General features: G+C 39.4%; 2 protein-coding genes across 11 annotated transcripts; one reads left to right on the top strand and one right to left on the bottom strand.

The window, feature by feature from the left end:
- Positions 1 to 699: 699 nt before the first annotated feature.
- emilin2.L (elastin microfibril interfacer 2 L homeolog) lies at positions 700 to 56,272 on the top strand. Of its 5 annotated transcripts, none has more exons than XM_018266603.2 (11): positions 700 to 1,109; positions 5,729 to 5,851; positions 26,413 to 26,585; positions 30,512 to 32,410; positions 38,571 to 39,068; positions 40,448 to 40,477; positions 41,288 to 41,323; positions 41,855 to 41,890; positions 44,086 to 44,118; positions 45,986 to 46,120; positions 54,049 to 56,272. In XM_018266603.2, the coding sequence occupies exons 1-11, from the start codon at positions 970 to 972 to the stop codon at positions 54,381 to 54,383; spliced, it is 3,438 nt and encodes a 1,145-aa protein (XP_018122092.1). In that variant the 5' UTR covers positions 700 to 969; the 3' UTR covers positions 54,384 to 56,272.
- A 15,077-nt stretch (positions 56,273 to 71,349) lies between these two features.
- On the bottom strand, positions 71,350 to 143,415 carry lpin2.L (lipin 2 L homeolog). Of its 6 annotated transcripts, none has more exons than XM_018267923.2 (20): positions 143,223 to 143,415; positions 110,644 to 110,844; positions 108,359 to 108,454; positions 106,512 to 106,798; positions 99,921 to 100,013; positions 98,958 to 99,081; positions 98,001 to 98,328; positions 97,417 to 97,516; positions 96,000 to 96,187; positions 93,378 to 93,471; positions 92,074 to 92,143; positions 90,459 to 90,548; positions 89,474 to 89,553; positions 86,206 to 86,350; positions 82,165 to 82,313; positions 80,423 to 80,509; positions 77,149 to 77,301; positions 75,436 to 75,550; positions 73,732 to 73,835; positions 71,350 to 72,528 (listed from the first exon to the last, which is right to left on the bottom strand). In XM_018267923.2, exons 2-20 carry the CDS (start codon positions 110,833 to 110,835, stop codon positions 72,381 to 72,383), a joined length of 2,643 nt encoding a protein of 880 aa, XP_018123412.1. In that variant the 5' UTR covers positions 110,836 to 110,844; positions 143,223 to 143,415; the 3' UTR covers positions 71,350 to 72,380. The 6 variants fall into 6 exon arrangements, with proteins under 6 accessions (XP_018123412.1, XP_018123411.1, XP_018123408.1 ...); XM_018267922.2 differs by lacking the exon at positions 143,223 to 143,415 and adding an exon at positions 139,026 to 139,212; XM_018267919.2 differs by lacking the exon at positions 143,223 to 143,415 and adding an exon at positions 126,608 to 126,886.
- Positions 143,416 to 144,179: the final 764 nt, after the last annotated feature.

The following is a 144,179-nucleotide window of genomic DNA, read 5'->3' as shown; positions in this document are numbered from 1 at the left end:
TGACCATTTCTGCAGTGATCTTTTTGGCATGTCTGGGGTTAATGGAGTGTTCATTGGTCACTTCTGCAGTGATCTTTCTGGCAAGTCTGGGGTTAATGGAGTGTTCATTGGTCACTTCTGAAGTGATCTTACTGGCAAGTTTGGGGTTAAAGGAGTTCTCATTGGTCATTTCTGCATTGATCTTTCTGGCAAGTCTGGGGTTAATGGAGTTCTCATTGGTCATTTCTGAAGTGATATTACTGGCAAGTCTGGGGTTAATGGAGTGTTCATTGGCCTTTTCTGTAGCCACCTCAAATGCAGATGCCAGTGTGTGATGGAATGCTTAGGTCCACAATATGTCATAAAATGGTGGGGGCCACTTTGTCTACTGTTGCACTTTGTTCATTCCAAAAATGGCAAAGGGTGATTTTTGATAAAATGAACATTATATTTGGAGATGTGTGGGCACAAACTGAACATGACTCCAAAACTTTCACCGTGATAATGATTTCACCCATTCTATTTCTTTTTTATTTGTTGGGAGGTATAATTCTGCCAGGCAGCGTGTACTTTATTAGTCCTCTAAATGTGAGGGGCCCCCCAATCTCTGGCTATGAACTGCAGTGGGTGCAGGAGTCTCCCTTCAGCAATGGTTGTGCCCAAGTCTGGCAGCTGATCTGGCTCTAGTGACCTCATGCAGGACTCGGGGGAGGAGGAAGAGGAGGAGGAGGAGTGGAAAGGGGCTGAAGCAGAGCACAGAGCTCTTACAGAGATAGAGTGGGATTTCTGGACATAGGGAGGAACTCTCTAACTGATCACAGGCACCTCACATGCCCTGAACACTGACTCTTAGCCTGGGGCTGTACCACTCTGCAACTGACAGTATTTATTCTCTAACCCACTCACTGCTTCTTTTTCCTTGGACACTATACATTTTTCATAGTGGGACTTTCTGTTTGGTCTGGAGAGAGTTACGTGCAATAGTGAGAGATGATCCCGTTCCGCGCTCTGCAGTCTGGCGGGGCTGCTCCTCGTTCCTGGCTTCTTCTCTTGGCGCTGCTGTGTGTATGTATCCTGATGAGCGGGGCCACACCACATCTCTCCTATCAGCGTCCCGGCCAGAAGGGCAAGTAGGTAGCACTAACAATCATATATATGTATGTATTATGGGCTGAGCTGTACTTTATAAATCACTCAATTTCCCCTTTAAGGTCAGAAACACATGCTGCAATTCAGGGGGATGAATCGCTGGCGACAAATATCCTCTTCTTTGGGGCAGCTCACCTCCCCAAACTGCCTTACTGCCGGCTAGAATGAAAATCACCAGCAGGATGGCACTCGAAGCACTTAGTTTTCCAAAGTCACCCGAAGTTGCCTCACGAGGAAACTTTTGGCGACTTTGGAAAACGAAAAGGTCCGGGTGCCATCCCCCGGCGATTTTCATTCTAGCCGGCGGGGAGGCAGTTCGGGGAGATTAGTTGCCCTGAAGAAGAGGAGATTTGTCGCCGGGCGACTAATCTCCCCGATTTGCAGCGTCTATCTGCCTTAAGGCTGTTGTTCAATGGCTGTGCACCATACATGAATTTTTACCGCTATTACTGAGCGAGTGCTGCTGTATACTTATCTTTTTATAAATATATATATATATATATATATATATATAAATAATTTTGGAGAATTGAGTTGATGCTGGAGGACCCCAGTTAACTGTATTCGTCCGACAGAGCAGATAACATTACATTAGTGCAAGCGAGCACTTACAGCTGATGCTTTCCACCTTCAATTCAGTCTTTTCGCCTCTTATGAAAGAAAATACAATTCTAAGCATCTTTCATAAATAGATTTATACATTCATTACAAATGTTCAATGGTTTTGCAGTTATTTTGTAAATATAAGTGACAGCCTGTCCTTTTTCTATTCCCTACCCTGGCAGTTCTGACTTTTGAAACAATGTAGGAAAAGTTATCCCTGCATGGGCTTCACAGATCAGCTGGCTTCTGCTACACTGAACATAAAGGAACAAAAAGCTGTCAATAGCACTAGTATTTACAAATAACCTTACTTTTTTTTTGAGAGAGAGAGAGTTTACATCTCCTTTAATAATCCCATTACTTTCCCAGGAGCTAATTTATGAGAGCGATGTATCATTGTGATTTTCTCAGCTCAGACTTTTCCTCACATTGAGGCATTCTCTTATGGGTGGGTCCCGAAAGCAAATGTGTTCCTATTCATTTCCTTGCACAATTTTACTTAGACTTAAAGGGCAAGTCAACCCCAAAATAAAAATGTGCCCAATAAAAGAAAAAATAATTTGAAGCAACTTTGCAATATACATCCATTACAAATTTTCAATGGTTTTGAAGTTATTTGCATATGTATTGCTATTGAAAGCAGTGTTTGTCCCTTTCTATTCTCTGCCCTGGTGGCTCAGACTGTTGATACAATGTAAGACAAAGCAGCTGATTAACAGACCTGTCTTTACTGGGGAACTAAGACTTTTGCAACATAGTTTAAAAAGTAACAACCAGGAGTTCAGCAAATGCTGCTTTCAATAGCAAATGTTTTTACGAATAACTTTTAAAACACTAATTAAAATACATATATTAATGTAAATTGGAATGTTGCTTAGAATTCAGTTTTCTTTTATTAGGCAACTTTTTATTTTGGGGTTGACTTGCCCAATACAGTTGTTTGTAGGGATAACGAGGCAAAGGGACAAACTGTGGATACAATACAGTTATTGTGTGGGTTTACTTAGCAAAAGACCACACAGCACGGGTAAGGTTAATGCACAAGATAAAGTGCTTAATAATAACTCTTTCAGCTCTTTATTTTGTATAGGAGTGGTCAGCGCTGCAGCCCTAGGTATGTTGGAGTTGGTGGTGGAATTTATGATGGCAGGAGGCTTCCAGGTGTTTCCGTGTTCCTATTAGCATATAGTATTTGTCTTTAAAGAGACAATAATGGTGGGTTTGCTCTTTTATAGCAACAAGGAATGACAGGAGCTGAAGTAGTTAAGACACTTTGCTAATCACAAGGCTGTTATCTGCCCTGATTGTATTATTAGGCACCAATTACATAACTATTTGTCAGGTCACATGATTTGTACAGACTGGAATGGCCAAGTACTGCACCCGAACCTTGCTCCAGCCTAAGGACTCTTACAGACGAGCGATTTTACCTGTGTTCAGGTTTCATGCGTTCAGCAGCAGGGAAGTGCAGGAGTAGACGAACGTTGGGATGCAGCATATTGCATTTTACCTGCGTTCAGCATTTGCATGCGTCTGTGTGAGTACAGCCACATTGAAAAGAATTCAGTGCATCTACTCCTGCGCTCCCCTGCGGCTGAATGCATCAAACCGGAATGCAGGGGAGCGCAGACAAAAACGCTCGTCTGTAAGAGCCCTAAATGTGCCAAGATTTTAACATTTTGACATATTCCATATATTTATATCCAACTGGATATTTCAGTGGCAGGTAAGCAATGGATTATTGTATCCAGTGAGGACCAACTTGTAATCCGTGTGACTTGCCTCATAGCAAACAATGAAAATAATTTTAGGCTAGGGGTGCACTAGGTGTTTTTTCATTCTTAGAAAAGCAGGTGGGGAAAAAAATCCTGATCTGCTCCCTTCCAAATTGAATATACTGACACTTCAGCCTGTCAGCTCACACACAGAGTGGATTTAGGGGAGGAACTCCAAAATTATGCATTTTCACTGAATTCAGCTTTTGTAAGGAACGCATAACTGGATCATTATCATGCTAATGACATAGGGCAAATTGATGCCTCTGCTTCGAATTCCCCTGTTAAAGGGGTGGTTCTCCTTTAGTATGTTATTCTAAACAACTTTTCAATTGGCCTTTATTATTTATTTTTTTATAGTTTTTTAATGATTTGCCTTCTTCTTCTAACTCTTTCCTACTTTCAAAAGGGGGTCAATGACCTCATCTAAAAAACAAATGTTCTGTAAGGCTACACATTTATTGTTATTGCTGCTTTTTATTACTTGTCTTTCTATTCCGGCCTCTCCTATTCATATTCCAGTCTCAAATCAACGAATGGTTGCTAGGTCAAATTGGGCCCTAGCAACCAGATTGCTAAAACGGCAAATCCGGAGAGCTGCTGAATAAAAAGCTAAATAACTCAAAAAACACAAATAATAAAAAATTAAAACCAATTGTCTCAGAATATCACTCTCTACATCATACTAAAAGTTTATTTAAAGGTGAACAACCCCTTTAAGAGCCTGCAGCTGAGTGACAATATCAGATGCTTTCTATGAGTGCAGTTTATTTTAAAGCCCTTATCTTTGGGATTATCCATAGTTAAACACCTAAATGGTGTCTGAGCAAACGCTGAGCCTATTGCTGAGCAGTTGCAGGAGATTATTGGCTTTCACAGAGGGAGTCCGTTTGTTCTGTTACTTGATCCCCGTTTCCTCCGCTACTGCTGTCAGAAGGCGCTGCATGTGTACAAGCCCTAAAAGGGGGTTTCAGAGTTAATGAACCAAATTAAAAGGCTTAAAAATAGTTCCAGTCTGTCCCTGCCGCTGAAACACAGTCACACTTTCTGCACTTCCCATTGTATCAACTAAAAGGGTCAGGGCACACGCTCAGATTGGGGGAGATTAGTCTCCTGGCAACAAATCTCCTCTTCTTCGGGGCAACTTATCTCCCCGAACTGCCTCCCGCCGACTAGAATTTAAATCGCCGGCAGGATGGCACTCGGAGCGCTTCATGTTCCGAAGTTGCCCAAAGTTGCTTCATGAGGAAACTTCAGACGACTTCGGAAAACGAAGCACTTAGAGTGCCATCCCGCCGCCGATTTACATTCTAGCCGGCGGGAGGCAGTTCCAGGAGATTAGTCGCCCCGAAGAAGAGGAGATTGTCAATGGGTGACTAATCTCCCCAAATCTGAGCGTGTGCCCTGACCCTAAGGGCAGGGGCACATGGGCAGATTCGGTGAGATTTAGTCGCCTGGGGACTAATCGCCTCTTCTGCGGGGCGTCGATCTCCCCGAACTGCCTTCCACTTGCTATAATGAGAAAACGTCAGCACAATGGCACTCACGGCACTTTGATTTCCGAAGTTGCCTCGTGAGGAAATTTTGGGCGACTTTGGAAATCGAATCGCCGCGAGTGCATTGGGGCAGGCGATTTTTCATTTTAGCAGGTGGAAGGCAGTTTGGGGAGATTGTCGCCCCGCAGAAGAGGCGATTAGCTCCCCAAATCTGCCCGTGTGCCCCTGCCCTTAAAGGGGAAATATGCTTCTTTATAAAACCTGATCATTTTGAGTCAGGCAAAAAAGTACAAGGGTAGAGGTGCCAGGATGTATAGTTTTTCAGAGCTAAACTTCATTTTTTATGCTATTGCTATCATCAGTGATATCATGTATAAATGGCATTCTGGCCACACAAGTGTGAAATGGAAATGGAAAGACTGACATTTGTTTGGATGAAAGATAAATATACAAATGCATTGAAACTGCCTGATTTGTTGGCGTGATCCCTATCTGTGCAAATGTATTTGGCAGGGGTGTAATTACGCACTAGAGAGAGGTACCAGCACACTTGAAATCATGGCTTTTATGTGGCCCTGCCTGTGTGAGTCTATACAAAGGCAAAAGATTTTTTACCCTTCTTTAAAGGGTCCCCTTTTTTGAGGCTGGGGTTCTTGCATTATTAACATGGCTTCATCTCCATTGTGTGCCATTAAACATGCAGCTAATTGAAATTGCTCTCTGCAGGAACTGGTGCGCCTACATTGTGAATAAGAATGTCAGCTGCACGGTCATCGATGGGACGGAGAGCTTTATTCAGCCTCAGTACAGATGCGCCTGGAATCAGATCCACTGTCAGCCAACAATGGTGTAAGTACAAAAGGAATCACTGGGTGGGGAAGTGAAGCTGCCAAGCCTGGAAATGACTTGATAGTCAGTACTAATTGGATAAATATTAATTTTCACTGTAAGTCCCATGTAGATTGTAAAATAATACAGTGATCTGTCCTGTCCTGTCCTGTCCTGTAAGGAGAATGGTGAGTCTGCATCATGCTTGTCAGGCTAATATAGGGACTGCATTCCTTATTGCTCTTTAATTTGCTGCTTCCATTCCACAACAGCAGGAGGGCTGACAATTGTCTATCCCAGCAGGGGAAAAACAGGACAGTGTCTTTCAACATATTCATGGCCCTTTTCAGGATTTGAATTTGAACTAAAAATTACCTTTTAAAAATGTTAACTTTGCCGGAGCCCTGTATGCAATGATCTGGTTAGTGTCTGTGTTATAACTGAGCAGTGGGAGTGTCATAAAAATAATTCCCAGAAAACACAGTAGGACATTTTAGACATTTAACCATTTATCCAATTTGCCCTAGCACAAGGAAATATATACATGATACAAAGTACCAGAAGAGTAACCATCAGTGGGGGGAAGTCAGACAGCGTTGGCTTGGGGGGTCCAGACCCACTGGGGCTGCTGCATCAGGGGTCCGCACACACATCCCCATGGGGGGAGAAATTACCTAGGTCCTCTGCAAGCCAAATATATGTCATATTGAAACAAGAGTTGTATAATGCAAACTGTTAAGACTTTTTGTACCTTCTCAGAGACAGGTAAATGCAAAGACCAATCCAAATAGACTTGGTTTAAACCATGAGGTTTTTAGCAGGCGACCCTCTACCTAAATCCATGGAGATTATTTGTCACATTTGCTGGAGAAATTGAGCATATAACTATATTTATAAGTAATATATTTAGCACAAGGAGATCACAAACTATGACCAAAGCTCCATCTCTCTTTTTGATGTCTAAGAACAAATCCCATAGGAAAGATTATGGCAATTTGCATGGAAATTTCAGCTTACCATTGAGCTCAGCTACAGCTGTACTGTCCAGCTCCCACCGACAGATGTCTTGCCCAGCATGGCAGTGTCCTTTGTGTGAAGCCCCAGTCATCTTGCATTGATAATGCCTAACATTAAACTACAGCCTTAACACATTTTAACTGAGGCCTTGGGTGTTCTTCTAAAACCCAGTGGGAGAGCACCAGCTTGTTGGATTTCAATGAAAATAGGAATCTTTTAACAAAATGGGACATTCATCCCAAGATTCTGTTTTGTATTATTATTTTTAAAGGGAAGCAATGGAATTCTTAATGCCATTCCTTACATTTTTCCATTAAAGAAGAACCAGTTTGGGGTATATTGCAAAACAGCAGTCACCAGTATGTTTCTAATCACCATAAAACTTTGAACATAATAGAATATAGTTGTGCAATACTGTTTAAATGTTTTTAGAAGATTTTGTGGATGTGTGCCTTATTTTAAAGGCACACCAAAACCCCTAACCCAAAAGATTGGCTGTTGTTTAGGGCTAGGGTTACTACCAGCCTTTATTTCGCTAGCCTAGCAATCAGGTCAGTATTACAAATTGATAGGCAATATACAGTACTTGTTAGTTTATAGTTCCTACTCCTTCCCTGGGGTGTTGTGCCTCCCCAACTTGCATTTAAGCTCTCTATCTCCACAACCAAATTTCCCTACTGCCATGGTGTCACTGTCCCACCTCCATGATAGTGTGCAGGGGGTGTAATTGCACTAAAATAGCAATAGGTTTGAACCCCTAGGACAATGGCACATAGTACGTCTTGTTGTCTGCTCTTAATTGCCTCCAGTGCAGGTGGCAAAATGTTCAGTTCCTCAAGTCTAAGGGGGTGCACTTTTCTATGTAAAAAAAGATTCCCAACCATGTATCTGTCCCCTCGCAAACAACCCTAACCATGACAGTTTACCCTCATAATTTAAGTCTTCCATCCCCCTAACCAGTTTAGTTGCGCTTAGTCTCTGCACTCTCTCCAGCTCATTTATATCCCTTTAAGGCAGTGCCAGCCTGTGCCAGCCGGGACTCCCCCAGGCAACACAGCTGGCTGTGTCTGTGCGGGGGAGTGCGTGCGCATGTGCAAATGTGTGAGCGCGGGCGTGCGCATGCAAGCCCAAACGAGCGAGCGTGGCCATACGCTAGCAAAAATGAGAAGATTAGTGTGCAATAACGCCGCTTGCTTGGCCCCAACAATCATGTAGCACTGCTGGACTAGGGGTAGGCGACACTGAAGGTACGTGACTTGTGCCCCCCAAGCTTTGTGTCCTAGGCATGTGCATCTCCTGCCTACCCCTAATTCCCGCCCTGCTTTAAGGACCAGAGTCCAAAACTGCACTGCATACTCCAGCTGAGGCCTTACCAGGGACCTATAAAGAGGCATAATTACGTTTTCATCCTTAATGCTCTTTTTATGCAAGACATGAAGACAGAACTTTATTTGCTTTAGTAGCCACTGAATGACACTACCTAGGATTACATAACTTATTATCCACAAAAATCTCCAGATCCTTTTCAAATAAGCAATTACATAGCCTGCCGAAGTACATAACCTTGCACTTACCAGCAGTGAATTTGCCAATTTGTTACTTAGTTCTCCAATTTAGTCAAATAGTTATACAAAGTGGCAACAAGTTGTCATTACTTGTTCTGGAATGTTGTGTTCTTTTGGCATGTGCCAACCCCAGATCTTTCGGTCAGACTGCCAGAGTCAGAAATAAGATTCATAATTCCAGAAAACATATTTTCACTGTTCCAGATTCCAATAGCAGAGATCTTTACACTACTACAGCCGACACTTGGCATTGGATGTTGTGATGTTAGGCTTGTGTGTAGCTGCTCATAAAACCCCCTACTTCCAGCATAAAGTCTTGTTCTGAAGTTGCTTCCAGAGACAGTTGGGAACTGAGCAGTGAGGGTTCCAGCTAAAGACCTATAATTTTAGAAGAAGTGTCTGCTTACTTTTGACCACACAGTGTAGATATACAGTAGCTCATAGATTTATACTTGGAGTTTGCTTAGTTTGATTTTAGTGGGAAATAATAAGAAATCTATAAAGACATTTCTAAACTAAGCTACTGGCAGAGTTGAAATGGAAAGGGCCTCCCCTCTTTTGTCAATAGAATGTTTAAACTACTGAAAAAAATAGCACCTTTTTGGCTAATGATCGGAAAGTCAGAATTTGTTATGTGGACAACCATTCTGTTTCTGATTGAACAACATGACATTAGCCTCAGCAAAAATGCCCCACATAGAATGATGACTGAGGCATTTGGCCAGGATTCTGCCTTTTTCAGCAGGATTAGGATTCGGCCGAATCCTTGTGTGTGGCCGAACCGAATCTTAATTTGCATATGTTAATAGGGTGTGGGAAGGGAAATCACATGACTTTTTGTCTTAAAATATGGAAGTAAAATATATTATTTTTCCACTTTTTCCTTTCCCACCTCTAATTTGCATATGCAAATTAGGATTTGGATTTGGTTCGGTATTCGGCCAAATCTTTCATGAACGATTCGGCGATTCGGCCAAATCCCAAATAGTGAATTCGGTGCATCCCTAATATAAACCTCTCCCTCATTGTTGCATTGTGCAGTGATTCGTTCAAGGACTTTGAAGTTGTTTTCTGTGCAGCATTATGGAAATCAAGGGGATTTCAACCAAAAAATCCAACAGTTAATAATGGAACAAGGTGAGGGAGGTGTTGGCTTACACTCTGAGACTAAAGAGTATAACCCTTAATTATGTTTTATGATGATTATGGTTTCCTTTAAATCTGCAAAATCACTTATGACTGTGTAAGAAAAAAATATATTCCTGGAAGTTCAAGTTGCTTTTCTTACATAACGCCAGCTTATTAAACTCATGTCAGAAAGGGGGGGTATATTTTCCCTTTAAAGTGGCAGATAATAACACCGGTACTCCTTCTGGAACCGTTTCACTTTTTGACAATGGTCAAAAACAATGGCACCATCAAAACAACATCTGACTAATAAACGAGAGCTGTCACAGTGCACAACCCGTTGGCTTTAATAATCATGTCAGTTGGTGACCCAAACAGAGAGCTTATGCTAAACAGATCCAGCCGAATATTTACCTGCAATGCAATGTTCTTATTTATAATCCTCTTTCCTAATTTTGTTCATTCTTTATTGACGTTAGCATCTGGTACACGTTAAAATAACGCAACATGTTTCCTACAGGGCTGTGAATTATATCCATGGATTCTCATGTGATTAGCAGCAGGAAATGACATGTGTACAAACTGATTGCTTCCCCCAAACAACTACAAAAGAATTTGTTTGTATATCACAATGCACATATTTTACTATAGACCTGTGGTTTTGTCATAAGATATTTCACCTATCCACACTTGTCACCTACATGCAGGCCTATGCTGTCCCCAGTAGCACATTAGTTAACACTAAAATAATTACTATGTATTTAACTGCTTGCCTGGCTGGCTTAAAATATACAGTATTAGGGCAGAGACACATGCGAAGATTCAGGGAGATTAAGTCGCCCAGCGACAAATTGCCTCTTCTTTGGGCGACTAATCTCCCCGAACTGCCTTCTCACCGGCTAGAATCTAAATTGCCAGCGGTATGGCACTCTGAGTGCTTAGTTTTCCAAAGTTGCCTGAAGTTTCCTCCTGAATCGATTTGTCGCTGGGCAACTAACCTCCAAAAATAGCAGCGTGTGTCTCTGCCCTTGATAATAAACTCCAGTGAAACATCCTCCAAGTCTTGAAAATGGTACAATGCTTGCTTGGATTTCTTGCATTTGATGAAGATTTATTTTTCCTGGAGTACCTCTCTGTTATGGAACACAGCCAAGAAAAGTCTCTGTTTTTCTTATATGTGATTGGTGTATAACTGTGCTTATTAAGGGAATAATGCCTGGTTTGGTCAGTTCACAAGTACTGGGTAGACACTGTTTTCTCTTAGCAGCTGCAACTACACACTCTGTATGCAAACTTGAGCAAGAACTGTGGTCTTCAGCCTCTTACAGTCATTAGTGGAACCATTATTGAGAGGGGACTTACTATAAAGTCAACTGCGGTTAGAGGGGCCACAAGGACTGTGGATTCGTTTTTGTGTCTGCATCTTCCCAGTAAAAAGAACCAAAAAAAAACATTTGTAATGGTCTGTAGGGTAAAGTTCACTGTGACATTGTAGTCACTTCTCTTTTCATAGGAAACTTCATTTCTTCATATTCGTGTAAATGTATTTTTAACTGGAATTCTAGATTCAGGCCTTGCACAATTCTTGAATATTGCTGAATGAACTGTGTTTTTTATTTCAGTCCTGAAATAAATCCATTCTTAGTATGTCCAAAATCATAAATGGGCACCTATCACCTTAAATGGATAAATGTGTGTTCAAAACACATCAATTAATAGTGCTGCTCCAGCAGAATTCTGCACTGAAATCCGTTTCTCAAAAGAGCAAAAACATTTTTTTATATTTAATTTTGAAATCTGACATGGGGCTAGACATATTGTCAGTTGCCCAGCTGCCCCCAGTCATGTGACTTGTGCTCTGATAAACTTCAGTCACTCTTTACTGCTGTACTGCAAGTTGGGGTGATATCACCCCCTCCCCCCCAGCAGCCTAACAACAGAACAATGGGAAGGTAACCAGATAGCAGCTCCCTAACACAAGATAACTGGTAAATCTAAGAACAACACTCAATAGTAAAAATCCAGGTCCCACTGAGACACATTTAGTTACATTGCGTAGGAGAAACAACAGCCTGCCAGAAAGCAGTTCCATCCTAAAGTGCTGGCTCTTTCTGAAAGCACATGACCAGGCAAAATGACCTGAGATGGCTGCCTACACACCAATATTACAACTAAAAAATACACTTGCTGGTTCAGGAATTAAATGTAATATTATAGAGTGAATTATTTGCAGTGTTAACAGTGTAATTTAGCAATAAAAACTAAACCATAAAAATCATGACAGAATCCTTTTAAATAGTTTCCCTCACCGGTGGTGTAGGGTAATAGAGTCCACACTCCAGTTGGGGGAAACAATAATTTTTCTTTAAAAAATTTGTCTACACCAAAAGGGAGCTACTGGTGCAGGCAGACATGCTGGGGCACAGAAATGCATGCAATGAGCATAATGTCCAGCAACATGGTGGCTTGCACGGGAGCTCCCTCCTGGTGCAGGCAGCTTAGCACTGGCGGGGCCTTTTCAACCAAAAAAACTATTCTTTCCTGTAATCGGATTCCGGCCCTGTTAGCCCACACCTGACGGAGGGGAAATTATTTTATGGTGATTGTATCCTTTAATGGATGTCAAAAAAATGTAAATATACTGCTTGCATAAGTATTCAATATTCTGAAAAGTCAGCTTTTGAAGCAATAACAGCTTTTTGGAGTAAGTATGTATCACCTTTCACACTGGTTGGAAGGGATTCATCCATATTTGCATGCAGATTTTTCAAATACATTTCTGGTGTAGGATATATTATTCTGTAAAATTGGAGAATTTGGAAAGGGTCTGAATACCTGTAGTTTTGACTCTTCATCAGTGGTACTGAAGGGAAGACAGCTGCTTAGTTAACTATGTTAACTATGGTTTATGGAAAAGCCTAAAAATATCTGTGAAAGACGTACACTAGCCTTTCATGTAGGAGCAGATTGTATTTTATTTTTAGTATCCCTTTAAAAGTCCAGTTTCGCGTCTCCTGTTTCAAAGATGGGTGTTGTAAACAAGGAAAGTGATACAAGTATTAAACAATTGCAGCAGCACTCCGATATGTGAAAAAACTTTTTATTCGTGCAACAACGGCAACGTTTCGGACTATTCCAGTCCTTTATCAAGGCTTGATAAAGGACTGGAATAGTCTGAAACGTTGCCGTTGTTGCACGAATAAAAAGTTTTTTCACATATCGGAGTGCTGCTGCAATTGTTTATTCACGTGTAGAGAACCTGTGCAGAGAGGAGTTCAGCGTGCACCCGAGACTGCAAACAGTGAGTTGTGTGAGTGTGGCACTTTACCTCTGACTTTGTATAGATTGTGATACAAGTATTAGCTACTGACATGTCTGGGTGATATGCCTCTAAAATCAGCCTTTTTTTCAGTTTTTCATTTTTCAAAATGAAGGGGTACAGAAGAAAAAGAGGGGGAGGGAGGTGTTTGCAAGGTTATTACAAAACAAAAAGTATACATATTAGGCAAGAGTCTGACAACAAGTTATTTTTATAATATGAAAACGATTCAGCATTATGCATAGCAGTAAACCTCAAAATATTGTGTATAGCTAGAAGATATGTTATTTATTTGATATGAAGAGAGCTCCTGTCAGGTGTACATGAGGGTTTCATTCTCTATCTATAGAGTTTTTATATAATGTACCCAAGGGGACCACATTGATAACTGTTGTTATGTTAGTTTTTCTAGGCTTCTAATTTCTTCTACTTTCTTTTAACCATTCTACCAAGGTAGGGGCCAACAGTGGATTTCCACTTCAATGGTATTAAAGCTTTTGCAGCTTTAAAAAATTGCTGGAGATTCAACATCGAAGAAGGAAATCAGCCTTTTTAAAAGAAGTGTGCAATATTTCTTTGTGACCTTTACTAAAGAAATAAGTATTGTTATTAGGTGCCATTAATCCTCCATTAGTCAGTCCTCATATTGATTCTGTTGCCCTTGGCAGATCATTGTGTGTTACTTTGGGGCTAGGAATGTTCTCTGCATCTCTAGAACTTGTTTATACTAAGCAGAGTTATTTTACTCCACCGCCCAAATCACAGCTGCACTATCGTTGTTTGTGTTTTTAATTCATGAATATTCTGCTACTGCTATACTTCTTCATCATTAGTGACTGATGCGTTTCACCATGTTGATCCCATTTCCGATCTTTATTCAGCGCTCTTCGAGTTCTTGGATTTCATGCTAGAATTTGGCACTCTGGATTATATTTCCTGGCATTCCAGAGGACGGAAATTTTGCTTTTGGGTAAGATTTGGATATAGCTTCCATAGTGGGATTTCATGGATTCCACAGCGGTTTTAGCTTTCACTCTTTGGCATTGGGAGAGGTGATGTAAACTTAAACCAAATTTTTACCTTGTTAAGGTCATATGTTACTATGGATTCAAGTATCTTTAAATGCTATGTATAAATACTGTGTTTTAAATGTCATGTACAATTCCCTAGAAGTAATTTGCCTTTTTTACTACATCAGTTTGCTAGTTGCTTTCCCAGGCTATGTAGAAGAGCCGGCAACACTTTTTTGCACTGTAGGATGTCAGATTGGGCACTGGTTGGGCAGCCAGCACAGAGGATAATCGTTTATTTTTTTCTTGTGTGAAGGTTGAGTTGTGATTGGCTACCTACATGCTTCTATGCCTCCGTATACAATAGAACCGACTATAAAGTGAATATCTATTGTTCCAGTCGTTTGGGCTGTTGGCTCTTCTTCATCTTCATACCAACAAAATTGTTGGACCCCCAAACTTCCATACATGCACTGATGGTTGTTCAGTATGAAATTGGCAAAACTGGTTATGTATGGTCAATATCCCCAACTATGAACATAGATTTAGAGTGCACGATCAGCAATACATGCAGTGATATTATCGGCAGCCGACAGAAATTTTCTAACCTGTCCGATCGACCAAACGACCGATCTCCGCCGGACGAAAAATGTCGGGACTCTCCACACACACTCCGAAAATCATATGAATCTATGATTCGTACGATCAGATCGTTGCGTCTATGGCCAGCTTTAGCGGCCCCTAGATGTTCATTCTCTTCCTACATTTCCCCTCACTCAGAGTAGAGTTTATCTGATTCTACAACTTGTAGACCTTTGTTTTATTTTCAAACTCCCAGAAACCGCTTTGTTTAGAGAGTTGCTGAGAGTTATAGTGTAACTAATGAGATATTTTCCTTTTTTTGATATTCATCCTCGCACAAAAAACATTGCCAGAGAGCAGCTTCTCCATCTTTAGGCCTAGCTTTGGTAGGCATCAACAGGAGACCTAGGGATATATTTATCAAAGAGTGAAGTTAGAGATCGCCACAGTCCTCTAGTGTGAAATTCCGCCACTCTCCATTCATTTCTGTGGAATTTTGAAAGGCGTATTTATCAAAAAATGAACTTTCACCCATTGATAAATACTCTTTTAAAAATCCCATAGAAATAAATGGAGAGTGGGGGAATTTAAACTCTAGAGGACTGTGTGGCGATCTCTAACTTCACTTTTTGATAAATATACCCCCCTAGGCTGAGACTTACAGAAATGAATATGAGAGTTTAGAAGCAATCCGGGACGCATTTACAAAGCAGGCGCCTCTAGGCCCACTGCTATTCATCACCCCGTCCCCTCCTCTTCTTTTGTGTACATGTGCAAATTTTCAACATTGGAGTACTGGGGATTGGTGCACAGAAAATTTTAAAAACGATTGTATCTCCTGGGAATCCCCAGTGCCTCCGAACCAATGCGAGTGTGATTGGGTGGCATGCCGCCCCCCTAAAATTCTGCCACCCCAAGTCAGGGCCTTTGTGGCCTTTCCACAAATCCGGGCCTGGAAGCAATAATTGATTTGAATAAGGAACCTAGATGAACAGCAGGTTAAAAGACTTTTCTTGTAACATGGCAAAGTCCTATTTGAGTCATTATTACTGGGCAATTTATCTTGAAATTCAGATGCCGAATGCAACAGAATACATTCACATGATCAGCTTTGCTTTAGAATTGTGTGGGTGTGTGTGTAGTGTATGTATATATATATATATTGTGTGTGTCAGGATAAACAAGATGTGAAGAACTGTTCAAACGCAGTGGGTTGGTGCAAACTTCAGTGCTTTATTTCACACAATGTGTGAAAATGTGTGAAATAAAGCACTGAAGTTTGCAGCAACCCACTGCGTTTGAACAGTTCTTCACATCTTGTTTATCCTGATTAACTTGGTTTCGTTGGACGGAAACTTTGTGACTGAACTGCTTGTTTGAATCCATTATCTCCTGCTTGATATATTGTGTGTGTGTTTGTGTAATAGCTGAGAAATGTATATTTATGGAGCAATGTAGAATCCTATTCCAAATACTGTCTGGAAATGTTCAGTGAGGGCAGGGCAAGATTCTGCTTCTGTATTTAGCAAGATCGAATATGCATCTTCCATATGAAGCCATGGAAAGCAAACACTACTTTGCACTCATAACATTGTCATAACTCTTGGAAAACACATACACTTTATGCACAATTACACACACATTATTCTCACCAGCTATAGAAAACACATGATATTCACATAAGCCATGGAACACATTATTGTATGCCCATATAAAGGCATATTTCTAAAAAGTATGGTTTTCATTTTGCATCTAAACAGTATAAATTAAATTCGTATCTATGAAGCTGTGACATTTGTCTAAAAACAGGTTTTCCCTTTTGACATAAACTCCAATAAAGGCCCTGACTGCACTGTTTGCCAAAGTGTGTATGGCAGCGTTTAACCCGAATGGAAGCCATAATCATACACTTTGATACTCCATCTCCACATACTATTCCACCAGCTGCAGGACACTCACACATGAGCTGACATATTGAATGAAACAAATGCAGTTGATAAAAGGTAGTGTTACAGCTCTCTCCTCTCTAATATCATATCCCTTGGTTAGTTCTTTTAAATTTAATCAATGTACACTGACTTCGGTAGAACTGACATGAGAGCATAGGGCCTGGTTTGGGTGGGGAGGTAAGCGGGTTCGTTTTTAGGCTGAATAGTGGAACAGAATACTTAAAGTACCAGCTAGCTTTTTAGCTAGAGTCCTTTAATGGCTTTTCTATGATTTTTAGAGAGGATTTTTAAAATACAGTTGCCTTTTTATGCTGCAACTAAATAAATTCAAAATGATTCTTATTCTGAATAAGAACATAGTCTCCCTTGATCTCATGTATAAGGGAATCCTGCTGTTAATAAATGTCTTGGAATGGGATCCGTTATCCAGAAACCTGGTATCCAGAAAGTGCCGAATTACTGAAAGGCCGTCTCTCATAGACTCTGTTTAATCCAAATAACCCATATTTTTAAAAATTATTTCTTTTATCTCTGTAATAATAAAACAGTACCGTGTACTTGATCCCAACTAAGATATAATTAATCCTTATTGGAAGCCAAATCAGCCTATTGGGTTTATTTAATGTTTACATGATTTTCTAGTAGAGTTAAGGTATGAAGATCCAAATTATGGAAAGATCCATTACCTGGAAAACCCTAGGTCCCAAGCATTCTGGATAAGAGGTCCTATAGCTGTATTTACATGATGTAGTGTAATACTTTATATGGAAATTCTTGGAGAAAATATAATGTATAATCACTTTAGACTACTATCCCACCCCAAACTGCCTGTGTCACCTATTTAATGTTAGCTGCCTGTCATCATTAATACAGTCCTTAAATTGGACTTTTGGGCCAAAAAACCATCTGTACCAAACATAGGGGCATGTTTACTAAATTGTGAATTTTTTCTTTATTTAACTTCACCAGAGTTCACCTCAATTTGCCAGGTGGATTTTCACAACACATCTCATATTTAATAAGAATCGTAAGTTCACTTTTTCCACCAGAAATGTGGTTTGCCAGTATATTTTTCCCATACAATAGCAGTAGGGAAAATTCTCTAGAGAATTTTCGTCATGGAGAAAATATGTTCTTGTGCTCTTAGTGAATTGGAGAATTTTCACCGGAGAAACTTCACCTGGAGAAGAGAGATAAATTTACACCAGTACAAAGAAAATGTTCACCACTATGAAGTTATTTCTCCAAAACTTTCCCTCTTTAGTAAATATGCCCCATAGTCCTAAAGCTTTTCCAGAAGATTTAGGAGTGTTAACTATATGGTGCTCTCTGGAAGAATAAATCTGCCAATATACCCTTTATCACCCTTTCTTTAAAAGCAATAGATTTCCAAGTGGTTTGAGCTGCCACTGCCATGATCTGCCACCGGGAAATGAGTCCAGGGCGTTCTGACAAATGTACAATTTAAATTTTTTTTCTGCTTTTTTATTCTGCATTTCTCTTATTAAAAGAATGCAATGACGTGATCTCTTGTGCAAATCCAGTTAATAGAGACAATTGGCTGTCTTTTTACACATTCCAGCAGCGAAGTGTAATTTAGTGTCAGGCTTAGCTTTTGGAAGGGATGACTTACATGGGGTTTGGGAAATTTTTCTGCGAAAGCAGCACATATTCGTTTGTTGAAAGAAAGATGCTAAGAGGGTCTAATTGCTTCCATATGAACACAATAAGGGAGAAGTCATAAATGGAAGGAACTGGCAGTTGTTTTACACGTGTAGCTTTCTCTTTGTTTCATCCATCATTAGGACTGGCAGGCCATTTATATGGAGTTAGCAGCCTATGAGTCTGCAGCTTGTGTATTTCCTTGTATATATATTGGACGTATTGCTGTACTGAATACATAATATAGTCATTTTTACATATTTCAAAAATTTATCTACCAGGGCTACATATATGCTTTTGAACCGTGGTTGCTAGGGACCTGAGGTTTTCCGGATAAGGGATCTTTCCGTAATTTGAATCTCCATACATCGTCTACTTAAAATTAATTAAAACATTAAATAACACTAATATGATGGTTTTGCCTCTAATAAGAATGAACTAAACCTTAGTTTGGATTAAGTGCCAGGTACTGTTTTTTTATTACAGAGAAAAAAAATCTGAATTACTTGTTTAAACTTGAGTCTATGGGAGATGGCCTAACTGAGTTTTCTGGATAAAGGGTTTCCAGATAACGGATCCCATGCATCAGACAATACATTTCCATTGGCAAATTGGCTGCAAAGGTTAATACCACACCTAACATATAGAATTATAACCGTAACACTAAAATGTAAGCACTTTAGTTCAATAGCTATAGGTTTCATTTCTGGCAACACAATTATTGAGCTACCTCTATGCAATTGGTCAGGGATATTTCCAAGTACAAAGAGGCAAAAGCAGGGACTGTCCTTGGAGATTAACGGCAGCTGGAGGGCCATTGTTTAGATATTTCTCTAGTGTTTTCCAAACATGCTGGTGGCTGCAATTGTAATATTATTCTGTACATTAAAAGCCTGAAAACGTGTAGTGATTGTATATCGGAAAGTTATTTAGAAGAACATTATCTTTCCCCATGCAAATATCTATGCAAAAAAAGGACAGTTTAATTAAACCGTCAACGCTTCACTAGTCAAGATTTGTCAAGAATATTTGTGCTTTTCGTGGCTTTCAAACCATATAATGCAGATAACATTTGTGCAATTATGTAATGAGTTCATATGTCATGTCAGCTCCTCTGAGAGAGGTGATTAGTTACATCCCACTGAAAACTGCAAATTTATTTCTTAAAGGGGCCCTTCACCGAATATTTTGCGTCGGGAAAGAAAATGTCGCTCTAAGAAACTTTCCAATATACATTCCCTGCAAATTTTCAGTGCTTTTAAAGTTAATGTAATAAGTATTGAAAGTCGCTTTTGTCTATTTAATAGGGATGCACTGAATCCAGGATTCGGTTCGGGATTTGGCCAGGATTCTGCCTTTTTCAGCAGGATTCGGACGAACTCAATCCGAATCCTAATTTGAATATGGAAATTAGGAGCGGGGAAGTACTTTCTGTCACAAAACAAGGAAAAAATGTTTTCCCCTTCCCACCCCTAATTTGCATCTGTAAATTAGGATTCAGTTCGGTATTTGGCCGAATCTCTCGCAAAGGATTCGGGGGTTCATCCGAATCCAAAATAGTGGATTCGGTGCATCCCTACTATTTACATTATCAGCGCTCCTGGGTCTGGATCTGGAAACATTGTTGCAAGCCAGCTAGTTAAAAGATATGGAGGAGTAATGTTACATTGTTTTAAGAGTCAGACCCAGAGAACAGAAAGGTGTAAGTCATTTCAACTGCAATCACTTTTACATGAAAACCATTATAAATGTACATTTGAAAGTAGCTTTTATTTACATTTCCTTTCGTTATGAAAGAAAAGGTTTAGCCCCTAATAACTACTATAGCAGCCGTCCTCCTACTGAGTTCATAGGGTAAAAGGGGGTCATTGGAAGTTGCAGGACCTCCCAAGAGTTACTTTATGTGAGCTCATAGTTAACATCCTTTTGCCAAGTTCATATCACAGTAATCTAAACTGGCCATCATCCTTATACTGTAAAGCCATACTGCACAGGCAGTCCTATCCACCTCTTGATTGATAAGTCATTTTCCCACAATACCTGTTAGGGGATCTTGAAATATAGGACGTTAAATATGTTCCAGATGTCAGATATGATCAAATCAAGGTATGAAACTGATTTATTTCTCTTAAGGATAGTTAAGAGCTCACTGTGTGTGTGTCAGTATATCTATTATTGTAGCATTATTACAGTATATCAAATGTACATTAATGTTTGGCAGCAGTTTCATTGGTATCTGCAAATTCCATTCCACCGTTTTCAACAACAACAAATAATCTGTAATGTAATGATTCTGTACTGCTTGGATTTAGATTTTTGTCTGTTAGGCTAAAAAAAACTTGGCAAACATAATTATCATGTGCCCCTTGCCTTCCGCATCAACCAATGGGTTGGGAGCCTTCCCCTGCCCTCCCCTTGTCTATCTTATGAGCTGTTCAGGTGCCATGTTTGGAAGGAATTGGCAACATAGGAATATTTTCCCATTATGAAGAACACATGTACAGTATGGTCTGTTGGGCTAGGGAAAGCTTGGTGGTAATCTTGTACAAACAGAAGACTGTGATCAATTTCAGTATCAGTATCACTTTACAATTGGATGTGGCCAGGTAGCAATATTTTCCATATCTGTGTAATGCTCTTTACACAAGGATCTTTGACACTGTAAGTAAGTAAAAGGGTGTCAACTTGTGGCCCTGGATTAATGCTGAAGCCCAGATGGCTGTTGAGGAATGTTTTCAGTTTGATAACATCTGGACAAGACGGGCTGGAGCTGCAATTAGTTACATAAACTGATCAGTGCAAGCTCCTATACAAGTATTCCATTTCATCCAATCATTTCAATTAGTGTTGCCTCAGTGCTGCCCTTCTGTGCTGTTAGCTAAGCTATTGGGCCAAGGGTGTGCCAGACCTGGTCAAATACATTTTGTAATGGATATTAACAAATTTCTTTCCAGTAACTTGCATTACTGAATACCTCCTTATAATAATAATAATACCATTTCCTGTATTTAAAACATACAGTACATATTGAAACATTGGAATATGCATATGTTGTGCACAAAAACTAGGCATGGACTTTACCTAAATGTAAGAGATATATATATATATATATATATATATATATATATATATATATATATATATATATATATATATATATATAAATATATATATAATATGATGTACCTACTACAATCATTTCATGGGAGTATTAGAGTTTGCTATATCTTGACGTATAAAGACATGAGGTAAAAAGCAACTAGAAATCATTAAGTGCTAAATAGTTGTGAGTGAAACACTAGGGAATGGGTGCAGGTTAGAAGGTCGGATAGTGGGTCACAATATAGGCATTGGTTACTCTTTTTTCATTTATTTTTTTCCCCCAGACCTGCCCTGAGGCTTAGGGATCTAGGTTTGCCAAGGAAGCAGCAGGCTGGCTGCAGATACAAGCTTATTATTATGTCTGTGCTCACAACATATACATGGACTTGCATGTGGCTCATCTGTAAGACTCCGGGCTAAATGAATGCTTCATTGGCACAGTAATTGTAGCTACCATCATGGTAAAGTTCAATCAATGTATGGCGGCCAGGTGGCAGCAGGCAGCCATTCATTCTATATACATTGGATTAAAAACAAAATGTCTACTGGAGTCACCACTGTAATAAACAGGAATACTGTGTAATTTCATGTTGAACAAATAATTGGCAACAACTGTGAAAAATATCTCAGGTTTGCACACCCAGTTCCTTTTGTCCTTTTATGAATATTTCTAAGGTCAGATAATTTCCTGGCCGACTTTGAAACAAATGATTCTGCTTGTTTTTTTGTTTTTTTTGTTTTGTTTTTTTGCCCTTTAAACTTGGAAGTTTTTCCAGGAGAAGTTTTCAGTGTACTCATCATTTGCTATCTCTTGTGCCTTCCGGAACAATAGAACAACACAATGGAACCTAACGTGACATCCAGCAACAAAGCCAATCATGCTAATGCTTTAATGCTTTACTGCGTCAAACCAACAAACTTATAATATGAAAACCTGAGTTTTCTTTAACATGCTAAACTATGTGTCAGCATTTATTAAGTCATTCTTAGGGGCCCATTTATTACACCTCAGTTTTTCTCTGGTCAAGGTTTTTTGGAGGAAAACTCTCAAATTTGTAGAGATTTATTCTACCCCAAAGCTGCTAAAAATCAGAATCCAAAAATACTCCATCTCGAACCTGTCGAGGTTATGTAGATGTCAGTGGCAGATGTCCCTAAAGTTGTTTCTTGACATCATGATCTGCACCGGATAATCCAAAAAATGTGGGGTTTTCAAACGATAAACAGAAAATGTTGAGTTTTTGTAGTGAAAACCCAATAAAATCAAGCTTTCAGAGAGTCAATTGTACGGTTTGAATTGATGCTCAAATTTTGTCAGGACATTTTGTCATTATTGATGAATGAGTTAAAATTGTGGAAGAGGGTTTAGTCGGATTTGTTTTCGTAAAAAAAATTGATTAATTTGAGGTTTAGTAAAGGTGCCCCTAAGTGTGGTTGATTATAGAGGAAGAGATTTAATTTATAGAAGGCATGGCCTGTCTGCAATGTAAATGCTGCGACATGTAGAAAGAAAAAAAAAAAAGAAAGCCAATGAGCCATAAACATAAGCACTGATGGGAGATTCAACTGGCCCACAGCTATACATGATTGTCTGTGAATGAAAAGTGGAAAGGATAGGGTCAAATTGGGGGTGATGTCGGAGAATAAGTACAAAGTGATCAGGGCAGGTGACAATTGCATATGTCCTGCAAGTTTTCTGTACAATTTTTATTAATAGGAATCTGTTCCTGTACACTTTGTTATTCAGGTATGGGAGGTGTTCTATAGAATGCTTAGGACCTGGGGTTTTCCAGGTAAAGGATCTTTCTGTAATTTGGATCTCTATACCTTAAGTCTGCTTGAAAAATCTTTTAAACAATAATTAAACATAACTGGATTATTTTGCCACCAATAAGAATTATTTATATCTTAGTTAGGAGTACAAGGTACCATTTTGTTATCACAGGAAAAAGGAAATCATTTAAAAAAATTCAAAATATTTGCTTAACATGAAGTCTATGGGAGATGGCCTTTTTGTAATTCAGAGCTTTCTGGATAATGGGTTTCCGGATAACTGATCCCTGTAAATCCTGTAAAATATCTCCAGTTAATTTAATGGTTATAAATAGATATATAGTGAATAAAGTACCCCCTCTTGTAAAATATAAGGATATTATAAGTTACCGAGGAGTTTCATGACCATATAAAAACACGAGGCCGAAGGCAGAGTGTTTTTATACAGGTCATGGAACTCCAAGGTAACTTCTAATATCCTCATATTTTGCAACTGGGGGTACTTTATTTATTATAATACACAAGTTTCAGTGAGTCATGTGACAGAAATGACATCAGAACTCACCGTTTATAACTGATGACATCAGAACTCACCGTTTATAAGGATATAATTTACAGGATATTCATGGCTTTTGTGTATTATATAAAGATATATAATATAGTTACTGACAGAAGGTTACAAGTGTTGGTTTACCTTCCTCTGCATAGACAACTTTTGTTGAAAATATGGGTTTAGCATAATGCTGATGCCGCTCCTTAATTAATTAACTTATGTATGGGGGTACAATAGGCATTTGCAAAAAAATAAGCATGCGTTTAAATAAAATAATAAACCACTCTGGGTTTTCAGAAATCTGTTTAATTTTTCCCCATGGCTTTTTTAAGGATAGGCACCATTTTATTTGGGAACTTTTATACTTTTGAAAAATATATATATACAGGTATATATATGTATATATCCACAACCTTACTGACCATTTCAATTTTGGCCAGTGTAATTCTCTTTCTTCCCTTTCTGAACTAGAACTAAGCTCTACAATGACCATTTTTACCTCCACATAACAAAGCCATATTTGGTAAATAACACAAACCATCAAAGAATCTAGGAGTTTTGCAAACTGTTCCAGGCTCCAAAAATATATTTGGGAACAATAAGTAAATGCCAGACTAAATTTCCCTATTTGATATGAAATACAGGTATGCCACGTTACTGTTTTACACTGTAAAGCCACAACTGCTTGGCCACAAGGCTGATAAATTGTTCCATATTTTCTGCATTTCTATTCAGCTCTTTTCTAACACATACAATATGGTTTTTCCATATACAAATGAAAGAGTATCTTATTGCGACTGCATTTTTTTAGATGTATTTGGGAAATTTTCAAAACCATCGTCTTTGTGTAAGGGCAGAGAGACACATGCTCAGATTCGGGGAGATTCGGGGAGTTTTTGTTATATAGTAGAAAAACAATGATTCGTGTTTACAGTCAGGGAGGGGTAAATGAAGTGTAGTCATCCTTTGTCTCAGATAAGATAGCAGGAGAAAACCCCCAGACATTTAAATGATATAAGAGCATCTTTATCATTTGGTGGAGGAAACAGATTTTCTTATCAAGGCTTTGCAATATATTGTACAACTGCTCCGTGGTTAGCAACAATGAGCCAATAAGAATCATATTTTCCAATGGAGCATTTTAAGGAACTCAAAGGGGATTCAGGTCAATGTGGTTATTACAGAGTGGGACATGATGAACGGCATTTCCTGGAAATGAAGTCAGTTATGTTAAATACTTTCAATCTACACCCCCAATGGGATTTTGCTTTCACCCCTTCCCTTTGCCTCTGCGTCATTAATTCCACACGCATGAAACAATGTATATTTGCTGATAACTATAATTATGTTTTTAGGTGTATTTTGCTAAAGGCACAACCCACCTAATGACTTTACACTTCCCGTATGGATGTCCATACATTCTATATAAAAAAAACTTTCCACTAGGTAAAACATTCTTTTTCAGTCTATTTCATGGAATAATAAAAGGCAGAACACACCTGGATATGAAACGCACCTGAGATAAACTATTTATTGTTGTATAATCACCACTGTAAGAGCTGAGCAACTGATTCATTAATCAATGTTTAAGTGCAACCTACCTCCCTGCTGTTTCCTTGAAGGGGAAAAAATGCAACAATTAATTTGGAAACTACAATGACAAGCATTCAACACATGCTCCTTTCATTCCTTATTTAATATTCAGGACTGGAAAAGCATTTCTGTGGTTGGTTTTACATAACCAGATTTTATTCTAGCACCATGTCATGGGGGCTGAAAATTGCTGCTGTGCATCAGTACATGTGCTCATATGTGACAACTTTATTTGGCAAGTGCAAAAGGCTTGCACTTCTCTTACAACCACATTAGTACATATAGCCTTCATGGGTGCTGGTCTGACCGCGCATTCTTGCACAGGCAGGTACATCAGCTGAGCTCATTATTTCTTATCTACAGATGCACTAAGCAAGTTGTTAGTTGCTCTTAAATCCCATCTCCTGAAAATAAGTTGTTTTTGGTGTTTACTGGTTTTTAAAGAGTAATTCGGGTAGAGATATTGTCTGTGTTAATCACACTCCCACTACTCTGATTTCTGTGGAATTGATTTTTCTTGTATTATTTAAACAATCCTATTGCACCTTAGTAACTCCTCCAGTATGAGTATAAATACCCCCCTTGGAATCAATATTGCAGACCTTTACCATGAATCATAAATTAAGATTTTAATTTATTGTTACTACTTAAAGGAGAACTAAATGATAAAAATGAATATGGCTAAAAATGCCATATTTTATATACTGAACCAATTGCACCAGCCTAAAGTTTCAGCTTCTCATTAGCAGCAATGATCCAGGATTTCAAACTTGTCACAGGGGGTCACCATCTTGGAAAGTGTCTATGACACTCACATGCTCAGTGGGCTCTGAGCAGCTGTTGAGAAGTTAAGCTTAGGGGTCATCGCAAATTATCAAGCAGAAAATGAGCTTGGCCTGTAACATAAGCTGATGCTACAGGGCTGATTATTAGATAATCATGCTAATTGCACTGATTTCTGTGCTGCCATGTAGTAATTATCTGTATTAATTACTAATCAGCCTTATATTGTGACATTTATATTCTATGCGGACTGTATATTGTGAGTGGGTCCCTAAGCTCAGTAAGTGACAGCAGCACAGAGCATGTGCAGTGAATCAGCAGAAAAGAAGATGGGGAGCTACTGTGGCATCTTTGGAGACACAGATCTTTACTGCTAAAGGGCTGTGGTTGCCTTGGGCTGGTACAGAAGCTCAGAACATAATGTACAACATTTGTAGCTACTTCTTTAGTTAAGCTTTACTTCTCCTTTAAGAGAAGATAATGGATTTTTATAGGTTGTGCCTTTTTTGTTGTTTAATACCTTTTATTTGTAATTCTTTCTTCCAGATATAAAGTGAGCTTCCGACCAAGATACACTACGTCGTATAAAGTTGTCACAGAGTTAGAGTGGAGGTGCTGCCCTGGCTATAAGGGGGTGGACTGCAAAGAAGGTCCTTCAGAAGAAGCCAAGTCTGTTCCTCTACAGACCTCTAGGCCTGCCCTTGGCCGCAAAGATATCGGTGAGAATTAATTTTGCACTTTTCTATTAGCAATACATTATGTGATTTTTACTTGTGTATTACTGTATCACAAATTCTTCTGTTACAGTCCTATGCTAAGGAGAGTGTTGTTGGACTCTATAGGCATTTTAATAAGTCCAGTGTTGCCTATTTCCAACTTGCCTATAAAGGTCCCTGCCTCTCATAGCAGCACAGGCCGTAGGAACTATATAGTGTACCCCCTCTGACAAATCATCCTGTTGTAATCTAGAGAGAAAGGTTTATTTTAGAAAAACTGCAAGGTTGAACGTATTGTATTCTCATGCATATGTCAATAAAGAGTTAATCAATAGTTTTACATGTTTTGGGAAGAGCATAACATGGATGAGCATAGTATAAAAACAAAGTGTAAAAGCAGGAGTCCCCTTCATTTGCAGTCATGTGAGACTTAACTTTTATAATAATTATGGAACACATTTTGTCTGATATAGGCCATTCAATGCTTTCTGCGTCTTTATCCTAGATGTTTGTCCCTGCACGCTATTCTTTTCCTGAAATTAGTGGCTCTCGAATCTTTTGATCTGGCTTGTAAATATATATTGTTCCATGCATGAAATTCCCATTGATGAATGAACCGTCATACGCAAACGATTTTCAGTTTAGCATTAAAATGCCAGACATTGCCCCAATTGCACTCTAGATTCTCCTGAAACGTGTCAGTTATGGTGTGTTTCCAATAGAAATACAATAGGCAGCAGGGGATGATTCTGTGAGCCACAGGCCTAACCAGTAGAGTAACTGTACTTATTATATTTAGCCCCTTCTAAACAATTACAACCAACAGTATTATGAGAAATTCCAAGTATTTACTGATTCTGTTATTTTTTTAATACAAATCTGGGTTTGTGTGATTGATATGTGTTCCCAGTGTATAAGTTATGTCATAACATTTTTCTTTGTTCATACTTTTCATGTCAGCAGAATGTTCTTCAGTCAGCACTTATATAATGAGTATATGCTATACTTATGTGTTGGTGTTAACATCTTCATCACTTCTTCAACATATGTACAACTCTGTGGGCTAACTGCTATTTAAGAATACATTAAGATATGTGATTCTTGCCCATGATTATTACATTAGATTTAAAGGAGAAGGAAAGCTACAGAGGCATTTTATTGCCAATAGATTAGCTGCAACAGTGCAAGCTAGAATCTTATATTTATTCTGTTGAATGTTTTACCATACCTGAGTAAAAAGCTCTAGAAGCTCTCTGTTTGTTTAGGATAGCAGCTGCAGTATTAGCTTGGTGTGACATCACTTCCTGCCTGAGTCTCTCCCTGCTCACTTATAGCTCTGGGCTCAGATTACAGGAGAGAAGAGAGGGGTGTAAGAGGAGCAAACTGAGCATGCTCACGCCTGGGGCAAGGAGGTTTAAGCTGAAGGCAGAATGTCTGATACAGAAGCCCATGTGTACACAATAGAAGGAAAGTAATGCTGTGTTTCTTTTTACAGGGGACTCGGAGCATCAATACTTTGAGGGTTTACTGTTATATTTAGGTGGACCTTTCTGATAAGGCTTGCTTAGTTTTAACCTTTTCTTCTCCTTTAAGTGTATTTCATTTTATATTGCTCTAGGTGTAGCATCTATAAGGAAAGAGTAATCATTTATGATTGCTGGAAACCTTATACTGGAGGATATTAACACGTTGGTTCATTTGGTCTGTCAGGTCACTAAAAAAAACATTTATGCTCTATTTAGTTTCATTCCTAGAAGACCTATAAGACTATCCAGGACATTCTTGAATTCCCCTGTTGTGTTTGCTTTTCCTATTTTGCTGCCCATAAGTTCAGCATCCTCCAGCTTGGGAGCATGGCCTCCTGTCCTCATTATCCTCTTTTCTCCGAACAGTAAAATACTTCCTTCCTGCTATCTTAGATTCCCCCATTAGGTTCCACACAATGAATGTTCGGGTTTTTTGATCCTGATTAGCCTTCATCTAAATCGGTATTATTTTATTTGTAATTTCCTGAGTTCCAGAACGCATCAGTTTAAATGGGGCCCTCAAACTTGTTTTTTAGGGGGTACTTGGAAAAGGAAAATGTGAATCACCCATAATTATATTTATGTGAAATGGCCATGACTCCCCTTCTGTGGTATTTCCTGACAAATATGTGATGACAGAACTCTAAATTAGTCCCTCCAGAGATTTACATGATGACTGGTTAGGGGTGATTAAGTTTGCAATAATTAGCAGAAGATGTTCATTTTGGAGGAACTGGCAGTGGTGTGATATGAAATGGCTCGGGTGGATTTGAGGTAATTCATATGAAACCACCCTCCTAGCATCAATAGCTGCCTCGTAGGAGATCTATTGTTGGGTGATAGTGTGTGTGTGTTTTTTTTTACCATATCAGCGTTAAGATCTAATAATATTTATATGAAAGAAAAGAAATTCTCAACTGAAAGGGAAAGAAACCACAAATGATAAGCATGTGTATAGACGGCACCTCAAAAGTTGAAATGACATTGGTCCCTACCTTTCATATAATTAGGAGAAGGCTGTGTTACCTTGTTAACGTTGTGTCTATATAATACCTTCTCTGCCTCCCTCTCTTGGAGTGTGTTTGCTGATTGGCACATCTACAGGAGTAGAGGTTGGCAAAGCTGCCTATCTGAGGTACAGGTGAAAGTGTTGGCTTCTCTTTGTAGTTGTACTCTGGATCGGTAGAAATGTCTACAGGAGCTGGGTTTCAACAGCAAATTTACACTTGTGATGTTTGCATTAAGGTCAGTTAGATTTGGGTTAGATTTTGGGTTTGTATTGGCTAGATATAAACTCTTCATACAGAACTGATACAGCTGACTGGCTTTCCATTTTCTTTACCATCTGCATGTATAGGTTTTATGCATTTATATGTATATGGTTATCTCCATGACCCCTTGAGGTACCTAAACAGTTTCCAAGTTATATAAACCCAACTGATGGCAATGAGGTGGATGTAACATGCCCACATTTGAAACTGTGCCTCTATATACCACCTATATTGAAAAAGAACTCATTTAATTAGACCTGAGCATTGATAGAGATACAAATGTATTTGCATACAATAAGCACATGATGCCTAATTACTGAAGGATGGCTACACTTGTTGCATTACTTAAATGAATACATAATTATGTATGATTTTATATGTAATTCCCTGTGTATGAACCATAGTTCAGATATGTATCAGATATTTATAAAGATAATAATTATTTCTTTAATTTTGCTTATTCACACTGAAGCCTGTCTTTTTTAATTCAGTAGAAAATATATCTTTACCAGATGTCAATGTCATCTAACCCTTTAAGAAGTCTTTCCACTTTACCTCCACAAACACTTCCAGACTATTGCATTTCCTACAGCAAAGGCTGTCCAACAAAATGTCAATGAACTGTTTAAACCTCAGCTCTTCAAGGCATTTTACCTCCCAGCCAAACGACAGCATCTGTAGACTCCATATTTATGTCCATCAATTAAGTGTTCCCATATACAGGAAGTCAAAGGTCATCAACTGTGGCTCTCTCTTGAGCCATTAACCTTGTGTTCTATATATTTGTATAAAATGACCACCTGCCCTACTGATATCTGATCAGGGTTTGTTCAGATAATGACTGGGTTGAATTCAAAATCTCATTGAGTGCACCATTAGAAAAGGGATGTGGCCCCTGTCCACTGGTTATGCATGGGATCTTGTTGACCTTTACTGAACAAATTAGGCAAAGTTTAGGACTTGTGCACACATTTGGTTTTCTATGCATATGGCCAAATTTACATAGATACAAGAACCAAAAGAAAATGCAACGGTTCTGCCCTTACCTGCTAACTCAATATTTGCAAATATATACACAATCAAGTTTTAAAGAGAGTTTAAAAAAGGCTTAACTATTTTTGCTTCTCTGCAGGTACAGGTGTAAAACCGCAAAAGCCACAAGAGGCCAAAAAGGAATTGCAGGATCTGCAGAATTTAAATGAAGCACAAGAGAAAAAAATTAATTTCCTTGAAGATGAAATGCTTCGCCTAACCCAGACTGTGATTGACATGCAAACATCTCTGGCAGGTGTAAATGAGAACCTAAAGCTTACTATTCAAGAGGATGTGAGCAAGAATCTAGTTTCATGGCTAAGCAACTTGCCACAACCAGAAAGTTTCTCTGGCGGAAAAACCGAGACTATTAAGTTCCAAGGATTTTCTGGAAGTACAGAAAGAGAAGATGGGGTAAGAGACATTATTTCTGAATTAAATGGTGTGAAAGAAGCCTTACAGAGTAAAAGTCTTTTGATTGATCAACTCAATGAAAAATTAAATGTATATGAAGAACGTTTAAGGCAGTTCCAGGAGGCATCACATGGACCTGCCCCTACATTGCACACTGGTAATGCACCAGAGAAGTCTATAGATGATAAATTAGAAGCACTTAGAAATGAAATGCTAGAAGGAATGGACATCAAAATGGCAGATCTGAAAAATTCCTGTGATTATAAATTAACTAGTGTTCAGCAACAATGTGAGGACCACGAGACCAGCTGTTTGGGTGTGATAGAGCTTCTTAGGGAGAAAGAGACTGAACTCCGAAAGGAAATAAATGCAGTAAAGTCCCAGGGAGGCATACAAGGAAACGGTCAGAACTGTTGCACAAATAATGGTGATCTTGACAATAAATTAAAACATTTAGATCAAAAGGTTGAGAGAATTTCTGAAGCCCACAAGGTTCTCAATAGCAGAATAGACAATGAGATACAGCATATAAACAATCTATCCCCAGACAGCAGTTATGAGGAAAGATTGACTGAATTGGATTTTAAAATTAACATTACAGAAAAGAATGCTGAGGAGCATTGCTTCTACATTGAGGAAACTCTGAGGGGGCTAATTATCACAAATTCTAATGAAATGAAGGATCTTCTTGATACAAGACTGCAGAAAATGGAAGACATTGTATGGGACATCACAAATGCATCTTCTCCTGATGTTGTGCATTCTAATACTGGGTCAACAGCTCACCATGAACCAGAATCTGTCAGTGGACACCTTGTAATTGAAATGAAGGACCTTAGGGATGCAGTAAATCAACTTGAAGGCCAAATGTACTCAATGTTGCACTCTAGTGAAGACTATTCAAACAATAATGATGGACATAAAGAAAATAATTTTATTCTTTTAAAATCCTTGAATGATACAATAAATGAGAAGTTTGACCTGATCCAGCTGAACAAAGTAGGTATCGAAACAGTGAGCAGCGACCTGCGGAAACTACAGCATAAACTGATCAGTAATGAAGAGGATTTGAATTTGTTAAAAGATGGGGTGAGTGTGTTTAACAATCAGATACTGGATATAAAGTCCACTGTTAAATATACTGAAACAGGACTGCATAAAAAAGTAGAGGAAGTTGAAAGACTTTGCAAAGATACCTCACACTCAGCAACAAATAATGAATGCTGTAGTGGCCTTCAGAGCAGATTTGAACTACTGAGCAGTGAAATGACTGCTGACAAAGGAAAATGTACTGAACATACTCAGGGAATTCAAAAGGAGATGTCTAACGTGGACACTAGACTCGCAAAGTTGGAGAATGTTTGTGGGAAGCTTGACACCATCTCTGACAGTATGCAGAGGATAAAAGATGGCCTTAATAAGCATGTTACCAGTTTGTGGAACTGTATACATACCATCAATGGAACAGTAAAGTCACATTCCAATGACATTTATGGCCTAAAGAATTCAGTCCAGGTGTTTCACAGCCAGGTCTCCAAAATCACTTCTGATCTTGACAATCTTATCAAGAGCCAACCTGCAGTAGGTAAGTGTTTTTCTCACTCTATGTAAATTTGTTGGCAGCTGTTGGGGAATTTCATCTACCAAGTTGGATATCAAAAATTTTAAAAATGGAGGATAGAGCAAAATTCAAACATTATTATTGCAGTGCTATCACACTTGTCAGTCACAATGAACACTGATTAAACTATTAATAAGAAGAATAAGATAAATGTTAGGCACCCCCCCCATGATTATTATCACTTACCTGATATCCCGTGTCAGTGCTCCTGTTAGCAGAGAACTACACCAGCCTGGTATTCTACTGAGCGGGCACCATGGTGCACTTGTCTTCTTCTGCTTTTTTTGTTCTACATTGGCCCCAGGCTGACACAGGTGCATTTGTGTGAGAAAAAAAGAATTGGAAAGGTAGAATATAGGGTGTTGGCATTATGGTACTTTTATGCTAAAAATGTAGCTTTTACTAGACTTAATGGGTCACAGTAAATATGTATTTTACGATGCATCGTTTTTATTTGTGCAAAGGCATTTAAACCATTAAAAGAAAAAAATATATATTTTATGAGAAAGCCTTTACACTGTCACTGAATTCATTACAGCAAGTAACAAAGTAGAGTCCTACTGCGGGTTGGGTACCTGCGGGTACCCACGGGCTACCCGCAAGAAAAGCAGGTAACATGCGGAATGAGGGTAGGATTATCAGGTGCTGGTATAGATGCGGGTCGGGGTCGGGGTGCGGGTCTCATCTAAATTTCTTATCTTATGTTATATTGTCTATATTTTACTCCTTTTAAAATTTTACAAAACTTGTTTCTGTCCCCACCCACTTTTGATGATGTAAGTTGCGATTTGCAGCAACACCACTTCCTGTTTGATGTGGTCGGCGGGTTGCGAGTCGGGTTGCGGATAAGGTAGTTGCGGGTCCGGGTTGGGTGGCGGATCAAAGTGGGTGAATATTGCGGGTTGCGTTTCGGGTCAGGCCCAGGTCTTAGAAATTGGTTCCTCGAAGGTCAAATTGCTCAGATTTTCCAAGGATTCGTTTCGGGATTCGGCCAGGATTCGGCCGAATCCTTCTGCCCAGCCTAACCGAATCCGAATCCTAATTTTTATATGTCGGATGGGGAGGGAAATCGCGTGACTTTTTGTCACAAAACAAGGAAGTAAAAAAAATTCCCCTTCCACCCCTAATTTGCATATGCAAATTGGGTTCGGTATTCGGCAGAATCTCTCGCGATGGATTCAGGGGTTTGGCCGAATTCAAAATAGTGGATTCGGTGCATCCCTATCTAATATAAGATAGAAGTTCTCCATTGTAATTCTTCTTTCCCGCCATCATTTAGGGGTCTTTAAAGATTCTTCAAATTATATGCAGAAAATTGTAAAACATACAAAAAAAATACTTTTTTGAAAACCTGTGTTCCAATCTTCTATCTAACCAAAAGAAAGTATCATGATCTCAGATTGCATGAGATGTGCTCATCCATCCAGAAAACAAAAACAGAGCCAGCAATAAGAATGGGGTGAGGCCTGCCACCCAGTAATGGGACCAAAACCACTGTTCAAAATATAAAAGGATGTTTGTTGTTGGTCCTTAAGGGCTTAACTATATGGGAGATTTTGTAGGCTGGTGTCGGATAGACAGATCACATCCTGCAATTGCATGAGTCAAAATATAATGGGACTGATGTAAAATCTGCTGTGTAGATTTTCCATCCAGGAAAGATGGATGATTTTTCATCCAGTGCAACAAGACTGCCGGATGGGAATGCTTCATGCTGTGTCTTCATCTGATGCAATAAGATCTAATGGAGTCTAACCAATATTTTTTCTCATTGAAACACTGTATACACTGTTGCATGGAGATGCATGAACTAACAACACCATCTGACTTTATCTGATCCAACGTAACATTACAGCTGTGGGGATCAGATTTTGTAGGATCCTACAACATCTTGTGCTGTTGTTTAGCCCTTAAAGGGGTTGTTCACCTTTAAATTAACTTTTAGTATTATGTAGAGGGTTATTCTGATACAATATGGAATTGGTTTTCATTTTTTACCATTAAAGGTTTTTGAGTTATTTCGCTTTTTATTCGGCAGCTCTCCAGTTTGCATTTCAGTAATCTGATTGTTAGGGTCCAAATTCCCCTAGCAACCATGCACTGATTTTAATAAAGGTGGCCATACACGGAGAGATCTGCTCGTTTGGCGATGTGGGCTGATCCGATCGTGGGCCCTAGGGTAGATCCTGACGATGGGTAACGGCAGTCGGATCGTGGGACCGCATCAACGAACAGATGCGGCTGCGATCCAACGGGATTTTAAGTCCCGTCCGATCAAGATCTGGCCAACTTTCAGCCAGATATCGATCGGGGAAGCCCTTCGGAGGGCCCCATATACGGGCAAATAAGCTGCGGACTCGGTCTGTCGGCAGCTTTTATCGGCCCGTGTATGGCCACCTTAAGAGACTAGAATATGAATAGGAGAGGCGTGAATAGAAGCATGAGTATTAAAAAGTAGCAATAACAATACATTTGTAGCCTTACAGAGTATTTGCTTGTTAGATGGGGTCAGTGACGCCCATTTGAAAGCTGCAAAGAGTCATAAGTAAAAGGCAAATAACTATAAAACTATAAAAAATTAAATCATGAAGACCAATTGAAAAGTTGCTTAGAATTGGCAATTCTATATCATACTAAAGAGTTACCTTAAAGGTGAACCACCCATTTAATGTAGGCTGGAGTGCTTCTACCAATGTCAATAATACACCTATTGGCACCTCCAGAGTATAGATCCCCAGCAAAGAGCCAGGACAATATCCAACAACATACACCTGTGGCCCTGCAATTATTAATTGGGGTCTGTGCTTTATTTGCTTGATAGCATATATATAGCAAAGCTAGTAAGGTTTTGGGCCTACCAAGGTCCTTTTTCAGGAGTGATTATGCTCAATTTGCTTGATAGAACCAAGTGGCAACATTTCAGTCCTACCTGGGTCTTTGACCCCAGTGTTGATAACCATTGACATTTTTTAGTTTTATTCTAACATGCGGTACAATTTAACCATGACCTACACTTCATTATCCTGTATATATCAGGCCCCTTTTTACCAATAATGATCTTGGTTTTTTTAGAGTATGATTTTTTAACATGACTATTATTGCAGATTCTTCATTTCTGTTCATCTCCAAGACTTGGCAATTCTATTACGCTCTATTTTCAGAATGCTTTGTTCTTCAAAGCCTTTTAGTTCCTTTCTTCCTATAAAACAGTTCTGCCTTTGCATTGACAAAGCCAAGTGATTCAACAGTCCTTATTTGAACTCCGTGTTCCTTCTAAGAACGAGATTTTCATCTACTCTAAACATCTGTTTACAAAGTTTTTATGTTAATTTCTGTGTTTCATTGACCTAGACTAAACAAATCTGTTTTACTGAACCCAAGATCCTCTTCTGGGTGACTTTTGACAAACCAAGTACACTGTTCTTTTTACTATAATCTCAGACTTGGGGGATTATTTTAAAACCGTATGTGGGCAGTGTTTGCCTAAATTAAATTTGGAATAAAATAGGATTCATTGATCATTGCTCAAGCTCACAATATACTTATTAGTAGGCTTCATTAGGAAGTGCAAAACTGGTCACCATTATCGCCCTCAATTAAAAAAATTTCCCCCAGAATTTAAGCAGTGCTGTTTGGGCACAATTCAGCAACTTTGGTAAATCATGTGAAAATGTGGTGCAAGGTTTTCCTGGGTTTACTTGTGGCACACCAACGAGCAGCATACATAATTACATTCAAATGTAATTCACTAGACACAATAGATGTGTATGTAGGCCCAATGTGCAAAGGGAACCGTTTAATTCCAGGGCTCTCTTGGCCCATGTGCTACTCTACACCGTGTGCATGGGCTGGATAGGTGAAAGTACCTATGTTAATAGCATTTATCTGTGCTCAAAATAGTGCCCAGTTTGCTCTTTTGCATTTGTATTCATAATTGAACAAACAGATCATTGGTTGATTTGCCTTCCATTGTAGTCCAAAAATTATTATATAATTAGATGCAGTGCAGTTATCGTATATAGGATTAATTATATATATTGTATAATAAATTTGTAGTAACTCACCCTTTCTTCTCTCCCTGAACTGTTCCTCAGCTTTTTAATACTTTCATCCCTGCTCCCACCACATACAGACACTTGGTTTACCCATTCTCTGCCACTGATCTGTCCATTCCCCACCATTTTCATGCTGCCACCTGTCCCAAGTCATCACCTCCCCTTTCCCATCAGCCAGTTACTACAGCAGAAAGGTGCCATCCCTAACTGTACCAGGATTTGTAAAGAGCTTACTAAAATGCAGAAAGTGTTATATTGCTACAGTAGGTACAACAACAAAAGTAGAGAGCTGGAAACCCATGTGAAGAGCAGTGAGGGAAGGTCATTTATTGAACTGGAGCCATCGCTAATCCACACGGCCACTTTGCAATTCAATTATTTGGACCGAGGACCAAATAAACAGACACTTATTATATTCTAGCCAACTATTTGTGTGGCCTAGTTGCTTGTTAAGCTTGTTAAGTCAATGAGCTAAAAGTATGGATCACAAGGGAACTGGAAACTTGCCCAATTGTATGAAACAGCTGCCCCATTTTTTATTCAGTGAAAAAACACATGCTAGTAACACCATTATCATTGGGATATCATATAAAAATGCTGTTTCAAAATGTACAAATGTACATCTATACATGCCCAGTGTAGGCTGCATTAACCATGATCCTTTTAGGCTGTAGTCCTATATACAGATAGTGTATACCTACATAAACAGCATATACACCATATACAGCACCAGCATATTCTGTATCCATTTACAGAGATTACACATCATTCAGTGGCACAATTATTTGTGACTAGGCCCTGCAGAGGTTGTCCTGTTTTACTAATGTTTAAAGTGCTCGTTAATTAGGGCCTCATGGGGCCCCTACAGCTCTTGTGCCCCCCTGCAGCTACATGGTCTGCTTCCTCTTTAGTTACACTCCTGACATCATTCTCACACGCTATGCCACTTAACCTACCAGCATGTGTGTACTACATAAACAGAGGAAGAACATACAAATTGCTTGCAGTTAGTGTCCTGGTTCTATTTGATTTGATTTTGTTACCTTAAGCTCTTTCTCAAAGCCATGACGTATCCTGCGTGAATAGTGAGTTTAAATGGATACTGTAATGGAAGAACATGTTTTTTCAAAATCCATCAGTTAATAGTGGTGCTCCAGCAGAATTTTGAAAATCTGACATGGGGCTAGACATATTGACAGGTTCCCAGCTGTCCCAGTCATGTGACTTGTGCTCTGATAAATTTCAGTCACTCTTAACTGCTGTACTGCAAGTTGGAGTGATATCACCCCTCCCCCCCAGGAGCCTAACAACAGAACAATGGGAAGGTAAGCAGATAACAGCTCCCTGACACAACATAACAGCTGCCTGGTAGATCTAAGAACAGCACTCAATAGTAAAATCCAGGTCCCACTGTGACACATTCAGTTACATTGAGTAAGAGAAACAACAGCCTGCCTGAAAGCAGTTCCATCCTAAAGTGCTGGCTCTTTCTGAAAGCACATGACCAGGCAAAATGAACTGAGATGGCTGCCTACACACCAGCATTACAACTTAAAAAAAAAATACACTTGCTGGTTCAGGAATGAAACTTTATATTGTAGAGTGAATTATTTGCAATGTAAACAGTGTAATTTAGAAAATAAAACATACATTATAAAAATCATGACAGAATCCCTTTAAGCCTTCTAATAGTCTAATGACACATGGGGGCCATATATGCACAGATATTGCCATATACCTTAAAGTCATTCGTAGAATTGATAGCATGGCTATTTAGATAACTGAGGCATTACCACTTCTAAATATATATTTAGAAGCATGCTCTTTTTTGGAAATTGTTCATTTGAGTGTTATGAATTATAAAATGTTCAGTTAAACAATGTTCCAAGCAGTTGTTTATTCTCTCCTATAATAGACTCATGGCGTAGCATACCAATAGGCCCAAATAAATGTATGGAAAAACAAGAGAGTTTATTTTGAAGCACTGTTATATGCTCAACTATGTCTAGAAGATGTTTTCTTCTTCACCAATGTGTTATATTACCATAGAATGTCTTTTTATGACCTAGGAGAAGAACCAGAGCAGACACTGCAAACTAGAATTATACCTCCGCTGCCACCAAGAGAACCTCAAAAGCCATTCTTTCCCCAAGTTCCACAACAACCAATTATCCCACAACAACCTGTGATACCACAAATACCTCAATACCCAACACAGCCTAAAGTAACAGAACATGCAGCACAACCAAAGCTACCTCAGGACCCAAGTGTCTCAAAACCACAGCAGCAACCATCACAACCAAGGCAACCTTCCTTGCCAGACTCTGTTTTCACCATCCCTGTACGTCCCGGAACCAATGGGATCATTGTTGAAACTGGTGAGGCTGGCCCCCCAGGAAGAATGATCAAAACTGAGTCAAGACGGCCTCAAGGTGCAAATGGGCAGGAAACAATCTTATTGGCAACAGACTCAGCAGCAAAAATACTCAAGTCTGGATCTGAACGGCCTCATGGTGCAGATGGACAACAGGCAATGCCAGTTTCAAAAGGATTTGCAGGAGCACCAGGTGAGATGATTAATTATTGAAGCTCTTGTTTATTCCATCTTTTTTCATTTGCAGAGATACATTTGAATCATTTATGGGAAGGGATCAAGTTTGTTTAAAGTCAGCAATATATATTCGGGATGCACCGGATCCACTATTTTGGATTTGGCCGAACCCCTGAACCCTTCTCAAAAGATTCGGCTGAATACCGAACCGAATCTGAACCCTAATTTGCATATGTAAATTATTGGTGGGAATGGGAAAACATTTTTTACTTCCTTGTTTTGTGACAAAAAGTCACACGATTTTCCTCCCCACCCCTAATTTACATATGCAAATTAGGATTCGGATTTGGTTTGGCCGGGCAGAAGGATTTAGGCGAATCCGAATCCTGCTGAAAAAGCCAGAATCCTGAACCGAATCCTGGATTCGGTGCATCCCTAATATATATATAATCTCTCTTTAATGGCTAGTGGGACATTGTATAAATGATTGTGTATTAATTATCATCATAATATAGAGTATCATACAAAAATTTGGACTTACAGGGGTGGTTCACGTTCAAGATAACTTTTAGTAAGTTATAGAGTGGATTCAAAGAAAAGTAAAGGGAAGCGCTGAAGCACAATTTATAGTCAATAACTCACCAGTATTATATTATGGTCCAGGGGGACTAGCCCCAGAACCTCGGCTAGGGCAGCGGATGAAATGTTAAGGATGCCAAAAGAAGTCGGCACACTGAAGATAACAAAAACAGGCCATCCAAAAGAAGTAGTATAAAAGTTTTAAAATAACCTCTATTTATGCCATCATTATAACATTTGTTGTAAATACAACTTTTTTAAAATGGTAAAACAAAGGAATAAAGTTTTTTATTTGTAATACTTCTATTGGATGCCCTGTTTTGTGGATCTTCAGTGTGCCTACTCCTTTTTGCATCTTTATATTATAGAATGCCATTTATTAACAACTTTTCAATTGGTCTTCATTTTATAGTTTTGGATTATTTGCCTTTTTCTTCTGACTCTTTCGAGCTTTCAAATGGAGTCACTAGCCTGGTAGTCCAAAACTAGCCTGGTAGTTCTCCTATTCATATTCTAGTCTCACATTTAAATCACTACCTTGTTGCTAGGGTAAGTTGATTAAATAATTAAAAAATGTCATGTTAAAAGTTAATTGAAAGGCGAACAACCCCTTATAGTTTTCAGGCAATACATTTTCGTGGTAGCCATAAGTCAAAGGCTTCATCTTGAGTACAGAGCAAAGCATTCAGTGGTGAGTTCCCTCTGAACAGCCTTCATCAAACAGCCATGTGTGTCTTTAGCCAAAGGCCAAACCCTCTATAATAGCAACATGCTGGCACAATATTTTCTTAACATACATGTTTTGTTTTTTTGTAGGATATCCACAAAAAAATGTAAATGCAAGAGGTAATGTATTTTTTGTCAACCATGATACATCATTCATATTAGTTCTTGCCGCAAAGGAACTTGCAATCTAAGGTCCCTATTATAGCTGCAAACTAAGGACAATGTTATCAAGAGCCGGTGAACCTTCCTACATGTTTTTGGGAGGAAATTGGGGTTCCCAGAGAAAACCCACACAAGCACTGGGAGAACATACAAACTCCCTGGCTAGATTTGAACCTAGGATAGCAGTGCTGCAAGGTTGCAGTGATAACCATGATTAACTTAATTAAAATCTATTATCCACACACTGTAGATATTCGCTTGCATAACTCTGCCAATAGATGATCCCTAATCACTTGCAAATTACTTGTAGTTAATAGGAACCAGGTTTATGTTTTTGAATTATGGGCAAAACAGAAAAAGCCTTCATGGGATGTGATTAGGGATGGGCGAATTTGACCGGTTTCGTTTCGCCAAAAATTCGCCACCAGCGAAATGTCGCAGACGCCCATTAAAGTCTATGGGCGTCAAAAAAAAATGTTGTCGCGCGGCGAAATTGTTTTGATGCACGCCGCCATACAAGTCTATGGTGATATTTTTTTTACGAAACGAGGCGAAAAAATTCGCCCATCCCTAGATGGGATTAGAAAATACACAGCACATCCCATTAACACTGTAGATGTAAAAAATACATATTTCTGACAAGTTCACCTGCTTGCTTTAATAACTCTTTAGATGAATGTTTATTTATATAGAGCACTTGGACTCTGCCCAAAATTCTAAAAAAGTGATTGACAGATTACATTTCTTTTTTTCTGTTTGAAGTTTTAGATCAAACAAAAAGACCTGGTGGTTCAGCATCACAAGGTAGTCCCTAAGTTTTGTATGTGGTTCTCATACCTCATATATAGGGCATTGCCTAATGTATATACTAATTTATACCTTAAAAATAGATGGAGGGTTCATGTATATCTAACATAAAACTAGTACACATAACTAGAAAGCCAGAAAGCATGTCTAGAAAAAAGATTTTTATTAAAAAATTGGCTCAAGACTAACGTTTGTCCCCATCCAAGGCCTTTCTTTTATATATATTTTTTTATATATATATATATATATATATATATATATATATATATATATATATATATATATATATATATATATATATATAGAATCATTTGAAGAGGTCACACTCACAGGTCTTAAAGTGAAAATAAAAAATGTTTATTATAAAGGATGTCTTAAATTTGAATTAAATCATTCATTCAAATGTGAAAATACATATTCTGTTTTATGAATGAATTACAAACATTTTTGGGCTGACATGTTAGAATTAGACCTGTTTCTGTCTTGATTATTTGTTGATTCCTGATTATTTTTTTTTCTTTTAAATAGATGTTTTTAACATACCAACATTTTCAGATGCACAAGGTAAACATAATACATCATCCTCATCATGAGCATTGATTTTAGAGGAAGTGGGGTATTTATAGAGTTTTGGTAATACATGGGATGCTGGTAATCCCCCCTGCTTCCTCCCATTGAAACCAACAGGTGTCAATGGGACACACACAAGGATTTCTGGCTGAAAAGCAGCAGGACTAGTGTGGCCAGTTGTTTCCATTTCAAGTGCATGAAAGGTGGTGGGTGCAATCATTGGCACTTTTCAGTCTGCTGCAGTAATAAAGCATGCAGTATTATGCTGGGGCATTAGAAGCCGGCAAGATGGTTGGGTAATCTGGTTAATGTTGACTGTACTCCCCTTTTCACAATGGGTTTCTAATACTGCTGGATGGGCCTTGGATACTCAGCACACAAAGACCTGTGGGTTAGTTACTCTCATAGTCCTGCGTTTGCACCATCACTTCATAAGAAATGGAAACAGTGGCTCTTCCCTCAACAACTTACGGGGAATGTAATAAAAGTCGGTAATGGAAAAACTATTTGCAATGCGAAAAGTTATGCCTTTGCGTGAACAAATTTTGCTTTGTGCGAATTTAGAATAGCTTTTGCGAACCCAGAAATGACCACTTCCGAGTGGAAGGCCGGTTGCGAATTTTATAGTTTGCGCCAATGCGAAGTCAATGTAAAAAATTTAATAAACTGAAAAAGTCGTTATGTTTGCTCCAAAAGATTACGACATTTTCAAGCACTTCTTAAGAGTGAGAAATTATAATTTGCAATGCTATAACAGTTTACGGAACAATATTACATTGCGAGATGTGGATTTTTAGTCCTATTTTTAGTGCGAATTGTTTTGCTCTTTGCGACTTTAATTACATTTCCCCGTTAAGGTTGTAACTAGATGTGACCATATATATTGTGTCTACACGTGAACTTAGTTTGTATATGAATTCCAAATAAGCCAATAAAATATATATTTAAACTGCAATCTGCCTCTTAAATTGCCTATAGCTTCAGCCCAGGTCACTGGAGTGCTTTATGGCTGAATTGTAACAGCAAGTCTACTTTCATAATGTGAATCCTATAGAATCACCCCCAGCCCCTACCCAAGTCTGGCAATGGAGCTGCCAAGTGCCATGAACCCCTCACCATCCATAGATCTGTTTATCTGCAAGTGATGTAATGGGGAGGCCCATTTATTAAAGGTTGAATTTTAGTGGTAACAGAACTTTTTGAAATCACAATTAAACTCATTTTCTCTCAAACCACAAATGTCGTGAAAGTTATTAAAAGATCTGACTATAAAAAGTAAAAATGAAAAAAAGCTGAATGATGCACTAAAAAATACAAACATCTCTAAAACCTCTAACAATTCTAGTTTTTCGGGCCATTACAGCGAAAAAAAGGGCCAACAGGATCAGTGCAGCTTTCATTGACTTCTATGGGACCTCAAATCGATATAATTTTTTAATTAAAAAAAGCTGGACCGAACACCCATCCACGATTCTGCCTTATTTACCAGCAAAATAACTCGTAAAAATCAGATCGGAGAAAAAACTTGATACAATCGAGCGAAAACCCAAATCGTATGATTTTTTTTTTTTACTTTTCTTCCAAATCGCTAGTTTTTTTGGGTTATTGAATGTAAATTTTTTAAGATTATCAGGCTAAACCCAGTGCAAACCACAATATCTTAAAATTGGGAAAGGGGCATCTGCCATTGACAGGTTTGAGATGGTGGATTTTCAGATTTGGCCTTTTTGCAGCATTGGGTATAATAAATCTTGAAAAATTCGAGTTTTTGTTCCAAAAAGCCAGACTAGAGAAAATAACCCCCTTAAAAAATCTCAAATTTAAAGAGTTTTAGAAAACATGAATAGTGAAAAAAAGGAAATCCAAATTTTAGTAAACAGGTCCTTAGACTTATAGTCTTATACAAAGGTCTGGAGGAAACCCTCGAAGTTATAGATCTGCTTTAACGCTGGTAAATCTGCTGTATCTCTGGGTTGTATCGCAACCCTCTGACTTAGACTAAAGCTGGAGGCAATTTTTCAATCAAGGGGATTTGATTTAAGTCTGTGTATTGGATTCATATTCTAGATTCACTGACTATATCTTGCTTCATTTGTAATTGATCAGTCTTTTTTATCGTTAATTGATCTATGATCATCATGTAAAGAAATAAAATGTATGTAAGTAATGGACTTTGTTTTATTTTGCAGAGAATCTGAGAGTATCCTTTTCGGAATCACAGGGTAAAAAAATTTCTAAAAAATTCTTGGTATTCTCATACATACACGTATAGGGGAAGATTTATCAAAGGTCGAGGTGAATTTTCGAATGAAAAACATTTGAATTTCAAGCTACTTTTTGTGTACTTTGCCTAGAGAATAGTCCAAATTCGATTTGAATTTGTAAAAAATTAGAAAATTTGAATATTGAAATTTATCATGTACTGTCTTCGACTTCGACATTGCCATCTAAAACCTGCCGAATTGCTGTTTTAGCCTATGGGGGACCTCCTAGAACCAATTTGGAGTCAATTGGTGGACTATGAAAAAATCTAGGCTTTTTTGGGGAAAAACTTCAAATCAATTCTAATTAAGCCGAATACAGACCTATTTGATTGAAAACGGACCTATGCGACAAAAAAAAACTTCAACTTAATTTTGGTTGGTCTTTTTGAATTCAAATTTGTAATTTTTTTTAATTCAAAACTCAACCCTTAATAAATATGACCCATAGTGTTATTGGCCTGAACAAAACCATATTAGTGATAAATGCTAGCACAGGCTACACAATGTGAGTCACTTATTAGTAAAGTTATAGTGGGATTTCCTTTGGAAAAGTTTGTGGACATTTTTTCCCTTTTTTTCTCTTTCTAAAATTGTTACAGTTTGCTCCATAGTCAGTGACTCTTCGATGAGTAATCATCTCTGTTCATAGATTTCTTGGTGTTGGAAAATCAGTGTTTTGCTTTATCTCATCATTGCTGGGCAACAGTTCAGTACGAGTTCTATTGCAAGTCTGACCTTGGTCATGTTGACTGCAAAAAAAGATGATTGCATCGGGTCAGGAAAGGAAAGATATGCTAATCGGCATCATCTCCATTTAGTGATGCTTTTGTATGCTATTTTTAAACATGATTATTCAGGCAAAAGTTCTTAATGATAGGCCATTGGCCTTCAACCTCGTGCTTTCATATGGTCATGGAACTCCTCGGTGATACTATCCTTATAATTTACAATATTGGGTATGTTAGTCATTTGGACTCACACTTCAGGATAAGGGCCTTCTCTAAATGGAAGCATTCCCTCTAAGGTGTAGTGCAACTACAACAGGCTACTGTGCATACAAAACATACAAAATGATTGGGCACCAGGAGGATCTTATGATGCAAACAAGAAACTGTTTATTAGTCCGACTGACAATATCCCTAGGTTTACTCATGTACAAAGATGAGGTGTTAGTACATGACACACAGTCACATCAGGTAATAGGCAATTGCAGTAATTCAGTACGACATTCCCATCCAGTGCAATGTTCAGGAAGCTGACAGCTAACCTAACACCCTCTTCACTGAGGTCCCTGACTGGAGGCAACACACAGAGCCTCTGGGAAGCTACTCCCTGCTGCAAATCCTTGTTGGAGCTTCAGCTGCTCTTTCTCTCTTACCTATCTACCTTTCTCTCCTAGAGAGACTATTACAAATCTACCCTGTTCTCGCTAACCCTCGTTCACGGGGTTTCCTGGTCCCCGACTTCTCTCAAGGACACTTGCTTCTATGGGCCTTGCTGTACCCAGGCTCCCCTGGGCACACCCAGCTGAATCAGCATCCAGAGGCCAAAGAGGAAGAGGCCACTCCTTACACACACTATAGTTCAGTGTGGCAGGAAGTGGTCATCACACCTCTTGACCAATAACACTGAGCTACACAGGATTTTGCCTGGTAACTGAGAAAAGGGGAGGGCCTTAAAGCCATAGGGGCAGATTAACCCCTACATATATATGAACCGTAGCTCAATTTGCACTTTGTAAGGGAGTAAATCGTGACCTAACAATACACTATTATTTGTTGTTTCCTTTTTGGTGATGTTATAATGAACTATTCCATTTTCCCAGGAGCCACTACAACAACAGCTTTGATTTCCTTCTCTGTGGGGCTGAATGGAAATGGAATGGATACTTTTGATGTTGGAGTCATCCATTTTAACAACATTTTGGTCAATGATGGCGAACACTATAATCCAGCAACAGGTAACTTGATCATGAACAGGTTGTATGATGTTTGCAGAGAACTGCAATACTTTATTTCTTTAAAGGGGTTGTTCCCCTTTATTTATTAATAGTTAATAAATAATTAACTTTTGGTATGATGTAGAGAGGGATCTTCTGAGACACTTTGCTATTGGTTTTCATTTTTTTTGTGTTTTTTGAGTTATTTAGTTTTTTTATTCAGCAGCACTCCAGTATGCAGTTTCAGAAATCTGGTTGCTAGGGTCCAAATTTCCTTAGCAACAATGCATTGATTCATATAAAAGACTTGTATGTGAATAGAAGAGGCCTGAATAGAATGATGAGTAATAAAAAGTAGAAATAACATTACGTTTGTAACCTTATAGAACATAGTGTGGACATTCACTAAGAATCGTAGGTCCGCTTCGCCGCACTTCGCCAGGCGTATTTTCGCCAGCGCTCCGCAAATTCACTAAAATCCGCAGTTGCGCTCAGGGGTAGCATAAGGTTGCGAAGTTGCGCTAGCGTTGATTCGCCAAGCAAAGCGAAGTTACGCTAGCGATGGTTAATTTGCATACGGCGCCAAATTCAAATTTCAATGGAAGTATTTGTAGCAGCACTACACAAGCCTGGGAAACCTTCAAAACATCAAATAAAATTTTTATTTTGCCCTACACATGTGCCCACTGCATAGTTAAGGTGCCATCAGTTAGGAAATGTAGGGGGGAAGGAGGGGAGCCCCAAAAAATGTTTTGATCTTTTTCAGCCTATCACCCATAAAAAAAAAAAAAACGCCAGCGTTTTTTGGGACTTAGAAAATGTTTTAACTTGTTTTGAAGCAATCCCTATCTACTCTATTGCGCTTCGCCTGGTCTGAGGTGGTGAAGGAAGTCTGGTGTAAAAGGTAGCGTTCAGAACAATGTGCGCGTTAATGAATTTGTGTAGTTACGTCCGTTGCGCAAATTCACCAGGCATAAGGGTGCGAAGTTACGCCAGCGTCCGTTAGTGAATTTGCGAAGTAATGAAAATGCCCAACGCTAGCGAATTGACGCTAGCGTTAGGCGCTTCGGTGCTTAGTGAATTTGCCCCATAGTGTTTTTTAGATGGGGTCATCCATTTCATAACAGGAAAGTCAGAAGACTAAGGCAAGTAATTAAAAAAAAAAAAAAAACCCTAAAAACTAGAAAAAACTAAGACCAACCGAAAAGTTTCTTAGAATTGACTATTCTATAACATACTAAGAGGCAGATTTGTCAAAGGTCGAGTTGAATTTTCGAATGAAAATAATTAAAGTTTCAAGCTATTTTTTATGTACTTCAACTAGGGAATAGTCCAAATTCGATTTGAATTTGGAAAAAATGCAAAAATTCGAATATCAAAATGTATCATGTCTCTTTGAAAATTCGACTTCGACCAATCGCCATCTAAAACCTGCCGAATTGCTGTTTTAGGGTCTTTCTGAATTAGAATTTTGAAGTTTTTTCAATTCAAAATTCGACCCTTGATAAATGTGCCCCCTAAAAGTTAACTTAAAGGTGAACCACCCCTTTAAATTCTCAAAACCATGTATTTAAATGACGAAACCTTTCCAGTGGAAAGCTGTACAATTATTATATAAGTTGAAGATGAAAGAAAAGGAACATGTGCTACTAATACTGAAGCTTATGTTTCCATTGAGGAAGTATTGTAGCCATTAGGAAAAGGCTTAAAACAACTATATGTCCTTCCCCCTTATCCTAAATGAGGTTTGGCAGGGTCACTATACATTTACTTATTTTCTCTTTGTGTTTGTCAAATGGAGATATTGAATGTGAATATCAGTTTTCACCATTTATATTAGTATTTCAACCTATGTATATTTAAGGCTAGATGGCTATAGACTCCAAGCTCATATTTTGATATAATCTCTATATAAGTATCACACTCACTATTTGTGCCAATGATTAAAACATTCCAACCTTCCTGGGATTTCTTCTCATTCACTTAAATGGGAAGTGCCAAGGGTCTTTTTTTAACCAGCAATTAGCACTTGAAAATATACAGTACCGGTATGGAATCTGTTATCCGGAAACCTGTTATCCAGAAAGCCCCGGATTACAGAAAGGCTGTCTCCCGTAGACTCCATTCTAATAAAATAATGCTAACTTTTAAAAATTATTTCCTTTTTCACTATAATAATAAAACAGTACCTTGTACTTGATCCCAACTAAGATATAATTAATCCTTATTGGAGGCAAAACCAGTCTATTGGGTTCCCTGTAGCAGGAACAATTCTCTGTATAGATATGTACAGGTATGAGATTCCTTATCTAGAATTATGGAAAGGCCATCTCTCGTGGAGTCCATTATAAACAGATTATTCAAATTTTTTGAAATGTTTTTTTTTTCTGCAATAATAAACTAGTACTTTGTGCTTGATGGTAGTTGAGCTGCATGGATCCATATTGGTGGCAAAAACAATATTATATAATGTTTAAACGATTTTAGCAGACTTAAGGTATGGTGATCCAAATTATAGAAAGATCCCTTATATGTAAAACTTTAGGTTCCAAGGACTCCTGATAATAGATCCTAAACTAGGGTTGTCACCTTTTTCCGTGGTGGAGACCGGGCAGGGCCGTCATGTCGAGGGGCAGTGCCTTGACGTAGAGGGGCGGGTTGTGACATCAAGGGACGGGTCTATGACTCGGTGATTGGCCAATTGTCCTGCCCAGTTTTGCTTATTTGGAAAACCAGGCAGGAAGTTTTGACCCGGGCAGCCCTTCAAAATACCAGGCTGTCCTGGTCAAAACCCTAACCTAAACATGTACCATAAAAGTATAGCAGCATAGTCATTCCACTCTGCTCTGCTGGAAATGTGGATACAGTGGCCCTTTAAATGGTATAAAGACCCTTTATTACTTGGCTGGTGCAAGTGTGTAAATGTTAATATGAGTAGCTAGAGGTGTGATTACCTTTGCTTACTTACATGTACATGTGCTAGATTTGACTTACTCATCACTTGTACTCCATTCCTCCATGCCTGGCTATTGTTCCACTCACTTTCATTTTACTCAAATATCATGAATCCCAATTCCAATGAGCGAGGCAGAAGGATTTGCCAGGCTTTTCCTGACTTACTACTGACATGTTGCTTAGAGCCCTTCTGACTTAAATCAGAATTTTATTTTAGAACAGCAGCATATTTAATGTCCTCTGAATGTGCTTTATTTCTGTCTTCTGTCCTTTAACCAGATCCTTATTAATTCAGCTGCCAAGAGAATGTACTGTACCGAGGATGATTTACCAATTAACTAAGAATTCAGTCAAATATAAAGCAGGATTGGCTGCAAACGTGCATTTGTTTAGTAGCCAGCATGTCACGACTCACTAATATTTGTAACTAAGCGGTGGTTCACCATTATGTTTAGTATTTAGTATATCAACTTTGTAATTGGTCTTCGTTTTTGAATTATTTTTCTTCTTCTTCTGACTCCAAAAAACAAATGTTCTGCAAGGCTACAGAATTTGTGTTATTGCTACTTTTTACTACTCATCTTTCCTTTCAGACCCTCTCTTATTCATATTTCAGTCACTTATTCAAAGCAATGCATAGTTGCTAGGCTAATTTGTACCCTAGCAACCAGATTTCAAACTGGAAAGCTGCCAAATAAAAAGCCAGATAACTCAAAAACCACAAATAATAATTTGTCTTCTAATATCACTGTCTACATCATACTAAAGGTTGATTTAAAGGTGAACAACCCTTTTAAATAGCTACTTATAAACATGAGCTCCAAGAACGAGACTGATAATAACATTCACCAAATAATGCCTTAACTTCTTAATCTTAATCTTCTTGCCTGGATATGTTATAAGTTTTCCTGACAGTCAGAAAGGGTTAACTAACTGTCACATTTATACAGATCTAAGTATTCGTTTGGCAGGATGTATTTGACGGCCATATGGGGTGTTAAGCAACAGCTCTGAACTCTAACATCTCTCTGGTTCAATAATCCCCAAGTGGGATCCAGGGGATGCAGAAAGAATTTTTTTGTTACTGAGCTGTCACCGTCAATACTGTTTGCTAATAAATATCAAGTATTAATAACTCAGCCCCTGTATTTATGAATAGCAGCCGAAATGACACGTGCAGAAGTTGCATGGAAAGCATTAACAGTACAGCTCTTTGCACTTCTCTTTTGTAATTCAGCTGAGATTGCCCAACACTTAATAGTATTTATCCCCCAATGCTTAAGAAACAGTAAAAAATCCAGCGTACATTTAACAGCGAGGGTGGTGTATTTAAAAGGAGAATGTTTGGTGATGTTTTGCAGTCTTGTGGGGGAATGTAATGAAAGCGATTGTTTAATATAGCTTTTGCAAACTCAGAAAGTATTCTGTTCAGCGGTGGAGAAAAGATTGGGGGTTCTATGGTTTGCCCCAGTGCACAGAATATGTCCTAAACCTTCTTACTGCAAAACTCATTCTCTGGATCACAAAAATATACCACCTTTAAGCAGCTCTTAAAAAATACGTTGTACTCAATGCCGGACTGGGGGTGTACGGGGTCCACCGGGGCTGCCATCTCATTGGCCCCCACCCACCCCAGTCACGAGCACTGCCACCGCCCCTCTAGCCCCTCATGTACCTTTTTGACTTTTCTTTCATCCTTGCAGATACTATTGGGGGAGTGAAGGAATGGTCACAGTTTACAGATTTAGAGTGGACCTGAGCTCAGGGAGCCCCCACTGGGCATTTTCCTGGTGTCCCATCAGCCCAGTCCAACCCTGGCTTTGTCACATGTAATACACTACATTGTGAAATACACATATTTATTCCAAAGTTTTTCCTGTTATAACACTTTTATTACACCTCCCCCCTAGGCTTTTAGCTCAACAAGTAATATTTTATGTAACTTAAATCACTCAAGCACAAAACACTGCTTTCTGCCTTCCACTGCTCCTGATACTATTGAATATAAAGCACCCATGTAGAAGTGACAGGCAGACCATAGAACTAAAATGCGATATCTTGAGTGTTTTGCCACTAAGGACCATCTTGAGCACCCAGTAGGGTAGTATTAGGAGTGGTAGCAACATTCAACAGGCCCATTATGCTATGAGGCTTAGAGCAAAGCAAGGGCTGGGCCAAGTAATATTTGTGCCCTAGGCAAAAATAAGTACAGGTATGGGACCTATTTTCCAGAATGCTCGGGACCTGGGGCTTTCCGGATAACGGGTCTTTCCATAATTTAGAACCTCATACCTTAAGTCTACTAGAAAATCATGAAACAAACCGAATATTCTGGTTTTGCTTCTAATAAGGATTAATTATATCTTAGCTGGGATCAAGGACAAAGTACTGTTTTATTATTAAAGAGAAAAGGGAAATGGTTTTAGAAATTTGTATTATTTGATTATAATGGAGTCTATGGGAGACGGCCTTTCCGTAATTTGGAACTTTCTGGATAAAGGGTTTCCGGATAACGGATCCTATACCTGTACCGAAATACACATGTTCTTCCTCTTTCTTATCTGCAGCAGCAAAACTCTCTACTCCTCCACCTTTTCCCCCTCCACTGTTGTCTGCCACCCACCATAGATAAATATGCACGTTCCCCTAGGCATCCCCTGCTTGCCTCATTCCAACCTATGCCCGCATAAGCCATGCCTCCGCACCATTCTTCTAGCCTTCAGCTACTCACAGGGTTGGAACTAAGCAGAAGAGGTATATTCCTTTGCGTCCTGCACCCGCCCCACCATTGTGCCCTAGGCATGTGCCTCTTCTGCCTACCCCTAGTTCCAGCCTTGAGCACACCTCTCTGTTAAAAGGTGCGTTAACTTTTCAGAAGAATATGGCAGTTAGAATTCCCTACGACAACAAATAAGGCATTTTCATTTTTGTTCCCTAATGTCACCAATGAGGCTCATAAATGGGAGTTTTCCTGTGGAGTTTCTATTTAAATAAAAAAAATAATAGAAGCTCATTACCTCATCTGGTGAGATAGAGGAATTCACCATGAGGAAACACTTAGTGGGACATCAGTACATGAATCATCAATTATTCGACTGCATTCCATCTCGTCTGTGTGCAGCGCTGACTGCTCTCTATACATTACACAGTCTGCTAGAGATGGTGTCCAAGGAGGGAGTAAGAATCTGAGAAAAAGAGCAGAAAAGCAAGGAGATATACATTGGTTTTGGGGATCTGATTTCTACAGAAGCTACACTGTTTAAAAGAACAGTTACCTACACCAGGGTGATTTTTGTTGTATGAAGAGTAAGAAAAATTTACAATAAAATTGTGGCGCCAAGAACAATGTTTTTTTGTCTGTCGGGGTGCTAGAAAGAGGCAGAAAGGTTAAGCAAATATTATAGATCTATAAGAAATAAATAATGGAGACCAATTGCAAAGCTACTAGGAATAGGACATTCTCTAAAAGGGAACTACTCTTTTAACAATTAGCCCTGCAGCATTATACCCCATTCTCTCCTTGTGTTCTTTCTGAACAGCAGCCTAACACACACTGAGCATGTGCAGAGTCACTGACACTCATAAGAAGAACTAACAAGATCAGAGAGAGACAGCGACATATAGACATAGCCAGTCATACTTTGCTGTTTAGGAACCACTGTTCAGATGACAGTTTCCGCAAATGTGGCTGTAAATGACATGAATGACTCGGGCATCCTGTGTAATTCAACTGCTCAACTCATGGGCTAGCCACTTAGATCAGAACAAATTCATCACCATTGTGTAGCCCAATAATTGACACAATCTGAATGGCCACTGATAGCAGTGGGCCCAGGCTGTTAAAACTAGAAAAGCACTCCAAATATTTGTCGCAGAAATAATAGCATGTTCTCTAAAACCTTGGCTTGGCCCCATAGTCGAATCTGCCATGTGATTAGCTGCTGTCAATCACTGGCCATGATGACTTCTTGTTCTTTTGAAATCACAAGATATAAAAGGAATGAATGCCCTGTTTGTGTACGGATTGACTGCATCACAAATAGATTTAGGTCAAATGTTTCAAAACAAAAATGTTTTTAATTTTCAGCTTGTTGATTAGTTATGTAGTTAGGTGTAAGGTGTGGCTCTCCCATTAGTATGTTATTACTTATTAGCTATTAGTATGCTTAAAATTAGAATTGGCTACTTTTAAACAGTTTTTCAATTGGCCTTAATTTTCTCTTTTTGTTATAGTTAATTATTTGCCTTCTTCTTCTGACTCCAGCTTTCAAGTGGGGGGTCACTGACCCCATATAAAAAAACAAATGCTCTGTAAGGCTACAAATTGTAACTGCTACTTTTTATTATTCATCTTTTGATTCAGTCCCTCTCCTATTCATATTCCAATCTCTCATTCAAAGCAATGCATGGTTGCTAGGGTAATTTGAACCCTAGCAACTTGATTGCTGAAATTGCAGACTGGAGGGCTGTTGAATAAAAAGCTAAATAACTCAAAAACCACAAAATAATAAAAAATGAAAACCAATTGCAAATTGTCTCAGAATATCACTCTCTACATCATACTGGACAGTAATTTAAAGGTGAACAATCCCTTTAAGATTTTTTTGTAGCCAGCTATATATTTAGTTATATTAACTGCCCCTTAGGTTTGTACCCCTATCCCTATCGGCCTCAATAATAGGAACCTGTACTAGTATCCCAGTGGTGTAACTAGATAATACTGGGCCCCACAGCAAATTATTTTTCAGACCCCCAAAATGTCTAGAGGTTGACCTGTTTTACCAATATTTTTTCAAATTGTATGTGAATTAGGGCCTCATGGGGCCCCTATACCTCCTGGGCCCCCCTACAGCCGCAGTGTCTGCTTCCTCTCTAGTTACACCCCTGTGCCCTCCCATATTGCCCTGCTGAAACTAACAGTATGGAAGTTCCTCTTCATATGCATCACTGCAAATACAGACAATTTATGTTAATTTTGTTTTCTTTTTGGCTAGGTATCTTCACTGCTCCTATTGAGGGCCGTTACATGATCACAGCAGTCCTGACTCCTGAACAAGAACATCACATTGAAGCCATTTTGTCTGTGTCCAATGTCAGCGTGGCACAGATGGACACGTCCGGCTACAAAAAAGAAGTTCTGGAATATAACAAACCAGGGAGACTAATATGTGGGGGAGTGGGCACTTTCCATCTCATCCTGCATCTGCAATCTGGAGATGAAGTCAGCATTGTGCAGATCGGAGGCAAGATCGCCAGCTCCAAAACAGATGAAATGTATTCCACATTCAGTGGGGTCTTTTTATACCCTTATTCTTCTTCTTACAGATAATTTCATTCCACACGAAACCAAAGAGACATTTAGGAAAGATATTCACTGTCATTCAGTTGGGGGTGTTAGTATATTATATTTACAAATAATTTGTGAGCAGTTTATCCATTCTGTGCCCTGATGCAATTTACATCACCATGGCTATAAATGTCTGCTTTGTGCTCAGTATTAGCAACAGTTTTCTGAACACTTTGTTACAAACACAACATAGTGCACTGTTAAGGAATGTATTTTTTTATTCAATTCAAGATGTTTTTATATATTCTTTATTTTTAATTATCCTGAACTTTTTTATCCAAGCCCCAATATAATAATTTAATATTTAGTGTCTGATATTGCATCTATTTCTTCCCACTCTGTAACTGATCTGCCCTTGTAACCAATACTGTTTCCAGGTTGGTCCTTGCAGAGTATAAAAGGTGTGCCTTCCCATGTTGTTATATACTGCTGTAGCATATATCTCTGCAGTGCCGTATCAGCCAATCAGCAGTTATCTAGCAGAGAAAAAACGATAAAGGAAAACATCTGATTGGACCCTGAAGAGCACTGATTGGACCTGGCTGTGGAATGAGTGATCTGTGTTTGGCTGGGTGAAATGAATTGGGCCAGACGTTCAGACAAGGGACTTTATGGGGTACGTAGGGTCCTAGGCATGGTGAGCATTGAGAGCACACATAAGGGGAGGCAGACCACACTTTCTAACTTGATCTGGAATAAATGTATATAATTTAGGCAAACATTTTAATTTAATCCAGAACAAGGTGCAATGGCTAACCTCCAGCAAACCTAATTGTTCAGATTTAGAAAGGAATCAGCATAGATGAGGCCCCTAGTGCAGACATGTCAAGCCATTTCCCTCTCTATGAACTATAATCCCCAGCATCTTCAGCCAAGATTCAAGATTTTGTATTTACTGTATTGAGGCATCTACTGTAACTGGGAGAAGTGATTGTACTGTACTCGTGCTGTTTACTTATTTTCTTACAACTATTCAGTGATCACAATGGTTTATTTAAATGCTTCCTTTACTTCCTGCATTACATGGGACACAATTGAAAACGACGCTGCCCTCGGTAACCTACAGACACATTTCAGAAGAAATAATCGCGCTCTATTAACCTTCACATATTTAATACTCAAAATTTATAATAGAATTTTCTTCTTGCTGGCACTGGGTGTAATACAACCAATAAATATATGAACGGTTACCCCTTCACTGCACTTTATAAAGAATACATATGTGGAGAGTGAGTGAGCATTTTTATTCCTTGTGTTAATGAAAAGGAAGCTTCATGGCTGAGATACTAATGCACCCATAGATCCAAGGAAAACCTAAGACCACAGTGTCAGACATATACCTGCAGATAAACAATGTATAATATGTATCAAGGCTATTTCCATTCTTTACATTACTCTATAGAAATATGAAACAAGAAATGTTCTTGATTATGGAGTGCCGGAGCCTAAACCTGCTGACAAGCTCTTTGGCGTGAGTAGAACAGAAACCAATGCAGCTTCCTAGTGGGTGTAAAATGAAACCTCTGCAATCACATTGTGGCTTTCCTGAAACCTTCTCACTTGTCTGTGATTATTAAAAACCAAAATGCACTCAAGCCCTTCCTAAGTGACTGAATGTATGTTTTCAGGTTGTTTTTAGATAATATATGTGTTTGTGGAAAGATACCCACCACTGTGATTTAACCGCCTGCTTTGCCTCTTTCACTCTGTATAGTTCTGCCTTAGGTAACCCCTTTTCCTGACCTCTACCAAAGCAGTTACACTTCTACATGTCTATGCATTTCCTATGGGTTTTTTTTTTTACTTTGATGTCAAATTGAAATGATTATAAACTATTTTAAATATTAAAGATTGGACTATTTTACATCTCATCTTTTTCATGTTTCATCTTCTTTAGTTTAAGGAATACTAAAAAAGGATTTATTCAGTTTGTTTTTACTTCATTGGCAGCATCCCGTCAGCTCTTTAAAAAGTGAAAAACTAGTTTATTATAAGCCCAACGTTTCAGTCAGTGTCTTTTTCAGTCTTAACTGAGGCTTTCGTCAAGGTCTCTGTTGAGACTGAAATGTTGGTTGATTTAATTTTAAAAAACAACAACACTTTTTTTCACTTTAGAAGTCCCGTGAGTGCAGTTTTTGTATGCTGCTTTATTGTAGATGATTAGATAGATAGATCATAGATAGATAATAAATAGATAGATAGATAATTGATAGATAGATGATAGATAGATAATAGATAGATAATAGATAGATAGATAGATAGATGATAGGTAGATAGATAATAGATAGATAGATAATAGATAGATAGATAGATAGATAGATAGACAGACAGATAGATAGATAGATAGATAATAGATAGATAAATAGATAGACAGACAGATAGATAGACAGACAGACAGATAGAGAGATAGATAGATAGATAGATAGATAGATAGAGAGATAGATAATAGATAGATAGATAGATTGGTAGAGTGCAATTTATATATATATATATATATATATATATATATATATATATATTTATATGGATAGAAATATGGCCCTGACTGCTTTTAGATAATGCTCTCCCCCTTCTGCCAATAGGAGCACCTGCAGTACAAAATGGTCAGGAAATGCTTAAAGGAAAATGATACCCCAAAATGAATATTTAAGCAACAGTTTATATCAAATTAAGTGGCATATTAAAGAATCTTACAAAACTGGTATATTTAAGCATACCTCCCAACATTTTGAAAAAAAAAGAGGGACAAAAAAGTTGGCACGCGTGGCCGCTAATTACCATGTTCATTTTGCAAAATTTGGCAGGTTATGAAAGTTTGAACATATTTGTGTGGCTTTTTTCAGTTATTACAGTTTTGCTAATGAAGGTGAATTGCCTTTTAAGCTCCCAAGGGACCTCTTATCTTATATTGTTACAATTACTTGTTTGATTATCTTGAAATTGTTACAAAAGTATCTTATCTGCTGCTGTGGCTGTTCTGGGCTCTCTGCCAATTAAGTTAGAAACTTGTTTCTTTTTCTGGCTGTTCAGTGCAGAGAAAAACAGGACTTTCCAGTACAAACGAGGGACTGCGGGTTGATCTGTCAAAAGAGGGACTGTCCCTCTAAAAACCACCTCTTGCCTTGAGCCACCATTTTGTGATGGTCTGTGTGCTGCCTCAGAGATCACCTGACCAGAAATACTACAATTCTAACTGTAACAGGAAGAAGTGAGGAAGCAAAAGACACAACTCTGTCTGTTAATTGGCTCATGTGACCTGTATAGTTTGTTTAGTTTGTGTGTGTGCACAGTGAATCATAGGATCCCAGGGGGCGGCCCTTGTTTTTTAAAATGATAATTTTCTATTTGGATTACCGTATATACTCGAGTATAAGCCGACCCGAGTATAAGCCGAGGTACCTAATTTTACCTACAAAAACTGGGAAAACTTAATGACTCGAGTATAAGCCTAGGGTGAGAAATGCAGCAGTTACTGGTAAGTTTAAATAATCAAAAATTGAGACATGAGTGGGTTAAATGTTTTTGAATACAGTATTTACAGTATTATCCCACTGTTACTATGGCACCATCTCTCCCTACTATACCTCCATAGTTACCAACTTACCATACCTTCCCAAAGGGTATTATCCCTTGGTTAGATTTGCTGATGTAGAGAGCATAACTTTCAATTTTCAGATTGAAAATGTGGAAGTTAAGTTGCTGCATGTGGCACAATGCATGGCTCCACAACTGTGATCTATTTCATATTGCCCAGTCAAATAAAAAACAGGTATCTATTTATTATCTATTTGTATTGACATTCATTTGTATTGACATCTCTTAGGTACTGCCTGAGCTTTTCTTGCCTCATGTCAAAATCAGCACTGCAGATACTGCCATAATTGGAAAAGGGAAGCTGTTATATATTCATTTATATGTACGGTACCGTATTTTTTCCCTGCTCCCCAGGGCCTGGGCCTGTCAAATTGCCGTGGTTGAAGACAAGTGTGTGTGGCCGACATTGCGCCGCTCGTGAAGTCACACGCAGCGTGTGTTCAGCTTCCGCCCTTCAGGCATCTGATTTGACAGCCTGCGGCGTACAGAAGATTGGATGTGTCCGAGCTGCTGGGGCCTTGCGGTGCACAGAAAAGAGGATGTGCGCGAGCTGCTGGGGCCCTGCGGTGCGCAGAAGAGACGATGTGCGCGAGCTGCTGGGGCCCTGTGGTGCGCAGAAGAGAGGATGTGCGTGAGCTGCCGAGGGCCCTGCGGTGCACAGAAGAAGTACAGTTCAGCGCAGCCATCCGCTCCAACCGCTAGGTACCCTATATATGCTTTGATCAGCAAAGGATAATTTTTGTGCAAGGCCCTGACTCGAGTATAAGCCAAGGTACAATTTTTCAGCATATTTTGGACGCTGAAAAACTCGGCTTATACTCGAGTATATACGGTACCCAATGGCTCATATTACTAAAAAGTATATTATAATGAAAATGGTCTATTTACATGAAGAGAGCCTGAAATGACATACAGTAATAGAACTAAAAGAACAGTCGATCTAACTGAAAAGATAGGTAAAGATTGCCTAGATTGTTTCTCCAATAAATTCTCTTTTTTTTCAGTGGACCAGCACTCTAGTTTCCACTGAACGCAACTCTTCTGTTAAAAAGATTTGACCACTGTTCTAGAGAGCACCCATTGCTTCATGTGCCATAAGTCCAGCCTGTGAAACATGTAGTTAATTACTGGCTCATTCCTGCCATGTTGTGAGGTGGAAAGCAAGTTTCAGGTGGTACGGCATATTCAAGTTTGGCTCTTACAGTTCAAGAGGATCTGTAATCAGTTGGGGTAAAGGGCCCAGGGGGTGTTGGTGGGGGGTTACTTCCCAATGACAGGATTTAGAGGACCACTGACAAGGTCTATAAAGACAGTTAAAATCCACCAACTCATAAATCAATATATTTTAATTGTAATCTAACTGCACCTGTTGTTTTCCTGCAAAATATTGTATATTTGCTGGTAATTTCTGGGTTCTTATAGACATGCCATTCTGTGGTACAAGCTGAAAAATACAGTCAAAAGGGCCATTTAACATACTGAGTTTTTAACATGAACTCAATGATTAAAGCTTGTGTTGAACTTTTTGCACAAAAAATCTATGTTTTTTTTGTTACATAGGGAAATTGAAGCTACTCCATGTTTGGCCCCAAAAAGGTAGACCCCACTGCATAGATAATCCCTCTGTAAAATGGACTCTTGCAAATAAATCAGTAATACAAAAATAGGGTGAAGGGAGGGGTTGTATACTGGTAATTTACTAAATGTAAGAGTCATTCATAGAATAGCTCCGATTTCCCCTTTTTGCACTGTATACTTCAAGAAATAACTTGTACTTTCATGATTTAAGCACTAGGTAAAAAGTAATAGCATGGTCTATTCATTGCACTCATGTTAAACAAGGGGGTATACTGCCTCTTTACGAAGTAGCACTGGCAATGGCATAAAATATGTAGAAAAGTAAAACAAATTATTTATAAACAATGCCATGTTTGGTGGCACCAATAGATTTTTGGCATAATTTCCTCATGTGGTTTTTTTTTTTTTTTTAATGCAGACAGCTCATTCATTCCTACTGTCTGGCCAACAAAAATAACAAATGATTCACGTTACTCATTGGATAAAGGGAAATAATAAATAGAACTTGTGAATCTGGAGAAACGTTAGTCGTACTAACAGTGACACATAATTCAAACAAAGGATTCCATGGTTACTTGGAATACAAACACATCAAATCCTGTACTGATTTAGTTATCCCTTTGTGAAAAAATGCTAAAATTTTTTATTTCTTAAGAAACTAAAGAAACCGGTGTCCGGCTTGAGCAAATCAGTAGATGTCAACATGGGGGACAGTGGCGTAACTAGGTATTACGGGGCCCCACAGCTGATTATTTTGCAGGCCCCCAGGTTGAACAGTTTTACCAATATTTATTTGAATTGTATATGAATTAGGGCCTCATGGGCCCCCTATACCTCCTGGGCCCCCTGCAGCCACAGGGTCTGCTTCCTCTGTAGTTCCACCCCTAGGGGATTCGTAGAACTGAGGGGTGCAGGAAATTCATCTTCCTCAAACACTGCAATGGGATTGTAGCTTCCCTCCATATATGTACAAATGCTTTGTCTATAGAAGATTGTTCGACAGATCTTCAAGAAGACACTGGGAATATCATTTTATATGAATAAATCAGTTGTGTACAGTTTTAAATGAATTGAAGAGGTTTATAAAACAATAACTCAGTCAAAGTGATTGTCATCCAAGGAAACATTTACACTTGGCCATTCCCCTGTCAGAGAGAAACATGCACCATTTAAACAGAAAAATAACCAAGGTACAATAAATATATTCTTGTGATGCATTTATTGCCTTTTCCCTTATTGTATAAACAGGCAAATACTCTGCAGAAAGGACATGCCTGACATATGGTAGTTATATTGAAAAGTGTATCCTGTGTCCCCTTTGCTTAAATTAAGACTTATGTAGCGGGAATAGGAAAACATGTAAAAAATGTAAATCTGATCTAAAATATCTTTCTATGTTTAGTATCTAACCCCCGCAATGAAAAGTATTAGGTTTATGGCACATGGGAGTGTTTCTAATACTACAGGTATGGGACCTGTTATCCAGAATGCTCGGGACCTGGGTTTTTCCGGATAACGGATCTTTCCGTAATTTGGGTCTTCATGCCTTAAGGCTACTAGAAATTCATTTAAACATTAAATAAACCCAATAGACTGGTTTTGCTTCCAATAAGGATTAATTATATCTAAGTTGGGATCAAGTACAAGGTACTGTTTTATTATTACAGAGAAAAAGGAAATCATTTATTTGGATAAAATGGAGTCTATGGGAGACAGCCATTCCGTAATTCGGAGCTTTCTGGATATCGGGTTTCCGGATAAGGGATCCTATACCTGTATAGGGAGTCTACTTACTGGTGGTCAGGCAGACTTGGGAACCCTGTACTGTGGTAATGGGAGTGATGGGAAATCTGGGATAACGCAGTGACGCGACAAAATGAGCTTCAAGAAATACACTTACGAGGGGTCTTATAAAAAAAAACTGACATAGATATTGGAACATTAAAAAGTGTAAAAGAGAAAGAAACAGGCATTTTACTGTAGTTGTATATAACTATAACAGGGACATATGGCCTATGTCGTTTTAATAACGTAGTGCAGATGGGGGATTTCCTAAAGGTCCTATTTTAGTGATATTAGAGCTTTCTGAAACCACAAATAAACTATATTTATCTAAAATCACAAATGCCATGAAAGTTATTTAAAAAATCCTAATAACAAAGTACGAATGAAAGCAGTTGTTGAAAATATTCGTAAACCACATTGAAGAGATTCGTACAACAACAAATGCTTTGTGAAAAGGCTGATCTATACAAGAAAAGAAAGTGAGCGTCCCTTGCCTTTTAAATAGTTACATAGTTAAATTGGTTTGAAAAAAGACAAAGTCCATCAAATTCAGCCCCTCCAAATGAAAACCCAGCATCCATACACACACCCCTCCCTACTTTCACACAAATTCTATATACCCATATCTATACTAACTATAGAGTTTAGTATCACAATAACCTTTGATATTATGTCTGTCCAAAAAATCATCCAAGCCATTCTTAAAGGCATTAACTGAATCAGCCATCACAACATCACCCGGCAGTGCATTCCACAACCTCACTGTCCTGACTGTGAAGAACCACCTACATTGCTTCAAATGAAAGTTCTTTTCTTCTAGTCTAAAGGGGAGGCCTCTGGTACGGTGATCCACTTTATGGGTAAAAAGGTCCCCTGCCATTTGTCTATAATGTCCTCTAATGTACTTGTAAAGTGTAATCATGTCCCCTCGCAAGCGCCTTTTTTTCCAGAGAAAACAACCCCAACCCCTCATAATTTAATTCTTCCATCCCAGGGACCTATAAAGAGGTATAATTATGTTTTCATCCCTTGAGTAAATGTCTTAAATGACCTTTTACTTGCCATACTCTTGTATTCGTAGATTTTATGGTTTTCACATTTGATAAATTATGAAATAAATCACAGATTAAGTAAATATATGAAAAATGTGCTTGTTTGCGTTAAAAAGTACAATTTGGAGAAGTGAACGTTCTGCAGCCCTTGTGCTATTCCAGCATTCACCTTTATCTCTCTGGCTTCTCAACAATATCAACCCATTCTCCAGCTGGTGTATTGTCTTTAGTTGGTTATGAGGGTTATGAATGGGGAGGACCAAGGGTATAAGTGCCTACTACTCCCTTTCCATTATATATATATGATTTGCTCTTTGGCTCAGTATGAAAGTACAATAGCCCTTTCCATATTTTCCCTTTTATTGTTCATACAATACCAGCAAGTAGCCACAATAAGCCTTGCATTCTTCTGCTGTATGTCAGAAACATTTGCTGTTAAAACGAAGGAGGTGTTTCTATAATTAACTTTATAGATGACATGTGCCCTCTGGGGCTGGAAACACGGGCTTAAACATACTAAAAATGTCCGATGTGCTCCAGTGGCCGGGAGATTTATTTATTTTTTTCGAAATGAAAGACTTTGCTGTGAGTGAAAGTAAATAGTACTACAGTTGCCTGTAAATTACCATGGAAATCTGATAATCGAAAGCAGGGTACATCACATGTCCATGGATAAAATGTCTGTATGGGCAATGCATGTTCTCATTTAGGGCCTTGGTTTCTACGGCTCGGTCATTTAAATGAGGCTGGTTGAGGGAGATATTTATCATAGGGTGACAATTTCCACAAGCAAGCTCCACAGCTCGGTTACATATAGAACTCAAACTCTCTGGTGAATTCTGCCAAAAAACCTGAGATAAATATGGCCCCATGTGATGGATAAGGTTCTGCAAACTGTATTTCATTGTGCCATGAGGGAATGTTCTCAAGGAAACTGAAACGAATGATTAATGCAGGGAAAATTGGCCTTGACCAGTTGTTTCTGTGTTGGGGGTGTTCAACCATAGGTGCAGACCCACAGGGCAAAACAAAATCCTTACTACTTACCTCCTTACTAAGTGTCTTTAGACAATAACATCTGCTCAGTCTACCCTTGGGCTTTGGCACACAGAGCAGATCACTACTACTGAGACAGGGCTGGATTATAACCAACAGGACCTTGTGTGGAAAGAGGGGGCCCCTTTACCATCTGTACATGGTGTTTACGATTTCTGCAGCTTTCTAACACAGAGCAATGCAAATGAAGGTAGAATTCTGCAACATTTGCTTTTAATCAAAGCGACACTAAAGCCTTTAAGGGGAAACCCTGTCAGAATGAAATCTTATACACAAAACTAACCCGTAATAATAGTAGTGTACTTTTGGAGAGGGGGATGGTTTACTTTTCTTTCGAAAATGTTATAGTTGTTTTTCTGTAGGTTTATGTATTACTTGGTACCCATGTGACCTTGTCAATTTTTGACAATTTGTTTTGCAAAAAAAAAATAAACTTTTGCTCTATATTTAAATGGTCATTTACTACTACTACTACTACTACTACTACTACTACTACTACTACTACTACTACTACTACTACTACTACTACTACTACTACTACTACTACTACTACTACTACTACTACTACTACTACTACTACTACTACTACTACTAAAGTCCTTTTTTTAATCTAGCTATTGAACTAGCAGATAAAGGAACTCAGGTCTGTAGGAACAAATAAAGCCATTGATATTTCAAAGTACATAAATATGTCGGAACCTTTAATGCAGAAGTTTCAGGAACTTACATTAACAGTTGGGGGGTTGGTACCTATGAGGGGCCCAAAGCAGGGCATGCTGGACTGTGGCAGGGTGAGTGATATGACAATGCTTTCATAGATGTGCCTCCATACTATAATTTAAGGGGACATGCCCATTTGTTTTCTGTATTCAACTGGCTGTTGTATTACCTCACCTAATTAGATATTCACCATAACATTGTATATGTAAAAGCAAAAACATACATACATATTTCAACTAGAAATCATATTACCACTAATCCAAACTGATCTGCCCTCACCTAAACTTGCTTTTTCCTTCTATGACTGGGCCAGAAATTTCTCTTCTGCTATTCATCATTTATTACTTGATATATTTACATTATAACCTTATTTTACCTCTTTTTTTGTACTTAATCCTCATGTTACGGACATTTCATCACTTAACGATATCTTATTTAAAGGGGTAGCTCGCTTTTGAATTAAATGTTGACAATAACTGCAATGGCTGCTGGGGGCCATGACCCCCATTTGGAAGCGGAAAAGAAGCAGAAGAGGAAGTCATAAATAATTTAAATACCGAAGACCAGTAGAATAGTTGCTAAGAATAGTATAAGTTAATGTAAAGGTGAACTCTTTAAGCTGCACTTGACCTCTTATGTCGTTATCTTCCTTTCTCCCTCTTATAACTTGCTTTAAAACTCCATGCTTTGTCTTCAGTCGCATTATTATCTATATGAGCCTAATCTTTGAACCCTTCTGCAATCTCAGTTAGTTTGTGCATGTTCTGCTGAGCCAGCCTTGTCCAGATCATTTGTTCAACACGTAGAGATTGTGGTATAAAAAGATATATCATATCTAGTGACTGTATCTGTGTGTGCATGGTCAGATTTAGAGGCAGCCTCAATATCCTTATATCCAATATCCTATTACATGGTAAGGTGAAATGCATTTAAGTTCTGGAAAGTACTCATATCTGACCTTCTGAAAAGTGGTGGACAATATACTAAAGACAATATATCAAATGGTAACAGGAAATTCAGGGGTCCGTGGACTAATGACAGTTTGGCATGTGCACAACTCATGAAGGTCTCCCCCTTTTCAAGGATTCTGTAGGCCTTAATAAAGCACTTCTTGTATTGAAAATCCAGTATCTGCAGATCAGCCACTTTTCTATTCTTGTTCTTTGCATCATAATCAAGTAATTTCTGCATTTAGAAAGTATTCCTGTATCTGTGACTCTTGCCTGCCACTTCCCTTTATTAAATCTTTTCTTAGTTTTCTTATGCTCTTTAAATAATTTTTCAAACCAGAATTATTTTTCACCCTGCACCCACCATTCATGTTTTTATGGACGTTGCAGACATTGCTGTTAGTTCCTTGGGAAATGTTTGACTTTCGACACACTCCAACATTGCAAAATCGTAAAAGATCCCTTTATTCCTCTCACTGGACTCATGCATGCAATTTGATTTACACTCTGATTCCAGTGTTATTTCAGTCTTAAACAAAATGCCCCTTCATTCCTACAGTCTATTGAATTTTACATCATCTCCCACCTGATAAACCTGCCCCCATTCCTGAGAGGCCCAGCCTCCCCCAACCGCGATTGACCCAACCCCTACCCTGATTGGCCAAGCCCACCCCTGCAGTGAATTGGAACAGGAGTGATGGAGGACAAGAAAAATAGAAATGAGAGCGTATTGGGCAGAAGAGGTACAAAGTGGGATGTAAAAGAATGTTATGAAGAATGGGAGAGTAGGAGAGATTGGGAGATCTGGAAAGGGGCAAAATGCAAAGGAATAGTGGAGGAAAGCAGAAGAGAAAAGTATCAGAAGAAAGAAATCAGAGAAAAGAAAGGATATCAAAGGAGAAAGTGAACAGAATTTTGCACTTGCACATAGGTTCCATTTAACTTTTATTAATCTATACTTATGTATAATTGGTGCATCTGCATTCTTAATGTTTATTTACCTATCAGGTACTTGTTCCCCTTGTCTTTATTACAAATCTATCTCACAAAGAAAAATGAGTATCTCCTACTTGTTTCACATTTCCTATGTAGGGATAATAGATTATTTGGGCGTTAGAAAACAATGAAAACTACTAGGATTCCAGTTTATTCCAGTCTTCAGCTGCACCAAACAACCCGGGTGGAGCTTTTTATCAGTGGAAAAGTAGATTTAATGCAGACCTTATCTAGCAAATATCTTTTACCTTAGGCACCAAAGTTTGATAACCATTTCTCTAGACAGTACTATATATATATATAAGGCGTATCCATACAGTCATTTATAGTTAGGCCTCCCAGGGTTAAATTGGTAGCACCGACTTTTCTTTGTAAAACCCCCAACCCTGTAATCTGTGGGACCCAGTAATATAAACCCAGACAAGAAATATTGTAATCTATATATGGGAGCAATTTTAGATCACATTTCATTTGACCTCGCCCATGAACATCTGTTTGTTGCAGTAGACCCATGTAGGAGTATAGATGTCTGGATGAAATAGCCTTTCAGTTTATAAAGACACACCATTCCCTCTACAAACACACAGGCTCTTTTCTAAGCAAGGACATACAAGTGCTGACTATTACATACTTGTTGATCAGAGGAAGAAAGACATTGAGGCCATCCTTGTGTAGGTGGATATACATTCCAGCTGACAAGATCTGATTCATGACTACAAACACAATAGAAATATTAGTGGGATATGGACACAGAGCCTTTTCAATACTGTGTGGAGGAGGAAGACACTAAAAGATAGACTGAAAAGGAAGAATGTAGTGTTTTCAACTAATGGAGATTTGTACCCTTTTGCCTGTTCATTAATAATAAATATAAACTATGGGTAGCGCCTTAAAGAAAGGGATCATGTAGCAGAAATAACACAATGGGTTAGGTATTAAATTAATATCCTTGAAGTGGAAGTGCTCTAAGTGGTGCAACATTGTTGGGCAGGGTGCAAAATTGCAATGAACATGGCGCTCTGGAACATTGCACTCAACTTCATAAATGAAACCCAAAGTCTTCTGGGTTCCTGTATGCTCCCATGTGCTATTCCAAGCATATTCTACTTAGAGGAGTCCCCATTGTAGGCTTAGTATATTATGGAGAGATTATAAGACTTACTTCCAACTACTAACAGGGACACAATGCTGTATGTGTGTGTCAATAGCTGCTCCTGACTTACACCAAGCAGATTACATGCTGTCATTATCAGTGCCATGCACACTGGTGTGGCACTGAACTTGTGTTTAATTTAGGAAACTAGCATCACAGTTCTGGTGGATGAATAGGCACACAGATGCAAAGATCCCAAAATGGAAACACTAAGGAACCCCTCACCAACAAGAGCTGCAACTAGTAGCCAAGGAAGGGGATTCTAGACTGATCTTCTTGGTTTGTTGCCTCTGTGGTTCTTGCCAGGAACAAAGTGGATGTTATTATGTACTACATCCCTACTCTAGGATTAACATTCTAACAGGATCTAACATTAATACCACTGCAATGTAGGAGAAAAGCAGCTTTTTCTTGGTACAAGGGTTGGGGATGAAAAGTAAGGGTGAAATGGTTACGAGAGGATCAATCCAAGCCTACATTTTTCTGTATAAGAACTGAAATTTAAAAAATGCCATCAACAGGCAGAAGCACATTTTCCAATTACCCTGGGAGTTAGAGAAATACGTGAGATGAGGAAAGAGAGAAAATACTGTGGAGAAAAGTAAGAAAGTACATATAACATGGTAGTACAGGACCGGCTTGAGATTCTGGGGAAGAACCTCAAGAGACTTTATATAATCATTAATACATCAACTTCTTATCCTTTGTTACAAGCACATTTTCAATGTAGGGGGTAACTTTCCTGAGAAATATCTTCCAGTCAGCATGTGTTCTTAGTTCTTGGAAGCACAATCATGCCAAACATTTTATAAGCTGATCAGTAATAGGCCCTAGTTGGTGTTCTGAGAAGAAATATTTGACATCTGTTCCTAGTACCATTCAGAGAGAGCAAGCTGCACAGAGGTGTAGTACCCTCCTGTACTTCATGTAACAGCAACGGTTTTATCTGATTCCAACTCATTGCTTACTTGTTACTTAGTCCATAGGATTGTGGTCCAATTTTATACAATTGTTGGACAGAATTTTACTGTTAAAGGGATCCTGTCATCGGAAAAAATGTCGGAAAACGTTTTTTCAAAACACATCAGTTAATAGTGCTACTCCAGCAGAATTCTGCACTGAAATCCATTTCTCAAAAGAGCAAACAGATTTTTTTATATTCAATTTTGAAATCTGACATGGAGCTAGACATTTTGTCAATTTCCCAGCTGCCCCTGGTCATGTGACTTGTGCCTGCACTTTAGGAGAGAAATGCTTTCTGGCAGGCTGCTGTTTTTCCTTCTCAATGTAACTGAATGTGTCTCAGTGGGACATGGGTTTTTACTATTGAGTGTTGTTCTCAGATCTACCAGGCAGCTGTTATCTTGTGTTAGGGAGCTGTTATCTGGTTACCTTCCCATTGTTCTTTTGTTTGGCTGCTGGGGGGGGGGAAAGGGAGGGGGGTGATATCACTCCAACTTGCAGTACAGCAGTAAAGAGTGATTGAAGTTTATCAGAGCACAAGTCACATGACCTGGGGCAGCTAGGAAACTGACAATATGTCTAGCCCCATGTCAGATTTCAAAATTGAATATAAAAAATCTGTTTGCTCTTTTGAGAAATGGATTTCAGTGCAGAATTCTGCTGGAGCAGCACTATTAACTGATTCATTTTGAAAAAATTTTTTTTCCCATGACAGTATTCCTTTAAAGACTTCATAGTTTGTTTTACGTATGTATATACACGAGTGCCTCATTCTGCTTTCCACTGGCTAGAATACTCTGTTATTAAAAAAAATAAAATAAAATGAGTGTACAACTTTTCACAAAAGGACCTCCCAAACCAGTTGTCCCACTTGTTACCGTTTGGACAATTGGGACTGGTAGAAAGACTTTTTATATATTCCCAATAAATGTTTGGAGAATGAAGTCTATATAGGCTGTAAAGATGCTGAAGTAGAAAACCTGGGGCACTGCTTTTTACCTTGCACTCAACAGTGTCATAAAACAGATGTCCAGATATCAGAGAAAGTTGCATTTGCAACAAATCAATCCAGCTAAAAGCTCTGTGCTATTCTATAGATGTTCCAAGTGTCATCATCTTGGTTCTGGTTGGGAAATACTTTGCAGATGAGCTCCATGTCAGAGAACTTGTTCCATAGATCTGTTTGTTGATTCATAGAAACATGGATCCTGACTAAGACTGGATTTACATCTCAGGTCAGACACTGCTTGAGACACTACAAGAGAGTAAGCAACTCCCATGTCAAACCACGCCCACAATTTGGCCACAACCTGCCACATATAGTAAGTGGTTGACTTTGACAATCCACTCTCAACTAGACCTAAGTTGGTCCCACCCAATTTGGCCAAAGATTCTATCATTTGGTGAGTTTATCAAATGAGTTGATTGTTACGTGTATTGCTAGCTTTAGTCAGCAGTTTCTGCTTCCCAATATTATTGACAACGCCTTAAAATGAGAATAAACAGAATAACTTAGATCTGAGTCAGAACATTCATGTTGCCTTAATACATCTACGTCAGTGTTGGTTTTCACAAAATTAGTATGCATTTCCCTTGGGAAATATGTTTAGTTACCCTTTAAACCAGTATGAATAAAAGCCAGCAGAAAGACAGAAGATGGACAACAATACTGATTGTGTAAAGCTGATGAACCTGTAGGAAATTCACAAATAAAAATAATTATAACCAGACAGGGGACCTGAAGCTGCTGTTGCTTAGTTCATATAAGGTCATTGAATGAAAGAATAGTATCACTTTCAGGAAATGTGAGCTAGCCAAACTTCTGTAGAATAAAAACCACACTTACCATGTCTTGCAAAAAATATTGACCGGTTCCTTCATTTTACTGAATAACAAATAATACACGGAACTTTGGTTTGTCACATGTTTCTTTAAAGCACTAAAACTCAAATATACTTTTTCTTTGTGTCTCTATATTTTGGAAAAGAAAATCATAATCTTGAGAAAAACAAAAAGATTAAGAAATGCTATTTGCACAGGATCAGCTCACAGGTTTTGCAGCAATAATGGTGTTTGGAGGTAGGTAGCAGCTATTCAGAAAGAATTTTAGCTGTGACTGGACCATTGTAGTATTGATGTGCAGGTCAATGTGCACCTGACCCTAAACTGCCCAATCCCATCCTCACCCAGCAGGCTGTCGGTATTTATAGACCTATACCCGAACCACTGATCTCGCCAAAGGGGCGTGGCTAAGCAGGTGTGAGCCTATAATTACAGACTGTTGGAGGAGGAAGTGGGGCATACAAAGGTGGAAGGAAGAGTTCTGCCCAAATCCACATACAAAGTTTGTGCAGATACCATCCCGATTCTGCCCAACCTGCAGGTTTTTGCCTGGTCCCCACATCACTGATTGTAGCACCATTTTGTACCGACACAGTTCCAGTGTTTTGGTGTGTTTGGAATCATTGTCCTGGCATCCATATATCAGCAATCTATACAGCTTTAGCATCTGCAATTGTTTGGACCTGGAGTCCTGGATAAGGGATTTTTCCCTGGTAATCGGATCACCCACCTTACGTTAATTCCACTAAAAATGCAAGGGAATATTTTGCCACCAATAAGAATTCAAGCAGCTTAGTTTGTACATGGTAATATATTATTTTCACAGAAAAAAGGGATAAAATTCTTTGCTTAAAACAAACTTAAAGCTTTAATTTAAAGCTTCCTGGATAAGGGATCCCTCACCATTCCAATCCCCCTGTACTCTGCAGCTTCCATTCTTTCTTCAAGTGTTTTTTGGAACAAAAAGTTGAGTGGCCCACTCAAAACCCGGATTACCCAGAAGTTTAGCTCCATGCCCAGCAGTGGACATTACAAAACAAAGATGCCAGAGATGCAGGGTAAGAAACGGCGGATGATGAAGCAGAAACCAAGCATATGTTTCATTCATGCACATTATTATGGCCGTCGAGCTGTGACTTATATTGTGCTAGGTCCTATGTTGTGCTGGACGCTCCGCTTCTATACTGCCATGCAAGGTATTGCCGTCCATCCATACGGATAATAATATGATGAAAAGTAAAATGACGTATAAAATGATGTTAGGTAAAATACTTGAACACTTTATTTGGAGAGTGTTACATACTATAAATAAATACTTGCTTCATCTCTTAAACACAAACACCTTTAGTTAATGCTGGATTTACACATTGCACGATACCTGTAATACTTGGTCTCTCTCATCAGAGACAGGGAGAGTCTGGCTCATTCTGCTACAAATCACAATTGATACGCAAAGGTCTTCTCTATATAGAGAACAGGCCAGTGTTTGAAATGAAATTATCCTGCCATTCAAAAAAAAAAAAATGGAAGCAAGGTTCTCAGCATAGGCAAAAGGCTTGACATGAAGCAAATTGTTTAGAAAGAAAATGATTTTATAGACTTCCGTCTACAATTAACAGAATCATAAAATTAAACTGCTCAACAATAAAGCTTGAAATGCAAAACCTGCACGTAAAATAAATTACAGTATTGTATATTTGGACACTGTCACAGATACTGAGAGTTAACGAAAAGAAACAACAGAAGAGAAATCAACAAGAAATACTCATGTTATTTTCTGCTCTATATACAAAAGTCTTCATGAGTACGGAGATCTGCAACATATCGCCCTGCAATGTGCCACATACACCCCCTACTCCCAAAATGTTGATCATAATTGACCCGACACAATGAGGAGAGATACATCCAAGGTTGTCGGACATGATGCCCTCCAGCTGCTGCAAACTACAACTCCCAGCAGCTATTGGAAGCAGCAGACGGCAACTGGAGGTGGTGATTGTGACGTCCCTTCATTCAACATTGGTAGTTATTAAGTTGCCTTGAAAGAATAAAATATGTTTCACATCATTCACAAAACCCATTTACAACCAATTAAGATATTGTACTAAAATAAAATGACATTTTACATGTTTTCCCTGAATATAGCAAATGTAGGCAACACATTTACTGGCTATAAATTACACGTTGAATGTAAAACAATGGCATTCCCATAAATGCCAGGCATTCACAGCAGTAATACTCGAGTTAGGAAACTCTCAGCAGAAACGATTGCAGTTCCGCAACAGTTTATTCAAAGTTCAAGGTCTGCCATGTTTAATTCTGGCACGGGTTCTCTCCAAAAACAGAAAGCACTAAAATCAGGGTACGAGAAAGCAGAGCTTTGTTCTTTATCCAGCAGCGGGAAGACGTGTTCCACCAACTCACTTAATCGGCTGTACCTGGAGAAATGAGAGAGATGCAACATCAATGGCAAAGACATCACAACGAAACAAATAACATGATCATGATACACCCCCAGTTATAAAGTAAAGTATGAACATGTTAGCCAGCCAAGACTACATTTCCCACAATGCCTTGCATACTTCTGTTGTTCTCCTCTTCTATTAATCACAGAACATGCAAAGTATTGTGGGAATCAAAGCAGAGCCTCTCTATAAATACCCCGGATCTTCCACAAAGGACATCCTGTAATGCAGGGAGGGTTCCCACTGGGTCCCCTTTCCCCCCCTGTGATTGTGGGGTCTGCTGCCGTCACTAATTGAATTTTGGGATTTGGGCAAATCTCAAATCCTTTATGAATAATTCGGCTGAATACTGAACTCAAGCCAAACCCTAACTTGCATATGCAAGAATGTGCAGCTAAATATTTTTTAACTACCTTTTTTTGCATGATAAAAAGTCCGGTGATATTTAGGATTCTGATCAGCCAGGCACTTGGATTCGGCTGAATCTGAACCCTGCTGAAAAAGGGTTGTTCACCTTAGCGTTAACTTTTATTATGATGTAGAGAGTGGTGTTCTGAGACAAATTGCAATTGGTTTTCATTTTTTATTATTTGTGGGTTTTTGAGTTATTTAACTTTTTATTCAGCAGAGCACTAGTTTGCAGTGTCAGCAATCTGGTTGCTAGGGTCAAAGTTACCATAGCAACTGTGCACTGATTTGAATAAGAGACTGGAATATGAATAGGAGAGGCATAAACAGAAAGTTGTGGGATAAAAAGTAGCAATAACATTTGTAGCTTTACAGAGCATTTGTTTTTAGATGGGGTTTGAAAGCTGGAGTGAGTCAAAGGAAAAAGGCAAAAAAAACTATTAAAAATAAATAATGAAGACCATTTGAAACGTTGCTTTGAATTGGCCATTCTATAACTTAAAGGTGAACCACCCCTTTAATGGCAACACATTAGCAAATAAGCCACTGAATTAGTTCTTGTAACTCAGTAAGTTGTTTAGAATTTAATTATTTTTCTTTTCTAGGAAATCTTCTAATGTAAAAATTGACTTTTGCTGTAACCTTCTGTAGATTGTATCAAAAAAAAAGAAAAAGAAACAAAAGACAGACATTGGAAACATGAGCTGCCAGGAAACGATAGTGTAATGTCACTACACTGCACTGAGCTATTAGAGAAAAGGTTCTTACGATGTCTTGTTCCCCTTGGATCTTTCCTGTATCAGCTCCCCTTTTGGGTTCACAGTAAATATTCGGCAGTCTGGTACCCCCACTTTTATATAGGCAAACACATCCTAAAATGTAAAAAAGCATGCCTTTAAGTGAATACACTCTATCCATACACAAATACACCACACATTATCACTGTATCCACACACCAGATCAATAAGTATGGTCAATGCATCAAGAATCCTTTGCTGAAAAGAAATAATAGATAAAATGGCTAAATAGCAGAAGTGCTGAATACAGGAGGCCGTGGCTGATTCTCTCATTCTGGGGCCTCAGGAAACCATGAGTCATGTGGAAATGTCTTTAACACACAGGAGCTGGGAGACATCACACACTTCCATGAGGATTCCTTTCTCTTGATTAACTTTGGCTTTCCTCCACTTTTGTTAAACATGAAATAGGAGTATGATGGGAAACCGAGTTACATACAAAGGAAAAACCAAGTTCATTTCATGTGCAAATTTCGAAGCAAAGATTGGGGGCACCAAGGAAAGTACACTCTGCATTCACACGTGTGTTGGGGGAAATGATCTATTTATTGAATAGGGAGGAAAATGTATTTAGTGTTAGAGCTTTCCCCTATGGGCAGTTAGTCAGTGTGGGAAAGGTAGGATAATCATTTCTAGAGCCAGATTTCTTAGCTCGTTCTTCTTCAGTCAATACTGCTCCATAGCTACTTTTTTTAGTGCCCTGTGTTAGTGACTGCTGGGAGGTTTAATCTTAAGGGCTTTAGCACACGGGCAGATTCAGGAAGCTGCCTTCCTCCTGCTATAATGAAAAAACGCCAGCGCCAATGCACTCGCGGCGCTTCAATATCCGAAGTTGCCCAGTTTCCTTGGGAGGCAACTTCGGAAATCGAAGCACCGCGAGTGCATTGGTGCTGGCGTTTTCTCATTATAGTAGGTGGAAGGGGAGATTGCCGCCCCGGTTGCCAGGCGACTAAATCTGCACGTGTGCTAGCCCCCTAAGGCAGCTGATTGGGACCACAAATAAATTATATATAAGACTCATTACGTTTTATCAGCAACAGATATACTCCAGGGCTTCATAATGCTGTGAAGATAAAGAAAATTGTATTTTCAACTGTTTCAGTTTCGTTTTAGACTTTGCTGATAAACTTTACCTATGATGTATGAGACAGCACCCAGGCATGTGCTGAGACACATAAACACACAACCGCCAATAAGAGGGGGCGTTTGATTGTATAAGGGAAGAGAAGCAAATATATGTTTTACATTTTATTGAATATTTTAGCCATGTGATTAGATTTACAGTATTCATGTATAAGACTGAGAAATAGGTCTATGATTAAGGAGCTGATTAGTCTGAAAGTGATCAGGCGATTTCTTAGACCTTCTTTACACTAATCCTTTTGATGAATACAATTATGTTTTATTTCCATGTAATGCCATAATTATGTCTTATGCTGGAGATGAATCTAAGCACCACACCACAACACGCAATATTCAAGGTCAGGATTCTGGCTGGAGGACCCAACAACCTCCAGCTAGAATCTTGAGATGAAACATTCCCAGAAGAGATGAACTAATGGAAGTGACTGTGTGGATGGAGCCATTCTTTTTGTGGCCACTAAGGTGTCAGAAGCTAGAATAAAGAGCAGAAATTAGTAGTAAACAAGAATACAACATTACCAGATATACTTACATTCGGTCTATTCCCGAAAGCAGCATAAAACGGTTGCCGGTGAGGAGCAAACAGGTTTTTAATGTCATTGAGGCACTCAATCTTGAACTTCTCAGGCTTCTTTTCAATGACCTCCCTAAACATAAAATAATATATAAAATCTCAATAATTACAATTTCTATAATGTATATTGGTTTGCCTGTTTTATTTTTTAAGCTCTTCCACTTGGTTTATTAAAATTCAGAAAACAGACATCAAAAGAAAATGATATTTGGCTTCAAAGAAATTCCAGAAAAGAGATGTTGCCTGCATACTGGGCCAATAATCCTATTTTTTTTTAAAAAAAATAACATAATTCTACACTGGAAAAGTAGTTAATGTAATAGATGATTTAAAAGTGCTGATCTATTGAGCACAGCCATAATTATAATCCTTGGGGTCTTTGTGATTTATGTTCAGGTTTGCTTTCTCAGCAGTGCTCTTTTCCACCCACATTTGCCTTGGATTGCAGTGAATTGTATTAGGGCTGCAGGATGTGATGGTACAATAAAAAGGATGATATTTATTTAACAAGAAATTATTGTATCATTTAGAAATGCAAACCAATGGTGGAAGTTAAAAATTTTGCGTAACAGAACAAGCAAAGGACTTACAGTAATAAATTCTAATTTAATTCTACTTCTGGTATTTGGTATTTTCTTCCTTCCTTTGTGTCCTCTTCTTCTTTTCTGTTTTTTTATTTCTTTCGAAATTCTTGTATTTTAGCCATGCCTTATATACTCTAACCTTTACTGCCATCCCTTTATTTTATATACTTTAGCTATTCCAAGTTCTCCTTTTGTCAACTCTCTACTGCTTTTTTCTTGTTTTTGACCATTTTGAGTAGTGCTGTGCTAACAACAAAGAAAACGTGAATCTGCAGAAAATGTGTGAGTGGGAGCAAGATGTTAGGAGGAGACCTATAACACATATTTTGGTGTGGCAGAACAGATGTTCAGAGTCATTTAATGCGCACAGATTGTGTTCTAGTTTGCACTGCAGGGTGATGAGAGTGTGATGTTGAAGGTGAGGAGGACAATGCTAGGCTTATGTGGATTTGGGAAATATGAGGTGGCTGTGAACAGAGGAATATCTTATTAAAGGAGAAGGAAAGACTAAAATTAAGTAAGCTTTATCAGAAAGGTCTATATATAAATACACCAAAAAATCCTCAAAGTCCTCTGTCAAAAGAAACACCTAATTTCTGTCCTTCTATTGTGTATACATTGGCTTTTGTATCAGACTTCATTTTTTCAGCATAAACCTAAAGGGTTAGGGTAAGGGCATGCTCAGTTTGCTCCTCTCTCCCTCCCTCCTCACTGTAATCTGAGCCCAGAGCTGTCAGTGAGCAGGACGAGATTCAGGCAGGAAATGATGTCACACCAAGGCAGCTAATATGGCAACTGCTATCCTAAACAAACCGAGAGCTTCTAGAGCGGTTTACTCAGGTATGGTAAAGCATTCTGCAGAATAAATATAGTGTTCTAGCTTGCACTATTGTGGCTAATCTATTGGCAATAAACTGCTTTGGTAGCTTTCCTTCTCATTTAAAACTCAATACTGTTAGGAGGATGATGAAAATAAAAATCACCCACTATCAAATATAACTCGCTCTACACTCAGATCCAAATCCTGCATGGACCTTATACTTCCTACAAAAGCAAATTCAGATAAGAACTGAATCAAACATCTTACCTGTGGAATGCTGAGAAAAGGCTGCTGGGAGACAGTAGCAAAGGTCCTCTAGGAAGTATCGTGCCTTTGTCATTCACCCAGTGCAAATACCCTCTGGTCATATCTGCCATGCCAATAGCACGAGCTGAGCAATACAGAAATTTGTACCCGTTCCTAAAAAACCAAAATATAAATTACTCTGGTTTCATATAAAAGAAAATCCTAATGTCTGGAAACAGCTAAAACAAAACCAAACAACGGATTGTAACATGAAGGCTGAAAACTTCCTGGAAAAGTTAAATCATTTTACCTTTAAAAAGGTCAACAACAAAAAATGGGGGGGAAAGAAGGAAGGGAAGATGTTCATTTTATCATGTTCCTATTTGCAAAGAAACCCAGCTATTTTTCCCTAAAATGCTTACCAATATGTTAGTTTTAGTGTATCCTGAGTACAATCAGGAAGAAAGGGTTTATTGTACTATTTATTAGGGATGCACCGAATCCAGGATTCGGTTAAGAATTCGGCCTTTTTCAGCAGGATTTGGATGCGGCCAAATCATTCTGCCTGGACGAACCGAATCCAAATCCTAATTTGCAGGGAAATCGCATTATTTTTCGTCACAAAACAAGGAAGTAAAAAATGTTTTCCGCCTTCCCACTCCTAATTTGCATATGCAAATTAGGATTCGACCGAATCTTTCATAGAAAATTCGGGTGTTCTGCAGGAACCAAAATAGTCGATTCGGTGCATCCCTACTATTTATATAGAACCAGTTGGGAGAGAGAGAATGAAGTACAAGCTGCAGCAAACTGAAACAGAATGGGCCAGAGGCCCAATAGTGTGAACACTCACAATCCAACATATTCCAAACAGTAGGAGTGGGGAAAAGGTCACAAAAAAAAGAAAAACCCAACTAGAGGGCCATGTGAAGCTTTGGCTCTACTGCTAGACTTCCTTGAGCTGTTGTAATATTGGATTACAATATCGAATGGGCCAAGCATGGATTTATCTTACTTTATATATACTGATCAGGTCATACAAACAATTTATTGTAGACCTCGTGTGACTATTTCTATATGATATTTTAACTTTTTGCTGGGCCTGATGAGTACGATAATGTGTCTTTTTCATCTTGATATTTTACCTGTACCCAGGCAAATTGTTTTTTTAATTAAAGAAAAAAAAAAAAAAAGGAAAAGTCAAGAACTGAAAAGTCTGCCAGAGATTCTACTCAACCTCTTCATTTACTCCATTTAAAACCCTTTTTTTAGCTGCATTGAGCCAGGGTTACGATTTTATGAGAATGGTGGGCACCATCAAATTTAAAGTGCATATGTTCTCTACTGCATTACCAAGACTTATTGTTGAAATGTTTCCATGTCCTTAATATACGGATAATGAGTTGAGTGCAGAGGATCTCTTGTATTTGTCTATATTGATACCTTTGCCCTTTAATAGAGTGCTCATTATATTTTCATATACAACTGCAAGTAATGCAAAATCATCATTTTGTTTGCTTTATATTCATCATATCTTTAGCACCAACTGCTAAATGTAAGTTTCTCTGCATTCATGCTTGCCTCCATGATCTATGACTAAGCGTCCAGGTATATTTGAAACAAAAGACGAGTCTCTAGGCTTGCCGTCACAGGCACCGATTGCAGCAAGATTTTCCCTGCCCGGTGCATCTGGCTCAATGAAGTAGCTAGTGACTTGAACAAGTGATGCTGCAGACAGGCGGGGCTACTTATATTCCAGAATGTCACTGCTGATATTGCAGAAAGCTTCAGTGGAACAGGTCAATTACAGTATTGCCCTGCATGCAGTCATTTGCATAAGTAAGCAATCTGCACTGCTAGCTCTGACAATAGAACACCAGTGCCAGTAAAGGAACAAGTTAAATAAAGCAAATTGACTTTAAATGCCTTTAGAACAATGTCAGACACACTGTTTTGTTTCCTGCAATAAAGAGGGATCACTGCATGCAAAGCTGTAACTATCCCCATTCATCAATGTCTGACATTGCCCCGACATCTACAAAAAATAATTCAGGCACTGGATATCATTAGATTCCATCAAGCACCCAGCAATTTTTAAAGGGGTGGTTCATCTTTAAATTAAACTTTTAGTAGGTTATAAACTGGCCGATTCTAAGCAAATTTTCAATTAGTTTTCATTATTTATATTTTATAGTTTTATAATTTTTTGCCCTTTTCATCTGACTTGTTCCAGCTTTCAAATGGGCGTCACTGATCCCCATCTAAAAAGCAAATGCTCTGTAAGGCTACAAATGTATTGTATTGCTACTTTTTATTTTTCATATTTCTATTCAGGCCCTCTTCTATTCATATTCCAGTCTCTTATTCGAATCAATGAATGGTTGCTAGGGTAATTTGGGCCCCAGCTACCAGACTGCCTGAAATGCAAATTGAAGAGCTGCTGAATAAAAAGCAAAATAATTCAAAAACCTTAAATAATGAAAAAATGACAACCAATGGCAAATTGTCTTAGGATATCACTCTCTACATCATACTAAAAGTTAACTCAAAGGTGAACAACCTCTTTAAGGACCTGTCATCAGATTTACATGTAGTTTAAATGGCCTATTATGGTTTCATATTATGGGTCCACTGCCACTTCATGAACTTTTCCTTCAATCCAGGATTCTAATTCAGACCAATTTATAGACACCCTTCTAAATTTACCCTGTCTATAAATTCAAATTAGTCCAAAGCATCACAGGAGGTTATTTTGTGCACAGTCTACAGTCTCTCTGCATATTTACCATTTATACACATGGAAGAGAGTTAGGAGTGCTGCCCAGCCTGCTGAATATATATGTCTGGAGCCAGATTGCAATAAAATGATGCCATACAAATAAGTTTGTAGTAACTATGAGTGAACTGGACCCCAGAATACCTAAATGTATTTATCTGTTTTGACTTCATTCCCATTAGATTCCCAGAGGTTTTTGCTAAAAAAAAAGTTTGAACTAGGACAAAAAAGGGTGAGGCTTATGCATGAGTAGGCAAAGTTTGGGTGGATTGTGGGTGAGGTTTTGGCATAATTGGCGAATGACTGGGGTAGATCTGGGATGTGGCATTTATCTTCCATTGGGACAATGATTTACTTGACTATGCCCACATACATGGTGCCATGGTGGAAAGTGTGCTAATAAATTGGGGCACCCTGGGGAGAGGGTCCTGCTAAATTAGTAGTATGGGGCCCCATTATTAGTCATGATGTCTCCGATACAGAGTATGAAACCCATTACAATATGGAAGATATTCTTACTCGTGTATAGTATGGTAAAGTTTCGCAATGCCTTGATGTGTCCAGTCTTTCCCAAGTTGTGGTAGAATCTGTCCTAATGCGTCGGACCTTTAAAAGAAAAACGAAATACAGTTTAATACAGCACCCCCACAACACAAATAGAACTGAGCAGCACAGTGTTTCTTAAACACACAACATTCACAGTTTATACTTACATTACATTTTTACATGGAAGTATTAATAAGTGTTTATGCATCAGGATAAAAAAAAGAGCCATATTATCCTAATAACAATGAAAATAATGATGGAAATGTAAAGGAACTACTGAAATTTGTTCAAAAGAAAAAAAAGCACCCACGCTGTAAACTATTGTGATATTAGAAGAAACTGTATAAAATCATTTGGCCTTAGGCCTTGTACATTTATATGGCTATTGAACCCGTTGGTGACCACCAATATTCTTATATAGTACAATATGTGCTAATCTTTAGGTAACTATTTATTAATACACAAATATTCCAGTATGCTAGCTTCTTGTTCTGCTTTCAATGGTACAAAGGCAAGCATAACCCTCACATTTTTGGAAACACACAAGCTCATCTCACAGAGCTGACTTGTACTCACACATTCCAATTTATATATAAAGATGAAGTTGAACTAGATCATACAGACAGCCTGAAATTTGTATGTCAGAGATAAATGATTCAGGTAGCCATACTTTGAAAGATCCACTTGGTAAGGTCGCCAAATAAGCAGATCTTTGGCCAATATGCCCACCCTTGATCGGCAGGCCTTTGTTGTATGGAACAGCCTAAGTTTGTTGTATGGAACAGCCTAAGTTTGTTGTATGGAACAGCTTAAGTTCGTTGTATGGAACAGACTACGTTTGTTGTATGGAACAGACTACGTTTGTTGATTTTAATCCTATTTATTACCACAAATAGTAAAAAAGAGCAGCAGCATAAATTACCAATGTCTTAACACTTCTTTGCTCAGTTTTTTTGCTGCTCCCACACTGAATGACAGTACTAAGCAAAGAAGATGTAAGTTATGATTTTGTTGTTCTGTCTGGCCAGCTGCCCGGTTTAACCCTTTCCTTGTCCTTTAAGATTGTCCTTAGAGTGGAAGAGATTTTCTTACCTTGCAACTTGGAGGATACATTGTATAAAAATCCTATACTTTCCCAACTCAGATAAGCAGCATAGCTGCCTTACTTCTCCCAGCTATTGTTTGGTATAGCTGCTACTCGCACATAAACAACATTGTATTAGCCAGGGTCAGGCACTTTGACTTGTATAATCAGAAGTGGCAGCTCTTTTGCAGAGTCCAGTAATAATACCACAGACTGGTAGAGGAGTGCCACATAACTGCACGAGTATCAACTAGGGTTTTATGGGAACTTTTGCCAATATGTGATGACAGTTACCATTTAGGCATTTTCCCATTAAGTAGGCCTGTATTATGTCATTTGAATAAGTCATAACTATTTTAAGATGGTGTTTCACAGATGAAAAATGTTCCCATGTTGAATTGCTTCAGTATGTGAGGTGAAGCTAGCACACTGCAGGAATCAAACACTAGAATTACACATTTGTAGGACGTATAAACATCAATGTTTTAAGCACAAAGGGGCCCCACACTAAAAAGGCTGAAAGTTCACAGAAGAGGAAATGAGTGGATAAAAAAAAAAGGAAGAAAACTGATTTCCTGTGTCAGACGCAGGCCCATGAGATTTTTGCAACACAATCTGAAATGGTACTTGCTTTGTAATTGTTCCATCAATGTCCGAAATGATTATTTTGTCATTCCAGTTCCACAGATAGATGGTCGCTTCACACCGGCATGTACCTTGATACTGGGTTGTAATGCTGAATACAACGTCATTTGGACCATCCCTTAGATTCAATTTTTCCTGAAATGGACAAAAGAAAATGATTTAAAGCACAGAAGTCCCTCAATTGCATTGCTTCTAATAATTTCCAGGCAGCTTAATGACGCCTTTTAGCAGCACCAGGACCTCGGGTTTTCCAGATAAGGAATCTTACTCCATCCCTTAAGGGAGCTAGCACACGGGCAGATTTGGGGAGATTTAGTCGCCTGGCGACTAATCCCCTCTTCTGTGGGCAACAATCTCCCTGAACTGCCTTCCCCCTGCAAAAATGAAAAAACACCAGCACCTATACAGTCGCGGCGCTTCGATTTCTAAAGTCGCCCGAAGTTTCCTCGTGAGGCAACTTCGGAAATTGAAGCGCCGCGAGTGCATTGGCGTTTTATAATTATAGCAGGCGGAAGGCAGTTCGGGGAGATTGTCGCCCTGCAGAATAGGTGATTAGTCGCCAGGCGATTAAATCTCCCCGAATCTGCCCATGTGCCAACTCCCTAAGTCTGCTAAAAGTGATTTAAACATCAAATAAAACCAATCGGATTGTTTTGCCTCCGATAAGGATTAATTATATTGTAGAATGGATTATTGTTATTAGAACAAAGAAAAAGGAAATTGTTTAAAAAATTTAGAATTATTTGATTAAAATGAAGTTTATGGGAGATGGTCTTCCTGTAATTCCAAGCTGGATAATGGGTTTCCGGATAATAGGTTTTCAGATAATTGATTCCCATACCTGTATTTATATGTAGTCTTGTTTAGCAAAAATAAAAGCACATTGCTTAACATCAAATTATGGTTTTTTTTAGACAGCTATTTAGAAATAAGGGTTAACCTTGCAAAGTGCTCTCTTTTAATTATCTGTTCCAACAAGACAGGCTTTCCCAGTGGGCTCTGATTCAAAGTTCCCTGGTGATTAAGAATCTGTCATATCAGTACTAACAGCACTTTTCCAAATATTTTGTTCCAAGAATCAGGATAAAAGAGAGCAGTTGTATATGACATGGTAAATAGGATCATTCACATAAGTACTGTATGTAATAGTTACAAAGACCTGTGAGATCTTCTTGTTCTTGCTTTCCAATCAGCTCTAATGATGAATATCAATTTCTTCATATCTGTTGGTTTAAAGATAACCTAATACCAACAACATAACCTGCAAATCCAGCATTGACTTTGTTTCAATGGTCCTGTATTTAGCACTAAAGCCGCTTACAGAGAATTCTGGATTCATTAACAGATTGAAACTATTACTTTAATTTTTTTCTTTATTGGTTTAGCCTATTTGTTTGTTTAATGGGGGGCAACTTGTAGGCAGTAAAGGATTAAGATAAAAAAAATGACCCCTTTTCTGGTAGATTATTAATACAGGTATGGGATCCGTAATCTTGAAACCCATTCTACAGAAAGCACCAAGTTATGGGAAGGTCGTCTCCTATAGACTCAATTTTATCCAAATAATCCAAAATTTTAAAAATGATTTCCTTTTTCACTGTAATAATAAAACAGTACAACAAGTATGTGCCAGTGCACTATACTCTTTTCAATATAGAAGAAATGCAGTGTTATGGGCTGATTTATTGAACATTTCTGTAAAAACCCATCTAGTCCCGCCCATCTGTTCCACTTCTTACGGTTTCCTTTCCCACTGCACTGTAGAAGAGGAACCAATCAGCTGCTAGACTGACCTGATAGGGAAATTAAGCCTGTCTTTGCTTGTGTGATTGCAGGGCTGTGATTGGCTATCCATCTAACACTGTCCTTACTATGAAGGACACGCCCACCGCTCATTTGAAACATAAACAGGGATTGTAGCAGATCTATAGGGAGCGCCAATAAAGGGGCCATATTTAAAGTGAATATTCATTTTTAGCCCAATGTAAAAGTTGCATCATATATTATTCATAACTGCCTATAAGATTGAAGGGGTTTTACGTTATCCTATATGTCTCCTTTAAACCACTCTGGGGCTACAACTCATTACAGTAAACCTGAAGAGTCACTACTGCTTTTTCAAGGTCATCAGACTACAGAGCCGTTCAATTAAACAAGTATATTAAAAAAAATAAATAAAGATGACAAATATGTGACATGTATTGGTCCAAGAGTGGAGCCCAATACACAGCTACTAGATTCTGGACTAAAACCACCCAAGTGTGAGCTTGTGGAAAACCTCTTGCAGACAAAACATCTATACAACGCAGGGTAATCAGATGGTTTTTTCTTCAGGTTGTTTTCCACTTTCCGTTGGTGATAACCCAAATCTAGCAAAATTCCCTTCCTCCAGATAAGAAATATTTTCCAATGTTTTCATTGTTGAAAATAATTATAATTATATTTTAGCAGTAATTATACTTCTTGTACTGGCATTTTGTAAAGAAGCAAACATGTGACAAACTAAAATGGCCACAGGCGCCTCAAATGAAAAAAAAATGGGAAAAGTATCCCTAAAAAATCTTACCACCAGTCCCAAATATCCCTAAACTGTTTAAAGGGATACTGTCATGGGAAAAGTTAGAAGTGCTGCTCCAGCAGAATTCTGAACTGAAATCCATTTCTCAAAAGAGCAAACAAGTTTTTTTTTAATTTTGAAATCTGACATGGGGCTAGACACATTGTCAGTTTCCCAGCTGCCCCGAGTCATGTGACTTATGCTCTAGTCACTTGTTACTGCTGTACTGCCAGTTGGAGTGATATCCCAGATATCAATGGGACAAAACAATGGGATGGTAACCAGATAGCAGCTCCCTAACACAAGATAACAGCTCCCTGGTAGATCTAAGAACAGCATTCAATAGTAAAATCCAGGTCCTACTGAGATACATTCAGTTACATTGAATAGGAGAACTGCCAGAAAGCAGTTCCATCCTAAAGTACTGGCTCTTTCTGAACGCACATGCCCGGGCAAAATGACCTGACATGGCTGCCTATACACCAATATTGCTGGTTAGGGAATGAAATTTTATATTGTTGAGTGAATTATTTGCACTGTAGAGTGAAATTTAAAAATAAAAGCTACACCATAAAAATACAGAATATCTTTAACCACAATGTGGTGTGATTCATTTGATGACAGTTCCCCGTCATTGCTTTTCAGATTACTAACACCACGCAGACAAAAACGCCTACAGTATCTAAGTGGAAAATGTGTCTCAAGACTACATTAGCCTGAGAATCTGGTCACAAACGAACAGTCTCAAAATCAGATTCCAGGTGTGTTGGACAGTGTTCAGGCCTTCACCACAAGTTGCTGATGTGGACAAGAAGAAGAAAGACCTTCACATCCCTGGTAAATGGCAATAAATCTTACATGTTTTACACTACAACCCAGGAGTTTCTGACTTGTAGTACTCTGCTGTTGTGGTCCTTGAATAATACTTACTAAAGGTATGGGACCTGTTATCAGAACGCTCAGGACCTGGAGTTTTCCAGATAACGTATCTTTCCATAATTTGGTCCTTTTTACCTTAAGTCTACTGGAAAATCATATAAACATTAAATAAACCCAATAGGCTAGTTTTGCTTCCAATAAGGATTAATTATATCTTTGCTGGGATCAGGTAGAAGTTACTGCTTTATTATTACAGAGAAAAAGGAAATCATTTTTTAAATTTGGATTAGTTGATTATAATGCAGTCTACGGGAGATGGCCACTCCATAATTCAGAGCTTTCTGGATAGCGGGTTTCCGGATAACGGATCCCACACCTGCATTATAATAAAAATTAATTCATGAAAAACAAAAAAGCATTTTTTTTCCCTACTATGAGAAAGTGCACTGAGATATTTTCCCACTCTAAAGCGGTTTATACATACACTGTGACCAGTATATAACAATATAATGGGAAAAGGCAGACAACTGCCACACTGGGGCAATTTAATGGAGGCAGGCCTGGTATTTTCCATCACAAAGCAATACGTACTATTTTGTCAGAGGATAGTCGAAGTGTTTTCTTGTAGGCGGTGGTGCTTCCGTGGCTCTGATGTTCTGTAGATGGAAATTCTGTATTTATTTGTTTCAGTTCCAACGACTCCTCATCACTTGAAGAACTGTCATCAGCTGGTGACCTAATAAATACACAATTATGATTGACTGGGTTTTTTTTTTTTTTGGATTCATATGTATTTTGGTCCTCAGAGTCATATACCTCAATGTCAATGACAGTCTAAATGGCAGTACTGATTCTGAATTCTTCTTGTGATAAAACATAATTAGGTGAATACAAATGTTCTTATGCACTGTAAATAAAATTGTGGCTATTTTGAATGAGTTTCAAACACGTACAAGGTAGTGATGTGCGGGTCGGGATTTCCCCGTCCCTGACCCTAGCTCGTCCCCGCCCACATCCAACCTCTGGATTCCTTTTATAGACCCGTGCCGACCCACCCTGCCGATGATGTAACAAAAGGGGCGGGGCAAGCAGGTGCAGCGCCTATAAAAGAAGAACCCAGAAGTCGGAAGCCGGCATTTGGCGGGTCGGAACCTGTCCGACCCGCGGCTAAACCTGCAGGTCCTGCGGGTATGGGGCCAGCCTGCACATCACTAGTACAAGGCAGTTGACTTCTCTTTGACCGGAGAGCTGCCATAGTGGCTGCACTGTACATCTCTCTTACTTTACACACAGCTGTCCCAGATTCTGCTTTAGCATGTATTGTTATACACTGGCTGGGGATGGGCTATAGCCGTATGAGGGTTTTTATGAGGAAGAAGACTGCAGAAAGCATATTAGGATTGCCCTCACTTTACTGCAAAGAATTCTAAATTCTCTACAAGTGAGATATTTCTTGTTGACTTTCCAAGTCTATGGGGAAATCCCTCAGAGTCCCGGGATTGCTGCCAAGCGGGATTCTACATTTTTAGTGAAAGCTTGGATTTTGGTTTTAGCTACACTATATAACTGTATATAAAGAGGGATATAGAATGATACAAACAATCTTAAAGCACATGATTTAGCCAGAAGACATGACTTAAGCTCTCTAAAATTACTTCCATGGCATCAACCCAAGACAGGCTGAACTTTATAGGTGAGAGAATTAAAAAAAATATTGCTATATTCCAATATAGCAATTATATTTATATGTAAAGATGAATTCAACAACTGGGGCTAGAATAGGAATTCAAGTTAGGCTACATATAAGCCCCCCCTGCTAGGAGCAGTTATTTCTGTATGTATAATTTCCCCAATATAGAAATCATGTGTGTGGCTACTCCCTGGTTAACACCGGCTATTTTCTTCGCAGGCTAATAGTCAATATAACTTTTGATCACCAGAAGATGGGGGTGTAATTCTGACATGTGCAAAAGGTAACATGTGTACAGCATAGGTCATTTCAATCTCTATTTCTCAATAGAAATCTAAACGGTACATACCGTAAGTTAATGTTTATGATGTTCTGTATTACTATTGTATTAAAAAAAAATGGAAAAACAAAGCCAAATCCTGCAATTTGTTTTACACAAGCAATTTAGTGTCCAGCTCCTTTGTCTGCATGCCTCTCCTACCCGTGTGTTTTGCAATCGTTGTGTTTAGACAGATGCTGCTAAATAAGTTAGTCCAGGCCCTATATGGTACTAACCCAGTAAATTGGTGAGCTGTAACAAAGAGCAGGGGGTAGACAACATGTTTGAATACTATGTCATCGTTTAACTCTATAAAGCAATCTAGCCGAGCTACTGGGATTATAGCCAGGTATGAAGAGCACATGATGTCATTCAGGACATTCATAAAATATGTGTTCTCCAAAGACGGCAATAGAAAGCAGCAACCTGGCTGAAGCCCAGATACGATTCCAACCAAAGACTGCAGGTTAATGACTTTTACATTTAATATTTCCTACAATGTATTCAACACAAGGTTTCAATAGCTATTTTTTTTATTGTGTCTAGAGCAAGATTAAGCATGCCTTATTACCGCTCAATAAACAATACAACACAAACCATGCAAACGTATTTACATTAGATCTAGTTTCAGGCCTGTGGAGCTACTAAACAGTCAAAAAATGGCCTTATTGGCAGCATATTTATATTTTAATTTGTGAACATAGCTTTCCTAACCAGGCCCATACTGGGATTTAAAATACACTTTGGTATTTCAAGTACACAGAAGCCCTAACAGCCCCCCATGCCCTCACCCACCAGTCTATGAAATAGTGACTGGCAGTGATCCCCAACCAGTGGCTTATGAGCAACATGCTCTCCAACCCCTTGGATGTTGCTCCCAGGTGCTTATCTTTGAATTCCTGGCCAAACAGAGACTCCTGTAGGCTGCCAGTCCACATAGGGGCTACCAAATAGAAAATCACGGTTTGAACCACCTGGGAACCTTTTTCATGCTCATGTTGCTTTCCAACTCTTTTTACAATTAACGGTGGCTTATGGGTAAAAAAAGGTTGGGGAACCCTGGTGTAGGGCATCTTATAGCATTTGCCAGAATTCACTGATTGCCAGTCTGGGACTGGTCCTACCCAGAAAAAAGAATTGAAAATCTAGGCACTTATCAGAAACTTTATCATGTAAGGTCACTGACAATATATATGTACAAGTAATCCAACAAAGAACATTTACATCATTAAGATGTATGTTTTTATACCTGGATAATTTGCATAAACAAGGTATGAAGGTCACTTCAGGATGAACTACTTTTTTCAGCATTCCACCAACTGAAGGCTGTAGAGCAGGGGTCCCCAACCTTTCTCCAACCTTTTTTACCTGTGAGCCACATCCAATTGTAAAAATAGTTGGGGAGCAACACAAGCATGAAAAAAGTTCCTGGGGGTACAAAATAAGGACTGTGATTGGCTATTTGGTAGCCCCTATGTGGACTGGCAGATTACAGGAGGTTCTGTTTGGCAGTATTCCTGGTTTTATGCAACCAAAACTTGCCTCTAAGCCAAGAATTCAAAAAGATGCACCTGCTTTGAGGCCACTAGGAGTAACAGCCAAGAGGTTTGAGGGCAACATGTTGCTCGCGAGCCATTGGTTGGGGATCACTGCTGTAGAGGGAGGTGGATGTGGTAGGCCAGCAACATGTGGATGTTTGCAGGTTGTCTACATCAGATAAATGAACATCCTTACGAAAAGCAGCACCTGACAGGAACCCACTAATGAGATTTTTTAGGTATATTTGTAATGTACTGTAGGTCAGTTTCCTAGCAGAGAGCACAAGTGTTCAAATAATGTGTCAGACATACCTTATATTAGGCTGCTCCTTTGTTTCAGATGTTTCTTCGTTGCTTGGTTCTGCATCCAATTTATCCTCCTTTGAGTCAGGCTATCAGACAAAATATCACATCTTTAATTGTCTGCCTAAATTCAGGTGTTCCATAAAGTAAATACGCATTATATATTCCTAATATTTGGATGGAAAAAATGCACACTACAGCAATATGATAGATATTGTAGAAATATTGCTTTACAGTAGACTGTAATGTGGCATTGTAGGTTCCTTCCATGCCAGCTATACACAATACCCATATTTCAAGCAAACAAAAATTTAATTTTCAAGCACTCAAAATAGTTTCTATTGTTTTACGTTAGTGACTATTCCTGTATTAAAACAGTGCCACAGATTCTCCACTGAATTGAAATCAACGTTTTGACTGGGCCATTGCAGACCATGTGCGTTGTTATGTATGCAACAATAGCAACGAGAATCTTCTACAGAAATAGCCCAGGCCGGTGCAGCTTTTAGCGAACCAAAGAACAGGAATGTTATTATAATCACTGGGGGGTCCCTAAAATGTTTGCATCCCAGAGTGATTTACACTTTAGTTCACGTTTAGGCAGTCTGAAACAGGTTCCCTAGATTTTTGTACCACCCATTCTTCCTTCTGCTTTAACAACATACTCTGTAGTAATTTAGTAGCAGAAATGCACCTTTAATATGCAAGGAGAAGTAGAAAATGGCTCTTATGTCTGAACATGGCTGAATGCAATGTTAAATTAACAATTAAAACTTAATTACAGACACTTAGGGGGTTATTTATCCAAGGTCAATTTTGTGTGGTTTTTAATACCTCAAATAAACTCACATCTCAAATGTTTGCTTATTTATGAAAAAACTCTAATGTAAAAAACTTGAATCAGTGCAGTCGAGGTGAAAACTCAAATACTCAAATTGATTGAAATAAGTTCTAGATCCCAGAAGTCATGCAGCCATACATCTTATAAGTTTACCTGCTGTACCATATTTTCCTTCTTACGCCAGAACCACCATCTTGCAGATTTCTTTGGCATTTTTTCTTTTACCCATGTTTCAACGGTCTCCTGTAAAAGTCATGTTCAAGTCATCCAAATTATTCAAGCCCAAATAAAAGGCGTGATAAAATGTCATAAATGCTATTTCTCAGATTGTCTGGATATGGGGTTACTGCATATACCTTTTCAGCGGGTGTACAAGGCAGTTGTTTATAGTAAATCATATAAAGCATTAACATGGTAAACATGGTAACGAAAATAATGTTGTGGGGTATAGAAAATTGTATAGAGTATCAGAAACTATACAATAATCAATAGCTCAAAAACGAAATGAAGCAAAACATGAAATCGATTAGGGAGTGCTCTCTACAATTACTTTTTACTACTTAATAAACAATTCATTACCATTGCACAATTCACTTAAATTTGTATAGATAGAAAGAGAAAAAGTACCCCGCTTAATCACTCCAATAACAGTAGTTATTACTGTTATTGGAGTGATTAAACGGGGTACTTTTTCTCTTTCTATACAAATTTTACTGAATTAATCTGATCTAGGTCAGACCTCTGCATTAATACAAGGATAAGAATTGTTTTATTATACAAGGGAATCACTGGTGTGTTTGAATTTTCATTGCACAATTCACGACACCTCTGTATTCATTTAAGGATAAGACAAACTTATTGTAAGCAACCGAGCATAAAACGAATATATTGTGCTGTGTAATTGTTTAAATGAGTTAGGGAAAGGCTCCTGATCTGGAAAACCCTTCAACCTAAACATTTTGGATAATAGATCCCATACCTTATGTATATGTGTATATAACTATACCAACTTTGCCCTATAATTGCAGATTCCCAAATCCGATGTCCCCAGTTTCTTCAGTCCCCACTGAAGCCCTGCCCACACTTCCAACTTCCCCAAATGACACAATTTGCCCTTTTCAAACCCCCAAATTACTCCCTCAAACACCATTACCTGCATCCCATGTCACCCGCTATGTATTTGCTTGATTCTCTATCTTCTTCCCAAATAACTTGCTGTGTGCCCATATCATATCTGGCCTATGCACTCCCCGTGCCCCTTTGGGGCAGATTTATTATCATTGAATATGAATGAATCACTATAATAAAATGCAAGAGAGATCTCACTCCCACGTTTCTTGCATCAATTGTTTTTCTTATATTACAAGATTTTTTATCAGTTTATTTAAAAAGTCTTGAACAGAGAGTCATTTTTATATATTCTAGTCTCTTTCTCCCGATCATCTCGGTCTCTCGGATTCATTAAAAATGTTGAAAGCAGCATTTTTCAGCTCAATAAATTTAAGAAAAAAGGAGCACTCAAGGTCCATAATAGAATGTACTTCTTGGTTACTGAATAGAAATTGTTTCTACAAATACAGGTATGGGACCAGTTATCAGGAATGTTCTGGACCTGCAGTTTTCTGGATAATGGGGCTTCCCATAATTTGAATCACCACATTATGTCTACTAAAAAAACACAAGCATTAAATAAACCCAATAAGCTTGGTTTGTCTCCAATAAGGATTAATTATATATATATATTTTTCCAGTTTCTTGTTCTACCTACCTTTGGTAAGTTTTTCTGGAACACTTGCAAACTCAAGATCATGGGAGCAGCCAATACCCAGTTGTAGTATCTGTTAAAAACATACCATTAGTTTATAAAGTTAGCAGAGCAGACATGGAATGAGTAACAGATAGTTAGCCTGCACATAGCCATTTTATTGTCAATCACTGCCACTATTGTACTTGAATTCAGAAGTTGAGTTTGTTGGTACAGTATTCTAGTCTACCAGAGAGCTTTTGGGAAATCTGATTAATAGGCTGACATATTTTTATACTTCAGCCACACAGGTGGATGACCATACTGCTATTTGAAAGTTTGTGCTCATGCAGTTGTTTCACCAATGACCCCATAAAGTGGGAATTAGATAAGCAACGTGGTTCTTCCTGTCAGATAAACTGTGTTGCAATTGCAAAGATAAGGCCAAAGTTGACTAAGGGCTAGTCCAAACGAGGAGATTCGGGGAGATTTTGTTGCCTGGCGACTAATCGCCTCGTCTTTTGAGCGACTATCTCCCCGAACTGCCTCAGCGTTTTTCCTCATAGGCTGCAATGAAAAGTCGCCTGCACTAATGCACATGCAGCGATGCGTTTTCAATAGTCGCCCAAAGTTGCCTCAGTGAGGCAGTTCGGGGGGGTTGGTCGCTCAAAAGACGAGGCGATTAGTCGCCAGGCGACAAAATCTCCCCGAATCTCCTTGTGTGGCCTTACCCTAAAGGTCACACAAGGAAAAAGATAGAACACTGTGTAATCTTAAAGGGATTGTTCATCTTTATATTAACTTTTAGTATGATGTAGGAAGTGATATTCTGAGATAATTTGCAATTGGCTGTCATTTTTTATTATTTGTGGTTTTTGAGTTATTTAGCAGCTCTCCTGTTTGCAATTTCAACAATCCAGTTGCTAGGGTACAAATTAGCCTAACAACCATGCATTTGAGACTGGAATCTGAATAGGAGAGGGCAGTATAGAAAGATTAATAAAAAGTAGCACGGTCAGGTCAGAGTGCATAAGGCAGTCAGGTTTCTGTGTGCTCCCATATAGATAAATTGGCAGCAATCTGAAATCTAGTTCTCCATAGAGACTACAGCACCAAATTGATATTGTTTTAAAAAACAATGTTTCAAATGTTGACAAAATGAGAACATTCGCCTGCATACAATGACATATATCATCTTCAAATACAGAAATGAAAATCCATAATCTTTCAAGAGGTATAAAAGGAAGATAGTCACAATAACAAAATATGTATTAGTATAAATGTAACCTCTAGAAGTGCCAAAAGCAGTCAGTACAATGGAAGTTTACCTGTTATAAATCCGTACTACCAAATTAGGATTATCAATAATCCCGGGGTTCTCTGCAAACTGTTGGTAAGTAATAATGTGTTCCTTGAATTTTTCTGCAACCGAAGAAGAGAATTGAGGACCATTAATATAAAATCAATTAATATAAAATCATATTCCTAACCAGCTATTGAAAAAAAAGTGGGAACCTGCAACAGAGATGCCAAACATTTCATAAAAAATGTAGTATAAGGATACTGATCAAAGCCACCTCCATGGCTGCAAACATACTTGATTTATATCTACTGTATGTACAACAAAGAGCAATTTATATCTCCCTGCACTAAACGATTATAATTGACGATTTTAAAGCTAATACTAAAAAATTGTACCGTATGGGATCCGTTATCCGGAAACCCGTTATCCAGAAAGCTCCGAATTACGGAAAGGCGGTCTGCCATAGACTCTATTTTATCTTAATAATCCAAATTTTTAAAAATGATTTCCTTTTTCTCTGCAATAAACAATGCCTTGTAATTAATCCCAACTCTAATATAATTAATCCTTATGGGGTTTATTAAATGTTTATATGATGTACTAGTAGACTTAAAGTATGAAGATCCAAATTATGGAAAGATCTGTTACTCGGAAAGTCCCAGGTCCCGAGCATTCTGGATATCAGGTCCCATACCTGTATTCATAGTTAAAAAATAATGTCCATCAAAAAAAAGACCAGAAAAATACTAACCAATATAGAAGTATGGAGGCACCAACACACAATAATTAAACAAGCCAACTAGTAAGATTCGCAAAGTGTGTCAATACATCTCTTCTAATGAGCTTCAAAGAACGAAGTTCAATAAACTCTCCCTATTCACACTGTACAGTGCTAGTTTATAGAATAGTGAAGTCAAGAGGTATTTGATAAAACGCAATTAACAAAGGTGTCTGCAATTATACATGCACCTTACAACTTCACTGTAGCAACGACACACTGGTTCAGCATAATGTGCCCGAGGTGCATATTACACGGGGAGTGAACTCAAAGTAGGTGTTTTTTTTTATTTTGTTTTGGTTGCAAAAAAACAGGTGTACTGTAGGCTGTCAGTCTCCACAGGGGCTACCAAATAGCCAATCACAGCACTTATTTGGCACCTTCAGGAACTTTTTCATGCTTGTGTTGCTTTTTACATTTAATTGTGGCTCATGGGTGAAATAGGTTGGAGGGAGTTACTAACATGTTGTGCATATATAAGCAACTGACTTGAATTTACTGAATCACATGTTCCTGTTATTACAAACGATGGGCCTATCAGAATGCCAGATGGTAGAGTCCTGCACGGGTCCATTTTTTGGAACCTGTACCCTGCATTCTGCAACCCGCATTCTTACCCACTTAGAGCCGCTACCCGACCCGACAGTACCTTATCCGCAACCCGTACCCGCGCACCATCAAGAATCAGGAATGTTGTCATAGTAAATCAGAAGTGACATCATCGGAAGTAGAAATGAAATGCAAGCGTATTCACTCTGCTTATTTATTGCTATAGATAGTAAATCTGTTCAATGAATAAAATAAGAATGCGTATGTCTCGGGATCCCTTGGCTGCTAGACCATTATCAGGGGAAAGAAAATGATAACAACACTGACCTATAGGTTATTATATTCCTTAAAAATGCAGACAGCAAAAAAAAGTCGTAAAACCGGAAGTGCTGTCATTGTAAACCGGAAGTGACATCATCTGAAGTAGATGTGATCAGAAAAAAGGAGTAGGTATCGCTTTTGAGAAGATCCGCGGGCCGACCCGCAGAACTGTGTCTATACCTGCACCTGGAGCTTCTACCCGCAAACCACCAGGTTTTTGCGGGTGACCAGCGGGTACCCGACACGCTGTAGGACTCTACCAGAAGGCATACTATTTGTGCACAAACTAAAAAACAATTGTACTCTATTTATCAACAAGGGCAAAAATTTAACCCAAGTTGCAACACTTGCTATTTTGCTTGAATTCTATAGAAAATAATGCATCATGGGGAAGAAATAAAATAATCATGGCAAAGTGTGCCAATATTTTAAACCAACAGCTTTGACATAAAGTATTTGTGTTAACGCAACAAATGGTCACTGTACCTGTACCCACCTGGAATGTGTCCCTTTAATCTAGATCAAGGATCCCCAACCTTATTTAGCCATGAGCCATATTGAAATTAAAAAAAAAAGTTGAAGCGCAACATAATTAAGCAAACATTTTTGTGGGTGTCAAATATGAACTGCAATTGGCTACTGGTAGCTTACAGGAGGGTGTGTTTGGCAGTACATCTGGTTTTTGTGTAATGAAAACTTTTTTTAGGCCAGGAATTGCAAAAAGAGTGCCTGCTTTAAGCGCCACTGGGAGCAATAGCCAATGGGTTGGTGAACAACATGTTGACTGCGACGCCACCGATTGGGGATCACTGATCTAGATCAACAAGCACGGTAATGGTTTGTTGTGTATTATGTAACATATTGCAGTCTTATTAGATCATTATCAGTGCTACTTGGTATTGTTATCCAAGTAAAACAAATGACCTAAAAAAAAAAAAGATTGGATAACTATTTTTTCAAAAAGGGCTAATGATACTGATAATGATTCTCTTAGCTCACCTTTGGAGATTTCTCCATTCTCACTGAGACCACCGCATAATGACAGTGTAACATCAGGCAGATCCATGGGAGAATCAGACAGACACTCTGTTCCACTGTCTGCAGCAGCGCTTCCCACTGACTGAGGAGACTGAGAGCCAGACAGCAGGTCAGATTCAATCCACTGTCTGGAACCAGGATCTGATTCACTGAATGATAAGGAATTCTTGTTATAGACATCATTATAGTCATGTTTTTAATATCGTGCAATTTAAGATGTATTGTAAGAAGTAATTTTGTATATAGGAAGTCATACATGTTCTCCACTGGTTTCCGTACCAAGTAAAACAAATATACGTCAATTTGAAAGGCACTATATTAATTATTGCCCAACAGCCAATAAATTATTGTGCAATATTTGGGGGTGTATTTTTTACAGTGGAGACAAACAGATTTGCACGTTTGATTATATTATAACCTGCTCCCAACAGGCAAGTGCATGTAAATCAACACATTCCATGAAAAAGGAGGGGATAGCTCTGGGTTAGATACTAAAGGTGCATACGAGTAGTTTGTATTTCAGTTACTCTGATACAGTTCCTTAGGAGAGATTTACCTGTATGGCTTTGTGAAGTGATATTTGGGGGTGTATTGATTAACATTGGAGACAAACATCTTTGGAGACACAACCAATCAGTTCTTTGCTTTTGTTCTCTAACCTGTAGGTGACTGTTTTAATCTAGTTGCCGATTGGTTGCTATAGGCAACATCACTGACCATGTTTATCTCCAATGCTATTAAATATGCCCTATGAGTGCAGCAGGAAGTATATGAATGCACTCTTTTTAAGAAGGCTTGTGTGGTGCCATCTTTGTTTTAAAAAAATAAATAAAAAATTAACTTGGTTTGTTAAATAACATTTACATGTCATAGGAACAAGACAACCCATGAGTGCTTTATTCTACTTGTTATTTGTGTTGGACCGCAACTAGGAACCTGGGCTTTGTTTTGGTGTGTGTGTGTGTGTGTGTGAATTTCACAAGTAGAAAGTTAAGATATGACATTAATAAAATAAATTTACACGTGCTACTGTACACTCTGCAAACAATATGTAACATTGAAACAAGCTCTCACAGGGTGTACGATTGTGATGTGCGGGTCGAGTTTTTCCCGACCGCACCCTCCCACCACCCGCGCCCGACTTCCGGGTTCCTTTTATAGACATGTGCCGACTCGCCCTGCCAATAACACAAAAGCGAGCAGGCACGCTGCTATAAAACTGGAAGCCAGCTGTGTAAGGTTGTATGTGGGGAGAGCAGGATGAAGAGCCCAGCCCCCCACAAATAGGGGTGCGAGGTAGGCCTGAACCAGACTGGTATCGGGCCTGCCCGCACATCACTAGTGAACAATAATAAAGAGAAACACTGACATTCTATACCTTTTGGGAAAATACAGAGCTGCTACTTCAGGCTCCAAGATGTTTAAATCATCTAGATATATATCACCGGGGCCCTGATGCTCGCTTCTTTTTTGTACACCTGTTTAGAATTAAAATGAGAAGAGCTTTCAGGATGCTATGCAGCATGTATTAGCAAACATATGCATTCTCACTGGGCACACAATTAACAGTAGGCCATAAAACAGGAACTGACCAGTTCAAACACATTCCTTTCTTTTGTGACTAGAAGTTATCCAACATCCTATACCACTACAAGAAAAAGAATGTTCTAACTCCAGCCTGTAACACTTCAGTGAGTGCATTTAGACATATATCAGTACCTTTGCCTCAGGTCAACATAAGGAATCACTTTCTATAAAAAGCAATCAATCTGATGAGTCCGTAGACCAGGTTCTGCATCTCATTATCTATATTAATGGTGTTACTGGGACTAAATTACCAAATTCCAGCGTGAGGGAAAGAAAGCAAATGTTCCATACGTATAATTAAAGTTGTGAAAAAAAAAAAAAAAGTTTTTTTTCTTGACAATTCTATTTACTAGATTTATACAAGTTTAAGTGTACCTTTTTTCTTGGTTGGCGAGTCTGTTTTTAAGGAAGGTTTCATTTCAGGCAAATTATGTATACTCTCCTGCGTGAAGTTTTCCTCTGGTACAGATGGGGAGCTTATGCCACTTTCAGTAGCAGGCTCATGCAGCTGATCTGGATCCATAAGAACACCTATAGAACATGGTCGAGGCTCTGGTTTCAGCACAGTGCAAACAGAGTCTTCCATGGATACTTCATCTGCTTCTCCGACCAATGCCTCAGAGCTGATCACCCTGAAATGTGTATTCTCAGAAGGTGTGATGGTGGCTGTCCTCAGATGGTCTGTTCGCTCTTTCTTGCTCACCTTCAAAATTCAGATAGGGTATACTGAGATGACTGAACAAGACTGCCAATATCAACCAACATGAAAATAAAGCAATAAGTGATTGGTGCAGGAATGCATAAGGGGCAGACTAATTTGAATTCACCATTTACTGGCAGAACTATGGCAATATATACATCTGGTTAGTATTTTAAACCTCTTCACTAATAATAACATTCATAGAGGGGGGAAGATCAGTTTTTGGGTACATCAGGACACAATTTTGATGTAAAAGCCGGGAAAACATTATTTAAAACATTATTTAAAATCAGGGAAATGGACCCATTGAAATGCATTATAAATGGTGGCACCGAAAATTTAAAGTGCGGGGAAAATTAAAATCAGGGTACACAGGACTTGATAGTGAATAAAAAAGTGTTTTATTCAACGTTTCAGCCCCTCAACTCGGCCGTCTCTAGGACAATATTTATGTAGGTTTATTACATATCATACACTATGCTCAGCAAATGTTAATACAAACTGAGACTTCAGAGATTGCAAAGCGCTTATTACAAAGAGTATCTACATTCCCTTCTTATGATATTTATTTGGCAGGATTTGCTTTTAAATAGAAACAAAGTGTACTGTTTCATTACACTATGGGTGTTCACCTTGGTTGACTCAGGAAATCCACCCCATGTCCATTGCATCTGAGGCTCATTTCGAAGGATGCTGTCCCCAGACTTTACTTCCAGTTCAGAGTCACTTTTAGGGCAATTGGATTGGCAAAAGTGGCTGAGAAAAATAAGGAATTTGTTTATTTGCAAATAAAATATTTGAAAAAAAATATTTCTCTTTCTAGCTTTTTATTGGTTAATGCCCATGCCCCTACCGAGCTGTTAATAAACTACATAACCCAGTATCCTCATAGAGGCAGGGCTGACAGGGGATGCTGGTAGGAAGAGTTTAGCAACAGCCAAGGGGGTTAGAAACAACAACATATCAACGAAAGTAGAATAAAAAGGTATCACGAAGATCAATGGAATAAAGAGAAAATTAAAAAAGCTGTTGGTCACACATAAGTAATAAAACAAACACTTAGGGGCAGATTTACTAAGGGTCGAAGTGAAAATTAGAATTTTTATTTAGTCAAAACTCTCAAATTCCAATTGTGAATTATACAAACTCCATTTGTGATTTTTCAAATTTGAATCGAGTTTTTAGAATTCGATTTGAGTTTGTGGGTCATTTAAATTAGTTCAAGTTTAAAAAATTCAATGTTATTAATCAATTTTGACTAGTGGAATTTGAATTTTTGGGAGTTTAAAAAAAAACTCACATGAATTAAAAATTTGACCCTTGATAAATGTGCCTCTTAGTATAATACTGGAACTACTTAATAAGAAGGGGGAATTAATATCTTAAGAATTGCTACACTACATTAAACTAGGTATAACTGAAGCAACAAAGAAAGAAAAAAAAAAATCAGGGCGCCACATGTTTGCCATAGATGTCTATTTGATTTACAAGTAGCTCACAAGCTTTGCTAACATTTTAATGAAGAACAAACACTCCCAGTGGCAGAACATATGGAATTCGAACTGCAGACCAACAGGAGACAAAAATATTTCTACCTGTCCAGGGGAGACCAGTCCCCATCAGAGAGGGCATAACGATCTAAACTGTGGCTGAAAGATTCCTCCCTTAAGGCTGTGTTTGAAGAGGACCTGTAGAAAGAAAGAAATAAAAACATCAGTAAAGCGAAATATAGATCTACTTTGAATGCTTGCCTCTAGTCTTGTGATGACAACACATATAGGGAAATGTAATAAAAGGTGCAAAATTGCTCTTAGTCCTATAACTTATACTAGTAAATCCCCTCATGGGCAAAACACAGGACTGTATGGGGGGGGGGCTGCAGGTCACTTCCTTTCTAAGGCAAAGTAAAGCAAAACCAGCACAAACCTTGATGTGGTTTCAATAGGCTAGAGTCCTGCAATGGTCACTACTTTTAAGTCAAATATAGCCCTATATATACATTTATGAAAGGTGACGCAGTGCTGATACACTTCTCACAGCTTGGTTGAGCAGAGGTTAAATGAATAGCAACGGCTAAGCTTTTGGCTTCCCTCTCATATAGAACAGCTTCACAATATATTGCACAAGGGCCTTGGTGAGTACAAAAACATAATTCCTTCCCCGTGAAGGCTGCATGAATTCAAAAGCCAGCCACCTTATAATAAGGAACAGACATGCAGTTAAGCATTTATACTCAACAGGGGACTGGAATAAAAGACAATGCAAACCTCATCAGTGATCAGTTTAAAAGAGAGAGATTTTGCAATGCCCTGCCAGTTATCCCACTGTACATTTGCTTTTGTAGAACAGGGGGAAAAAAAAACAGACGTGCTTAATAAAAGCTTTGCATAATAGGAGTATTATTCGCACAGATGAAATCATACCCCAGACATTTAAAGAAAAATAGAAAATATTTTGCTCATCTACAAAATGACAGATTCTAGGCTTCGCTGTTTCAAATCAGAATAAGGCGCACTCTATAGGACTACCAGACTGTTGTATCGAGTACATTGATTTTTACTGGAACACGATTAAAATACACCTGTATTTTAATCATGTTCCAATAAAGATCAACATTTTAACTTGATACCACTGACCTGTGGTAAGTGCCTCCTTCTTCTAATCTGAATTGGGGATTGTCCCCATGCTACGGGTTCAGAGCAGCAGCACCTGGGCCACCAATATGTACTGGTAAATTTGATTCATAATTACAGGTATGGTATAGGTTATCTGGAAACCTACTGTATTATCCAGAGAACTCCGAATTACGGACAGGTTGTCTCCCATAGACTCCATTTTATCCAAATAATGCAAATTTTTCAAAACAAATTCCTTTTTCTCTGTAATAATAAAGCAGTTCCTTGTACTTGATCCAAACTAAGATATCATCAATCCTTACTTGAAGCCAAACCAGGTTTTTGGTTTTATGTAATGTTTACCTGATTTTCTAGTAGACAAGGTATGAAGGGCCAAATTACAGATGTAATCCGGAATAACCCAGGTCCGAGCATTCTGGATAACAGGTCCCATACCTGTAAGTAATTAATAATTGGAGACCTGCATTTGTGAAGATCCGAGTATAGCAATGGGTCTGGGGCATGTATGATCGGAACAACACAAGCTAGTATAGCGGGGATCTCCCCTGCACGTTTATTAGGTCAAGTGACATCACTTGACCTAATAAACGTGCAGGGGAGATCCCCGCTATACTAGCTTGTGTTGTTCGGCTAATTTTCTACATAGATACGATTGGGAGAGGTGCCGACCCCTCCAGCCAACACCGGGCTTCGACTATCAGGAGAGACTCTGGGGAAATTAGGTAATTATATTCGCATGTATGATCGGAACAGCACAGTCCTTTGCAGTGTATAAGGTTCTAGGATTTAAGATTAAAGAGTTCTGCATAGTGCTTTTACTATAATACTAATGATTAGGCTTCAGACAAAGCACCCCCTCCCTTGCTTAAAACTGCTGCAGTCAACTTTATTTAACTCAGCAAACGGTACAATGGGCATTTCAATCTTGGTTTCCGATCAGGGAGAATTAGCCAAAGGCAGTGAGGGGAGTGTGCCATAAGGAAGCTATTAGCCATTCATCAAACCAGATGCCAGCTGGAAAGAAAACGGTGTTCACTGTGGGCCACAGGAATAATAAATGACAAGGAGCCAATGTGCCTTAACCCTAACTAGAAATGTTTACATAATAATCCCATTAGAGTGAAAACCAATATCATATGATTCTGGTAGTAAGGGGTTTCCTCCTAACATGTGCAGAACTTGCTCAATCATATTTCTTGCAGTTCTTTGAGAACCACTGTAAAGCACAAGCCACTGGTGCTGCTATTGCAGCATTTGTTCTTCTGGAAAGGCTTTCCATTAGATCAGTCATCCCCAACCATTAGCTCGTGAGCAACAACATGTTGCTCTCCAACCCCTTGGATGTTGCTCTCAGGGTCCTCAAAGCAGGTGCTTATTTTCGAATTCCAAGCTTGAAAGCAAGTTTTACTTGGATAAAAACTAAGTTTAGTGCCAAGTAGAGCCTCTTGTAGGCTGTCGGTCCACATAAGGCTACCAATTGGTCAATCATAGCCCTTATTTGGCACCCCAAAGGACTTTTTCATGCTTGTGTTGCTCCCCAACTCTTTTTACATTTGAATGTGGCTCAAGGGTAAAAAAGGTTGGGGAACCCTGCACTACATCATGGATGTCCATCTAGAGTCCCAATGAATGCAAGTGACCCCCCAATAGATTTCTATAGTCCCCAGACTGCTCAAAAGCATTAGTGGAGCCCGCCGCAACTCACAGTCAGCATTCCATTGCATCCCTTCAGTCCAGCTCAAATCTAGTTCTTCCATTACCATCCAAAAAAACCCACCAAACTGTTCCCCTTTACTTAATCTGCCTCATGCAAATATCTATCTCCCAATACGTACATATGTATTAAAAGTCACAAACTACTTCTATAACCGCTTAAATGCACAAGGATGAAAGTCAAGTACATTTATACAAGGTCATAGAACTGTGATGAATCTGAATATACTTTAATTTTACAATGGGAGGTACAAGTAGTCAAGTAACATCATTTATCAAAGTCCGAATTTATCTCATTGATTTCTGAAAATTACTCCGACCAAATCCGCACGGGATTTTTCCCCTTATCAATACATTTTCCCGAAAATTTCCTGTGCAGGGAAAAACTTATACGAGGTTTGCGGATTTTCCGCACAAAAAACACAAAATCTTCGGATTATTGCACAAAACCCATCGCAGATCAAGATATCTGCGGGACTTATATGCAACCTCGGCAGTTCTGAGATGCTGGATTTTTGGATTCTGACTTTTTCTATCCTCGGGGTATAATAAATCCTGAAAAATCCAAGGTGTTTTTTTCCCCCCACTTTTTATAGAAAAAAACAATACAAATTTTTTCGGTTTTTGGCATTTGGACTTTGATAAAGAACCCCCTACGTGTCATGAACCTTTTAAACAGTGCTTTGTTTAAAAGCCCCAACATTGTTTACCAACTGCTCAGAACATCAATATAAATTTTGTTTATGAGGCACATATTGTTGTTCACAATAGTTTTAGGCTAATGCCACATGGGCTGATTCTTGGCCCTGTGGATAAACTCAGGCAGAGAATCAGGATCCGGAGCCACTGCCTCAGCCCAGTTGTATGCACAGGGAGTAGATTTCGACAGTAAAATGCATATTCGCGAGTTTCAGCGCTGAAGGTGCTCCATGTGCCTGCACCCAGACCTACACATTGGCTTAGGGTGCAGACATAGGAAAAGACTGATGCCAGCATAGGGGGCCGATTCTTGGCTTGTGTTTATCCACAGGACAGGAATCAGCCCTGTGCGGCATTAGCCTTAAGAAAACCCCTATCCTTTGTTTCTGATGGACACAGTAATTTCTGGTATGTGGGGAATTCACAGAAAATGGGTGGTTTGGAGTAATATGTAGAGAGGAAAGACATTTTTGCAACAGCTGCTGTGAACAACTACATGTAGGCATGTCTGCTGCTCATTATTAGCTGCAACATCATGGGTTTGGCATGCAATAAATAAATGTCTCAATCATTTTGCAGATTGAACTTAAAATTTGCTTTTGGTGCCCCCTTGTGTACTGAAACCATACATACAAAGCAGATACACATGGTAGAATTTTTAAATAAAAAAGGAAAAGTATGTCAGATTGGTTCTTGCTTTTCTGTAATCCAAGCCAGACCAAAGGACCATTAAATTAGCATTATGAGCATTTTATAAGCAAAGGCTACTGTAGTTGAAGTACAAGGTACAATTATTGCAGAACATGACAGTGGTTATCTTCAATAATTCCTGTTCTTCATCTTGTCAGGTCAGACCCAGCCTGTCTGTACAAGACCCAGTTGCATTGCTGTCTTGTATCTTTCTATATCAGATGATCAAAGGAAACTATTGCCTCCTGATTACTAGGGTCAGAATTTGAAACGTCTAGCCTGATGGCTTTAAAACATATGTTAAGAATTCAAAAATCACAACGCACATCTCAAATAAAGGGGGTCTAATACAAACTTGGGCATACATGGTATAATCCTGATTTGGCCAACGACACAATTTGGGTTGAAACAATTGTTTGACCCCATTGGGAAGCAATTTCATCAATGCTCCAATGCAGACCTCGTCACAGATTTTCAACCTGCCTCATCAATATCTGGGTGATTATTCCAAGGGCCCCATACACAAGGCTAACTTGGTCTGGAGGGCAGAGTTTTCAGAAGTTTTTATTGGCCTGCATATGGCGAGCAAAAGAGAAAAAACAAATCATTGGATACAACTCACTGCCTCTCCTCATCATTACTCAAATGCCTACTGGAAAAATCCATAGCAAATAGACAACAAAGCACTCTTAACATCCTGTTTTGTTTATTGTAATCCGTATGCTTGATGTGTACACACTTTTATTATACAGCACTGTAGAATAGGTTGGCGCTTTGTAAATAATAATAACATTCTGCTTATTTGAGCAGAACCAGGTCAAAATTCAATAGCCAGACATATCTTACTTTCTTTTCATGTTCTTTTACCTCTCAAACGTGAAATCACGTAATAAAATTAATATTCTGGGCATTCATTGGTTAAGTAAGGAGAATTAAAAAAAATAAATAAAAAGGGCACACTTTAGTGATACCTCCAAAGCCATGGGGCAAATTCAAAGCTATTAATAGACGGAGATACAGAACTATTTCAACTAAACAAAGGGGCAGCCTACTTGTGCCTATCACCAATATGTCACTGTGTGAGGGGTCTCAGTAATGCCCTGCATTCAAACTCGCTGTGTTTTGTGTCTGCAAAACTAAATTCAGTTGAAGGGGCAAGAAAGTTTATTAGTTGACAAGACATCATCAGCTTAAATAAGTGAGAAGTCGCTGGGAAAATGGCCAGTAGCCTTAACCCCATATGCAATTAAAGTGACTAAATTTGCCCAGTAGCAGTAACCCATACCAACCAATAAGGTGTTTGATTTTAAACAGGTGACTAGTTAATCTTACCTGCTGAGTGGTTGCTATGGGTTACTGCTCCTGGGAAAACGCAGTGCCTTTTATTACATTGAAGTGTACTGGCAGTGAAAAAATAAGCTTGCATGTCTTTCTACTCAGGGCTTATAGCACGGACAAGTCTAAAGGAATTCTTCCCCTCTATACACAGGTATAGAACCAGTTTTCAGAATGCTTGGGACCTGGGGTTTTGGATCTCCATACCTTAAGTCTATTAAAAAATCATGTGAATGTTAAATAAATCCATTTGGCTGGTTTGAATTATATCTTAGTTGGGATCAAGTACAAGCTACTGTTTTATTATTACAGGGATAAAGGAAATCATTTTTAAAAACTTGGATTATTTGGATAAAATGGAGTCTATGGGAGACATCCTTTCCGTAATTCAGGGCTTTCTGGATAACGGGTTTCCGGACAACAGATCCCATACCTGTTCTATAGTAGAAAAACACATTATTTGGATAATTATTGGATGAAATTAAAAAGCAGAGTAAATAATGAAATATACACTAAATATCCTCTTGTGTATGTGATGTTGTGGGTGCTTATAGCACAAATTCTAGACAGCAAACCAAAATAGCTTAATGCATTTTAAATAGGGATGCACCAAATGCAGGATTCGGTTTGGGATTCGGCCTGGATTCTGCCTTTTTCAGCAGGATTTAGATTCAGCAGAATCCTTCTGCCTGGCCGAACCAAATCCACATATGCAAATTAGGGGCGGCAGGGAAATTGTGTGACTCTTTGTCACAAAACAAGGAAGTAAATAATGTTTTCCCCTTCCCATCCCTAATTTGCATGGTTCGGTATTCAGCCGAATCTTTCGCAAAGGATTCAGGGGTTAGGCTGAATCCTAAATAGTGGATTTGGTGCATTTTTTTAAACATTTATCTATTATCTCTCCTAGAAAAGCGTTACAGAGCCAAAATGGTAATGCAATAAGCTATTTTGAACTGAGTATATGTAGTAAATATAGGAATAATTTTTTAAACTGCATTTCAAGATACAGCTATCAGAAACCAAAACTACAGTGTGGAAATTATATTTATCAATTATACACAGGCTGCACCACATATGATGGCTTTGTTGGTGTTTATAATTTGCAATTACCGTGGGGGCTGAATCCAGTTTTCTCCATCGGAGCTCAAGCCCATTTCCATCATTTCCTCAACCCCAGAAACAGCAGGAACGTCTTCCTTCTTTTCATGCTTCATTTTCCTCCGTCTCCTCTTTTTCTTTTTTACAGAGTTTGTATAGACATTTTCCAAGTCCATAGCGTGGGAGAGCAAAGTGCTTATTTCTTCTTCACATGAGGTTGGCAAATGAGAAATGGGATTCTTGAACACTTGATCAGCTGTAGGGATAGGGGAGGTAGCCAGATATGCTGGGACATGTTCCTACAAATAGCATGAGAATATAATATCATAAGACAGAATGGGGGACAAGTATTTGCAACATTAGGTGGCAGATTTATCAAGGGTTCGAGTTCATAGGAGTCATTTAAAACTCAGATAAACTCAAAATTCGACCAATCAAAATTTTTTTTTAAAAAAATCAAATTGGATGAATAGGATCGACCGGAAAACTTGAATCAAATTTGAATTGAATTCGATCCGAGTTTTTCAAAATTGATTCGAAATGTTTTCTGCTCAGTGTCAGGAAGGCTGCAAATAACTCCAAATTGATCCCAAGACATCTTCCATTGGCTAAAACAGCAATTCGGGAGGTTTAAGGTGGCTAATAGTTAAATTTGAGTTCCACTGTATGCTAAATCTCAAAAATCTAATTAGAATTTTTTTCAAAAAAACTCCAGTCGAATATTAACAATTCCCTAGTCAAAATTTGACAGTTTTGGCCCATATCTGTTGGCATATGGTGCCAGTGTTATATGGAACACAATATTTCGATTATGGAACACATCCCTTGCCTTCTCCCACTGACTTGAATGGGAAACACCAGTAGAGGAGAACTCTAAGTTTATGGTACAATGAGCATTAGGACTGCTGCTGTGTTTAGGTGGAAAGCTGCAGCAGTCAGAATCTCTAAAATCACCTTTCAAGCCTTGACACAGCAGAACAGGACAAACACTAGCCCGCTTATGGGCACACACTAGCACTGACGTGTCCTCAGCTCAGAAATAGCTAATGGCGGCCATAGATGCACCGATAATATCATAAGAAATTAATTTTCATATTATAATAGGTGGGAACGAGTCGACAAATATCAGCAAAAGACTGGGATATCGGTCGGCTCGTCGATCAGGCACCTATGAAGGCACGTGAACATGGCCAATGTTAGTGCTGAATCATCAGATACAGTTAGAATTATATTGTTTCTACCTGTATATCTGACAACTCAGCTCTACACGTGTGTGTTGAAACGAACAATCTTTCTTGGAAAGATCTTTTCCAGGAAAGATTGTAATTGTTACGTCTCTGGCCACCTTAAAGCTCAGCTCACCTTTGGGTTAACTTTTAGTATGATATAGAGAGTGATATTGAGACAATCTGCAAGTGGTTTTCATTTTTTATTATTGGTAGGCTTTTAATTATTTGGCTTTTTATTCAGCAGTTCTCCAGTTTGCAATTTCAGCAAAATAATTTAGATTTCATGTTTAATTTGAAAAGGACTTTTATTATACAGCTTTTTATGTCTGGGTGACAAGTCCACTTTAAAGGTGAACCACCCTTTTAAGTGAGGGCTTCTAAGCAAAGACGTTTGTCAAAGCCTACCACATATTTTATTCCTAAAGGAAAATTAAATCGTATTACCTTATTTTTCTAGTGTAGCCTAATCTTATAAAAACTCTTAGAGTAAAACATTTATAAAAATGGGCTTTCATTCACTGTAATGTAAAACGCTGTCTTTTATTTATAAGTTATAACCCAACAGCTACTCCTGCATTAATATGAACACCCAGTCTGAACAAGGAGCAGTAAATGTACCATTACACTTACATTTTCTTCTTCCGTTTCCTGCACAAAGAAGGCTTCTCCATTGTCACCGAGTTTCATGTGCAAGTCTACCTGTGTTCCATTGATTTCTATATCAATCTAGAAGTTACACAAATGAAAAAAAAAAGAAAAGAAATGTACTTAATTATTCATACTGAATCGGAACACCATTTAAAGAAGTGCAATAACCAACCACTGCAGAATTATAATTTGTACAACACAAAAATCTTTTTATAAATAATACAGACAAGCTATTTGTAATGGAGTATTTCTGTGATGGTGTTACATGACATTATTTACATGCAAGGATAACAACAGAGCTTAATAAACATGTAATTTACTTTATACCAACGTGACATTATATACCTTTAAAATGCCTCATGGTTAAAAGTATATCTGTGCATCATATGACCAAACATAAAGGGGGTTTCTGCTGATACATTGCCCAGTCATGGCCATGACCAGGCACTTTTGGATAGCTATGAAGCAAATAAACCATGCTCTGGGCCGTAGCCCTTGTTCTTTTTGGCCCCCTAGTTCTTTGCAGACTCAGGGGCCAAAAAGATTTTAGTAAACCGAATTAATCCAACAGCCATCTCTTTTGTTTAATTACACTACAAGTGGATCTATGCACATGCCACAAGTTCTAAACATCAAAATCCATTCTTATTAGCCTAAGGGTAGGGGCACACGGCGCGATTTCGCCGCGATTCTGCGCTAAGCGAGTTGTCGCTGCGTTTTTTAAGCCGAAATAGCTTTGCTAACTTTGGCGCTGGCGTCAATGCAAATCGCGGCGAAATCGCTGCGCTAATTCACACGCGGCGATTCGTTTTCTATTGTCGTCCGAAGTTGCCTCGCTGGGCGTTTCCGGGCGACAGTAGAAAAAGAATCGCCGCGTGTGAATTAGCGCAGCGATTTCGCCGCGATTTGCATTGACGCCAGCGCCAAAGTTAGCAAAGCTATTTCGGCTTAAAAAACGCAGCGACAACTCGCCCAGCGCAGAATCGCGGCGAAATCGCGCCGTGTGCCCCTAGCCTAAAGAAAATATATAGCTACTTTATAAGTAAGGTTTAACAGGTTATTCCATCATGATTTTTATGGTTTACTTTTTATTTATAAATTACACCGGTTACATTGCGAATAATTCACTCTACTGTTTAAAATGTTATTCCTGAACCAACAAGTGTATTTTTTAGCTGTAATATTGGTGTGGAGTTCAGCCATCTCAGTGCATTGTGCCTGATCCTGGGCTTTGAGAATGAGCCAGCACTTCAGGATGGAACTGCTTTGAGACAGCTATTTTTTCTCCCTTCCCATTGTATTATACTATGACATGGGTTGTGTTAGCAGTGCTAAAAGTAAAAAACAGGGGTTTTCCTGCTTTAGTGCTATTCTCATGTCAACCACTAGGTAGTAAGGAGAAATTTTAGCAATGCAAAAAATCCTTCAGCACAGGTGTCAGGTAGCTGCTATCTGGTTATCTGCCCATTGTTCTTTGGATAGGCTGTTAGGCTGCTGGGGAGGGAAGGGAGAGGGGTGATATCAGTAAAGAGTGACTGAAGTTTATCAGAGCACAAGTCACATGAATGAGGGCTCCTGGGAAACTGACAATTGTCTAGCACAATGCCGAATTTCAAAATTAAATATAAAAAAATCTGTTTGATATTTTAAAAAACGGATTTCAGTGCAGAATTCTGGAAGAGCAGCACTATTAACCAGTGCGTTTTGAAAAAAACATGTTCTCCCGTGAGGGAATCCCTTTAACAAATGATCAAATACCTAATTGCCAATGACCTTTGCAATAACCTTTAGTTATTAGCATATATCTCCATATATCTGTCTGGAAGGCTGTTCTTGATGAATAAAACCTAGTCACGTCCCTATCCCTAGCCCCTAGCTAAGCACTTTTGCAATTTGAATTAATTTTCTATTTTTAGTGGCTTATAATAAATATATATTTTTTAGATTACGAATAACTGCTTTTGGCTCAATATGCGAGTCGGCAACCCGAGGGTAAACTGAATACCGGAAGTGCATAGACACTTCCTTGAAATCCATTATGCCGAAAGCCTGCTATTAGCTGTCTAAAACTGCCAATATCGCTGAAACCACTAAAAAAATAGAAAACAAATGTAAAATGCAAATGCTCACCTTATATTAATACATTTTTTGGGGGGGGGGTTGTTCGATTCCCTTTATCTTTATAAACTGAAAACAAAACACATTTTATTCTTGCTTGGGTTCACTGTTGGAATTAGGTTTGCCACCGTCTGATCTCATGTACATACCACTTTCTCCTTAGAGCGTAGGACTCCGAGCTTCCCGAATCGCACATGAAATGGAGAGCACAAGTAGGTTCCATCCTGCTGACGAACCACTATAACGTCAATGCAGCCGGACAGGGTAGCCTGGTTGATGCCTTTGTACAGTTCCCTCACTGTAACCAGGACGTGCCCAGCAAGTTGCCCGACATAGTTCATTGTTTGGGACTGCATGAAGAGAAAAAATAAACCAAATTTAGATTAACATGTTTTATTGTTCTAATGCCTAACTGGCACAAAAGAGAAACAAAGCCACACACACAAATATAAAGTATCAGCATCATCAGTTCTAATATTTCCAGAATATAGTAAGTATATGAGAAAAGAGGAATCGGCCAATAGATAATTCTGAGAATGAACACAAATGATGATGTCTATGGAAAAGTATATTAATTAGAATTTTCATTTTGATATTGAGACAAAGGGTTGGGATGCAATGTGTTTTTTCTTACAGTCTATTATGAAAAATGATATAGCAAAATCTCTCAGGGGGCCGTTTTGGCATATTTGTTTTCATCTGTACCATTCCTCATATTTGTATTACTGGCACCTTCTAATCTGTTGGCCATAAACGGAGAGGAAACTGGGGTATTTTTTTTTTTTTAAAAAAAAGGATCATTCATGGTTGTAATACTGTATCTAGCAGGTATACAGTCTCCTTTGTGTGCCCAGAATAGAAGCACTTACTTAGTGCTGCCACAAGGAGGCAACCACATACTGTATAGCAATAACAATATATAACTACTTACATGAACTTTAAATGCCGCTCAATCCGATTGAATTATAAATCTGTATAAGTATATAAATAAAACAACCCATTTTTTTGCTCATAAAAGAGTTTTAACCCTGTACCTAATATGCTTTACTAAATAACTTGAAATTCTATTAAATACCTCTTATGGGGCAAACTAAATATTTCCCAAATGATTGACTAAATTCATTTTGTAATAAATAAAAAAAACAAAAAAACAACAGAAAGGCAAGTTGCTGCCAGGATTTAATGTGGATTATCAGGTTAATCGGCGTGAGAATCCTTTCTATACAAGATTAATAGGTCACAAGGTACAAAGCACTCCAGTTTCCTTGTACAATTGGGGAGGCACAAACAGCACACATTTTCATCTGCTGGGGATGATGGGAAAGAGTTAGTAGGAAGTAGGGTTGCCACCTGGCCGGTATTTTACCGGCATGGCCGGTAAAAATGATGGTTGATCCCAATGTTATTAATAGGTGAAAAAGATAAATATATAGGGAGGCCGGTATTTTTTTCCAGAAAAGGTGGCAACCCTAGTAGGAAGGGAGGGCTGCAGAATGGACCTCCCTGTTATATAAACCAACAAACTTGTTATTTAGGTCTCTTTCCTCTGCAGCAAAGCACCCACCTGTAGGAAAAGCACCAGATATTACTATATTTATCCATACTTGGATGCAGAAATTCTTGGATTGACTAGAACACAAAAAAACACCCATAAAAATAACAACCTGGTGGTTCTTGTCGAGAACATGACACCAACAATATGCTTGGTAGAAGAATTTTGAAACAGCACCACCGTATTTTTCTTATTTCTTAAAAGCCTTTAATCGTGCATAGGGGCATCACAGCAACGTTTCAGGAATTGCGGCCTTTTAACAAGCTTACAACAATATGCTTTAAAAATGCTCATCCAGTGCAGAGCTCTATACCATGCTGCAGTTAGGTGGTGTATAGGGGAACAGACATGCAACGTCACTTTTCTGCTCACTTGCTATTTTTACTCACATTCTGTTGATTTCTGGACTGGCTGATAAGTCTCCAAAAGTGCCAACTCAGGAACTGGCTGTCCCTCATCCCAGCTATCAGTCACCTCCTGTCCCCCAGCAGCAACTATACAGTGTGCAAAGCAAACAACTGCCAGAAACAATGATGTTCTAATTACAGTTTTGTATTATAGTAGCACATGATCATGCAATATGTGCCAATGATGGAGGACACATAGGACTACATACTAATCCTTTGTTTTGCCTTTTTTTGTTATACAGTTGTCCAAAATGGTCATATGAAGAAATCTGTTTGCCCCCTGACACACTACTGGTACAAGTATAGGAAAAGTAATATCCACAAAGCTCAGAATTACAAAGCAATCTCCCATAGAGTCCATTTAAATCAAATAATTATAGTTTTTTTTTTTTAAATTAATTTCATAATGTTGTACCAAGGCCAAAGTCTTTCTGGCCTACGTGGTGGAGGGCCAGAGGAAGTCAGTTTGACCACTTCCTGTTTCTAAACCACACCCATGTTACCAGCAAGAACTTTTAAAGGAGATCCAAGTTCCCCCAATAAAAAAAGCCCCATCTACTACCCTAGCTGGACCCCACCTCCATAGTTCATTACTCCTGAAAGTGTCCCTAACAGCATGCTCATGTATCTGTGCCAAGTAGAGCAGCGGAGATCATGGGCGTCATCTTGCAGATCTTCGGTCTTCTTCGGATCCTCTTCCTACCCTTCAGCATTTCACTGCACTTTTGGCGCATGTGCAGTTGCTACGAATACCAGGATGTTCCAACTGCACATGCGCCAATGCGGTGCTTACAGAAGAAGACCGAAGTTCTGGAAGATTGCACCCATGAGCTCCGCTCATAATAAAACAGTATCTTGAACTTGATCCAAAATAAGATATAATTAAACCTAATAGGCTGTTTTTTCTTCCAATAAGGATTATTTAAATGTTTACATGATATCCCTTCTTTATCAATTAGAACCTAATCACCATTCAAATAATATGTTTCTTTATTGTTTTTTTATTTATACAGAACACGGCTTCCCTACACAGAACTGGATGTTTGCACCTCGTGTTGATTTGTGAAATATTAATATATTTTTACTTGCCCATTTAGGGAAGTGTTTAGACTAAAAATCTACATTAATATAAAGTGCTAGTGCAATAAATTAGTCCAATTTATTTATCCACTTTCTTGACGCTTAAAGTGTTTTAGTGCTAATTCAGATTTAAAGTGACTTGTTGAAAATTAAGTAAGTAAAAAAGTCTTTAGCAGCTTTAAATAGTTTATGGTTAATTTTCTATCCTTAAAGTAGCCAATTGATAAATAATAAAGTGAAGGAGTGCTTAAATCAAAAATGCCAATTCATCCAGAAAAATTCATATACTTATTTAGATTGTATGAAGTAGTAGGAAAAGGAAAATAATAGTAGGTGGAGAAGTCCCGTTTAGACTGTTATCTTTTTTTATCTTCGGGACCCCACAAAGCTGGAGAAGTCAGGGCTTCTGGGACTGTGGTCTCAGTATTCCTTTATCTAACTTCTGTAAGAACTAGTAATCCTGCAAAACCACAAATCCCAGAGCACTTAATAGAGAAAGCAGATTGATTACTATAGATTAAGAATAGATTTCTGAGCAAGTAACAAAATAAACCCCCCAAGAATTCATTTAAAATGGAATAAAACGTCTGTATAATTGCTGCCGACGCGTGTTTCGATTTAGCTTTTACATAGGCAATGTGCATTGTCCAGGACGCCGACTATTTATGAATTCTCTTAGGTAGCGTTATTACTGATGCACAGCCTTCCGATGGAACGCATTGAAAAAACCGTGCAGCGTTCCAATAGATGCAATGACGTCCTCCTCGGGACCTAGCTCCCATGTATTCTCCTACTCAGTGTCTTGAGATCTTGTGAGAACTACGGACTTAGTCTATTTTTCAGGATGACATATCTCATACAATTATACTTAATCTATCTTTCAAATCAACGTGTCTCACATATTTATGTATAGTCAACGGGGGGAGCTGTGGCCACTTTATCCATCAAACTATATATCCTATTACGGCTAAGACTTAAATAAGATTAAAATATTCAGTACAAAACTTTATTACTTTGTTTGTGATGCCTGCAAGAACTAATGGTAAGGTTACTTTGGGATACAGAGTTGCCCCCTCCAACATACACAGAACATTACACTTTATTGAAGTCAAATAGAAGATTCAGTTTCAGTGACGTCTAGAGAGGATGGCTTTCAAGTGCTCCTAATAGAGACCTGTGTGGTTACAACTGCATGGGGACGTTTGTCAGATTTTGTGGGTGAGGTTTTATTTGGCCAACAGGATCTCATTATTCAACAAACCGCAACAGCATTGCCCTCGATTCATGGGCTGATATACAGTGGTGTGAAAAACTATTTGCCCCCTTCCTGATTTCTTATTCTTTTGCATTTTTGTCACACTTAAATGTTTCTGCTCATCAAAAACCGCTAACTATTAGTCAAAGATAACATAATTGAACACAAAATGCAGTTTTTAAATGAAGGTTTACGTTATTAAGGGAGAAAAAAAACTCCAAATCTACATGGGCCTGTGTGAAAATTAGAGAATTCCTATCATACTTACCGTAATTCTCTTTTCCTGGCCACTCTCCATATCAGCATTACATACGGGGGGCTCCGCCCATCCCCGCCCATTGACCAGATAGTCCCTCCCTCCCAAGCTTTAAAGCCACCCCCAGGGGCCCACATACCTCGTCTAATACAAAGCTTCTGGCCGAAGAGGGGTGGGAAATGCTGATATGGAGAGTGGCCAGGAAAAGAGAATTACGGTAAGTATGATAGGAATTCTCTAATTTTCCTGGCCACTCCATATCAGCATTACATACGGATATACCAAGCCATAGTGCTTCCGGGGTGGGAAGAAAAACCACAAACACCAGAGGTGCTGATACAAAATTTTTTACTGACAAGAAAAGGCAAGGTGGGCCCCTGCCGCAAAAGCATGGTTACTCGAAGAGGGTAGGTCCAAACGATAGTGCTTAATGAAGGTCCGAGCCGAAGACCATGAAGCGACTTCACAGATCTGAGAAGGAGGAACATCTGCCAATGCTGCCCAAGAAGAAGCGACCGCCCTGGTGGAGTGAGCCGTTAAACCCTCCGGAGCTAGCTTGCCCTGAGCTTGATAGGCTTTTGAGATACACAAGGTCATCCATCTGCTGATGGTAGAGGTGGCAGCAGCCTGCCCTTTTCTGTTTCCCGCTGGGACAACAAATAGTCTGTCTGACTTTCTAAAGGAAGCTGACATTTCCATATAACGCTTCAGACTTCTTACTGGATCAATCTTTTTTAAATCCTCTGCTTCTTGAATGTCCTCCGAGAAAATAGGAAGAGTGACTTCTTTCCTCAAGTGAAAAGTCGAGACAACCTTTGGGAGAAAAGACTGAACTGGTTTAATAATCACTTTGTCATGCAGAAAGGTTATGTGTTCTTGACTGCAGGATAGGGCTTGCAGTTCCCCCACTCTGCAAGCTGAGGCAATGGCCAATAGGAATAAGGTCTTTAAAGTCAGATTCCAGAATGAAATTGACTCAAGAGGCTCAAACGGTGGCAAGGATAGGGATCCTAGGACCAATGGTAGACTCCAGGCAGGTGAGGTTTTAACCCCTGGAGGACGTACCTTCAATGTTGCTTTAAAAAATCTTTGGACTGTAGGATCCGAAGACCAGGATTTTCCAGAAATGGCTGATATGGCGGAAGCATGAGCTTTTAGGGTTCTATACTGTAGACCTTTCTCTAAACCAGATTGGAGGAAGCCTAGAACCTGAGGGAGAGAGATCTCTTCCAACGAGAAACCAAACTGATTGCACCAAAGCTGAAACCTTTTCCAAACTCTGCAGTAAGCGGATGATGTGGAAGACTTCCTAGACTTGAGCAGGGTGTCTATAACACTTTCAGGTAAGCTCAACTTTTCCAGTCTTTTGCGCTCAACCTCCACGCCTGAAGAGACAGAGCCGCTGGGTTTGGGTGAAGGAGAGGTCCCTGACACAGCAAGTCCCTCCTCCTGGGAAGAGGCCATGGGGGATCCACCAAAAGTTTGAGAAGTAATGGGTACCAAGGCCTGCGCGGCCAATTTGGTGCAATTAAGATCAAATCGCTCCTGTCTTGGATTACTTTTTGGAGAATCTTCATGATAAGCGGGAACGGGGGAAAGACATAGGCCAGGCTGAAGAACCAGTTCTGAAGCATGGCGTCTGCTGCTTGAGCTGTCGGGCAAGGTTTTCTTGAGAAGAAAATTGGAAGCTTTGCATTGAGATGTGATGCCATGAGATCGATTTCCGGAAGACCCCATCTTTCCACCAGCTTCTGAAAGACCTCCTGGCTTAAGGACCATTCGTGACTTGACACCGAATTGCGGCTCAGAAAATCCGCCTCCTGATTGTCTTTCCCTGGGAGATACTCCGCTGTCAGTGAGACCAGATTTCTCTCTGCCCAACTGATGATAGGTTGAACCTCCTGGAGAAGAGAAGTACTCCTGGTACCCCCTTGTCTCTTGATGTAAGCCACTGCCGTGGTATTGTCTATAAGGAACCTGACTGAGGAATTGTGCAGATTCTTTTTGAACGAAAAGAGAGCTAACTTCGCAGCCCTTATCTCCAGGATATTGGAAGGCACATTGGTCTGTCGTGAGGACCATGTCCCTTGTACCCATTCCGAGTCCAGGTGTGCCCCCCAACCCCAGGTTGAGGCATCGGTGATCAGTGTCTTCCATTGAGGTTGTGATAAGGGAAAACCCTTCTCCAGGTTCTTCTCCTTGGTCCACCAGCCGAGCGACTCCTTGAAAGGGTGAGAGAGAAGAATCTGCTGCTCCCAGTCTTTCTTTTCCCTGTTCCATTGATCCAGGAATAAAAACTGGGCTGGCCTCATATGCCATCGTGCCCACTTTGTGACAGGTATTGTCGATGCCATGGACCCCAATAAGGACATCATTTCTCTGGCTGAGACTTGGGACTGAGTTAAGAAATGAGAAGCTAGGTTGATGATAGCCGCAATCTTCAGAGGAGGAAGAGATACTAAGTTTTCTTGGGTATTGAACCAGGCCCCTAGATAGACCAAGGATTGGGATGGGGATAGTTGGCTCTTCTCTCCATTTATCAACCAACCATGGGAAAGTAGGAAGTCTAGGACTCTCTCTCGATGTTTCAGTAGAGTCTCCTTGTTTCTTGCTGACAGAAGGATGTCGTCCAAATAATGCCAGATTGAGATCCCCTCCAGCCTGAGTGCCGCCACCAAGGTGACCAGAATCTTTGAAAAAACTCTCGGGGCTGTGGACAGACCGAAAGGGAGACAACGAAACTGGAAATGTTTCCCTCCGATGGCAAATCGAAGAAAACGCTGATGTGAGGCTGTCACAGGGATATGTAAGTAAGCGTCCCTCAGATCGATGGAGAGGAGCCAGTCTCCTGGGAGAATTGCAGCAATGATCGAATAGATTGATTCCATCTTGAACTTCTGTACCCTCAGATGCCTGTTGATTAATTTCAAGTCCAGAATAGGTCTCCATCCTCCTGAGTTTTTCCTTACCAGGAATAGTACTGAATAATACCCCCTGTTTTGTTCCCCTACCGGGACAGGAGACAGAACTTTCTCTTCCTGCAGCCATTGTAGGTAGTGATCCAGGGCTTCTCTTTTTTCCCCTTTTTTGGGGTAAGAAGAGGTGACAAAATGGTTCTCTGTTGGGATGGAGTTGAATTCCAGCCGATAACCCTTTGATAGGATATCTAGAACCCACTGATCTGAGATGGTAGAAATCCATATTTGGAGAAAATCTGCCAGCCTGGCTCCTACCTTCTCTATCGTGGACGGATAGTCAGGAAGGCTTCTTATTAGACTGGGATGACCTGGACTTGTCTCCTCTGATAAAGGTCGCTTGGCCTTTCTTCCATGAAAAAGGCTTGTAGTTTTCACCTGCTGGTCTGGAGACTTGTCTTCCCGCAACCGGTCTTCCTGAGCCGCGAAAAATAGAGGATTTAAAATGGAAAGATGATGGTCTCTTCTTTTCTTGGGGTAAAAATAAGCTTTTCCCCCCAGAAGCCTTAGATATTACGTCATCCAATTTGGACCCGAAGAGGCGTAGGCCCTCAAAAGGCAAGGTGCACAAGCTTGTCTTGGAGGAGACGTCCGCCGTCCATGATCTGAGCCAGAGAGCTCGACGAGCCGCCACCGATAGGGCCATAGAACGAGCTGCTAATCTGGTGAGATCTACTGTGCCTTCCGACATGAACGCTGTGGCAAGTTTTAGTTCTGCTAGGCTAGAAGAAATTTCCTTCCTATCCACTCCTTCGGCAAGAGCCTTGTCGATGCCATCTATCCAGAGGGACATGGCCTTAGCCACCGAGACCAGTGCCACTGCTGGTTTACATGCTGCCCCAGCTACCAGAAACCCCTTTCTGAGGTCTGCGTCTACTCGTCTGTCCATGGGGTCCCTAAGGGCAGAGCTGTCGTCAATTGGCAGAGTAGTTTTCTTTGCCAAATGTATGACTGCGGGGTCCACTGAAGGGGCAGTGACCCATTCCTTAACCTCTGAATCTCTGAATGGATAGAGCTTGGAGAACCTAGTGCCTTGTGACACAAAGGAGACCTTCTTTGCAGCTTTTTGCCACTCTATCTTGATAAGGTCAGAGACCTCTTGGAAGAGAGGAAATGTATGACGGTTCTTTGCAGGAGATGGCAGGACCTTAAGAGTTGAGATTCCTGTGCTTCCCTCTTCTACCCCCAGGGTCTGCTTTACTGCCCTAATTAGTGGAGTAACCAGGGAGAGATCAAAGGTATCCTGGGGGCTATCTATTTCCTCATCTGAGTCTAACAAGGCTTCCGACTGTAACTCAGGGGAAAGACACTCGTCTTCAGAGGAATCCTCTGCCGCTCCCCAGGCATCCCTATGCTGGGAGACAAGATCCTGACCTTCTTCCACATTCCCTGTGGTTAGGAAAGGAAACCCCGAGGCTGAGCTGCAGAAATCTTTCCAGCAAGACTTGCAAAATTTTTTGCCCACTAGGGGAGGGCTAAAACAACCCATGCATTCTGGAGGAGCCGACTGGGGACTTATAATCCTACGTTTTTTAGCAACATCTTCAGGCAAGCTGAAAAGAGAGAATGGGGAGAGAGAGAGAAAATAAGAAATGGAAAATAAGAAAAAGAAAAAGAAAGGAATAGTACAGGAGGGACCTACCTAGCTTGGAGGGCAGAGGCTGTAGAGGCTGAGGAATCCATAGGAAACCAGGCAAGGATACCTGTAATGCAATACACATGCAGTGGGGGTGAGCTGAAAAATCCCTTAACAGGATGATTGTAATATGGAGCAGCATAGAGTGGCCTAATCCAGAACCCCCCCCTTACACCTACCAGAGCTGAGTCAGCAGCAGGGAAGCTCGAACCTTCAGACACCTAAGGAGCAAAAACCAGCAGCAAGCGAAAACAAGATGCGCCAGAATTAAAACACCCGGGACCGGAACCGGAAGTGCGTCACAGCCGCAGACTTTGCCCACATCCAAAATGGCCGCCGCCAAGGACGCGGAACCATGTGGACGGCTCCAAACACGCTTAGCCCACAACAAAGATGGCCGCCGCGTGTCTGGAGGAAGGAGCGCTTCCACTGAAGGCAGCAGAGGTTTTGGCTGAAGCGGGTCAGGGAGACCCACAAAGGAAAAAGTATGGACGGATTCCTAGTGCCACAGGCAACCTTAAATGATCACCTCCATGGCACGGCCTCATGGGAAAAACTCTCTGGGATCGCACTGCTGCAAGCCAAGTGCTAAAACCGTGAGTAACCTGCCTGTCCCTGTCCTTACAAGAGAGGGAGGAGGGGTAAGCACTCTGCCCTGATCCACCTGAGGAAGCTTACAACTACCTAGGGGATAGTAACAAACTAGGAAGGACCCTCTGGTCAGTCAGAGCAAAGGACAGAAAGAAAAAAGACGAGGTATGTGGGCCCCTGGGGGTGGCTTTAAAGCTTGGGAGGGAGGGACTATCTGGTCAATGGGCGGGGATGGGCGGAGCCCCCCGTATGTAATGCTGATATGGAGTGGCCAGGAAAAAGTGATTGCCCCCCTTGTTAAAAAATAACTTAACTGTGGTTTATCACACCTGAGTTCAATTTCAAAGGTTATAAAGCCATTTCTAAAGCTTTGGGACTCAGCGAACCACAGTGAGAGCCATTATCCACAAATGGCAAAAACATGGAACAGTGGTGACAGTGGCCGGCCGACCAAAATGACCCCAAGAGTGCAGAGACAACTCATCCGAGAGGCCACAAAAGACCCCAGGACAACATCTAAAGAACTGCAGGCCTCACTTGCCTCAATTAAGGTCAGTGTTCACGACTCCACCATAAGAAAGAGACTGGGCAAAAACGGCCTGCATAGCAGATTTCCAAGGCGCAAACCACTTTTAAGCAAAAAGAACATTAAGGCTCGTCTCAATTTTGCTAAAAAACATCTCAATGATTGCCAAGACTTTTGGGAAAATACCTTGTGGACCGACGAGACAAAAGTTGAACTTTTTGGAAGGTGCGCGTCCCATTACATCTGGCGTAAAAGTAACACAGCATTTCAGAAAAAGAACATCATACCAACAGTAAAATATGCTGGTGGTAGTGTGATGGTCTGGGGTTGTTTTGCTGCTTCAGGACCTGGAAGACTTGCTGTGATAGATGGAACCATGAATTCTACTGTCTACCAAAAAATCCTGAAGGAGAATGTCCGGCCATCTGTTCGTCAACTCAAGCTGAAGCGATCTTGGGTGCTGCAGCAGGACAATGACCCAAAACACACCAGCAAATCCACCTCTGAATGGCTGAAGAAAAACAAAATGAAAACTTTGGAGTGGCCTAGTCAAAGTCCTGACCTGAATCCTATTGAGATGTTGTGGCATGACCTTAAAAAGGCGGTTCATGCTAGAAAACCCTCAAATAAAGCTGAATTACAACAATTCTGCAAAGATGAGTGGGCCAAAATTCCTCCAGAGCGCTGTAAAAGACTCGTTGCAAGTTATCGCAAACGCTTGATTGCAGTTATTGCTGCTAAGGGTGGCCCAACCAGTTATTAGGTTCAGGGGGCAATTACTTTTTCACACAGGTTTGGATTTCTTTTCTCCCTAAATAATAAAAACCCTCATTTAAAAACTGCATTTTGTGTTTACTTGTGTTATCTTTGACTCATAGTTAAATGTGTTTGATGATCAGAAACATTTTGTGTGACAAACATGCAAAAGAATAAGAAATCAGGAAGGGGGCAAATAGTTTTTCACACCACTGTAAGCTGCTGACAGACTAAGTTGTTGGGCATTCCTCTGATCAATATCTAGCCGAAAATCAGCTAGCTGTCGACCGACCAGGTCCTCTGTCCATATTCTCCTCGTTGTGATCGGTTAGGACCTCAATGTCGGCATATCGAGGAGAGATCTGCTCATTTGGCAAACTTCCTTCTGCATATATGGCCGCCTTAAGAGTTGTTTCTGTTGTATCACACCATATGTCTACAAAAAGTCAACAGAACAAAAGCCCAGCCTGGCTGGTTGCTATATAGTATATATAGTATATTGTAGCAATATATTCAGCCACCGAGCTCAACCTGAGAACAGCTTGTTGACAGATAATGTAGAGACAAAGTTCATTTGAATGCTATTTGAACAGATTATTTCCTAGACAAAGCAATTTCTTTATCTATGTTTGTTCGACACGAGAGACGCATATTTGTTATTGACAAAATGGGTTTCCTTATCATTGATAAATCCATGCAAACCCTCCGGACCAAAATGGTTTACATGGCACCCAAGATGCACAAACCCATGCAAGCAAAGGGAAAACATACAGACTACTTTAATATAACCTGGCTCGCAAACATGCAATAAGTTGGCATCAAAATGTCCCTTGCACAATTAGTCAAAAGATGGTGGAATGATGGAACTTGGTAAAGAGTGCTCATTGCTATGAAATTATTGTGAGTACCATGTCTTTGTAAGATCACTAACAAGGACATGATACTGGCATTGGGGCTGGAAAACTCCAAACCCAGCATTTAAAAAATAAAAAAATAGCAAAAAATTGTTCAGAAGAGCAGTTTATGTCCTTGTTATGTACAGTATTTACTTTCATGTTTAGGTTTTATCCAGTTGATTAGGCTGTGTTATCTTCTGCCACAGAGGTTCAGGTCTTATATTTATATAAGATAGTTCAGATTCGGCCACTTACTGCATCTCCATGATAAGGACATGATATTGGCATTTGGGTGGGGAAATCACGTGGTATTTAACAAATTAAAGCAAGTTCATAAGAGGTTGGGAAGGCATTTGCAAATACACTTTCAGGCCGGCTTTAATTGCCCTTTTATTGGGTTATGTTAGCTAAATTGATCAGCTTTTCTTGTTCAACTCTCAAGCTGGCCATAGATGTAAAGATTTCTAAAAGATCCAATCGTTATCGTGCGACCACAATTATCTCGAAATGATCATTTAAATGTACGATGTGTCCATCAACTAAAAAGACCATTTCAGGTGATATTGCCAGCAAAACCGAAGAGTAGTTGCCAGCTTGGCCCTGCAAACATAGATAGATTGCAATGGGACCGATAAAGATTTTTAAACCTGGCCAATCAATTTTCTGACAGATGACGGACGAAAAATCGTAAGATGTACGATCGTTCGAATCCCACTAACTACATGATAATTTGACGGATTGGTCGCACTGCGCTGAAATCGGTCGTTCATCAAAGAATCGTCGCGTCTATGGGGACCTGCACTCAAAATCAGCCATAGGCATCTCAGGACAACAGTGTAGTAAATAAGTCTTCTAAATAAAGGATAGTAGATGCTGTGTACAACAGCGACCCTTTAGCTGTATGATTTTAAACATTACAAATGACACAACATAAGTACAGATCACTAAAAAGGATGTCAAAAATAAATCTGCTACTGGCCAAGTTGTTAAAAAGATAACAATAAAATTGTATTTTGGAGCCAGTGCTGCACTATGGAACTGCTTTCTGACAGGCTATTCTTTCTCCTACTCATGTAACTGAATGGGGTTGCAGTGGGACCTGGATGTTTTTTTACATTTTGAGTGCTGTTCTTATATCTAACAGGGAGCCATTATCCAGTTACCCTCCCATTTGTTCTGCTGATGAACTGCTGGGGAAAAAAGTGCAGCAGTAAAGAGTGACTGAAGTTTATAAGAGCACAAGTCACATGACTGGAGGAAACAGACTATGTCTAGCCCCATGTCAGATATTAAAATTATATATAAAAAAAAATCAGTTTGCTATTTTGAAAAATGGATTTCAGTGCAAAAGTCTGCCGCAGTAGCACTATTAACTGATGTGTTTTGAAAAAAAGCATGTGTTCCCATGACAGTATCCCTTTAAGTCTACCAGAAAATCATGTAAACAATGAATAAACCCATTAGGCTGTTTTGCTTCTAATAAGGATTATTTCAATTTGGATTATTTGGATAAAACGGAGTCTATGGGAGACGGCCTTTATGTAATTCAGAGCTTTCTGGAAAATGGGTTTAAAAAGGCCCATATTGCCAGAAAACCATTTGCAGGAAAATTGTTATTAACAGGAGCATGTCCATGCTGGAACAGATTTATAGTAAGGCTAGGGACACTCAATAAGGATCTCGGCCTGAGGAGAAACGCAGACCGAGAAACTTGTTCCTCCACTACTGCCGATATGCCTTCACCCTAATACATTGCCTTAGCTTGGGTGCAGACAGAATCTTGTTTCACACCCGCACATCAGGCAGCAGCAGATTCTCAGTCAGTATTTCTCCACAGGCTGAGATCTGCATCATCCGTCCCAGGCCTAAGGGTAAGGTCACAATGAGCGTTTCGGGGAGATTTAATCGCCTGGCGACTAATCGCCTCGTCTTTGAGGCGACCAATCTCCCCGAACGCCTTCCCTCACTCTGCACTGGCTAAATGAATGATTTTTCATTTTTGCCAGCGCAGAGTGAGGGAAGGCGTTCGGGGAGATTGGTCGCCCACAAAGACGAGGCGATTAGTCGCCAGGCGACTAAATCTCCCCGAAACGCTCAGTGTGACCTTACCCTAAAGGTTCAAATCTGCACACACAAATATGAACAAGGCAACAGAATGAAAACAAATTACAGTTAGATACTTCTGATGAAAGTGATATAAGAATAAATCTGCCTTCCTCACTTCTGCTCTGAAGTGCAAATAGCTGTGTAAACGAAAGATATATACATATCAGTTCTAGTAAAATGAGGTCAATAAAAAGCAGTTTTTGTATTAAAGGTAACACATGCACCCAGTTGGACTCCAGCTGTACAACGCTGTTCTAGATAAGGGGAGCGGAGGAGAAAAGAAATTAAAGGCAAAAGGCTGTGCAAACAAAGAATCAAAAATTCATCACCAAATCGTCGGGGGAACGCAATCGATAAAAATACATTTTATAATCCATTGTAAACGTGAACTGCTTTGCTATTCAAAGGCTAATAAATATGGTCGCAGTTTGATTATGTATATGTAGCGCACCACATGGTGTGCTTAATTGAAACTAGATAGTGTGCATGTGTAAGCCGCACATCAAAAATTGAGCATATGTGAGAAGTCATTCCTCATTGGCTTGCTATATTCTACCTGCAATGCACATGCAAAACCAGTTCAGGCATCACCAGTTCATGGATACTGGACACAACCCTCTCCTCCACAAATGGAAGCCACAGTTCAAAGACCAGGGTGCACTCGGTTGTCATGGAGACTTAAAATATAGGGGGTTATGTAATAAAAGGCACTAAGTTTGCCATGGGGCAGTAACCCATAGCAACTAATCAGCAGGAAGCATTTACAGGTCACCTGTTTATATGCAAACATCTTATTGGCTGCTATAGGTTACTGCTGCTGGGCAAACTTAGCACCTTATATTACACTAGACATTAAGCCCGTTAAATTAACGGGGCGCTAGACGGTCCGTGGGGCACATTCGCAGTAGCGCAATCCCACGGACACAGGGACTGGACGCAGAGTGACTTCAACTTTATTATATAGAGATATGGGGGATAGAGCCTTATAGAACAACCATTTGTTCAACAATGTCCTAAATAACAAAGAGGTTATGTATACAAATACAATTATAATAGATTACAAATACATAAGGCTACTTGTGGAAATTAAAACCTACTTATGCATAAAACCTAAAACTTGAATTGAAACTCACACGCATAGGTGGCAGCACTTGCCCTGGTGTATAGAGAAATGTGTTTCTCTGAGGGTACATAACCTAAAAAGGGCTGTCATGAGGTCCATCACATATACACGGCCCTTATGGAATATGTGATGCAGATTTATTACTGTACATATTTTAAACATTTAAATTGCAGATTCTTGGGGATGACCAATTTGTGTCATAGAAGCAGGATAGTGTGGTGCAGTACATACAATTACATAACTGGTTAGAAAATATCAGTTATTAACAGCTGGTAGAGCAACACAGAAAGCAACATCTTCATCTAGACAAACTCCAAGTGGATAAGTGTTCTGCTACCCCTTGAAATACACTGAATGCAGGATGTATATGCATAAAAACAAAGAAAGCATTTATATTTTTCTCATCAAATTTTACATTACAGAATGCAGGATGAGATTTTGTATCACTATCAATCACACACAAAAAAAAATGTAAAACCCAAAACCAAAATCCTGCGCTATCCTGGGTACCTACATTACAAGATCTTTTAGTACAGAGAAATTGATTTGCACGCAGGCTGCTATTTACTCTCAGCTCCTCACCTTACTATACTAGTATAGTATAGTACTCACTAAATAAAAAAATAAACACAATAGCAGAAGGGCAGATGGCATCACGTTTTCTTGAAACATCAACCCACAGAAAGCTCTTGAACAATGTCAAGATTATCAGATGATTCTCATGATTGCAGTGCTACACAAAATATACAGTACATTCTCAGCTTACCATTCTACAGGTCGGTGCTTCACGGCCCATTGCAAACTGCACAGTCAGTTAGATCATTTAGCTCTACTGCATACAGAAGGGGACTTCTATACTTCACATTAAGTAGAGGAGGCATGGTGCTGGTCAAAATCTACAAGACGTCAGGCATGCTGGGTATTGTAGCTTAGACATCTACGTGTGTAACTTACTAGTAAGCTATAAGAGGTTCCTTCTTGTATGTGTCCATTGCCTGAATCCTCTGCAAGTGACTCCTGATCGTCCAACATGAACATTTCACATGGTATCACAGAGTGAGGCACTGCTCTCTTTCACCAAGTTTATGTAGAACTTTCACAAGAAATCCTCCTCCCTTCAGCCAGCTGGAAATGCACCTCGCAAGTTCACAAGCCTCAAAAGGAAGCAGCTCACTATCAGGCAACTAAAACTCCAGCTCAAGCCACAACCTCTTGTAAATCAACTTGACTATAGTGATACCCTGTACATGCACTGTTAGTTAAGGGCACAGCCTACTTCTCATCAGTCATGTGATCTACTAGAACATCTATGACAGCCATTGATATAGTTAATGATTCTTTTGCCCTCCGATACAGTATCTTACATACTAGGGAGAAATGAAACATAATGCAGTGACTCCAACGTTACCTAAAATAAACTAGTTATTCCTAGGCACGGAAAGCTAACGCAGCACATTCCACTGTGCAACAAACATGGAACAGACTTTAAAAAAAAACACTGTGCCATAAACCCAACACATAGGACAATAACAGGGCCCTTCTATTGCAGTGCATTTCAACAGCGTTGAGCATGTCAGTAAAGAGTGCAACTGCGAAAAAATACAATCATGCACTTTTACGGATTGTGTTAGTGATGGTTCAAAAGCATTGTGATTTGACATGATAATACATCCCGTCTTTAAAGGAACAGTAACAACAAAAGCTGAAAGTGTATCAAAGTAATTCAAATATAATGTACTGTTGCTCTGCACTGTGTTTGCTTCAGAAAGATAACTATAGTTTATATAAACAAGCTGCTGTGTAGCCATGGGGGCAGTCATTCAAGCTGAAAAAAGGAGAAGAGGCACAGGTTACATAGCAGATAACAGATAAAACACCATTGTACTGAACAGAGCTTATCTGTGATGTGCTATGTAACCTGTGCCTTTTCTCCTTTTTCCCAGCAGCTTTAATGGCTGCCCCCGTGGCAGCAACCTGTTTATATAAATTATAGTAGTCTTTCTGAAGCAAACGCACAGCTTTTACCAGTGCATGCTAACAGCAGATTATATGTTAACTACTTTAAAACACTTAAATTTATTGGTGTTATTGTTCCTTTAAGTAGAAAATGTGATCCAATAAAATTAATACTTTAAAGCTATTGCCACAATAAGCCATTCCTTAATCAGTGGAGAAATGCCCAGGCCTGCCCAATGCTTTCCTTGCCAACTATTACGTTTAATAGAAACCACCTGTCCCTGTGTGGATTTTGGCCCGAAAATTAACACTTGCCCTCAGGTCTTAACCCACCCTGAGTGCACATTGACAGGAAAGTGCCATTAAAGTAAATGGCAAGTGGCAGGGACATAATAAGCCAGTCTCATGTTTGGCCTTTTACAGAAGGACCGACACTGTAAAATGAAAATATTTCAAATACCAAAGGTAACTGTACAGTATATCATATTTAAATGCGTTAAAACCTTTCTTGGTGTTACCCGTCCTTTAACACCTTCAGCAATTTAATTACACTAAATATGCATAATAAGTATGTATTGCTAGTTCCAGTTCTGACCATGGCACTGAACAGGCTAGGGCTCCCTTATGTAATATATACTAACCAGATATCCAAGTGAGGGGTCAGAGAAGCTCTAATTTTATCCTAAGGTCACGTCACATTCTGCGGCTACATGCCTCCTGCCCTCTGTAGCCTTTTAACTTACATACAAAACAAGCCACAAAAGCTGAAATAAGTAATAACTCTGACTTCTTGCTAATGGATTGCAAGTGTCATATGGAAAATTCATGCCTTCTGAACTCTTGCACCTTATATGTGATAGCCATCAGCTTGACTGCTCACATATATTGCATGTGAATGCTTATAGGGACACAGGGAACTTGCATCCATGGTCTACTAAAGTCACAGAAAGTTCTCTTTCAGTAACTGGGCAAGTGCCGATTTGTACCAAATTGTATTGACCAATATCACATCCAAAAAGCTGGTGTGAAGGAGGTCTAATTGCTCTGTATCTACACTTTCAATCTATTACCAAGTAGCCAGAGTGCTTATTTTAAAGCGATATGGACACATTCCTATAAAAATCATAGAAACGTGTCAGTATCAAGTAAATGCTGCACCTGTAATCGTTCCCCTCAAAGCCCCCCGCAAAGTTGCCCACAGCCCCGCAAATTTGCATTCATCTGACTCTCCAACATTGCTTAAAGGGATACTGTCATGGGAAAAAAACATTTTTTTCAAAATGAATCAGTTAATAGTGCTGCTCCAGCAGAATTCTGCACTGAAATCCATTTCTCAAAAGAGCAAACAGATTTTTTTTATATTCAATTTTGAAATCTGACATGGGGCTAGACATATTATCAATTTCCCAGCTGCCCCAAGTCATGTGACTTGTGTTCTGATAAACTTCAATCACTCTTTACTGCTGTACTGCAAGTTGCAGTGATATCAGACCCCTCCCTTTCCCCCCCCCCAGCAGCCAAACAAAAGAACAATGGGAAGGTAACCAGATAGCAGCTCCCTAACACAAGATAACAGCTGCCTGGTAGATCTAAGAACAGCACTCAATAGTAAAAACCCATGTCTCACTGAGACACATTCAGTTACATTGAGAAGGAAAAACAGCAGCCTGCCACAAAGCATTTCTCTCCTAAAGTGCAGGCACAAGTTACATGACTGGGGACAGCTGGGAAATATCTAGCCCCATGTCAGATTTCAAAATTGAATATAAAAAAATCAGTTTTTTGTCTTTTGAGAAATGGATTTCATTGCAGACTTCTGCTGGAGTAGCACTATTAACTGATGTGTTTTGAAAAAAACATGTTTTCCGATGACAGGATCCCTTTAAAGTACTTCTGAGCCGTTTCAGTGACGCTGGGGGTGGGGCGATCCTTCCATAGGCTGATTACGAATGAAAACAGGAATTCAGCCTATGAAAGGATCGCTCCGCCCACAGCCCAGCGTCACTGAAGCAACCCGGAAGATCTGTAAGTAAGTGTCAGCGGGTCGGCAGCACACAGGTTCGCAGGCCTGGGTGCAGCTTTGCGAGGGGCTTTTCGGGGATCAATTACAGGTGCAGCATTTACTTTATACTGACACATTCCAATGATTTTTATAGGAACATGTCAGTATCGCTTTAATAAATATATAAATAAACACATTAAAAGCAAATGTTGATGATTGCAGTCTGTAAGCCTCCCTAAACAGCCCCAGGGAGCAATAAACAAAGGCTAGTGGTTTATTATACTGTCTCTCTCCCATCTGCTAGAGTTCCTTCCATCTGGGCTGTCTATCAATGCCCATTCTAGCTTTAAAAAATTGATTTTGGCCTGGCTCCACCCTGGCTTCCAATGACATATCATTCATAGTACAAAGAAGTGCACGCAAGCTCATGTGGTGCATGCTGGAGTAGAATGTTAAACTGTCAGCCGGACAGTTTCCTATAAATGCAAAGTTCTGCAGCTACTCCTGTCAGTTCAGACTGATTTATGTTACTGTAGGTCAGCCCCTGTACAATTTTAATATCTGATATCTGTGAAAATATGCCATCTGCCCTCATCAGTACCAAAGTAGCAATAGAGTCTTCAGTAAAAAGTAAGTAGAAGGAGTCTATGTTTTTCTATGCATACAGGCACATTGGCTAAAACAGTGACCATTCCCTTAAAAGCAGACGTGACTAAAAATGAAAGAACATATGCAGAATACAAAGATTTCAATATCCCTTTTCCAGTACAGTCAAGCATATCTGTTAAGGAAGCAATTGTGCACGAGAACAGAAAAATTCCCATATTGAAACATATAACATATGCAATAAGGAAAGCCTTTAAAGGAACAGAAACATCAAAAAATTCAAGTATTTTAAAGTAATAAAAATATAATGCAGTGTTGCCCTTGCACTGGTAAAACTGCTGTGTTTGATTCAAAAACACTACTATTGTTTATATAAATTAGCTGCTGTGTAGCAATGGGGGAAGCCATTCAAAGAAGAAAAGGCTCAGGTTACACAGCAGAAAGCAGATAAGCTCTGTAGAACATAATGGTGTTATGTTAGTAGTGTTTCTGAAGCAAACATCAGTTTTACCAGTGGAGGGCAACAGTACGATATTCTCATTATTTAAAACACTCATTTTTTTGGTGTTACTGTTCCTTTAAAGGCTTTTCTTATTGCAGCTTTTGCAACAGTACATGGAATTACACAGCACTGCATAGAGCACAGTCAGGCTGTTCGTTTATAAGAGGAAGAATACAGAGACACATCACGTGCATGCTAGGAAATAAGCTGTTTCCTGGAAAGCAGAGACCTCAACTTAACATGACCTTAAAAAAACAGTTCAGTGTACAAATAAAAACAGGGTAAACAGATAGGCTGTGCAAAATAAAAAATGTTTCTGATATAGTTAGTTAGGCAAAAATGTAATGTATAAAGACTGGAGTGACTGGATGTTTAACATAATGGCCAGAACACTACTTCCTGCTTTTCAGTTCTCTAACTCTGTGTTAAGCTGGCCATGGACGCAAAGATCTTATAGTACGAATCGAGGATTCGTAGGATTTTCGGGCAGTGTGTGAAGAGTCATTTTTCGTCCGGCTGGAGATCAGTCGTTTGGCTGATCGGGCAGGTGAAAAGATTTCTGTCGGCTGCCGATAATATCTCTGCATGTATTGCCGATTGTACGATTTTCAGTGGGAGACCGTCACAAGCTTTGTCAGACATAACTTTCGTACAATTGCTGTCAGGGGCAGAACATCGGCTGATCTGTTCTTTTCTACTTTATTTGATTTGAATGGTTAGTGGCAGGTAGTGCGATGGGAAAGTCCGATCGTACGAACGGATCTTTGTGTTTATGGCCAGCTTTAGTCAGTGGGGGTCATTTATAAACTTTGCGCAAGGCAGATTGGTTCGCAAAGTGAATATATTTGCCCTGTGCATGGTTATATTTATGAAGCTGAATAATTGTGGTGCAAATAGAATTGCAATTTTTTTTATTCACAATGCAAATGTCTATAAGAGCTTTTTAAATATGTCAAAAATCGCAAATATTTATGCGCACACTCTGCAACTGAATTACACCACAACTTTGGTGCCGGAGAAAATATTTGCAAAACAGTTTCGCAAAGTGCGAATTTAAGTTACTGTCAACGCCATTTTCGCGCAGAACAACCTTGCACATTGGGTGTGCTCATGCAAACTCCCATCTCATTTGCGTGCCATTTGTGAAAATGTATTCACAATACGAATTCGCAAAAAACGGAAAGAGGGGCAGAGCAGTGCAATATATTAGCATTCAGGAAAAAACATAGGCAATACAACCATTTTCGGAAAAAATATACGCTGCGCGAACTTTATAAATGACCCCCAGTGACTTTAAGGGGTGAGTTTGCAATTGATTGTTAGCAATCAACTCAGATTCAAAAGCAACAGTTATGACCCATGTTGCCCACCTTCAAGTCACTGATTGGTTACTGCCTGGTAACCAATCAGTGGAAACCAAGAGAGCTGAAAAGCAGGAAGTAGTGTTCTGGCTATTATGTTAGACATCCAGTCACTCCAGCCTTTATACATTACATTTTTGGCTAACTAACTAGATTAGAAACATTTTTTATTTTGCACAGCCTATTTACCTAATTTTTATATTGAACAATTCCTTAAAAAAGCGACTTACTTCTTAGAGAATAAATGCTCCATAACTATTTACAAATAATATAAACTTTGGCTAATAAATGGGTCTGACATTATGGGGCAGATTTATTAAGATTGAGTTGTGTTTTCCCTCGAAAAATTTTAGTTTTTGATGTTATTTTTCAAAAAAACGCAAATTATTTTTTAGATTTATTATACCCCAACCTTGGAAATAGCTCAAATCTAAAAATACACCATCTAAAACCTGTTGAGATCATGTAAGAGTCGATGGCAGAGTTCCCTTGAATTTTTAATTTTTTCAGAGGGTTTTGCCAGAAAACTTGATCAATTAGAGTGTTCAGGTTGTAAACCCTGAACTCGCTGATTCGAGTTTTTCCCATTCAGTTTATTTTTATTTTTTTTAAAATCATTCGTGGTATAGAAAACTTCTAAATTCAACCTTTGAAAAATAACCCCCTATAGGTGGCTGATTTTTTAAATTTTTTCAGAGGGTTTTGCCAGAAAACTTGATCAATTAGAGTTTTCGGGTTGTTAACCCTGAACTCGCTGATTCGAGTTTTTCCCATTCAGTTTATTTTTTCTAAATCATTTGTGGTATAGAAAACTTCTAAATTCAACCTTTGAAAAATAACCCCCTATATGTGGCTGATTTTTTAAATTTTTTCAGAGGGTTTTGCCAGAAAACTTGATCAAAAGGCACTTGACCCCCTGTTTAACTTCCAGTATAAGAACTAAACCCATTGTATTTACTATACATTACTATACAGTGCAGCTTATTTATAATACACTACAGTAGTATTTCTGGAGCAAACACACAAATATTATTAGTGCAGGGCAACAATTGTACATTATATTTGAATTAATTGAAAACACTTTCATTTGTTTGGCGTTACTGTTCCTTATGAAGATTATTAGTGCATTTATATTGCCTTCAGGAGGTGTCTCATGAAATTCACAGCTCGATTGCTAAAATATCAGGTTGCCTGGCTAAAGAAAATGGGATCCGACAGTTTATAGCAGCTGCAAGGATTTAAAAAAAAAAAAATACAGCCAATTAACTTTAATGCAAATGTTATCTTAGTGCAAGTGAAAAGTTCACAAACACATCATATTCCCTGTAGATAAAACAAAAAAGGAAAAACAAAAATATTCTCTGTAAAGTTACCACAAGCCAGTGGTTCTGACAGCCTCCTCTAGGGCCTGGTCAAGTCACTGGGATAGCCCATCTGAAATCCAGTAGCAGTATGATGTGGGGAGAATCAATATCTCCTCTGCTGAGTTTGGGAGTACAGGCATGGGACCTGTTATCCAAAATGCTGGGTACCTGGAGTTTTTCGGATAAGGGATATTTCTGTAATTTGGATCTTCATACCTTACGGCCCGCGGGACGCCGTTTGGACATGCCTGATGTAAACATTACATCATACCAATTGGCCCGCGGGACGCAGTTTGGACATGCCTGATGTAAACATTAAATAAACCCAGTAGGCTGGTTTTGCCTGCCAATAAGGATTAATTATATCTTAGATGGGATCAAGTACATGGTACTGTTTTATTATTACAGAGAAAAAGGAAATAATTTTAAAAAATGTGGATTATCTAGGTAAAATGGAGTCTAAGGGAGCTGGCCTTTCCATAATTTTGAGCTTTCTGGATAACGGGTTTCCAGAAAACAGATTCCATACCTGTATTTGTTAGAGCTATTCCAGAAACTGGCATAATAAGAATTGCTACTTAAGCTACAGGTTTGGGATCTGTTATTCAGAAACCCGTTCTGCCAAGATGGTAACAGAGGCCCTGAAAGATTGAATGAAACTTTATCTTATATAGCATTCATGGATGGTTTGACAGCTACAGGGCATAAAACGATTCACTTCACTGGGGATCTATCTATTCTAATTTCTGTAGCCCATATCAACAGCAATCACAGATGTTTCATGTGTTTATTAGCTAGTGGCATTTAGCACAGACAAATGAACTGGAAAGTCTGTGTGAAGCCCTTTGTTCAGAACCTGGGTCTACACAGTGGGTTTTTCAGTTTACATTTCCCCAGGCTGTAGCACACAAGAACACTGGGTTCTTTGTTAGCCTTGCTGGAAACAACTGGCAAATAACAGTTTTGTTCTGGCCAAGAGGATTTACAGCAGCCAATAAATGTCACAAGTTACCATTCAAAAAACACACAAACCTAGTAAAGTACAAAGTACACCAACCTAGGGCAAGAGTACTCTCAGCACCAGCACAGATTTTCTACTCCAGATGAGTCTGACTTTCATTCTACATAAAAACCAAGACCAGAAAAAAATTCCCAAACAGCACTGGCCGACACAGTGTAGTTGACAGCCACCATATCTGCCATTATATGTGGTATCTGGCTCACCGGCAGTCATCGCTGAACAGAATCAAGCGCCTTTTATGCTGATCACATTCCTGCTTTTAGTTCCTGGTTGTTGATCTCTACCAAGGAGTCAGACAACACCTGCCAACTCACACAATTTAGAGAGCAGATACAGGAGGGTCATGCAGTTTTACTCATGCTGTTAAGCTGAAGACAGGGGGGCCCCAGGTAGGAGAGCAATCAGTTAATGAGGATTTAGTTCAGCTTTCAGGATGGTGGCACACGGGGAGATTAGTCGCCAAGCGACAAATCTTCACTACTGTGGGCTAGAGTCCTGCACGGGTCCAATTGGAAGGACCCGTGCGTGACCCAAACCCGCTGACCTCGCCACCCAACACATCCCCCTACCCTGAGCCACTACCAGACCTGGACCCTATAAGTCAAACTTACTACTGAAGTGACATCATCTCAGACCGGAAGTGACGTCACTTCCCGCCCCATTCATCCCGAAAGGTACAAAAAAAATTCCTTGCAGCACCAGGGAGTGTGGGAGGGACCAGTGCCACACATTTGCCGGGTTACCCGAGGAGTACCCACACAGACAGGGAATCAGGGATATTCTACCCACAAACCGACTGATTTGAGGGTATTCCGTGGGTACCCAACAAGGTGCAGGACTGTACCGTAAGCAACTACTCTACCCAAAATGCCTTCCCGTCGGCAAAAATGCAAATCGATGGCAGGATGGCATACGTATAGCTTTGGTTTTCCAAGGTTTCCCGAAGTTTCCTTGAGAGGCAACTTTGGAAAACGAATCGACACGTTTGCCATCCCGCCGGCGATTCACATTCTTGCTGGTGGGAAGGCATTTCAGGGAGATTAGTCACCCGCAGTAGCGAAGATTTTTCCATTGTTGACTAATCTCCCCATGTGCCACCATCCATAAGGCACAGGTCCAAAGAATTGATAAGAGCAACAATTTAATAGGGGCAATAGACAGCTATATTCATCAGCCAAACAAAGCTTCTGTTTATGGTTTCATTTTTACTTACTACCTCCCCTGCCACACTTCCCCTTGGAGTCAGCAGTTTTAGGTTTAAAATGAGATAGTGAGCTCTGTAAACAGGCAACTTGCCTTCCCTTAACTTCTGCCTGTCTCAGACCTACAGATAGGGAACAGTTCATTATACAGTTTCATTATACAGTTATAAAATAGATTATTCACAATACTTGGGACCTGGGGTTTTTGCCCATAATTTAGATTTCTATACCTTGAGGGTGAAGACACGCAGAGCTACTAGTAGCAGCTACTTGTCATGCTACAAAATAGACAATCGTGATAACTGGCTTTGCTAAGACACTACATGTGTTTAAGCAGAGGCAAGTCTCAGTATTGTCTATGGCAGGGTATTTTTTTTGCATTGTGTAGCCACAAGTAGCTGCTACTAGTATCTCTGTGTGCCTTCACCCTCAAGGTATAGAAATCTTAATTTTGGGCAAAAACCCCAGGTCCCAAGCATTGTGAATAATAGATTTCATACTTGAATAATGAACAGGCAGAAGTTAAGGAAAGGGAAGTTGCCTGTTTACAAAGCTCACTATCTCATTTTAAGGGTAAGGGCACACAAACAGATTCAGGGAGATTAGTCGCCCCAGCCACCAATCGCCTCTTCTTTGGGGCGACAATCGCTTCCCCTAGCTTCCCTCTGGCTATAATGAAAAATAGCCTGCGGGATGGCACTCACATCACTTCGTTTTCCGAAGTCGCACAAAGTTTCCTTGTGAGGCAACTTCGGAAAACGAAGTGCCGCAACTGCAATCCCGCTGGCGATTTTTCATTATAGCTGATGGGACGCTAGGGGAAGGCAGTTCAGGGAGATTTTCGCCACAAAGAAGAGTCGATGGGGCAATTAACCTGAATCTGCCCGTGTGTCCTTACCCTAAAATTGCTGATTCCAAGGGGAAGTGAGGTGGGGGAGGTAGGAAGTAAACATGAAACCATAAACAGAAGCTTTATTTGGCTGTTGTTGTATAAAGCTGTGTATTGCCCTTTGTTGTTGCGGTTGTTGCGGTTATCCATTCTTTGGAACTGTGCCTTAAGGGTGGTGGAACACAGAGAGATTAGTTGCAATGCGACAAATTTTCGATACTGAGGGTGACTAACCTGCCCAAAAAGCTTTCCCGCCGCCAAGAATGCGAATCACCTAAAGGTTCAGCATCTCTAGAACAGTAATGATGCAGGCCTTCAAATGTATGCACAGGAGTTTCCCATCTTGCATTTTGTTAGGAGTGTCATGCGATAGAGACCTGTACAGGTTTGTTTTTTAAGACTCACACCCAACCCGGACCTGCTTAAAATAAGCCTCACTCGGTCCCGCATACCTGCCTTCTGATGCCCAACAATTTTCACCTGACCTGTTCCTCACAGTGCCAACCCGGAAGTGACATCAAACAGATAACCTTTTCCATCAAGAAGGGTAGGGTTTTTGTACTTTACCACAGTAATGGCCGTCTGTAGTCCTCCCCTACTGCAGCGGATCGGGTACCTGCGGGTCACCCACACAGTAGGCACAAAAAGAATAATCTGTCCGAGGGCCGATCACACTGTGGGTATTTAGCGGGTACCCGACTCGATGCAGGACTCTAGTCTTGCGACACTGCACATGCTCAGTGTGCTCTGGGCAGCTGTCCAGAAATTAAGCTTAGTTGTTACAAATCGTCAAGCAGAAAATTAGGTCTGTCTGTTACAGAAGCTGATGCTACAGAGCTGATGATTACATTCTGCATGCCTTGTTTTTTTTATATAGAATATGTTGAGAAATGTTCCCTAAACTCAGGTAACTGACAGATCAAAATTAAAAGAAACAGGGCTGATGACAAACCCATTTCTATTTTGATTAGCGCACAAAGGCTATCTCAACTCTAGTCAAAACCATGAACTAGAAAATCTTCATTAAAGGGGTTGTTCGCCTTTGAATTAACGTTTAGTTTGATGTAGAGTGATATTCTGAGACAAATTGCAATTGGTTTCCATTTTTTATTATTTGTGGTTGTCGAGTTAGTTAGCTTTTTATTCAGAAGCTCCCCTGTTTGCAATTTCAGCAATCTGGTTGCTAGGGTCCAAACTACCCTAGCAACCATGCACTGGTTTGAATAAGAAACTGAAATATGAATAAGAGAGGGCCTGAATACAAAGATGATTAATAAAAAGTAGGCATAACGATAAACGTGCAGCCTTAGAGATCATTTGTTTTTTAGATGGGGCCAGTGAGCCCAATTTGAAAGCTGGAAAGAGTCAGATGAAGAAGACAAATAATTTAAAAACTATAAGAAAGTAAAAATTAAAGCCAATTAAAAAGTTGCTTAGAATTAACAATTCGGTAACATACTAAAAGTTAACTTAAAGGTAAATCACCCCTTTACACAATCAAGTCACAGCCTGAGAGACAAGGGACAATGTTTATACAAGATGTTTGCTAAGAGGGAGTCAGCCCCCGCAACCAGGCAGGTGGGTGTAGATTCTGTCTCTGCAAAGGGGAAGATCTGCAGCGAGTCCACAAACCTGAAAACATGGCTACTTCTACAAAATCAATTCTTTAGTCTGAATTGTACCTTTAGGGTCAGGCCACTACGGGCATTTTAGGAAGATTTGGTCGCCTGGCGAATAATCGCCTCGTTTTTGCGGCGACCAATCTCCCCAAACGCCTTCCCTCACTCTGCGTCGGCTAAAATGAAAAAACGCCAGTGCTAATCACACGTAGCAATTCGTTTTCCGAAGTTGCACCTTTGGGCGACTTCGGAAAACGAATCGCCGCATGTGATTAGCGCCGGAGTTTTTTTCATTTTAGCCAACGCAGAGTGAGGGAACAACCAGCGTGGCCTGACCCTTACATGGGATATTGTATGAACAATTTATGGTTTTAAAAAAACATCCAATCTCTAGCATGGCATTTCATAGCATCTGAGCGATGCTTTGTTTAAATGACAGCTCACTGTAAAGCACTGGTTCACTCTAATCAACTGCTCCCTGGAGGACTTCCTACAAGAAGCTTCCTAAAAGCAATAATGGCTGTCTCTTCTTTGTCTGTCGGTAGCTACTGTCAGCCCCTGTATGGCCACCTGAATTCTAAGAGAACGCAATGAAGGTGAGCTCACAAGCAAATGGTGCCATGGAAGGATGATTAAAGTGACTGCTGGCCTGAAGCTGCTATACACTCTCTCACCATCCGGCCAGTCTCAATGGACAAACTGAACACTATAAACTGGATTTATCTGCATGGTCAACTGCACAAATTGAATGGCCCACAAGCTAAATATCTAATCAAACTTCTGCAAAAGCCCCCTGGTCACTAAAAATACATATTAGTCACAGCAATGAAGTAAAGTGACACTTCCTTACTTCCCACAACGCGCTCCACCGGTTTCACTACCTCCCATGTATCGGCTTCTCTTTCCTTCCTCTCACTTCTCACTCTCACGTCAAACGTCTCCTGCAGTTGCCTCCCCGGTGTTGCTCCCTTCCTCTCACAACTCCTCTCTACCCTCGCTCCCTCTCCAATCCAACTCTCGCTCCCCTCCCATTCACTATCTCAAGTCTCGCTCCCCTTCCCATTCACTATCTCAACTCTCGCTCCCCCTCCTCCCTTTGCCTCCTCCTGTCTCCGAGGCAGCGGAATGACGTCACACAGAGCAGGTTACTGCAAAAGAACCTGAAGAAAGCAAAAAAAGTATATCTCGCCACCTAAAAGGGCTCTGCAGGGAAAGATAAAAATCAACAAGGAGGGGGCGACTGCGAAAAAATATGGCATCTTGTAAAAAGCAAAGACAGAGATGTTTAGGAAGTAAAAAGTGAACTCAGAAACTGTGAATTAATTATAATGAATAATGTATCACCTACTCAGGGCACACAGGCAGATTAGGGCAGAGACACAGGCTGTTATTTTAGGAGATTAGTCGCCCAGTGACAAATCGCTTCTTCGGGCGACTAATCACCCCGAACTGCCTTCCCGCTGGCAATTTACATTCTAGCAGGTGGGAAGGCATTTCAAGGAGATTAGTCGCCCAAAAAAGAAGAAGCGATTTGTCATTCTAGCCTTCCCACCGGCTACAATGTAAATCGCCGGCGGGGTGGCACTCGGAAAGTTTTGTTTTCCGAAGTTTCCTCACGAGGAGACTTCGGAAAGCCAAAGCGATCCTAGTACCATCCAATTTACATTCTAGCAGTTGGGGGAGATTAGACACCCAAAGAAGAAGTGATTTGTCGCAGGGTGACCAGGGGCGCGCCGCCAATGAGGCGAGCTGAGCCGCTCGCCTCAGGCGGCAGCACCTGAAAGGATTCCAGGGGCGGCAAAACAGACGCTCCTGCACCTTTAAGAGCCGAATTTCCGGTTTTTGAACCGGAAATTCGGCTGTACTATTGCGAGAGAGCTCAATTGCGCTCTCCGCAATAGTGTTTCTGCCTCCCCTCCCGACACGTAAGTTGGTGAGGGGGGGCGGCATTGCAGGAGCCGCCTCAGGTGGCTCCTAAGTCTGATTCTGCGCTGAGGGTGACTAATCTCCCCGAATCTGCCTGTGTGCCCTGACCCTTATAAAGATATTATTAGTCACCTTGGAGTTATGTGACCTGTATAAAAGCACTCTGCCGAACTCCTCTGTGACTAATAATATCTGTATAAATTACAGTAGTGAGGGAGTACATTATTCACTATATCTCTACAAAGCAAACAACAGCTACCAGTCACAGCCACAATAGTTACAAGAGTTGTGTTAGGGCAGAGACACACGCTCCTATTTCAAGAGATTAGTCGCCCAGTGACAAATCGATTCTTCTAGCCGGCGGGAAGGCAGTTCGGGGAGATTAGTCGCCTGAAGAAGAAGCAATTTGTCATTCTAGCCTTCCCTCCAGCTGGAATGTAAATCGCCGGCGGGATGGCTCTCGGAACGCTTAGTTTTTTCGAACTCGCCTGAAGTTGCCTCACAAAGATCCTAGTGCCATTGCGCCTGCGATTTACATTCTAGCCGGGAGGAAGACAGTTTGGGGCGATTAGTCGCCCAGTGATTTTTCGCTGGGCGACAAATCTCCCAAAATAGCAGTGTGTGTCTCTGCCCTTGAAGGGTTTCTTTTTACCTTTAAATTAACGTTAAGTATGATGTTGAGAGTGAAATTCTGAGGCAATGTACATTTTTTTTTAATTTTTAATTATTTGTCGTTTTTATGTTATTTTTTATGTTATTTAGCTTTTTAATCACCAGCTCTCCAATTTGCAATTTCAGCAATCTGGTTGCTAGGGTCCAAATAACCCTAGCAACCATGCATTAAGAGACTGGAATATGAGTAGTATAGACAGAAACAAAACCAAGAATGTAAGTTCCTCCAAAAAATTGATAGGCAGCAAGTAAAAAAAAAAATGCAAAAAGTTTATTAGGACATATTAAACGACAAGGAAAGTCTAAAATAGAATAAGGCTATTAATGCTGTATTTTGTATACTAAACATAAACATGAACTTACTGCACCACAAAGCCTAATCAAACAAATGATTTATGCTTTCAAAGTTGGCCACAGGGGGCTGTCATCTTGTAACTTTGTTAAACATCTTTGCCTGACCCTGACCCTGCACATGCTCAGTGTGGTCTGGGCTGATTAGGGATCGTCATAAACAAAGCTGCTTGAATTCTGCATGGCTGGGAAGTAAGGTGGCGGCTCCCCCTGCTGTACATAAGTAGGATTGTTTCCCTGCTCAGCGGTTAGGGACCTTCTGACAATTCCTATCCACAGCAGTAAATGAAGGGAGAATTTCACTGTATACAGTCAGGTTTCTTATAAAAACGGTACACATTTTTTAATTAAAGTATATTGGAGATAGTTTTCTTTTTCATTTAAGAAAGTAAAAATGGGATTTTATTTTTTTGCCTTTCCTTGTCCTTTAAGACATGCAACTGCTGCTGCCTCAGGCAGCAGATGGGCCAGGATCGCCCCTGGGACCAATGACCCCTATTTAAAAGCTGGAAAGAATGACAAGAAGAAGGAAAATAATTCAGAAACTATAAAAAAGAAAAAATGAAGGCCAATTTAAAATTTACTTTAAAGGTGTTAGCTTTAACTATGATGTAGATATTGATATTCTGAGACAATTTGCAATTGTTTTTTATTAGTTGTGGTTTTTGAGTTATTTAGCTTTTTATTCAGCAGCTCTCCAGATTGCAGTTTCAGCAATCCCCATCTAAAAACAAATGCACTGTAAGGCTACACATTTATTGTTATTGCTACTTTTTATTACTCCTATTTCTATGCAGGCCCTCTTCTATTCATATTCCAGTCTCTTATTTAAATCAGTGCATGGTTGCTAGGGCAATATGGGCCATAGCAACCAGATTGTTGAAATTGCAAACTGAAGAGCTGCTGAATACAAACCTTTAAAACCCACAAATGTATAAAAAAACAAAATAACAGGATAATCCCTTCTCTTTTCAAGCCATGTGATACAGCAAGCGACTGCCAATGGCCTGTTAAGTCACCAGAGCATAAAATCTCAAGATGACAGCCGCAAATAACTAAGGTGGCAAATCTATTTATAAGAAATCAGAATTATTTTAAATCTGTAAAAAAAACTTAAAAGGTTCAGCAGGAGAAACACACAATAACCAACATTTATCCTCCGTTATACATGAACTCAGATTAGACCCTCCAGCTTCTTATTATAATTCTGTTTCAAGGATGTTAGACTAAGTCTTATGATAGTGACAAACAAGTATCTCAGTTATGCAAGTCAGCCTGCCAAGCAACAATTAAAATTAGCTTGGCAGCCATCGAGAGGCACGTACAATAGCCACAGGATCACATGCGCTGTCAGCTAACAAGCAAGTTGAAAATAGGTACAGTAAATAGTAAGTGTTCTGACAGACAACAGGTGAATGAGTCATTTAGCAGTGGGGGGTCTTAGGGAGGGTATAGGTTCTGGAAAAGGCATTTGCAATCCACAGGGACAACCTAATGGCACTTAGCTAGTTTGCTACACTCAATAGGCCACTTTTTAGTTGGCTGCTTTAGCACCAGCAGGGATAGAATAGCATTTCTATAGAGAAGGGATAAGCAATCCTCAGAAATCATGTCAGCTGATTCATTTGTGCCACCTACATATCATGGCAGCACCTAGGGAACCCAGGACAGGAATGATAAAGTTTAGTAACAGTGCCAAGGACAGTGACAACAAGCCTCAGAGTAAAGCCAGATCTGTTCCATGTGAAAGTGAATCTCCATTATAAGAAGTCCTTGGTAGTACAAATTGATGGGATGGCATGGAAGAGACCTCACACAGGGCCCTTTATGAAGGCTTGATAAAGGGCCCTATGTGGTCCGAAACGTTGCCATGTGTTAAGGTCTACAATGAGACAACAAAATCACCTTTTTTGCATTCATTACAACGGTTTGTGTGCTTCAGCGATTTTGGATTTCATGACAGATTGTTCTGACCCTGAGTGGGGGGTTTTATATGCTGTGTAGCACCAGACACCTGAAAAGGTTGATGGAGTAACAGGTGAGCACTCTACTACTACAGGGTGAGTTTAATGGCAGGACGTAGCCGACATACACGTACCCACAGGCAGCGGCTGACCTCTCAGCTCTGCACTCGCCGATGAAGCTGTAGTTGAGACTAGCCGAGGCCACTCAGGCGAGCCACTACTCTCAATGAATGGAACGTGACGCTACCAGTTTCCCGGGAGTAAACTTGCCAGATATATCCCTTCCTCCTCCAGCACCGCTTCACTTCACCCAGGCACGACTGAGCCAGGCAGCAACAGACATAGGATCCAGCAATGGGAACGGGGACAGACAATGACGTTGAAACCACTCCCCACCTGGCTGAGAAGACTCAGTGGGGGTTGTGGTTAGATTGAGCAAGATCTCTGTGACAAATGTGTGTCAGCAACCTAATAATAAGAAGTAACTGCTGAGGCAGAGAAAAAGTTCCAGACGTGTTTAACCATTTGTATTAATCAATGAAAGACATTATGAAATAACAGAGACTTTTTCCCTCTCATTTCTGCCTGACACTAGTTTTAGTACTGTGGAAGTACCATAGTGACTAACGCAGGGGTGCCCAAAAAGTAGCCCATGCTTGTTCACACGTAGAGTTCCCACCTTTTCTGGAAAAAAATACCGGCCTTCCTATGTATTTATCTTTTTTCCCTATTAATAACATTGGAATCAGCCATCATTTTTACCAGCCAGGTCCCAACACTACTCTCACGCCGTCCCTAATACTGAGATATTTTGCTATAATTGCTTTCTCACTTTTACAAATCTTAGTCTCTCCACCAAGCAAAATTAGAAGGCTCGATTCATCAGCTTCAGGTCCTTTCGGAGGCTTTCGGGTCTTTTCAGAGGCTTTCGGAGCCTTTCAGCAGCTTCCAGGTCCTTTTCGGCAGCTTTGGGTATTTTCGAAGCTTTTGGATCCTTTCATCAGCTTCGGGTCTCCCATTCATGTTTCCCATACATGTTTCAGGGGCTGCTCGATTAGAGGAGACTACCTTCACGCTTGGTGGCACTGTCC

Source organism: Xenopus laevis, chromosome 6L, assembly GCF_017654675.1.
Source record: "Xenopus laevis strain J_2021 chromosome 6L, Xenopus_laevis_v10.1, whole genome shotgun sequence".
NCBI classification, from domain to species: domain Eukaryota; kingdom Metazoa; phylum Chordata; class Amphibia; order Anura; family Pipidae; genus Xenopus; species Xenopus laevis.
The sequence above is the reverse complement of the archived record's forward strand: the minus strand, read 5'-3'. Positions and strand labels throughout refer to the sequence as shown.

Coding starts and splice junctions, on each gene's coding strand:
- emilin2.L (XM_018266602.2), top strand. CDS start 970: ATGATCCCGTTCCGCGCTCTGCAGTCTGGCGGGGCTGCTCCTCGTTCC. Junction 5,852..26,412: donor CACTGTCAGCCAACAATGGT/GTAAGTACAAAA, acceptor TCTTTCTTCCAG/ATATAAAGTGAGCTTCCGAC. Junction 41,324..41,854: donor TGGTGGTTCAGCATCACAAG/GTAGTCCCTAAG, acceptor TCTTTTAAATAG/ATGTTTTTAACATACCAACA.
- lpin2.L (XM_018267919.2), bottom strand. CDS start 126,691: ATGTTCATGTTGGACGATCAGGAGTCACTTGCAGAGGATTCAGGCAAT. Junction 97,517..98,000: donor CTCGCCAACCAAGAAAAAAG/GTACACTTAAAC, acceptor AATTCTAAACAG/GTGTACAAAAAAGAAGCGAG. Junction 90,549..92,073: donor TCCAGAAAAACTTACCAAAG/GTAGGTAGAACA, acceptor TGACTTTTACAG/GAGACCGTTGAAACATGGGT.